Raw genomic sequence first — 144,032 nt, 5'->3', positions numbered from 1 at the left:
TGTATCCAATTTGTTACCATTTTGTGAAGCATCTTATGCTTTGATCATGGGAAATATTGGTAGATAGGATTTTTTTTTCTTTCATTGTCTTTTTCTGGTTTTGGAATTAGATTAATGTCAACCTGATAAAATGAGCTTAGACATAACCCTTGTATCATATTTTTGAAAAACATTACAGAATACAATTATCTCTGTTAATTTCGGATAGAATTCCCCATTTGTGAATCATGCTTTCTTTTCAAAGTTTTTCATTATTATCTTAATTTCTCATATATAGTTTTATATATAATATATAGTGCTATTATATATATTAGTGTTGTTCTTTCTCCTTGGAGTTCAGTTTAATAGTTTCTGTCTCTCAGAAACATTTTATATCATGCAAATGCATTGAGTTTGTGTCCCTAAAAGAGCAAAGGTCAGGAAGACCATGAGAATCCTTGAGATCAGTGACAACAGACCCTTCTCTCCCTTCATCACATATGGTGATTTGTCAGAACATGTCCAAGAATGGAGATGTGTAAGGAGAATTCTGGAAGAGTGTGAGAACACTCTAAGAAAACAAGATTAAGAGTCTTGTAACCTCTGTTCCTTCTAAACATGGATTTGTTCTTAGAATGTGCTTTCCTCCCCCTCCCAGGTGTAGTAAATTGGGGTAGGTTTGCTTCAGATTGCACATTGCTCTTACTTTTGTAATTCAAAAATGTTTCCAGGGATGGATTGTCCTTGTGACTGTTTACAGCCTAAACTCATGTAAACAAACCAAACCTTTGCGCTTGTGACTGAATATAGCTTGAACTCCTGTGAACTTTACTCACATGACCTTGCCTAATCTCAGAATACCTCCACAACATAACTCGTCTGAGACCTCAGCCTGCCTCTTCTTAGGCTCTATTCTCTCGGGTTCATGCCACCAATTAGAGGGATAACAGTAATTTATGTCATCTCTCAACTTTTTTGTGTCAACAACGCCAAAGGCTTATGAAATTTGTTGAATTTTTTTTCAAATAGTTCGAATTTTGGCCATTTTGTCATTTTCAACTTTTAAAAATTTATACTCATTACTAATGTGTTTTCTTAGATAACAACAACAAAAAACAAAAATAAAAACAAAACCAAAAAAAAACCACCAAAAAACCAAAAACAACAACAAAAAAATGGTGTTTTCAAGCTACAAACTACATTGGAAATAAAAGCAAAAAATTAACTGAAAAACTTCTAGATATGTCGTGCCTGCATTGCAGGACCCCCAAGCAAGACCACCACAGAGCCAATATCTGATGCAAGCACACAGAGGTTTTTAGTAACAAAGCAAGCCCAAGGCTTGGTCTGTATTCCAGACACTGGACATAGGGACATAACAGGTGGAAGAGGATGGTCCTGAGCACTCACTTTAAGGGAAAGGATTACATACAGAGAGTTACATATCTTGGGATTGGAAGAGGGGGTTAGGGGGTGAAGTAGTTCTTTGAAGTTACTGGCTGAACTATAAGCACGAGGTTACTGATGGCTAACAGGATTCAGGGTATCTACAGAGACATAATTTTTTTACTCCGTATGCCCTGCTTTTGCTGAACTCAGGATATATACATTCAGATTTATTGTTTCAGTCCTATTTTCCCATAAGTTCAATTTCTGGTCAGTTGAGTCCATTACTCCCCATATCCTGTGTTACCAAGCCCAGGATATATAGATTTATTGTTTCAGCCTTGTCTTCCCATGAGTTCAACTTCTGGTCAGTTCTAAAATTGCTGGTCAACAAATACTTTTGGGTCGGGGGAGTGTCTCTCAAGATGGCTATTGATTTTTTCCTTTCAATGGGAGGGGAGGTAAGATTAGAAGCCACAGCTGGAGGCTCATGGGTCTTCATGCTTAGATTAAGCCACATATTAACAGAAACAACAAGTGACACCCTGTCTCAGTGCCAAGTGAGAACCAAACCAGACAAAGATGAGCATATTACTATTATTTAAGAATGACCTTCATCTCTGATGATGTCTGTCTTAGTCTGCTTTCTATTGTCGTGATATACACCAAGACCTAAAAAGCAACTTGGGAAGGAAAGGGTTTGTCTCATCTTACAATTTCCTGGTCACAATCCATCACTTAGGGACATCAGGGTGGGAGTTCATGGAACAAGCAGGATTAAATGGAGTAGAAGTATGCCCATGAGGGCAATAGTGGCATGATGATGTGAGAATAACTAAAGACCTTCTTTTTGGGTTTAAGGACCACTCCACAAGATGAAGGTCATGCTGATGAGATTAACTGGGACAAAAACCTGTGACTGGCTAGGACTTAGACCCTAAAGAAGAATCTAATATCATTATTCTCCTTAATGGATGTAGTAATAAACTGCTCCCTATGTCTTCATACTATTTTACATTTTAATACTTCTTTATACCCGTAAATTAGTGCTTCTCTCAACCCTCATTAGAGAAACTTCTTTTTACAGTCAGTGGGGATTAATATAGAGACCTACAACTGGTCAACATTCAGAAAATCAGAGACTTCAAAGGACAGGGAGAGAAAGAATGTAAGAGCAAAAAGCAGTAGATCTCTAAAGCCAAATATTATTTGCTGGTTATGACAGCAAATTGCACACATGAACTCACAGAAAATATGACAACATACAAGACCTACACAAGATCAAGCAAGACAAAAACCCGTCGTGGCTAGGGGAGAGAATTAGGAAGCCCTACCTGATCTAAGGAGATATTTGGTAAGTGATGAGTGTAGGACAGGCAGATTCAGTCTTCAGGAATTCAGCCCTGAGAGGCTACCCATCCTCCAGTAGATGGACCTATACCCCTGCACATACAAGCAGCAGTAAGTGGACTCCATGTGTTCTTTTTGAAAAGAATACATAAAATTGGGAGACAAAGGTGGTGGAGTGGAGGAAAAAGAATGGGAGTAGATTTGATCAAAACACAGTCTATGCATGAGTGAAATTCCTCCACCACCACCCCCCAAAAAAAATTGAATCTCTATTTTAAGTAGGAATTGCTGTTTTATCTTCAAACCACTAGGTGGGGATAAGTACATGAAACGAGAACCCAAACAAAAAAAACCAAAGGTTTTTTAAGTCATTAGCAATCTTGAATAACAAACATGTCTCATCAAATATCTAAACACATAACGGACCAGGACACTGAGTTATAAACAAACAAGGACATAGTGTTGAAATGAGGGAGAATTTCTGATTTGAGAAGATTAAATACCATATAGTTTACAGCATTCATTTCACTGAACTGAGATCCAGCCTAAAGACAGTGATTTGTTCAAAATAATGCATTGGGTTAAAATTAGAACCAGACGCTATTGTAACTGTTTCATCCAACACTTTTTGCTTCCAAGATTGTTGCCCTATGCCAATAGGCCAGTCAGGAGGAGGCTCCATAGATTGTGGGCAAATGGAAGACGTTTCAGAGAACAGGTGGGCCTTGTCCTCCACATGCCAGCTGCAATACTAATGCCACCCCCACTCAGAGGTAAATAGCTGTGTTCCTCAAGTAAAACTTCTATCAGTCTAGGAAGTTATCAATAGGCTACATACATCTCACCATCCAGTCATTGTCGTTGAAAATTAAGCATTTTGTAACTTTGAGAAATTATGACTTGCTATGTTACCGCAGTTGAAGAGGGAGATGATATTCACTATAGAAGAGGGAGATGATATTTGCAGCCTATTAAAAGCTCATAATTCCTTTATAATGCAATGGGCTTAGTATATGGAACTGCTATATGAGGTAAGGCAATCAACATAAATGTCCAAGGTCTTTGGGATAAAGACATATCAAACGAAGTGTTCATATGTTAAAAATACTCAAGTAGTACCAAAACTTTAACACAGTCACAATAATAAGTAAATTTGAAGATGGCATAGAGAAAAATATTAGATAACTTACGTAGTCATTTGAATGGGAATGCCTCCCATAGGCCCAGATATTTGAATACTTGACCCCCAGTAGGTGGTGCTGTTTGGGAAGGCTTAGAGGTGTAGATTGCTGGAGGAAGTATGTCACTTGGGTCAGGCTCTGAGAGTAAAAACCTTACCTACTTCCCGTTTGCTAGCTCTGTTTCGTGCTGGCAGTAAAGGGTGTGAGTTCTCAATTTCCTTTCCAGCCACTATGCGTGCTGCCTGCTGCTGTACCTTCCTGCCATGGTGGATCCCTGTCCTTCTGGAACCATAGCCTAAATAAACCATTCCTTCTATAAATTGCCTTGGTCATGGTGGTTTTTTGTTTTGTTTTGTTGTTTTGTTTTATTTTTGTTTTTTTGAGACAGGGTTTCTCTGTGTAGCTTCGGAGCCTTTCCTGGAACTCACTCTGTAGCCCAGGCTGGCCTCAAACTCACAGAGCTCCGCCTGCCTCTGCCTCCGAAGTACTGGGATCAAAGGCGTGCGCCGCCCGCCAACGCCGCCGCCGCCGCCGCCCCCACCACCACCACCCGACTTGGTCATGATGTTTTATCACAGCACCAGATGAGGAACTAATATGACTTAAAATTAACTTCACAGATAATGCAGCTTTTACCTTGGAAAGTTAAGAACTGTGTCATAAAAATCAAGAGCTATGTGAATAAAATAGAGAAAATATAGGAAAAATTCCAAGCATGAGATAAAAACAGAATAGGTTAGGGTGAGAGACCAAAATGTGGAAATTAATTGCCTGAGTGAAATGATCATAAAAGGAATTTAAAGCGAAGTTGGGGTGTACTGGCATAGACTGGAGACAGCATTCAAATTCATTTTGAAATTTCAACTAAAGCTAAAATAAGACAAAGATTTTGCAAATAAAAATGTTTCCATTTATATGATAAATTAATTTCACTTACAAAAAGTTATAGAATTGTTTTAATATCCTTATCATACTCTTATACCTTAAATTCATCTGTAAGCCCCACCTGCACAAGGACCAGATACCTTCCTGGAATTCTAGGAGTTGTAGGTTTTTTTTGTTGTTTGTTTTTGTTTGTTTGTTTTAAGATTTATTTATTTCTTATGTATACAGCATGTATGACTGCAGGCCAGAAGAGGGCACCAGATCTCATTACAGATGGTTGTGAGCCACCATGTGGTTGCTGGGAATGGAACTCAGGACCTCTGGAAGAGCAGTCAGTGCTCTTAACCTTTAAGCCATCTCTCTCGAGCCCAGAGTTGTAGTTCTTTTTTTTTTTTTTTTTCCTTTGGTTTTCCGAGACAGGGTTTCTCTGTGTAGCTTTGCGCCTTTCCTGGAACTCGCTTGGTAGCCCAGGGAGTTGTAGTTCTTAAAGTCAACAACAAAGCCTCATGGGAAAGTATGGTGGCTGATGGGTTTTGTCCATATAAGTCCAGACTACATTTGTCTCAGGGCCACTGAGCTGGAAATGTTCAGGGAGTGATCTTAACCAAATTCCCTTTTGGTCAGTATATAAAACCTTAATAAAAGCTTGCTTGCATTTGGTGAAAATTGTGGAACTGGTTTTTCTCCAGTGAATGTCAGGATTAACATTACATGGGAACGAATTTCCCATACAAAATGCAAATTCATGCATAAAGGGACTGGAGAGATGCCTTAGTTGGTGAAATGCTTTTTGTGCAAGCCTTAGGCCTGAGCTGGGCTCCCCATGAAATAAGGCCAGGCACAGCAGCATACACGCATAAACTAAACACTGGGGAAGCAGAGTTGAGGGGGCCCTGGAAATTACTGGTCAGCCAGACAGCCTAGCTGAATTGTCAAGATCCAAGTTTGGTAAAATGGAAAGTAACAAGGAAAATGCAGGGTGTTCACCTCTCACCTCCACATGCATGCACATACATGCACAGTCATATACATGTACCACATATGCATGCATGGCACACACAGATTCATTCATAAACTTTTTGGAAGAGAAATTATCTCCCTTATTATCTCTTGCCTATGAATTTCATGGACTATTACAGGATGACTGTCCTGACAAAATGTGATTTAAACGAACATGAACTTTGACACACAAAACCTAGTGCTGAAAAACATAGAGTAGAAAGCCTTTTGAAAGAAGAGGCATTAATATACACAACCTGTAATCGTCTCTCTGGAAAAGCATCATTATGCAAAAAAAAAAAAGAGGATTTTCTCATTCACTATTTAGTGTGATCTAAAAGTCAGTTGTTTTCCCTTAGGACCACCCTTTGTCAACACAACAAAGGAGAAATAATTCAGAATAATCTCAGTAAGTACTCATTCAGTATTTGTTTTTAGTCATCACTTCTTTTGAAGGGGACAACATATTTATATTCACAATTTTACTTTAGAAATACTGTTTCTATTAAATGTTAAGTGTAACAGGGTAACAATTAAGTGGTTAATGTCACTCGTACATGTACATGGTGGGAGCTGTCTTAATGAGTTATTTCTGTCATTCTTACTTCAGAGAGAATTCATATAGGGTTTGATAACAGAATTTGAAAGGATAATTTTTAGTTCAAAATGGTGACTTAATGTTTCAAGTTAAGTTGGACGACTGAACTTACTGTTTATATAAATTCTGTTCGAATTCTAAACGGCTATAAAACTTTCAAGAGAATTGAAAGAAGATTCAGTAACCTCTGGAAGATCTGATGTTGACGAGATTAAAGTTGGTGAATAGGAGTTACCCGGATCACTAGCCCACTGGGACAGTTTTCAGGAGGTCCTGAAAGCACAATAAAGTCCCACTGAGAAAGAATCGTAGGTAAGCCGGATTAAACCAGAGTAGAAGGTGAGTGAAGCAGGGAAGAGGAACTTTCCATCCTGTGTTGTCCACACCTTAGGGAACACGTGGAGCCTGGCCATCACTCCCATGATGCACTTGGTCCAGACAGCACAGCAGGGACTGAAGCCCATCAAGCATTAGACTGAAAAGCAAATTGTTCCAATTAGGGTCATAGAGAATATTACATAAATACACAGATTATATAGGATGTGATAAGAACACTACTATTCATCATTTTTTTCTAAAGTTTTAACCAAAAAAGGCAAAAGAATGAAAGGAGAAAAGAGGAAAAAAAGGAATGTAATAGAAAGAAGATAAGATATAGGGAGTATGACCATAAAAAGATAGTCAAATTTGTAAGTTACAAATAATAAGACAATTTATACCCCCCAAACCAAGAGAACCAAATAAAACATTGTCAGCATGTATAAGAGAGTTGAGAAAGGCAATATATTCCTGGAGAAAAAAGTAGGAAAAAAATCAAAGTTCTCCACCATTTGAGAAAAACAGAAATAAGACCAAAGAAAGAAATGTAAAATTAACAAGGCATCTGGCAAGGCAAAGACAATCCTCATCTCTCCAGCAAATAGAGTCCTACTATCTAGTTATGGTATACAGCCAACAGCAGTGGCAATAGACTTCATCTTTTGTGGCTACTGGGCTTCTCCATCCAATAATTCATAAGCAAATAACTAATCCTGACACTGAGCTTTTCATTTAACAGCCAATGGCTTCTCTTTCCTACTCGCACAGGGTGCCTTTGTTGAAACCATTGCTGTTTTCATATGTTTTTACAAATCTGTAAGACTCTAAGAAGGTTTCATTGCAACACCCATATAATGGAACCCATCTGCAGGGAGTACAGAGGATCTATAAAGACTCATCACTGCTCATTCCAAGAACCATCATCAAAGGGGACACTAAAGAAAACACTAATAACATTCAATACAGGATGGGAAGATTGCATCGCCAGTGTGAGTGATTTCCTAAAAGGATCAATGCTGGCTTCTTTAGTGTGGGTAAGAGGCACCACCTAAACTAACTTTGTGTAATTATGTGTCCTGCTTCCTATTCCTGAGGCACTTCCACTGGGGCTTGCCATGCACCTTTCTCCGCCTGACAGGCTCAATGGGGCTGACTCACTCCAATGGCTTGGCCAAGGTCCAAGGGGGAGTGAAGCCACACTCTTACCTCCTTCCTGCTCAGGCTGCTGAGCTCCAGGCCAGCACAGGAGCCACAGGCATTGCTAATGTCTCTTCTTCAGTCACACCTGGCTTCCATGAGACCCCTAGGCTAGGCAAACAATTCCTTCTCCAGCACATACTTCTCTACAGGAGAGAAATGTATACATATCACCCTAGAGGCACAGTTGTCTAGGCCTGAGATAAGCTTGGTCTTTCTCATCTGCATTGTTTTATTAATAATGCCTTCTATGAACAGTTTTTCAGAGCTTAATTCTTCTAGAAGCTCACTAGCACAACATTTGGCCTTTGGTCAATCTTCACCCTCAGGAACTCTGCTATACACAAATCTTGTGAAGTTTCCTTTTGATTGACATAGGCATACCACTTCATCTTTCCTTTATTTCCTCTAGAAACACTTAGCACTTTACAAACTGGGTTTATGTAACAGACTTAAATTACATGCTGGCTTAAGTAATCAAATCCTCCAGAGCAATTCCTACCTTTTAAATATCATGCCCAACCACAGCATTAAGTCAAGCCATTGATGCTCCATAGCAATATTCATGTCCTCACTGAATTAACATCTTTCTTAACTCTCCAATGAACACAGTTCTATCATGTCTGATGAACTAGGCATCAGACACTGTTTCTTGCTTGTCTATTTTTCTTCTATTGTCCCCCAGTCCCTCATATTTATAGGGACCCCTGTCTGTTATCATAATTGTGTCTAATGGTTGGCTTAAGCCAGTCCATGAGACTTTTGTCCCTTATATTGTCTCAGATTATGTAGCATTTGCTAAAGATGGAATGAGCAGTTACACCACACAGTTTCTTCTTTTCTCTCTCATTCAGACTGATCTCATCTGCTCATAGTCCCATAGTGTCACAAGCCAGGCTGTCTTTTATTTCATGCTTGAAAGTCCTTCTCAACTCAAGCAGTTCAGAGCCAATCTAGTCCCTGCCAACCCTAATTTCTTGTACTGGATCATTATGAAGGCCTCCATCTTCATACTGAATAATGATTTTCCTTTCCTCTGTATTAAAAGTTGAACTTCTTGTCACTTTTGACTTACCTCTTCTTTTTTTATGAATCAGTTCTCATGGATTTCAAGTTTTGGGATCCTCAAAGAAGCTTTTTAATACAGATATAACTTGTACTCATTAATCTTGGTCTCTTTGTCCAAGGAGATGGCAAGCTAGTACCTCCATTTCATGCTCTCCTTTATAAAATGTACCTGCCAAATCAGAGGCTAATGTGGAGGATGCTAGCCATATATTCCCTTTCCTTTGTGGTTTCCCCCTCACATAAAATAAGCAAGTTTCCACTAAGCAGCTATGTTGGCCTCAGAGGCATGCCTCAGTAGGAGGGACTGTGCAACTACAACATCTTCCCATTAGTCCTATTCTTAGGAACTGCAATGCATTCTACTCCTTTAACTGTTTCAGGTTGGCCACAGGCTCACGTGAAACACTCTTCTCAGCAAGAATCATGCCACTCTAACTCACACAGAAGACAGCCACCCTGTGATCATCACGCCCGTGTAAGATGCTTCAATTTCTGATGGCTTAGCTTTAGTTACATGCTTTACTATCTACATGCTCATTCAACTGCTACTATAGAAACAAGACATGTTACCACACACCATACAGAGGAAGACAGCTGTGTTAGATTCTCATGTGGATGCTCCACCCTCAGGCAGTTCTGTCTCAGTTGCATAACCCCGCTACCCAAACTCAGGACCGTGAAATCACCAATGCCAAACTCATATTTGCTTCTGCCATGTTCCAAAGTGCCACCCCATCATGGATGATGACCTTATAGAAGCTGCATCATGGAATCCCACCTTCAGTTAACCCTTTGCTCCTTATATACTTAAATACATCCCCAGATCACTTCTGTTTAAGAGATAGGAGGAGAAATAGATGAGATTAGAGATGAGGGTCTTCTACCCATTCTCCCTCCATCTACTAGAGAATGTCTGTAGTTTCGTTACCATTAACATATGCCTGGCTATCACTGTATTCTGTTCCAGCTGCTATGGCTTTTGGGTCAAGTTAACATATACTCCAAGATGGCATTATGGTATGACTGGAGGTAAAAAAAAAAAAAAAAAAAGTACCAAACAACTGCCATGGCAATCATTCCTGAATAAAAAGAAAGAACATGACTGCATTGTGTTGAATAGTCTGTTGAACAGATGGATTCAGAGTGAAAATCACTGCCTGGCTAGGGCCATGTGGTTTCATGTCACCTATCCTATCTCAGAAACTTCCAGTGCTGACCTCTGCAATGAACAAGGTCACTGTTGCTACACTGACCTAATCTCGGCACTCCACTAGGCTTTATTTTATTCTGAGGACCACCTATTTGTTTCCCACAGCAAAGAATCACTTACTACGTGATTTATTGAAAACCTTAACACCTGATTCATTTCATGTTGCATCTGAGAGAAGACACATATTTCTGGAAGATAAGTTATACTAAAATTTTTAAACAGTGTGGTTTTTATAGCACCAGCACATATAATACCATTTAAAAAATTGATTGAAAAAAATAAATAAATAATTGTTTGAGATGATATTTTAAATGCATATAATTTTCTTGATGGATCTACAAATATGTAACTATGTGATTGTAAGTATTTTTACATTTTATGATGCCTTTAAAGGGCTACAGTGAGAGAAGTAAAACCTCAGATAAATGGAACTAAAAATATATAAAGCTAATATTCTTTAAATCATCACTAGATGGTACTGTATAACTGATTCAGTATAGTGTAATCTTTCTTTGGTTTGTTTTTCTAGGTTTCAGGCAGGTTCTAGGTTTGTGTGTAACAGCCCTGGCTGTCCTGGTACTCACTTTGTAGACCAGATTGGCCTCAAATTCACAGAGATCCACCTGCCTCCACCTCCTGAGTGCTGAGTTATATACTAGCTTCCTTTCTTTTTTATTTAAATATTTTTTTGAGAATTTGATTTCCATGTCTTCTTTTTTCTCCCTCCAACTCCTTCCATGTCCCCACAAATGCTCCTCTCAATTCATGAATCCTCTTCTTTAATTAGTGTTGCTGTGCCTCCTCTGTGAAGAAGAGCCCCCTTCTCTCCAAAGCTGTTAATTCCTATAGCTCTTCATCTAGGAATGGAGACTTACGGGATTTCCCTAGCCACACTGACATGTCAGTTGGTATTGTCATTGTTCAGGTCTGAGCTAGGCAACCATATTTTTGAGATTTCATGGGTTCAGCTTCTCCGTCACATATAGAAGACACTGTGACACAGTTGATCTTCTGGTCGTCTGGCTCTTCAAATGTTTCTACCTCTTCTTTGATGATGTTCCCTGAGCCTTGGGTATAGGGGTTGCATTTTTGATGTATCAGTAAGACTTGGGCACCCCTATTGTTTGTTGTTATCTTCATTTTGACCAGTTGTGGGGTTCCATAATGGTTTCCATCTGCAGCCAAAAGAAGCTTCTTTGATGAGGGGTGAGAGTCACATTTATTCATGGGTACAATGATAAGCACTTAGAATACAGCTACAAATGGTTTAGGAAAGTGGTCACTGTAGGCTCTCCTCTGGGCCCATGGCCTCACCACTTACTCATAACATGCAAAAGTTTGTGCCAGAGCCTGAGAAACGGAATTTGTAGTGTGGCTTCGCTCTTCCAGAATATTACATAACACATTTGAGAATATAACAATTGAATTCAAGCATACAAAGGGTTCCAGATAATCTTCCAGTCACACAGAAGGGTTCATAGGTATGGAGCTGCCACAGGACTACAACCAAGGACAAGCCTCTACTATCCTCAAGAAACTTCTACCATAAGCTGAAAGACCAATCTTCATTCTATGGCTGGGATGGAAGGAAGGAAGGAAGGAAGGAAGGAAGGAAGGAAGGAAGGAAAAGAAAGAAGGAAGAAAGGAAGGAAGGAGAAGAGAGAGAGAGAGAGAGAGAGAGAGAGAGAGAGAGAGAGAGAGAGAGAGAAAGACCAGATTGAAAGTGGAGAGGGATTGTTGTCAACCAGCCAGAAATAAATGAATGGGCCAAACATGCAGTTCCCTGGGGCCAGTGTGGGTGCCAGCACTCCAGGATGCTTTCTAAGTAGGTGCCTCTCTAGAAGCTTCCCCCACCACCTGCATATAATCAGCACTCACTCCTTTCCTTTTTTGTGTGTTTGTTCAGAAGCCAGTATCAGTTGCCGTCTATAATATAAATTGACAGCAGGTGGTTGCTTAATCTTACTTAATCTCCTTTAAGCTTTCGAGACAACATTTTTTTAAAAGGTGCAAACTATTCTTTAATATTTGGGGATGTCTTGCATTACTGATAAATGTTCTTGAGGAACAGGAAATGGTGGCGGGGAGAGTCTTCCTGAAAGTTCATAAAATGTTCTCCTTTTGGAATACACGTCTTTTACAACCCGAGAAAGGAACCCATTACGTGTTCCAGAGAATTCAATGAGGCATGACTTTTAGTTGTGGGACATAAAGACAAGCAGTGGAGTGACTCCCACACCCTGTGGACACGGCTGACCCTGGCCATGGAACGAACGCTGGAGAGGCTTCACGGCATGCCATGATATCTAAGTTTCTTTCTGATTTAAAGCACTGCCAAAGACTGACATCTCTGTCACTGGATGCACAGTCAGAATCCCGTGTATTGTTCCATGCTTTCTAATTGTGCTCCTGTGTGAATCAGATTTTGGTCATTTGTCCCATCGTGTAGCAAACTCTGCCGTCACTCATCCTTCCCCCGCCATAACAGAAAGGAACAGTGTCTGGGAACTGTACCCATGTCAAAGCCTTCTACAAAAGTGGATGCTTATGTGCCATTAGCAAAGATGGGATGTTAAACTAACTCCATTAGGCTAGTTTTCTTGTTCTAGTCATTGGAGCTTTGTGAAAAACGAGAAGTTTCACCTAAAGCGGCCAACACCAGCATGCTGCTTGCTAGAGCGGCCCCTTTGTTTGTTTTATTGTGTTCTTCCCTCCTCATATTTCAGAGGAAATGTGAAACAAAAACAAACAAAAAAGCAAACAAAGCAAACAACAACAACAAAACCCTTTGCGCCTCTGTCTTTCCCACCTCTCCATCTCCTCTTCATTCGTCCTGTGTATCATGCAGCAGACCCTTTTGCCCAGACAGCTTTATTTGCAAGTGTTTATTGTGTCGTGTGTTGTTGGTCAGGTTCAAGGATTCTGGCGTCTGGTACACCATCGATATTTCAATAACGGACCCTCATAGAAACCCCTCTTGGATATCCTGCTGCTGCCCTGAGTCATGGAGATCCTGTGGCTATGTGTTTCAGTAGGTCACAGATGGAGTAGATCTTGGAGCATCCCAACTCAAAGCCCTGGATGTGTGCCTGGGTGGTAGCTAAGCTGGGTTAGGGCCACTGGTAACACCCCCCTCAGATGAGGGAGGAGTCAGCTCTCTCATGCTTCTGATGAGGGGTGGGGTCAGCTCTCCTGTGAGGGGTGGGACCAGCTTGGCATAGCTCTCACACTTCAAGACATGGTTCAACACACGGTTTGAATAGGTTCCTGTGGTAACACAGGCGGCAGACATCAACACAGACCCCACTGCAGCAGGACCACAGACCCAGATATGGCCATCAGCAGCAGCAGCTTGGGCTTTGATATCACTATAGGCCCGGTGGCATGGCAGCACAGGCCTCTCAAATCAGCATAGGCTCAGCAGCAGCATGGTCCCCAGACTCCAACATGGCACCAGGTGGTGGCCCAGACCCTTCTGTGTGGTAATTTGGGAAGCAATTGCTAGGTATTTGGGAGTTGCTATCAGGACAAAAACTCTGATTCTTTTACAACAGTAGCCATGGACATCAACACATACCCCAGCTGCAGTAGGGCTACAGACCCAGACATGGCCCTTGGGAGCAGCTTAAGCCCAGATGACAAGCAGGCCTCCCACATCACTGCCTTCACCTCTTCAGCTCTGCCTCTCTCTATGGGACATGAACCCTTCTGCCCCTCTTTCTATCCTGTTCCCCACCATATATTTGCTTACCGTAATGGTACCTGACTCTGATGCTTCTCTTCCCCACCCAGGGCAGTTGGCCCCAGGTAGTTGTATAGATGTCCTTCACCTGCCCAGTTCTAGTGGCCCAATTTTCTAATATTTTATAATGCAAAAGAGAAAGGCCAACAACAGAACAAATGACAACAAAAGAAGCAAATTATCCAACTGAAGGAGATTAGCTTGCATGCACACCAACTCACTCCAAATACATGTAATATAGTTACTTCAATGGTAGAGTTGGTGAATAAAGTTAAAATAACAAATAGATGAGCAATATGTCAGCCTGGCATGACTGTGACCAAATAGGGAACATAATCACTCAAAAGGAAGAAAGGTTTATTTGGTTTCCTTGCTTCCAGGGTGTCAATCCATGACACTTGGTCCTCCTGCTTTGTGTCTGTGGCACCACATTCCATCAAGATGGGAGCACATAGTAGAGGAGACTGTTCATATGATGGTGGCTGAAAAGCAGAGAGAGGAGGGACCAGAATCCCAGTAGGCCCTTCAAAGGCATGCTCCAGTGGCCCTGCCCCTAAATGCCCTACTGCCCAAGAGCCATCATCCTGGTACCAAATTTTCAACATTTAGGTTTTGTGCCAGGCATTCAAAATTCAAACTATAGCAAGTGGTTATAATTTACACGTGTATTCAGATATGCCATAGAGTTAAAAATCAACCAATAGTGGGTGATACACTAACAGTTGCTGGTATTCCAAAGATTGACAAAGGCAAGGCAAAAGGATCACAAGTTCAGGACCAGCCTGGGCAATATAGTGGCATTGTTTCAAAGTAAGTAAAAATGAAAGTAAAAAGCTGGGGCTAGGGTAACTCAGGAATGGACTGCTTACATAATGCAAGGCCCTAGGTTCAATAAAAAAAATATGCAGTAATAGTTTCTATAATTGCTAATAAAAAATAGAAAATAAAATTTAAAATGTATACTGTGTTCACTTGAAAAAAGTAGACCAAAACCTAAAGAAATGTGTAAAACTCTAATGAGCTGGGCGGTGGTGGTGCACGCCTTTAATCCCAGCACTCAGGAGGCAGAGGCAGGCGGATCTCTGTGAGTTCGAGGCCAGCCTGGTATCCAAAGAGAGTTCCAGGAAAGGTGCAAAGCTACACAGAGAAACCCTGTCTCGAAAAACCAAAAAAAAAAAAAAAAAACTCTAATGAGCTTTCATTTCAAATTAAATGACTGTTAAATTTAAAACTGAAACATTATTAAGGAATATTTTACAAAGCAAAATCAGTCTCATGAAAAAGTGATGTGCTAGGAAGACATTAGCTTTTCTGCATAAACACAAAATTCAGATAACCATAAAAAATTTTGTGAAACTTGACAAACTAATTTTAAGGTTAGCTTGAAAGAAAAAAAAATGGAAATAAATATATAGGAAAAAATGTAAGTAAATAAGGAAAGATATGTTCTACTAGATGTTCACATGGTGAATAATTCATGTAATTGGTTTTTATAATTGGTGGCTGAAGAAGCAGAGGACTAGATTGCTGTACAGAGTCCATAGTGCAGTAGACTGTCTTATCCATATTAATGCTGGAGTTTAGAGTATTAGTGAATTCATGTAACAGTTCAGAGCACACATTGTGGAGCTGAGTTCCTGCCTACAAATCTGATCTGAACATTGATTGAATGTATCACATTGGAAAAATAATCTCATTTAGCCTAAACTTCTACATGTATAAAATAGGGATAATAAAATTAACAACCTATTTGTAGAATTAAATTACTAATATTTCATTTAGACGACCTTTCTAAGCTAGATACAGAGCCTAGTAGCTGTAAATATGATGAATGAAAGCTGTTTCTGCATATAAATTTACATTTTATCTACCCATTAATCCAGACAGCAGAAAAAATTCATGACTAGAATATAGAAAGATAGATTGCCTAAAATACAACAAATTGCTAAGAATCAATAAGGAAAATTGAATCTAGCAGAAAAATAAAGGAGGCAGAGAGGTTCTTCAGCACCCCCATGTGGTGGCACAAGCCCAGATGCACTAGAAGGTTGAGAAGGAAGAATGGGAGTTCAGAATTATCCTCCACACACGGTGAGTTCAAGGTCAGTTTGCTCTGCTTAAGATTCTGTCTTCAAAAAGGAGAGCTGGAGAGAAGAGCAGAGGAGAGGACAGAACAGGAGAGAAGAGAGGAGGGGAGGGGAGAGGAGGGGATGGGACGAGAGGAGAGGAGAGGAGAGGAAAGAGGAGAGGAGAGGAGGAGAGAGGAGGGGAGGGGAGGAGAGAGGAGGGGAGGGGAGGAGAGGAGAGGAGAGAAGGGAAGAGAGGAGAGGTATCAATAGCTGGAGGTCCAGCCTTCAGCTATCCAGAGTATGTAAAAACAAAAACAAAAAAACACAAATGCAGTGAGAGCTTAGGAAAAATTCTTATCTATCGGATATCTATCTGAGGGCTAGACTTTTTCTATCTGAGGGGAAAAATAAGGAAATACACATGCTTTCTGATGGTAACTTTCTCTTTTACTTCATCTTTAAAAATCTCTTTCTCTGAAAATCTCTCTGTCTCCACACAGCTACATCTTTTAACATACAGTTATACATCTCTCTTTACATACATACATCTCAGAATCTCTTTCTGAAAGTCTCTCTTGCTCTTTCTCCTGTGTAGCGAATTATCCTCTTGCCTCAGCTCCTCTGTGCAGGCATGAGCGTGCACACACACACACACACACACACACACACACACACACACACACCACTGCACAGCTCTTTACACACATTTTAACCCACACATTTACACTGCAGCACCCTACATAGCTCTACACAGCCCCTCTCTACACTGCTGCTCCCCTTTTCAGCCAAACTCTGGACAATTACATGTCACATTTTCTCATAACACATGATAAGTCACAGTTTCTCTCAGGCTAGAAAGGTCACATTGACCAGCCAGTGAGTAATGCTTGGCCATGAACATAGCCTGAGTGGTTGGCGTTCCCAGACAGAAAATGACATTGAAATTCAGGACTAGCAATGAACAATTAGGAGCCGAAGAGAGGGAAAGAGAGGAAAGGAGAAGAGAGGAGAGAGGAGGTGAGGGGAGGAGAGAAGAGGGGAGGGGAGGAGAGGGGAGGGGAGGGGAGGGGCGGGGAGGGGCGGGGAGGGAGGAAGGTAGGTTGTGGTTCACTTCTGTAATCTGAGCACTCATGTGGAAACAGGATGATGAGTTTGAAGATAGCCCATGCTACATTGCAAGAGCCCATCCAAATAGATATTTAAATAAATGAACTAGAGATAGAAATCAGCATAGAGTACTTGCTTGATATGCCCATCCCAGCATCACCAACACAACAATAGATAAATTAAAAGATACCTATTATCACTAATAATTGGGGAGCTGTGTGTCAAATACAGTTATATAGCAATTGAACCTAAAAGTGCTGATAACAAGAAAAGAAAAGGAAGACAGGTTCTTACCCGTACTGTGAGGAAAATGAATTAAGGACGACATCGCTGGAAGTCAAAAGTGGCCATGAACATGTGTGATCCCAGAACTCAGATGTGGAGGGTGAACAGGAAGTTCCAGTACACCCTGAGGCATGCAGAAAACTCTAATTTGTAAAAGATTTCCTGGTCCCCATGCCCACATTATGCCCATAGGATGCTCTGGAAAGCATTGAAACTGCTGAGAATTTGGGGCGAGAGCTAGGACCTGCTCACCACAGGGGTGCAAAAATGCTTTCCAGGCTCACGAGAGTGGCCTGCCTCACATTATCATCTTGCTGGGCTAAGGACAGTACAAGTCACTGTATTAAGACACAGATTTCATTATTCTGTAAGAACAGCTGGCCCACCAGGTCAGGATCGTCAGGCTAACTACATATGAGAGAGAATCCATATTCTAGTCCAAGCTGTTGTCTGTGCCCGTCTAGGCTCAGAAATTCTAGTTCACAAGTTAAAACTATTTTTCACTCTTATCATCTCTCTCTCTCTCTCTCTCTCTCTCTCTCTCTCTCTCTCTCTCTCTCTCTCTCTCTCCCTCCCCTTTTCTCCCTTTCCTCTCCTCTTTCCTCTCTCTCCCCTTTTGTTTCTCTCTCCAGGAGAGAAAGGAAAAAAATGGCAAATTTTAATAAAACTAAAAGAGCTGTGCATCAATTGTTAATTCACTTCTGAATATTTATTCCACAGAAAACCAGGGATGATAAACATGTATGCACCAAAATTGACACTGTGAATTGTAATGAAAGGTTATAAGCTATATAAACATTGAAAATATACTGGAATATTCATGTTATGGTCTATCCAAGCACAGTTAAGGTATTTAAGGTATAAAGCTAACGAGGACCATGAGAGACCAGCTCCCACGATCGGCTCAGGGTAATAAAAGGAATGCCTCAGAGTAGCGAGGGATAGGAAACTTTTATCTGAGGGTAATTAGGGAAAAATTTGAGTCTATCTATGACTGGTGAAATAAGAAAACACACATGCTTTCTGATGTTAACTTTCTTTTTTACTTCATTTTAAAAGTGATCTCTGTCTCTTTCTGTCTCCACATTGCTACATATCTCCACACTGCTGCATACAGCTACATATCTTTACTTCCATACATCTTTTCACATGGCTACACATCTTTCTCTTACATTGTTTATTCACTCACTCTTTCACCCATTCATTCCCTCACATTTTTCTCATGCTTCTTCTTCATCACACACACACACACACGCACGCACGCACGCACGCACGCACGCACACACACACACACTCACATTCTGCAGCAGCTCTCACATAGCTCTACACAGCCATCTCTCTCCACACCGCCACCACTGCTGCTCCACAGCCAAACTCTGGACAATTATAAGTTACATTTTCAGGGTCCTACCCATTCTCAAAACACAAGGTAAGTCACACAGTTTCTCTTAGGCTAGTAATGTCACATTGACTCGTGCGCATAGCTCTAAGTTGGTGAGGGGTCCCAGACATTAAACAATTAGCTGAACCTTGAGTGGTCAGGATAAGTGCAGGAAGAAAGCTACTTCAAGGACTATGTCTTGATGTAAACAGCCTGGCCTTGATTTAGCAGTAAGCAACACCTGGGAATTAGTCTTTGCATATACTCTGTAGGGGCAGCTTAGTCGGTTTGGGACTAGTTCTAAGGTCTTTGCAAAATGTATAAAAAGCTGTCTTTGAGACTAAGCATACTGTTACTTTCCTGTGTCAGTGAAGAAGAATATTCTAGTAATATTTCTGTTCATCAGAATTATACAGCTTAAACAGAAATCCACAGCTCAATGTGTGCCCAAAGATGTAAAACACACTGCCAAAGGGCTGTGGAAAGTACCCCACAGCTGTTCTTATTAGGGAGGCATAACAGTGGCACCGGAGAAAGTTAGAGACAGAAACAACTGGTTTCCACAGCCAGTGACCCCACAGATTGGCCAGTGGGGCTCCCCATCAGGGAGTTATACATCTGGTGGGTCGACTTGTCAAAGACTAGTTGTCACCTGCTGTATACTCCCATGGCCCATTCATGGTACGCTTAAGGTATTAAGCAAAGTAATATAACTCAAGAAAAGATACCCAACTCAGTTTAGCTTGAAAAAAGCATAAATCGGAATTAAACATGGCATAATGACATGTTATTTTGAATACTATATATTTTCAATACAAATTCATGAGAAAATAAACATCCTAAACTCAACAATGGTCACTTTTGTGTTGTAAAATGAAGCAAAGAAAAGTCTGAAGGTCAATTTAAAATTTTTAGTATAAATGCTTCTGCATTTTAAAATAGTTTGATAATCACACATATAGGAATTACTTTAGTACATTATCATTAATGTCTCTAAAAGTTTCCCTCCAAAAAAGAACTCAACTTCCCTTTTATCCACAGTGCATAATTTTGCTCCATTTTGTTTCAAATCCAAGGCATAGAAATGTGATTACGATCATGTAGCATAATCTGTTTCTTACAGGCATGACTAAAAGATGCTTCATATCCACTCAGAAATAATCTTGGTACCAATAAAATTATGACTTTATAAAAGATTAATCTACTTATTAAGAACTTCCCATCAGGGCCGGTAAGATGGTTCAGTGGGTAAAGGTGCTTGCTACCAAGCCTGCCCACCTGAGATGGGTCCCTGGGCCCACATGGTTGAAGAAGAGAATCTGCTCTTGCAAGTTATCTTCTGACTTACACATGCATATCTCTCTCTGTGTCTCTGTCTGTCTGTCTGTCTCTCTCTCTCTCTCATGCACACACACACAAAAAAACAAATAAACAAATAAATATCACCAAAAAACAAACATACAATAACAAAATCTTCAGTCTACCTCCTTTCCATTTGGACTTTGATATCTCAGAATGTGATGATTTTGGCCAGAACAATAATCCTGCTGAGACAGATTGGAGGCTCCACTACTCCAGAGCATCAGAGTGGGCATTAAGCATTATTAAAACACTGTTTAAATTATCATGAATGCTAATGATAGGTCCTTCTTGTAAGCACTCCTTCAAGTGTTTGTTTTCCTATAAATACGCAAAGATGTTGGGAAATTGGGTAATTTGACTCCCTCCTCGATGTCTGAGAGTTTCTACTTGGGTGACCTCATTGCTTTGAGCAGTCAGTCAGTCAAGCAGCTAACCAGACTACCCTTGTGACACTACCTGATGTTTTGAATGCTCTAAGAAAGCCATAAGGAAGCCACAGGACAACAACTGCTTGATGTTACAGCAATTCCAACTCTGCAAAGTGTAGCCCCAGTTACCATTACTTTTAATGAGAGCTGAATTTTGTCTTCACACGTCTTGGTGAAATTTAGATGGCGCTGGTTTCAGTTACTTTTCTATGGTAATGACAAAATACCATGACTAAGCCAACCTATAAAAGAAAGCATTTAATTGGGGCCTGAGGGTTTCAAAGGGTTAGACAGAGTCCATGACAATGGGGCAAAAGCATTGCTGCAAGAACAGCTGTGTGCTCACATCTGGAGCCACAAGCAGGAGGCAGAGGAAGACTGGAAACAGTGCAAGTCTTTTGAAACCCCAGAGCCACCTCCAGTGACACAACCCCTCCAACCAGACCACACCTCCTAATCCTTCGTAAATAGTTCCACCAACTGGGGCAAAGTATTCTAACAGAGGAGCCTATGGGAGACATTCTCATTCAAAGCACCACAGCTTTGCTATCATTTCTATCCAGAAGAGAAGATGGCCACCCAGAAGAGAAGATGGCCGGCCAGAAGGATTGACAGGACTAATGCAAGATGGACAAAGCCACATTGGCATGAATGCAATCCCTCATTTTTGTGAAGATCTGTTCTGATACAAACATCCTTTTACTGACTGTGTAAGCAAGGCAGTTGAGCACACTTTGTGGGCATGCACTTCTTGTGCTGTCCCTGTGATGATAGAGCAAACTGTTCCTAGTAACCGAGACTTCCAGGAGATCTGGGACAGAGGTGCCACCTGCTGCTGCTGCTAAGAGCAGTATGCCACTGCTGCTGGCTGCTCTGAGAAGCCAAGGGTTAGTGAGGCCTGATGATGCAGGCTTGTAATGCTAACACTTCGGATTGTGTGTTCAAGGTCATCCTGGACTTCAATGTTAAACTCTACGAAAGATGCAGAGCATGGTTTATAAAAAGGTGCTATGTATTCATGTAATTCATGTATCGGTACTGGAAGACATTCTGCCTGCCTATCCATGACACCTACCCCAGCAGAGCAAACAGATCCCAGCCAACTGATGGCGATACTGCTACCAAAAGACGTTAAACTTTAAATTTTGAGCTATGACATTTACCATTTCTACATTGCACAACTCTAAATACCCAGTCATAAAACTATTTTGCTATACATGCAACTGTACCTGAATAAATCAGTAGTTGGGGTCAAATCTCTGGGATCTAGGGTGAAATTTTGAACTTCATGTTCGGTTTCCTTCCTTTTCCCTCATTTATTCATTTGTTTCTTCCTTCCTTTCTCCCCACTCTTACTTCCTATTCCTGCTCCATGTAAACAAAAGCTGTAGAAACCCAAAAGTCTATGTTCAGATAGTCCTGGCTGTCTCACCAAGTGATAGGTGAGACACTCGCCCTCTTCCTGGAAGTATTTGGGGTCTGCTTATTTACCAGTATGCCCTGTGTACTCCCTGGGCCTGGAGTGGTTGCATTAAGTCAACCTCTCTGAATCTAAACCGATAGCCCAAGTCCATCTCATAATTCACTTACGTTGCCTGAGAGCACCAAGCTGTCTGTTTTATATGATATTATAAGCCTCATAAGTAGTGAGAATTCTGGGGTCTGTTGAATTTCCCATTAGGTCTGATCTTTCTCCGTGATGATATTGTGTGAACTGTTCCCATAACTTGCTTCAACTTCAAGAGTTTTCAAAGTATACTAAGAGTAACATGGGAGCATGCCATACACAGTTGTCTTTCCTTCCACATGGTAAGTTCTGGTCAGTTTTCAATTATGCATTGTAGAGATACTCATGTTATTAACCATTGCTTAAGGCTTGTTTGGCCCTTGGTTGAGAAACAGAGCTACTTTTTATTTTATTTTATTTTATTTTATTTTATGTATGTATGTATTTATTTATTTATTTATTTATTTATATTTATTTATTTATTTATTTATTTTGGTTTTTCGAAACAGGATTTCTCTGTGTAGCTTTGCGCCTTTCCTGGAACTCGCTTTGGAGACCAGGCTGGCCTTGAACTCACAGAGATCCGCCTGGCTCTGCCTCCCGAGTGCTGGGATTAAAGGCGTGCGCCACCACCGCCCGGCTTATTTTTATTTTTATTTTTTATTTTTTACTTTTTTGCCATGAGCTGAAGTACCTGTCTCTTGTTTGGGCATCTCAACATTACTTTCCCTTTCTTTTGGTTTCAGACCTAACTTTTCTTTGGAAAACCATCAAGTTTCCATCTTATTTGTATTGACCGGTGAGATGTTTCTTACGAATGAGCTTGAGCTAAGCCACGTCACAGATCTAGGAGTGACATTTCTGCAGCCTCACAATCTGTGCAAGAGACGTATGACTTAATGTTGAATAGTGAGAGCAGTGCTTGGGATTTTATAGGAGGTACAAAGAAATTGAATACTTTATTCCCCAAGATTTGCTAACTCTGGTCACACAAGTAGTGCCTTTAAAATCATGAAACTTCCTGACTTAGAAGCCAACGCAAATGGAAGTATATTTTGGAGGGGAAAAATAAATAGGGATATGGCTGGGGACTGAAATTCAGCCAAGCCACTTGCACCTAAAGCTTGCTCTAGCCCTGAAACACCTCATTGGTTCATTAATCGCTAGTCAAAACTTGATTATATTTTTCTTATTGTTTTCTGATTTAATTTCTATGCATATATCCTTAGTAATATATTGCTTAGTTTCCCATGTGGAAATCCTTACACGCTTAAATTCTTTAGCCATTTGTTTTGTGATTTATTAATTTTGCTTAGCACTATAATCACATTGTTTATAGATATTCATTTATTTCCACTGTTCTACTGTGTTATATTGGGTGAACATATTAAAATTTTATTATTCATTTAACTTTGAGGATTTTTATATTACAAGCACATATCTGGGTAAATATAAAAGGAAATTCTATCCTTGTGATTAAAGAGAGAGTACCAGATGTAGAAACTGGTAGTTTCAATATTTCTGCATAAACTATGCTGTTTATTAAAGTGATTGCATTAGTTTATAATTCTACCAGTTACACAAAACTTCTTCTTGCTCCATTTTCATGTCAGCATTAAGTTTGATCATACTTTTTAAATCATTTTTGAAGCATAGCAGAGGAGATGGGGAAATGCACCCTCTTGGTCCTTTTTACTTTTAAAGTTTTACCTTCCACATGAAGCCACAACCTACTGTTAAATAAATTTTAGGACTTGCTTTAGAGTTGTTTTAAGCTGGGTTCCAACTCTGTAGTCTAGGGTGACCTGCTTTCCCAATGAAGTTCAGGCTTGTCTTGAACTCATGGCAATCCTCCTGCCTCAAGCTTACAAGTGTTGAGATTATAGATGTACATCTCCACCCAGCTTATGACATTATACCATGAATAAATTTCTTTCATTTTCATAAATTCATCCATTGACTTATAACATTTAATATGTCTTATAACATTTAATATTGAGTATATGTATGTATATATATATATATATATGTCAAGTATACATGTATATACACTTGGCATATCGATTTACAGTATGATCTTAGCTAGCTTGTGTCTAGAAAAGGAAACTTATGTAATTTTATTTCAAAATATGGCAACTATAAATGCAAATCTTGTACCAAAATTTCCCAGTGAAAGATGAAGTAATTCATGATGTTACTCTTCTTGGTCTGTTGTACTCATTTTAAAGCACATTAATTATTCATGGATGCCAAAAGCTGCAAGAGAAAGCAGAGAAGGTGAGACAAGGGTCATTAAAATACTTGCACAGTGAATCTGCCAGCTGTGAATTAGTAATCTACTAACAACAGAGGAAAAGTTAATAGTGATCATAAATATAATACATATACATATATATAATTTATAAAACAGATATTGGATTTGTTGACATCTTTCACTAAGATGAAGATAGGGTTGAAAATGAGGTTGACTTGAAACTAGTAATTAATCCATATTTTGGCTACAATGAATGGTTAAACATACTGCTGAACTGCCAAAGTTAATGTTTATAAACATTTACAGAAATAATGCATTATTTGGTTACGTAAAACCCAACTGCAAGCACAGACAAGAGCAAGAGCATGAGTAATTAAGGTGTTCATGGCAATGTAGCAGTTTGTTGTCTTAATTCAAGATATGCATTAAGCTAAAAGATTAAGTCATACTGTTTAAGTTGCATCACACATGAATCCAACATGGTGCTGCATGCCTGTAATTCAGAATTTGGAATCTTGAAGCAAGAAGCTCATGAGTTGGAGTCTAACCTGGACTACATAGTGAGATTCTTCTTAACAAACAAATATACAACAAAACAAGTAACAACAAAAATACAACATTTATCTAAGTGTAGTGGTATAGCCTATAATCCTGGCACTTGGGAGTGGAGAGGCAGGAGGATCAGGACTTCAAAGTCATTTTTGACTCTAAATAAGTAACAACAAAAGTGAGATCTTTAAGTGTGGTGGCACAGTCTATAATCCCAGCACTTGGGAGGTGGAGGCAGGAGGATCAGGACTTCAAAGTCATTCTTGACTGCATATCACATTTAATGCCAGTATGAGTCACATGAGAACCTGTCTCAAAAAGAAAGTAACAACAAGGACAAACTGTACATTTACTCAGAGAGACTGTAGAAGAGCCTTTATTGAGATGTCCAGAGTCATGCTGAATTCCATGCATAATACAATTTGAGTAGCCTACTTAGAAGTAGAGAGATGAATCACGGTGTCTACAGCCCAAGGACATTGTGATTCATTATCATCTAAAGTATAGTCCAGAGAACAAATTTGATGTGTTACCTCATACACATACCAGTAAAGGTTAGGACAATAACACATTTCCCAGCTAAAGTACTCTTGGAAGAAAGAGACTAAATCCCAGCACAGCAGCCTTTTTCTAGTAGGACCCTTCTAAGGAACTTGCATATACTTATCAGCTTCCAGGTATCCCACTCTTCTCTGGAGAAACTTTTACCTTAAGATATTTACCATCTTGATGGAAGATCATAAAGCACTGCACGATACAATGTGTGCTTCTGTCTGCATAGCATTAATTCTATAGAAATTTAGGAATGGACAACTTATCTAAAGAAACAGAGTAGTATTAACAGTAAAAACACCAGCTAATATCTCTTGGCAGCTTACAGTGCTGTCCACACTGTAGTCACCACTTATCAATAGTTATGACTACTGATTCCATGCACCGTGCTCCACACACTGTGAAAAGAACTTCTTGAATCATTTCACAAAACTACAGCAAGAAAAATGCTGGCCATGCAGTTATGAAAACCTGGATTCAGCCAGCAGAATTCACATAAAAGTGCCGGGGAAGTGGAAAAGAGCTAGCTGGCCAGCTAGTCATGTTATGTCCATGCTGCCCAGGTTTCAATGAGACTTCTTTCAAAAACTAATTGGCCTAACCTCAACCTCTCCCCTCTCTCATTCACATGCACCCAAATACACACACACACACACACACACCCACACACACACACACACACACACACACACACAAATAGTATAGCAATATATGTGGTATATATGAATATGTAACTAAAATGCATTTGTAAAAAAACTAGAGGCTCAAAAAATGTAATTAAACAGCTATATTAGTCAGGATTCTCTAGAGAAACAGAATGAATATATTTTAAAGGGGAACTTATTCAACTGGCTTACAATCTAATCTGGAATGTCCAAAAATAGCTGTCTTTACACCAGAAAGGCTAAGACTCTGGTAGCTGTTCAGTTCACAAGGTTGAATGCTACAGCAGTCTCAACCTGACATGCAAAGCCTGGGGCATTTTTAGAGATCCACTGGTCTTCAGTCCACATTGAAAGCCCAAAGAGGCTGGGTTCTAATCCCAGCAAAGGAGTGTTAACAGTGCAGCACCAGTACTGATGCCCGTGGCCTTGGCAGTGACAGCAATGGCGACAACAGAGTAGATGAACAAATAGCTAAGGTTGAAGGCAAGGAGGCAGAAAGCATAAAATTTTCCTCTTAGACCTCCTTTTATCTGGGCTGCTACCAGAAGGTGCCACCCGCATTCAGGGTGGGTCATCCTACTTCAAATAACCTGATCAAGAAAATCCCTCAAAGGTGTGTCCCATAGCCCATCCGTTAGTTGATCTCAGATCCAGCCCAGGTGACATCCAAGATCAGCTATCACAACAGACTAAATACATATTACAAAAAAATTAAATTCGAGCTAAACTTTAAAACATGAGCAAAATTGGGACTACAAAGGAGGAAGTTGATGACCACAGGGAATGACAAGAAAGAGGATACAAAAGCAGGAAGAATTTGTGCACTATTTCTAAAAGAAACAGTGGTCCATTCTCTTGACAATCTCTTCTTCCCCACCTCCCATGCTTAAATTTATATTAAAATCTTGTTTTAATGACTTCCAACTTTGCTATGAAATTTCTTTCTATACCATGCATCAAGACCTCCGCTTCACTGGGGTAGCCTGTCTCTGGAAAGATCACTGATGGTCAATGTATGTAACTGCTCATGTTGAACTGTATCTAATTCTCTTGCTAGCGTTCTTCATAGGAGTCCTGTCTCGAATTCTCTGACTCAGAACTACCCAAAGGATCTCACTCTTAATTTCAAAGGTAAAGATGATGAGCACAGGCATACTACAAAGATATCTCTTGGTATTTTGACAGAAGAACAATTTGCCATTATTAAAGTGGAATGCCTTGTACACATACTTAACAACTGGCCAATGTATTCTTCAATCTTCTAAGTTTGTAAAACAAAATTATATCTATGCCAGAGTCTGCAGTAAAAGTGAATGACTTGGTAAAATCATGGTTATCAGGCACATCATGGTGGAAAAATGTTCTTGATGCTAACTTTAGGGTTGGGCAGACCAAATCTGCTATATCCTAGTTTATGCAGTTTGGTGTCTAAAGTAAGGCCATATTTTCTTTGAGACTGGCATCAAATAACACCCTCCAGTCTTGAAACTAAGACCTTCTCATGTTCCCCCTTAGGAAAGACCAAGGCTTCCATCTCTGGACAGATAAGGCATAAAGTTCCGTTTAACAGTGTTGAACCTTCAGATGTTGGGACTTCTACCGACATCACCAATCCTCAAAGGCTGGCAGGATTGAAAGACCAAGAAGATAAAGGGAGCCTGTGAAAGGAAAGGAAACTCTGACTTCTGGGATCATGTTTATGTCTCATAGGTTGAGTGTCAAGAACTTTGAGGCATTTAACAACAACAACAACAACATTGTGAAGATTGCCTGCCCAGAAACAGTATTCTGCACCTCTCCTTGTAAAAAGACAGTTTAAAAAGGGCATTTAAACAACTAATGAACCATGCTAAAATGAATTTTGCTGATGGCTAAAATGCACATGATCTTTGCATTTGCCCATATTTTTTTACTCATCTGTAAACTTGTGTGTTTTTGAGAAAAATCTCACAAGCAGTATTCGGAGCTATGTTCACACTCAGAAATGGTTCCCTGACCTCCTCCTGGTTTGTAAATAATAAGAATTCCTTTGACCCCTTTAAAGCTATTTTTGCCTCTTCAGCCTGTACACTTAAACAATGTATTCATAAACACATATCCAGGTAAAGATACTGAGGCAGGAGAATCTCTGTAAGTTGGTGGCCAGCCTGGCCTATAATGAGATCTAATCAATCTAGAGTATAGTGTGAGACCCTGACAAAAACAAACAAACAAACAAACAAAAAACCCAAGAAATTTATATTCTCATTTACTAAAGAAGGTTCTTTAAATAAAGATAAGTATACAATAGTAGTTTCTACTTAATTAAAAGATTGGACTGGGCCCTCTGTATGGTGAGACAGTTATGTAGCTTGATCTGCTTGGGTGGCCCCCTGGCAATAGAATCAGAATCCATCCATGGTGCATAAGAGGGCATTTTGGAGCCCACTACCTATGATGGGACACCTAGTGCAGCCTTGAGACAGGAGGAAGGGCTTAGACTTGCCTCTACTGGATGTTCCTCCCCATGGGAGGCTTTGCCTGTTTGTGTGTGTGTGTGTGGGAGGGATTAGGGGGGTAGCAACGGGGGGTGGAAGGAGGGAAGAGGGAGATCTTTGATTAGTGTTTAAAATGAATGAAAAATTTTCTTAATTAAAAAAAAGCCAACAAAACACTACTTGTCTCTTGTCTCTCTTGAAAGTCCTACTCATTCCTTGCATGTACATAGCTTTCTCTGTTCTCTTCTTTTTCTCCTTTCTTCTCTTCTTCTCTTCCCATACTCATAACAGTATTAAAATAGTTTTCTTAATAAACTCCAGCTTTGTAGATGAATTTCTAAACAGCCTTATTAAATAAAAAACACAGAGCCAAACAGCCATAGAGATCAGAGCAATAGCCACCAACTAACGTTAGCTCACCACCTTGCCATAGCTTCCCAAGAGAGCTTCTTCTTGTCTAACCTGCACCTTTATTGACTTCCTCTTCTGCCTTCTCATTGTCTCTAAGCCCAGGCACATCACTTCCTCATCACTGTCTGTCTATACAGACCTCCAGGTCTCTATGTTTGGTATTGGGATTAAAGGCATGTGTCACCATGCTTGGCTGTGTCCTTGAACACGCAGAGATTCTGCCTGCCATGTAATCAGATTAAGAGCGTGTGTCACCACCCCCTGACTTCTGTTTATTGCTCGCAATGACCTCTGATCTCCAGGTAAACTTTATTTATTAACATACAAATAAAATATCACATTTCAGCACAAATAAAATATCACTGCACAACTTTGTATCATTAAAGGAAGAAACTAAATTAGTAGAATGGGAGCATTGCTGTTACCGACTAGGAAGTACTTTTTGGTACAGATGTTGATGCACTTCCTTGAAATTCAGTTTGAATATAACTATCTCTGGTGACATAAGGAAGAAAATTAATAAAATGGAAATTAGAAGTATTGAGTATATCATTTTATTGTTGTTTCTTGGGGTGTGTGTGTGTGTGTGTGTGTGTGTGTGTGTGTGTGTGTAGTGTGTTTTTAAAGATAAGGTTTCACACTGCCTCCCATGATTGACTAGAAATCATTATATAGCCCAGGCTAGCTTTGAAATAATGCCATTCCTTTTTCCTCAATGGAATTACATGTGTGAACTACCATACACAGCTTGAGCATCTATAACTTACAAGAAGTATTTGTAAAAGTCTAAACAGAATTGTGAATGTCTGGAGTTTGATGGCAGTTATAAAAGAAAGAATAAAGGTAAGTACTAAGCTTTTACAAGAATAGCTGCAGATTCAGCGCATTGTAGAATTAAGGGCTGGCATGCACAAGGCCCTAATGTTGATCCCCAGAACCACACACACCAAAAGAGTATTTTGAAGACAAGTGGATATTGAAACAAAGGAAAATAACATAGCAATGAAAAAAACCAGTGTTCACTGAGAAAATATATAAAATAGTATCCTCATTAAGAAAGTAAATAAAGAATATTAGATTTTTTTCTGGACTAAAAGTAGAATAGAATTGTAGGACAGAAAATTTTCACATAGAATGTAAATTAATAGCTTTGCCCACAAACATAGATAGTTTATGCATAGGTAGACAGATTGAGCTGAGATGGGGATAAATCAGCCTTAGACATGTAGATTTCTAAGTTGTAATCATTTCAAGCAGATGTTTGAGACAAATAAGAAGCATACTTGATAATGAAAGATGGAATTTTTGAGTTCTGATTATGAAGTTGAGAAAATCATTTAACTTCTCTGGACTACAGGTATGCTACTGTGTTATACCTGAGGAAGGCAAAATTTTCTCTGGGGGGGATTTGAGTTTACAAAGTGAAAAGTTTTGGCCAACTAAGGGTAAAAAATAAAGCTAGTCAGTATTAACATACGTGGGCCTCATTAAAATCACAAAAATTGAAGATTCATATAGTAAGCTATATATTTAAGGGTTTCAAAGTTAAAAGGTTAACTTTCTTCCCTAGACTGAAGATCCATTATCTTGCTGTGCTATAGAAAATACAACTCATTATTACAAGTAAACAATAAAAGCTCAGTCAGTAAGCCTGCTTCTGAAACAGCAAAAATAACGCCAAAGCCTTCTGAACTCTGAAGAAATCTGCATTTGCTTAATTGAAGAAGTTTAATTTTTTCAAATACCTGGGTTTTTTTTTTTTGGTTTTTTTTTTTTTTGTGCATGAGTATTGCCTACATACATGTATGGGTGCCGTGTGTGTAGTATGATCATAAGAGGCCATCCAATCCCCTGCCACTGTATTTACAGCCAGTTGTGAACTGCCACATGATGTGGGCATCAGGAACTAAATTTTGGTCCTCTATGAGAACAGCAAGTGACCTAAACAACTCAGTCTTCTCTCCAGCCCCATGAAGAAGTGTAATTTTTACAAAGAAATAAGGGGATAACCAAAATACAATTCTATTTAAAACCTTTTCTTGTAAAGACACGTCAATATTGTTTCTATGCATCCTATACGGCTATGGTTTTCAACACTGAGACTGTACATGCCTAATGTACAAAACGATCCTTTTGGGCACATGAACTCTGATGTAAGCATTATTGATTTTATTAGACTTTAACCAAATACAAGTTGTATGGAAATAAATACTGAAATGGAGATGTCTAAGCTGATCACTAGTTTTCAGACAAGCAGAACTGTGTTTTGTGTCCCTAGATTATTTTTATATCAAGGTTTTATTTATAAAGATTGACCTAAGAGGTATTTTACCCATTATTGTAGTATTCATTAAGTGGGAAATGTGGATCTTGCCATCTCTTAAGAATGTTGCCGGCCGGGCGGTGGTGGCACACACCTTTGATCCCAACACTCCAGAGCCAGGTGGATCTCTATGAGTTCGTGGCCAACCTGTTCTACAGAGTGAGATCCAGGATAGGCACCAAAACTGCACAGAGAAACCCTGTCTCGTGAAAAAAAAAGAAAGAAAGAAAAAAGAATGTTGCAGTTTAGAGGGCTGGGCCTGGTGCCCCACAAGTTCAATTCCAGTGCTCAGGAGGCAGATATGTTTGAGGCCAGCCTGGTGTACATAATGAGCTCCAGGCCACCCAGGAATACATACTGAGACCTGTCTCAAAAACAAATAAAGACACACAAAAAAGAGTACTGCAATTTATATTGGGGTACATAATGAAGAAGTGTTTAACACAAACTCAAAATAACTTATGGCTCTATTTTTGCTATGCAAATCAATGATTGGACGTCTCATCATAGATATCACAGGATTTACTCTTCCAGTTTCTCCATATTCAAGAATAAGAACAGTATCTCTGTTATCTCAACTTTCTCTAATACATTTGAGCCTTCTCGGCACAGGGACGATTTCTTGACTTTCTTTACATCGCCAGCACCTTGGACAGTACTGGCCACAAACCAGTTCACAGCATCTGTTTTACAGCCTGAAATGATTTCCTTGTGATACCATATTTGATGTCACTGGAGATATAAATTACCTAGGCCTAAATATGCTTTCATTTCACTGTGACAAACTGCTCCTGTGCAAATTACTCTCCAATCATTGTCATTTCACTCTTAAGACCGGATTTATACTTACAAAGTCTCCTGCTAAATTAACACTAGGCTAGACACGTTGTAAAATATCTAAGTCTTAGCTCGCACAAAACCACCCGATGTAAGAGAGGTTTAACGCCTAAAAATGTCCTCTTAATACAAGATTAATATATTCTTACCTGGAAGTTTACAAGGGGATTTTTAGGGGCAGAAAGGAGGCTCTCGGGCCTGCTCTCTAAAATAAAATTAGAAGGAAAAGGAGAAAATTTCCCTCAAATTTTAAGAATACTATTACTGTGGAACAATATGGATAAACGTAAATTGGAAACACATTTTTCTTAACTCCCTGCTCAGCTGATACTTTATAAATACACTCTTCCTGACTCCTATTACTCAAGTGCACAACAGTTAAAAAAAAATGTGGATCCCAGAAACTACCAGTTTGTTTTCACTGAAGAAACTGGCCTTTGGTGAGGGGAGGGCGAACGTGCTCGGTGCTACTTCACCGTCATCAGCAAGCATATTCGCTTTGCACTAAATTAAATCGTTCCTTCGTATCTTTGTAAGCACCCTTTGTTTGTGGGACGGCGGGTCTGACAACCATTGTCTATTCGCGGAAATGCCATCCCAGGACTCCGCCCGAGAGCTGGGGGTGGGGAAGAAGCCGCGCGTGGAGAGATCGACTGAGAATTAAAGTGAGTGAACAAAGAGAACTCCCGGCAGCCAGCCGTGCGCCAGCGCCTCTCAGCTGCATCAGGAGACTCCAGAGGGTCAGGCCGAGGGTGCAGGCAGCTCCAGCGGGCCTCCCAAGGAAAAGAGCTCGAGTAAATAATTGATGGAGATTGATCGGACCTGAGACAAAGCATTGCAGGAAACCAATACATCCGATTTTAAGCGGTTTCGGAGTCTTCTGCCAAGTACAGGAAATGGGAGTGGAGCGAGGATTTTGATGAGCCAGGCTGACAATTCTCCATCTCGGGCGTGGCTCTGGCCTTTTTGTCTACTTGCCTCCCACCCGCTACCCCGGTTCCCCATCCTCACCTTCTCTCTCCTCTTTCAGTAACCACTCCGGTTACTTCTCTCCTGTCCTCCCTCCAATCCCGCCCTCTTTCCAGCCCAGTCCGGTGAGGTCAGCTCATGAATACCACTGCACTTCCTGGGGATCGTCTGGCACGGCTTGGTACCCGGGCATTGGCCTGATGCAGTTGCAGTTCCAGCCCAGCCAAGCATCGCCAGCTAGGAACCGGCTCCCAGAGTTCCGAGTCTTTGTGGTTACCGCCTTTGTTTGGAGAACCAGAGTGGGTGTGGATCCGGTGCAAGCAAGCCTGCTCAGCAAGAAAGTCAACACTACGAAGTTGAACTCTCCCTGAAAGATAAACCCGGAGGACTCCAAAATATCAGGAAGAAAGCAGTGCTGATTTGCATCAACTTCCTGGAAGCAGCGCCTCTGCAGAGAAGTGAGAACTTCTGGATTTCTAAAGAGAAAAGGATGAGAAACGGGGTGGGTCCTGGGACAGACAGGATTTGAGATGAAAAGGCTTGATTTGGTCCTTACTGAAATTGCTTGGATGGCGATTTCCACTGATGAAAGAAAGGCTTGGGATAGAGGCTGCTAGCTAGATGCCTTAGATTGTGGAGTTAGTTCCTGAAACCCAAGTTTTCTTTGAGGTTAAAGTAGTCTGGGGGGGGGGGGGGTCAGGCTTCTCAGCTAGCTTCTCAGCTCCTGTGTGGTTCTGCTTAGTTAAATATAAATTTGTGTTGCCAGTGTAATTAAGTTGGATGGCCCACATTATTCTGACCCATGGTAAAGTAGGCCAGACATTCTAGCAGTGGGTAACTTTGTTTTCCCCTCTGAAGAAGTCTTTATCATTGCATTACACAGTGAGTTGAAAAAGAGATTAAAAGAAGCAGAGGCAGAAAAGAAGGTGTAGAAGGGGTATTGGGGTATTATTTCTTTGTGAAGGGAGAGATGATTACATCCTCAATTAAGATACAACAAAAAACAACAGTAATAATCTAAGTAAGATCCCGGGGAATCATCTCTCCTAAAAGGTGTGAGTGTGTGTAAGAGAAGTTTGTGTCTAGTCATGACCTTCCTGTGCTTTACAGATAAATAATGTTCTCCTGGAAAGGGGGCCAATTGAACTAGCTGACTGGGCCACTAGGAAGGAGAACTCACAGGGCAGTAACTTGCTGTTTTCCAGCTTAAAGGGGTATGCTTATTGTGTATCTTACCACCATAAAGGAAGATGAACAGCCTTCCGGGTGCAGACTATTCTGTTCCAAAAATTTGGCTCCATAGGAGTGAGTGAGCATTTTAACATTTAATTTTATCTGTATGAGTATTTTGGCTGCGTGTATGTTTGTGTACCGCATATGGACCTGGTGCACAGGGAGGTCAGAAGAGGGTGTCAGATCCTTGGAACTGGAGGTAGAGTTGTGAGCTACCCTGTGAGTTCTGGGAATAGAACTTGGGTCCTTTGGAAGAGCAGCCGGTGCTACTAACTATTGAGCCCGTTCTCCAGGCCCGTGAGTGGGCATTTTAAAACTTCAACTTGAGTCTATTATATACCACCTAAGGAGATGTTTAAGAATGAAACTGTTTTCTACGTTGCACTTACAACTCACTGCTTCATAAGTACAGAACAAGTGAGTGTAGACAAATTCATCACTAGAAACTTCAGAGCCTGTAGGTAAAGCTGCTCATCAAATTTTCCAACAAGTATTTTTAAGCTACAAAAATAATCTCTTTGGGGTTGCCAGTGACTGAATCTTATAGCTAATTCCTGATGTCACTTTTTTCTTGAGACTGGGGTTGATGTATAGTCACTCTTTATGTTTTCTTTTGTGTTCTCTTCTTAAGAATGTTGGCTATAATTATCTAAAGACAGCATTAGGGGCTGAATGAGGAAAGTGTCATTTATCTACAGTAAATATTCTCTAGGATCTTACATCATAGCCGTGTTTCTTTAATTGACACCTGGGAATACTAATTAAAAAAGTTTTCTCCACTGAACTGTGTTTTAAACACAGATTTGATGCTGAAGAAAGCCGTTTGATAACTATCATATGTAAACATTTCCTTTGCCTTCAGAGGTCCCTTCCGGACCTTATCCCCCGCTCCCCTCATTTCCTTTCCCGTTCATTTCTTGCTGAACCTATGTCTAACCCTTTCCAAAACCTGCTACCTAAGGAATTCAAGCTTCAGCTGCCTTTGACTGAGAGGTGGAAACAGCGCCACTTTGGGCAAAGTGAGAACTAACAGCCCTGCACTCTTTTCCTAGTCAATGGTTCCCATTAAACGCTGGGTTTCCAAATCTCCTAATCCTCTGTAGCTTCTCTTGTCCAGCAAATTCACCTTTGACTCTGCAACAGTGTGTAAACATACTGTATATTTCTCTTCTTTTATTCCCGTCCCAGCTTAGAAAGGAAGGTTGGTGGCAGAAAGGAGAGAAGAGGATGATCTAGAGATGGACCGTTCCATGTCGCATCCGGTAGGTTCTTCCTAGACTGCCATGAGTCAGCCACCGTCCGGGGGCGCTGCCCCAGCCGCAACCTCAGCTTCTGCTGCCGCCGCAGCCACGGAGGGTCGCCTGCACCCGGAGGGCAGCAGCAGAAAGCAACAGCGAGCTCAGTCACCTGCTAGGCCTAGGGACAATTCTTTCCGACAGACCGCCGCGGCCACGCGGTCCCCGCTTGGGGTCGGCACTAAACTCAATTCCGTTCGGCAGCAGCAGCAGCTGCAGCAGCAGCAGCAGCAGCAGCAGCAGCAACAGCAGGGTACCAAGATAACCGGTCGCGGTGCCTCTGGGGCCGGCTCTAGAGGATGCGGAGGCGGGGCGGAGAAGGCGACGCCCGCGGTACCCAAAGGGGCTGCTCCCGGAGCTGTCCAGCCCGCGCCTGGTGCTGAAGGGCCCCCCGCGGCTATCCTGGCCGCTGTGAGCGGCAGGAGGCCCGGACCACCCGAGGACCCACCCCGGGAGATAGAGTCGGTGCCCTCGAAAGTCGGGGAACCCCCTCCGCTCGGGGGAGGAGGGGGAGGGGGCGGGGAAGGAGGAGGAGCCGGCGGCGGCCCGGGGGACCGGGAGGGGGGCGCTCCGCAGCCGCCACCGCCCAGGGTTTGGCGAGGGAAAGGCGTCCGCGCCTCGCAGAGGGGTAGCAGCGGCGGGGAGGGGGTCTCCCCTGCGCCATCCACCGCTGCTACAAGCAGAACCCCCGGCCCGGGCGGCAGAAACTCTGGAAGCGGCGTCGCAGGGGGCGGCAGCGGAGGTGGAGGGAGCTACTGGAAGGAGGGATGTCTGCAGTCTGAGCTCATCCAGTTCCATCTCAAGAAGGAGCGGGCGGCGGCGGCGGCGGCCGCGGCTCAGATGCACACGAAAAACGGCGGTGGCGGTGGCAGCCGCAGCTCCCCGGTCGCCGGCGCCCCTGCCATCTGTGAGCCCCTTGTGGTCCCCTCCTCCTCCTCCTCCTCTTCCTCCTCCCCAATGGCCGCCGCCGCCGAGGGCCCCCAGCAGAGCGCAGAGAGCGGCGGCGGCGGCGGGGCCATGCAGGCGGCGGCTCCCCCATCGTCGCCGGCCCACCCGCCGCAGCTCCAGGAGCAGGAGGAGATGCAGGAGGAGATGGAGAAGCTGCGGGAAGAGAACGAGACTCTCAAGGTGAGGAGGAGAGGGGGGTGGGGACGGAATGGGGGGGGGGGGGGAGGGGAAGTGTGGGGCCTCTAAGGATTAGGGCGTGTCCCCGCAGGGTTGGAAGGCTGCTAACCTGTTAGGGCCACCGGGAGGGAGGGGAACTAGGAAGGTTGGGGAGGTCCATGGCCCGCTCCCAATTCGAAACGGAACCTAATATTCGTATCGTTGTGTTTCATTTAAATGCAAACCCAGGCCTTCATTTCTCCAGTAACCACGATATGCCCCACTTTCTCACGGGCAGAGAGAGCTAGAGTAACAGAATGAAAGAAGGCCTAATCTGGGCCTGGTTTCCTAGTTTCTGCTTTCAGCTCCCTGTCACTCCCGTCTGGTGGAGGAGGCAGTAAAACTAGGTATTGGGAGTAGGCATGGGATGTATGCGGTGCGTGTCGGAGGGGCTAGAGGCAAGGCTGACTGTGACCCATGGCCTGTCGCCGTCTCAGAACGAGATCGATGAGCTGAGGACCGAGATGGACGAGATGAGAGATACTTTCTTCGAGGAGGACGCCTGTCAGCTGCAGGAAATGCGCCATGAGTTGGAGAGAGCCAACAAAAACTGCCGGATCCTGCAGTACCGCCTCCGCAAAGCCGAGCGCAAAAGGCTCCGTTACGCGCAGACGGGGGAAATTGATGGCGAGCTGTTGCGCAGCCTGGAGCAGGACCTCAAGGTCTGCCGCTGTGGGGGAAGGGGAGCGAGGGCGCGCCGGGGTCAGCGGGTGGAGACTTTAGTGAGGGCTCTTTGCATTTTACTTCCCTGATGACTGGCAAAGGGCCTTAGATTCCTAGCGTTCACCACAAAATGTCAGCATCCCAGAAGGGGAAGGAAATGTTCAGTTTAGTGTGTGTGTGTGTGTGGGGGGGGGGTGGTCTCCTGGGAGTAACTCTTCCAGAAGTAACGGGAAGAGGGTTCCTCCCTCCTAGGCTGAAAAAAGGTCATTCATGGTAAAGCACAGACTCTGAATGGCCTCGACTCTCATGATCTGGTTTCCAATGATGTATTCCCAGGGAAGGCCAGGTGGAATCGGATATTCATGAGTAGCAATGTGGGTTACTGTGGAGCATTGACATCCACAACAGGAAAAGCATTGAGAAAATAGTTAAGGTCTCTTTCGGAAAGTCTAGACTTTCACCTAGGACCCTTGCCTATCTACACTCACCAGTTCTGTAACGCCCAGTAACCCATTTGAAAAAGGACCCTATAACAAGCTTGGCAGTAGCGAAGCTCCCTCCATCCAGTCTAAAGCAGGACTGGCTCTGTCCTGAGCCTCTACACTAAATGCTCTGTATCCCTTCAAAACTATATAGTTTCCAAGATAATCTCAAAAGTTGGGGTGAAAATATATACTAGTATTTAAAAAAAAGAATCTCAAGGACTGGAATGCTTGCTAATCTTAAATACTTGGAACTAGCTAAGAGTTATAAGGGAAATAAAAGCAAGTTCCACTACCCAGTAGTTAAAAATGTATTTTCCCCCCATTTCTCAGTGGGGGAAATAGTGGAATCATATAGCTCCTGGTTTTACTGTAAAATTAAAGCAGATATGTTAAATCTATATGTGAACATAAAAAAGTACATATTGCTATGATGTAGTGAAGTTAAATTAATAAAGTCGAGCCAGCCATCTGGCTATTTGTTAGCTGTACAGCCTTGAACATCTTACTTGATATTTCTCCCTCTATAAAGCAGATATAATAGTAGCATCTATCCTGTGGGATTGTTGTGAGGATTAAGTGATTGATATATGAATGGCTTCTAGATCGGGTATTGGGAAAACTGCCACAAAGTATGTACTATGCAAATGTTGGCTCTTGATGCCTTCATAGGAATAAAATTATATTTTATTGCTGCAAACACATAATTTTAGGTTGCAAAGGACGTATCTGTGAGACTCCACCACGAACTGGAAAATGTGGAAGAAAAAAGGACAACAACAGAGGATGAAAATGAGAAGCTGAGGCAGCAGCTTATAGAAGTTGAAATTGCAAAGCAAGCCTTACAGAATGAACTGGAAAAAATGAAGGAGGTTAGTATCTGGTTATTTCATGATGGACTGTGTATGTTCAGCTCTTTAGAACAGAATCTCAAGCATTAACATAACTGCTAAAATTTTTCTTTCTGGATCACAACTTGCCTTCCTACTCAATATAGTAAGAACTAGAAGATGTCATACTATTAGTGGAATAGCAAAGAAAATACTCTAACCTGAACTTCTGGTTTAACTTACTATGAGCTGTAAACTGATGTTTCTGTTTCTGTTGCTGGAATGTGTGTGAATTAAATATATTAAATAACACATGACACACACATGATATCAAGATAAGAAGTGATGAAGTGACGCCTGAGTTAGTTGAGGAGAACAGATTTATGAGATTATTGCTGTGTTCATATAAGAATAAGCTTCTAGAATGGGCAGGGCTGTAAAGCCCATTCAATCCATTCCAACCGTGACTTGAGTTTTCTCTATAACAAAGTTTCCAAAATTGTTTAATGCTCCAAATATTATCCTGAAGACCTTCCACAGCAGCCAAGTCAATCCCATCAGAGCTCTGACGGAAGATTTTCTTTATTTCCAGTAGGGATCTACCTGGTTTTCTACCTCAAAATGGTTAATCTTAATTCTGTCTTCTTAATTCAAAGTTCAAAATGGTTCATCTTAATTCTATCTTTGAGGGTAGAAGATTCAAATTTCTCTTTTTCATGCTCACTCTGTGAACATCCACTCTTCTGAAAGCATAATGATCATAGAAAACAACAGAAAGTCTATCAATAAATAATTAAAGTCACGATAAACATTTTCACTGAACTAAAATATTTTTAAAGCTAATTTGAGTTATTGGCAGTGTAATAATGTATGCAAACTATGAATGAAAATCGGCAAAAGTAGAAATAGCCTCCTGAAGAATTTTCTCTGTTTGGATATATAGACTTCCAAAGAAAATCTCAATCTTTGCAAGTCCTGAGTATTGAGCCACTCATGTCTGCCATTAACAGTAAAAATATCAGCAATGTGATTAAGAATCCATAAATGTAAGGACTCTGAAATGTTGTTTTAGGGGAGCAAATTATTCTTTGTTACCTTTATGTCCATTTACACTAACCTTCAACACCTTTTCATTTTATTTTTTTAATATTTCACTCATTAACTAATTAATTTTTGAGATAGGATCTCTTTGTGTACGTCTGGAATTTTCTACATAGTCTAGGATGCCCTCAGGCTGGAGGTATGCCTCTGTCTCTGCCTCCCTAAGTCTGAGATTGCAGATGTTTGCCACTTACACTTTATCTAAACATCTTTTTAACATGGCAAAATAAGAAAAATACTATTGTTGAAATACGCTTCTTGGCCACTAGTCCAGAGTGCCTTTGTGTTACAGTAGAAAATTCTAAGACTGAGAATCACATGATACGCCTTCACCAGTAACTAATGGAGTAACCGTGAAAAGCCTGTAATGTCTACTTTTCTCTATTTATTCTAAACTGTAAGGGTTGTTTCAAATGATTTTCAGTGTCACCTCCTATGATATATTTTATCCTGCAGTCCAGGACACTGCCATTCAGCGACCAGCTCATATTTACCCCGCTGAAGTTGTGAAGTCAAATAATACAAAGCTAGTGTATGCATACATATGTATTATCTTCAGCAGTAATGCACAGTCAAAGAGTTTCAAAATCTGTGTTTCTGGGGGAGGAGGGAGTGAAGCAGGTAGCTGAATTAATTTGCAAGGACTGCTATCACGAAGTACTAGATACTTTACTTTCTCACAGTCCTAGAGGCCAGAGGCCCAAGAGCAAGGTTATTTCAGCAGGTTTGGTGCCTTCTGAGGGCTGTGAGAAAAGGATGGGCCCTTCTTTATCTTGTTGATGGTCACCTTCATGTTCCCAAGGCAGGCTTCCTGTAGCCACCTGCTTAGAAACTTCTATCTACCCTGCACCCCCTCCCCCACACTCTGTGTGTGTGTGTGTGTGTGTGTGTGTGTGTGTGTGTGTGTGTGTGTGTGCAGGGTGGAGGTCAGCCTCAGGTGGTGTTTCTCGGGATCTGTCCACTTTGTTGAGATAGGGTTTCTCACTGGCATCTGTGGCTCAAGGATTAGTCTAGGCAGGTTGGCCAGGAAGCCCCAGGAATCCATCTATCTTTGCCTCCTCAGTAGAAGGCTTACAAGCATGCACCACTACATCCATCCTTTTTATGTGATGATAAGAATGTAATGCCAGTACTCGGGCTTGCAAGGCAGGTACCTTACTATCTGGCATATTTCTCCAACACCCAACACTTCCTGTTTCTAAGCATACAAGTCATATTAGACGAGGCTTTACTTTCAATGGCTTTACTAATGGCTTTACTTTCAACTGATTACCTTTGTAAAGAAATTATTGACAAATCATTTTCTCTTACTTGGGGATCATCTCCTAACTAGAGATTAGGATTCCAATGTAGGTCAGAAGAAAAATCACTTAATGGCTTAGTGTGGGAAAATGAGAAACTCTATTGTCATTCTCATGAGGCTTCTTCCCTGTTCATGTATGATTTTTTTTTGGGGGGGGGAAGGGGAGGATCTTGGTCTTTGTTTACACCATTAAAATCATTCAAGCAAAAACAAACCTTACTTGATTACCAAAGATAAAAGAGAACCACTTTGTAATTTGATGTCATGTGGATATTTCTCAAGTAAATATTCAGAAACCCGTGTTTAAGAATGGCTTAAGCTGAGGAATTGGGAGATGGCTAAGTGCATGAAATATTAACTGAGCAAGCATGAGAGCATGAGCTTAGATCCCCAGCACGCTTGCAAGAGCCAAGCAGGCCACTACCTGCATTGTGCATCAGTAACCCTCATGGTGCGGAGGTGGAGTGTACAAAGACAGGCAGATTCTAAAGGCCTCACTGGCCAGTAAACCCAGCTGATATGGTGTAATCCAGGTTCAGTAAAAGGTCATGTTACCTCCCTAAAAAAGATGGAGAGTGATAGAAAAAGACACCCAACACTAACCTCCAGTCTCCACATGCTCACACACAAACGCGTACATAGGTACCCGCAAAGAAAGAATGGCATACATGTTTCTGATTTTTCGTCCTGTGTCCTGAAAAGAGGAAAATGCTCATAGACCCACCCACTAGGCAGACAGATAGGCTTTCACCCATCGTAAAATAAAAATCACTTCTTGGTGATGCTTCCTTTCCTAAGGGCTCTGGCTCTCGATTAGGTAAATGTGGGTACCGCACCAATAAGTGAGGGGCCTGAAATATAATTCACGTTCACTGAGGATTAGTGAAAACCCCAACTCAAAACTCTGATTAAATAAGACAACCATGGAAGTCTAGGGAAATGTAGCAGCATTTATGCAAGACATCAGCTTTCTGTGTTTATTGTGTGTGGGGACCATATATTTATGTTCATGTGTATGCATGGGCATGGAGGTCAGAGGTCAGCATCAGGTATTTCCCCTTATTGATCTATACCTTAGTTTTTGGTATAGTGTCTCTCACTGGATCTGGGTGGAGCTCTCCATTTTGGCCAGACCGTCAGAGACAAGAAGTCTTCAGGTCGCGGCCGCTCCTCCCATAGGTGCTGAGATTGCTGTTATATGCTGCCATCCCAGGCTTTTATGCAGTTGCTGGGGATCTGAACTCAAGGTATTATGCTTGTTCAGCAGGCACTGTCCTTACCGAACAAAGCCCCCAGCCCAGGACATTAGTTTTTAAAAGTAGCTTTTTACTAAAAAAAATAATATCAGAAAGTGTGTGATGGGAGGAGGGGAGAAAAGTAGGAAATTTGAGAAAGAGATGTCTGGCATGTGGACATGTAAAAAGTACTAAACTCGATAAAGGAAAATGAAAAATAATCTGACAGGCATAATCAGCTTCCCAAGGCTGACTCCATAGTGTCAGAAAACACCTGTAGGAAACATGGTTTAAAAATCAGAAGTATCCCATTCAAATAAGGTATTTGAAATGATAATGCTGTTGCTGTCTAAGGGAACAATGCTAAAACTGAGCTCAGACTGTTGAGGTGTCTTAGGAGGTAAAGGTACTTGCTTCCAAGCCTGAAACAGTCTGAGTACGATTCCCAGAACCCACATGTTAAAAGGAGATGACCAACTCCTTAAAATTGACCTCTGAGTTCCGTATGTGGGCTGTGGCATCCCTCAAATAACTAAAAAAATATATAACAGTGATGAAAATAAACTGAGCTGCTGTGGTACCTATGCTACTTGGTGGGCTGGAGCTGTTAACTGCCAGCTTTCTCATTTGTAAAGTGCAGATATTGAAATCCTTCCTAAGAATTAACCACGTGAACTAGAAGCCTCTTGTGCTGTTCTACCCATGGAGAAAAACAGAACCATGTCAAATTCTGGAGAAGAAAAGAAACTAGTTACAGAGTAAAATCATGAAATATTAAATAAAGGCAGTCCTCTAATTCTATAATTTCAGCTGCGTATGTGGATCCATATAGATGTTGAACAGTGCCCATGAGACCAATAGACCATCTGCTAGAGTTTGGAACCATTTACTAAAACTTTAACTAGCTTCAAGGGTATTGACCAATTGCTCTCAGAGCTGGTGGCTGCAGAAAGTCCTATGCACCTGCGTACATCCATCTGCTTATTGTCTCCCTCCGAGAGAATGGAGTAGGCACTTGGGAGCAAGAACTGAGTAGAAGCAGGATGGGGTAATTAGTTTAGGCTTTTGCAATTTGTCCCTTATATTGAAACAGCTGATATTCTGCCAACTGCAAACAAGAGGGACCTCTTAAAATGCTGCCTTCGAATCTTAATAGCATTTTCATCCCCATTATGAAACATTGATTTGCTAGTAGCAGTATGTCTTTTTCCTGGAGTAAAATGCTTTTACCTTTCTATAACCCAGAGAAAGAAAGATAGTGAGCATCATTACAGATCAGAGCAAACAGAGATTTCTGTGAAAGTCATTGTATCCAAACAAGAAGCTCTTTGGATGTCAGGATAGGTTTATGCACAAATAAGATAAAGTCAGGGTTTTGTGGGAGGTGGCTCTGTACATATTCTCTGAGTTCAATGAGGTTTTGCCCCTGTGAAATCGGTCAGTGCCCTCTACGGGGTTCTCCTGCTGCGATAAGAGGGAGCATCATTTTTGAATGCTTCGAAGTTCCTTATGCTCATCATGCGGAAGGGGCTCTTCCTAGGTCATCTTAAATGCCTACTGTTTGAAAAACAGTTCATGGTAGATACTTGAACAAAAGTCATTAAAAGAAGACCAGAGAGAAAAAGAGCAGGTGACGGGAACTATTCACTGAATCTCTTCATTTCAGAACCTCTCTTGTCTTTGTTGTTTCTTCTCTCAGCCTTACATAAGCTTAGAGAAAATAATTTTATTAACATTTTCCAGTCTTGGCTCTAGAGGGCTCTTAACTGCCCAGCTGCAATAGCGTTATCTGCCTTGGGATTGTTATTTTCTGTGTGCTTGGTTTATATGTCCCATGGATTATAATGATATTTCATTCTAGAACACAGAAATAATTAGTACTATAAATTGTAGTGGTGGTATCACTGTTCTTTGAATACATTGTGATCGTATCAATACATCTGGTATTTTTTTACACACAGGACATTTTAGTAGATAAATGTATGCCCTTTATGTTCACAATTTTGTGTGTGTTTTCTCATGTAAAATTACGTACTGTTATTAACTAAATTTCGTTTTGTTAGTCACGTTTATCTAAGTTATAAGGTGCAAAAAAGCTATTCTGAATGATAAATCAGTGACAGTATAGCCCACAATGCAGTTTTAATTCTTGGGAATGCTTCAACAGTGAGTATTTTACCCTGGTTCTGGTAGTTTATTAAAATGTGGAAAATGGGGACTGCAGAAATGGCTCATTGGTTGCTGCATTTGCTGCTTTTGCATTGCGCCTGAGCTCAGTTCCCAGCACCCACATGGTGTCTCACAACCACCTATAACTCCAGTTGCAAGGGCTTCAATGTCCTCCTCTGACCTCCTTGGCCTCCTGTACATGGTGCACATACATACACTTACTCACATGCTCATGTACATCCAATAAATACTTATAACAGTCAATGCTGTTGAAATGACCATTATTTTTAAGCACATAAGAATTAATTTTCTGGACATAGCTAATATTGCTATGTAAGCACTGGGAAGCTTGCCTTCCATGAAGTTACAATTTATGGTCAACCCATTTTTATTGCACTTTTATTTATTTTGTCTTCTTATGTATGTGCACGCACACAAGTCACAGCACCCATGTGTAGGTCAGAGAACAACTTGTGGGAGTTGATTTTCTCTTTCTACCATGTGGGTCCCAGGGATTGAACTTGGCAGCAGGTGCATTTACCTGCTGAGACATCTCCCACACTGCTAAATACAATTACAAAAAAAGTTTGAAATATAGTTTGTTTCAAACAAAATAGTATTTGTTTGAAAATATCTGTTGGTTGAGAAATTATAAATTTTACTGGATCTTTTAAACAAAATTACCTATGTAGTGCCATATACTCAGAAGTCATCCCCAAATTCAGTGTTAGGCCAGTGACAATTTTCCCAGATGTCAGGGGGAAGCAAAGTAGGTCTTAGATAAAAAAATAAATAAATTGGTGTATTGTTTTGTGAAACACGCTGAATACTTATTGAGAACATACATATAAAATTTATGATTGTTTATATAAAAATACAGGTCAGTACTAACCTTCTCCCCAAAACATACACAGATAGTTGATCAGATCCCAGCTCATTTCTTGGTTGTAATTTTTAACCTCATATTTAAATACCACAGAAAAGGGAAGGGTAGGGAAGGGAAGGGAAGGGAAGGGGAAGGAAGGGAAGGGAAAGATAATTTCATATGATTAAACACACTGTGTGAGCACCCTTCCACTTTCTATCTAAAATCCCTATCGATCTTAGTGTTTAAAACTTAATGAGCACCACCATTCAATAGTTGGGTCTGAAAGTCTGCTGAATTTGCTGATCAAACATATTCATGAGAGCTGAGTCCCCATCATTTGTCTCTGCTTTGGTCCAGTTTAATATGGTCAAAGAACTCTGGGCTGAGCTTTGAATGACCCACCCCTGAGAGGTCAAGTCAGCAGTTTACCTATAGAAAAATCTCCATTCCAATAGCTACTGTAGTCATTGAAAGTTGTTTACCTTTCCGACTTCTGTATCCAGCTTGTTCTAAAAAGTGACTTAGATGCTTCACAATAAAACTAGTTAACAGTTGAAACAAAGGTTTAAAAATCAAGTCAAGTCAAAATTCTGAAATGATGGAAGGAAGCTTCGTCTAAGGGAAGTGCATTGTTGTGGAATAGCTCCGAGTTTAGCTGAAATCAAAGTTGGGGAAATATTGAAAGAACTTCTTTCCCAGCCATAGCCAGACATGGAGGCAACACTCAGCTTCTAAGAAGTTTTGACTGTTTCAGACAGACTCTATAACAGCCAGCATGAATGATGAGTGCACTAAGCAATGCCTGCTTCTCCTCTACGCAATTACTAAATTAGGAAGTTTTCAGAAAATAAAATCATGTATTTTGTTATGACCCATGAACTTGAATGTGATTTATTAGAAAGCGCTTATACTCTGGAGTCTGGAAACTGCATGAGGCTTTAATTGTCATTTCCTATGACAAATATTTGAAATTTGTAGTGGTAAGTTTCTTCGTAAGTGCATAAGTTAAACAGTGTTCTCAAAGGTCCTTATAAAAGGGGCATTTTCCATGTGGTCAGCTATCCATTGATATTCTCCTCTCCATTGGTAAAAGTGAATCTAATTACTGGATGGTTGTCTTGCTGTCTCAAAACGCCTGACAAAAACAATTTAAGGAGGAATGGTTTACTTTTAGCTCTCAGTTCAAGGAGATCTAGTATGTGATGGCAGCAGGAACTCCACGTGGCCAGTCACGTTGCATCCACAATCGGAAAGAAAGGAGTAATGGCTATCAGCGCTCATCTCATTTTCTCCTTTCTATTCAGCCCAGGACACCAGCCACCATAGTGAAGGTGGATCTTCCCACCTCAACCTAATCTAGATAATCCCTCACAGGTGTGCCCCAAGACTTGTCTTCTAGGTATTGGCAGTCTTTCTAATTGGCAATCAGTATGAATAATCAAAATCACCGTAGTTTAGCCTTTATAAATTACTTTTCCATGTTCTTTACTGTAGTGTGATTGTAACATGAATCTTAACAGGTCTTAGTAATAAAAACAAATCCGGAGCCAGTTATTGGGGTGAATGCTGGAAGATCAGAGAAGCAGAACAAGCCACAGTTATCTCACCTCACCAATTCCTTAGCTGATTTTGTTTCTTCAGACTGGAAGCCTCTCTGTCCTTATCCAAATGAATCTCAGCTGAACTGCTTCTTGAAAACCTGAAAGCTTAACCAGCCAAATGCTTCTAGTTTTTGGTCCTCATGCCTTATATACCTTTCTGCTTTCTACCACCACTCCCTGGGATTAAAGGTTCGCTTTCTGGGCTTAAAGGCGTGAGTCACCATGCTTGGCTGTATCCTTGAACACATGGATTTCTGCCTCTGGAATGCTAGGATTAAAGGTGTACGCTACCACTGCCTATCCTCTATGTTTAATATTGTGGCTATTCTGTCTCTGACCCCAGATAAGTTTATTAGGGTGCACAATATTTTGGGAAACACAATACCACCACAGTGTGATTATATAGATAAGACAGAGAAAAGAGAAGATATGGGGGAGGACATTGTATTAAAGTGTAGATCAGAGTCTAGTTTCATGGTGTAGAAATCAGAACTGAAGATGTTATATGTAGGGCTAAGGACAAAGTACAGCCTTCCTCATAATCTGAGCTGCAGATTTCTTATGTGGCCTTAGGGATCTGCTCTAGGAAGCCACAAAAATCCATATAATAATAAAAAAATTCACTGTCTTTTACAACAAACAAACCAGAGTATTGAATGATGATATCATAACTGAGATGGGCTCTTTTAGCAATAAAGACCTCTAGGTTGAAATCTGTCTTTGTTAACGGCCTGATAACTGACAGTCTCTCACCACTGAGGGCATGCTTCATGACTCAATGAGAACTGGTCCTTGGTAACACATCCAAACATTTGTATTCTCTACTACTTAATTTTAATTGATTAATCTCCCACAATTTTAACGGTTTTAGAAGTTGGCTATATGTTCCCAAAGGCATAATAAAATTTCCTCATTTTGCTTGGGTTTGTATGTATGACGGCCTCCAGAGGTTGTTTTATTGTACAGGATTCTTTTGGCTATCCTGGGTTTTTTGTTTTTCCGTATGAAGTTGAGTATTATTCTTTCCAGGTCTGTGAAGAATTGTGTTGGTATTTTGATGGGGATTGCATTGAATCTGTAGATTGCTTTTGTAAGATTGCCATTTTTACTGTGTTAATCCTGCCTATCCATGAGCATGGGAGATCTTTCCATTTTCTTACATCTTCTTCAATTTCTTTTTTCAGGGACTTAAAGTTCTTGTCATATAGGTCCTTCACTTGCTTGGTTAGTAATACCCCAAGGTATTTTAAATCATTTGGGGCTGTTGTAAAGGGTAATGTATCTCTGATTTCCTTCTCAGCCTGTTTGCCAATTGTATATAGGAGGGCTACTGATTTTTTTGAGTTGATCTTGTATCCTGCTATGTTGCTGAAGGTATTTATAAGCTGTATCAGTTCCTTGGTGGATATAAACCTTATAAAATGAGGCCTGATTAAGAATCTCAGTCCCCATCTTTCAGAATTCCAAGTCTATAGCTGTGATCTACATAGTGTAGGTGGTGCCTTTAGACTTTGGGCCAATATTATGGTTTGACTATGAATGCCCCCAGTCTTGTGCCTGAATGCTTGATCCTTAACTGACAGTGCTGGTTGAGGAGATTCTGGGAATTTCAGAGGTAAAGCTTAGCAGGAAGAATCAGTTCAATGAGGTCAGCATCTTTGAAGGTGATGCTTGGTTCCCAGCCTCCTCCTCACACGTTACTTTCTGTATGCCTTAGATGAACAGCCTCCTAAGTCACATACTCCCACAGCCATGATGTTTCCCAAACACACTGGGCAAAGCAACAATGAATCAAGCACTCTCAACCCATAAGCCCAAATAAACCTTTCCCCTCTTGACCTGTTTCTCTTGGGTGTTTTGTCACAGCAACAAGAAAAAAGTGACAGTCAAAATTAACACTACGATTGTCTACTGCTTCCCTCTACCATGGGCAGTCTTGGTACCAGAGAAGTGCCTTTGTCTATTACTAGAACTGTCAGAATGTAACAGAATGTATCTCTCTAGTCCTTTAGCATGTAGCTTAAAACCCATAAAATGTTGACTTGAAGTTAACAAACATGAATTACTATTATGTTTGTGTATATATGCATAGAAATATATATTTGTAAGGGCTACCTGATATTGCCAACATAGTGATAGTCTATGCACTCAAGTTAATTATTTTATAGAATAAAATAAGTGTGGAAATGACAACCTTTAATGGGCTATGCTTTGAGAACTATTTATTACACCAAATGATTTGATGTCCATGATGTTAGGAGGTTTTCATAAGAACATTCAGGCTGAGTTCTCTGAGGTATGGGCCCAGGCCTGTTTCTGTCCCTACAGATTCCTCAACACCCAGTTTGGATTCAGGATATAAACAATGTGACTATCTTTATCTGTAACATAGTAACTTCTGTTTCATAGTGAGTATTTATTTTTTTTTGTTTTGGTTCTGTTGTTTTGAGACCATAGAGCCTAGAATGCCTTTGAACTTACTGTGTAGCTGAGGGTGCCCTTGAGCTTCTGAGTCCCCTGCCCCCAACTCTCAAGTGTTGGAATTACAGACATGTCCTAGCAAGCCTGATCAGACTTAACTTGAACATATATTTTCCATGTGCTATACTCTAAGTTCCCTCAGACTTGATTGAGTCCATCTTCATCATTTCCATAGCAACGAGTGGGCAACCTGGCACAAAAACTGATGAGCAATAAGTGAGTCTGTAAAACAAAATTTTAAAATTATAGATAAGTGTAGATGAAATTCTAAATGGTCTTAGTAAATAAGAAACACAGAGCCAAATACAGAGGTAAAGCCTAAGAGATCAGAGCAAGACGACTCCCTTTAGCTCACCACTCGCTGCTGTCCTTCCCCTCAGAGAAAGACCTTCTCCTGTGTGACCTGTCTTTTTATTGCCTTTCTGTTCTGCCTTCTCATTGCCTCTAAACCCAACCATGTGACTTCCTCGTCACTGCCTGTCTATACAGACCTCCAGGTTTCTATAGTTAGTACTGGGATTAAAAGTTCAGCTCTCCTTGCTTGGCTGTGTCCTTGACCACACAGAGACTCTGCCTGCCATGTGATCAGATTAAGGGCTTATGCTACCATTGCCAGACTTGTGCTTAATGGTTATGACCTCTGATCTCCAGGCAACTTTATTTATTAGCATACAAATAAAATCATATTTCAGCACAAATAAAATATCACCATAAATAGGAGAGATGTTTTGTCTGAGAATTAAAAAACAAAACGAAAAAAAACACCAAAACAGGGACTCAAAAGTAGGCTTTTTCTGTGGTGCTTAATAAACAAAATGAGGAAGGATTAGGTGGATAAATGCCACCTCATCAACGTCATGCTCCTGCCTCACTGCTTTGTGCATGCAGAAGAGTAGAGGAAGGCTCTATTCATCACATGTGCTAGAACATAGGTGTGTTAGGTTGTTTTGTAGCTTTATGGACTCCACAGCTAACATCTTTGTTCTCTAAACTTAAGAGCCGTATTTCTGCTGAACTCGTGCATACACACCTTACATGTAAAAACTGGGCCTGAAGAGGAGGGTTTCAAGAAGAGAAGCTCGCTGCTGTAGGAGTGTCTTGTTAGCTGTTTAGATCAGAATTCATTAGTTCTCTTTGTTGTGTAACACCTGCACTGCTTTGGAACAGATAACACACAGTTTCATTGCATATTAGGAAGTATTTTCTGAATTAAACATCCGGTTGTTTTGGTGATTTTTAGATTTGACTGCATTTTAATAGATATACAATTATTTATTTGATTTTTAACACAATTCCATTTTTACATTCTGTGGTCATTTATACTGATCTTTGTACAGATGGCAAATGGCATTTGAAGATGACATTTGAAGATGTCATTAAGCTTCCCTCTTGACATTTTTCATTTTATACTAACACATTTCACTTAATAGGGCCATCTATATTCAGCACAGTTCAACTTAGAAGCACTTAAAATAAAAAATTTAAAGTACTCTGCATTCATCTGCTGCCTAGCTTAGTTATTTCCAATTGCTCAGTCAATTAATCATAGAGGTAAGTGCTTCATAAAATTAGCCCTGTTATCTTTTCTTTTCTTCACAAAGTTTCTTATCATCCCATTGGCCAAGAACTGAAATTATAGCATAAATAATAATTAGATGGTACAGTTGATTACTGCATTGCTAAATGTTGACAGTTAATATGGCAGTATGTAGGTATAGCATTTGCTTTCTTGTGCATGGAAGAAAAATTTCAGACCATGGTACATCCATTAAACTTAGGAAAAGCTCATGTGAAGGAATTCTCTTCCAAAGATACATATAACTATTAGATTAGTTTATCTAGTTTACTTATTTAGTTAAGTATAAATTAGAATAATTGTGTTCTATAAGGATTCCAAAGAAGTCTGGGTTTTTGTAACATATACATAATTTTAAGCTTTCCTAATTCCTAAGATAAAAAAATGAAATGAGGAATTAAAAAGTCAGACCATTCAGCCCCAGAGATTAGACATCAATGATACAAAGAGGACCCTAGACTAATCTGGTTAGTGCTAAATTATTTATTGTTACAGTATACAGTTTCAGTTTTAAGCTGTCTTTCCTTTCATATGCCATTATGTAGCCATATAAAAATCCTATGTTTGTACTTAATGACTTTGAACCACATCCTGAACTGTATACAGTATTCTCGAGTTTATTTTCCAGAAATGTTAGCGATGTTATCTCTTCTGTATGCTGACTTTTAAAAGTTGGCACTGGTCAACTTCATATAAGATTGGTGTATTGAAATTATTGATGGAAAAAATAATGTTTCTCACACTATCTATTCTGTTTTGTCTTAGCTCTGGGTTTTTGTTTGCAGTAAGCAAGTATGAGTTCAGCAATATAGGCAGGATTAAGAGAATTGAACAGGGCTTATGAGGCATTTGGAGAAGATGAATAATACTTGTGAACCCTCACCACTCTGATGGATGATTGGTAGATGATAGATAGATAGATAGATAGATAGATAGATAGATAGATAGACAGATGATAAAATAGAGATATGTAGTAGAGAGATAGATAGATAGATAGATAGATAGATAGATAGATAGATAGATAGATAGATAGATAGATAGATAGATGATAGAATAGCGATTATAGATAGATGATAAATAGATAAATAGATGATAGACAGATAGATGATAGATAGATAGATAGATAGATAGATAGATAGATAGATAGATAGATAGAAGCATTATATGTTGACCTGGTGGTGTCTGTTGACTGTTGACTGACTGAAGGGGACTTGGCTACTACTTTTTAATGTAGTGTTGAAAGGATGAAGACTTGAGAATACCCAGACCCACATCACTTGCCCCTTCTTACCTCAGCATTCCTGCCAATGCCTTTTGTTGGTCCAATCCAAGTATGAGTCAAGCAGAGACTCAGTGAACTCTCCCCTACCCTTTCTGATCGACAGTGAACAGTATTCAGATTGTCTTCCTGTAGCACAGAACAATGTAGAGAAAGGGCAAGAAAGAATCTTGGTAGTTACAAATAGAATAACAACTCAGGGATTAATGCCTAGGCAAGTCCAGGTAATAATCTCTGCTTATAATATATCCAAACTATGTAAATCCTAAATCAAAAAGCATTTGTTCATCTAAAAAAAAGCCTTGTTGTATTATATAGGGCTGGCCGTCACATGCTCTATTTTGTTCTTGTTAGCATTTATTTCAGTGACTCTGAATAGCTAACCTCTCATCCTTTTGTATTTAATCCTTGTTCTCTGTATCCCTCAAAAACTTCTCAGGGTCTCATAATCATTGTATCAGCTCTGCCACGTTGTATCTGTTTTCTAAAGACATCATGGATATTTAACTTTTGTGTTGAATTTTAGTGTCTGAATTTTCTTATTCCCAGTAGTGACCTAGCCTTCCTAGCTCAGCCTCCTCTTCTTACCATTAGTCCATAGAGACCATCTGTGCTCATTTAAGAGCTCAGTGTCTGCTAAGGCTATCTTCTGTTTCTCAGAGTAAGTAGATCTCAAAAATCTTCTTGGATTACTTTCTCTTCTACTCTTGCTAATTTTTAAAATCAACCTGGCAAATTTTATTCGATGCTTGAGGTATAATTTACCAACCATAAACTCAAGTTTTAGGCATATAATTTAATGGCTTTTAGTAAATATATAGCATTGTTGATCCATAACCCAATTTTGGAATACTTGAATCTTTCCATAAAGATCCCATGAGGCCATTTGTATCCATATTCTGTTCTAAACCCTATTTCTCCTAGCCTCAGTTGACTATGGATATACCTCCTGCCTTTAAAACATGGCTTGTTCTTGATGTTTCATACAGTTGTAATCATACAACAGATGGCCTTTGCATATGGCTCTTTAATATAGGAGAAATTTGGTAGGTGGTTCATCCCTGTGGCACAGATATTAGGTTACCCTCTTTCTCTTTTCAAATGCTATCCTACTACCTATATGTCCACACTTTTGTTTTTTTCATTCATTAGAAAATAAACATTGCAATCTTTTGAGACAGGCTGAATGATAACCCACTAGATAACCCAGGGTGTTCTCAGACTCATGGCAATCATGTTGTGTCAGTGTTCAGCTTGAGGCAATACACCTGGAGAATTATTGCATGATCTGAATTAGTATTAATAATAAACCCCTGAGTCAGATGTTGGGGTAAAAGTTGAAAGATTAGAGAAGCAAAGGAGCAACCACAGTCACCTCTTGCCTCCAACTTCTCAGACTGAAAAGGGCCAAGCTTCTGTCTCTGCTCTGCCTTACACTTCCTCTCTCTGCCCAGCCATATCACTTCCTGTCTTCTGTCTGTACAGACCTCTAGACCTCTATGGTTAACTAGTGGCTAACTCTACCCTCTGATCTTCAGACAAGTTTTATTTGTCAAAACACAAACAAAATATCACAACATTTCCCCTTTTTTGTCTAAAATAAAAAGAGATGATTATAACTAACATAGAAAAACTATATACAATAAATACAAGAACTATATACAAATATATACAGGCAATAATTACATCAACAATGTCTAGTCCATTAACATTTGACAAATTCAGAGAAAATACTCCATTATCTATCCTATCTTGGTGAGTCCAAAGGGTTATACCTAATTTATCTTCTATTCTAATTTGCGTTACCAATCCAAAACTATCTTTTGATGTCTCTCAACCCTATACACTTTACACCACTTTAGTGAGTTTCTTTTCTGAATTTGTCAACAAGGAAAACTATAACTATCTAGTCTTCAACTTCCTCAGAGACCCAAGAAGGAGTAATATTATTTGAGTAAGCAGGAAATGCAAGCAGGCAACTTGCAAAAAATGTGAGAAATGACAGAAACAGCTAGCTGCCTGGACAGTCACCCAAGGTTCGTCTATAACATTGGGGCATCATCCATCTTCAGCCTACAAGCCTAGAATATCTGACAGACTTTTCTGTGAAGCAGAACATTCTGAAGGGCTTTCCTACCTTGTCTTGGCAAAGTTCAGCATTCACTTTCTTTTGTGTCCTGCTTGTCCAATTTGGACAGTATACTGTTGGCAGTCGAAGCAAGGGCACTTTCTTGCCCAGTGGCTAACTTTTGCCACAAAGAAACTAAACTCCATATGGAGTTTCTTCGATGGCCATTATCTTCTCTGAAGTAGATTGATGCTGCCAGAAGCAGACATATCTCATTGTCATAAAAAAAACCTATGTTAATAAAATATCTTAAATGCTATATTCTGTAGATCTCTGAAGTGTTTAAAGATGACCCGTCTACCTAAAATATATCTGTTTGACCTTGTAAACATACTTAACATGACTACAAGTTTAATTGTAATAGGATAGGTGACTAACTACTAACTTGCACTTCTTTATTATCCTAAATAGTTTGTAGTGAAAACTTTCAAGGACTAGCAATTTCCATTACATTGTTAAATGAACTGTATAGGTACAATATCTTGAACAAGAATATAAACCTATGTACAGTATGTTCTAACAAAAATAACCTCAAATTTGTATCAATATACAAAAATCCAAACCAATGTAAAATATTTAAAACTAGTAGTTGCTTTTTTGGTCTAAAAGTAGATTCAATAATCTACCCTTTTATTCTATCATATCTATATCCCCCCTTTTTTCTTTTCAGAGTAGGTTTAATAATGTACCTTTTTATCCTATCATTTCTATATCCCTCTTTTTTCTTTTCAAAAGAAGAACCCTGAATCTATCCTCTTTTGTTCAGCTTTTTTTTTCTGGCTATTACCAATAACAACTTGTAACCAACCACCCTAAACCATGACAAATTACCAATAACAACTTGTAACCAACCACCCTAAACAATGACAAATATCCATAACCCACTGAACAACTCAAAACCACTCACCCCACCTCTTGGGAATGTGGGAGTCATTTTCTTAAAATTATTTCCTGCTCTCTGGGAGCAATGGCATCTATAGGGGACTCTGAAAAAAATTGGGATAATTATCAAGTCCTGGGAGAGTGAGCTATATCATTTGTTGTCCAGTCTCTGCATAATGGAAAAATGCAGGGCTTATCTCAAGTCCTGGCTAGAGTAGTCAATGAGGCTGGATCATCTCAGCTAGTCACCTTGAAATTGTCCTGAGCAGTTTGTAGTACAAAACTAGTCTTTGGGTGGTGTTTGTCAGTTTAGTGGCATTACCGCAAATCAGGTGGAATCATCATTGTGGGGGCCTGTGAGAGGCCCCGCAAAGCATTTCCTGATGGCAAAGGGTTACCTAGTCTGTCCCTTGCTAATCTGCATTTATTGGTCCGTTGTCCACCTTTGCCATACCTTCTGCGTTATTCAAATGGGAGGGGTGTTCTGTTTGGATTATTCCTAGAAAAAACATTGTTTCTAGGAGCTCCCTGTCTACAATCCCTTTTTAGGTGACCTTGTTTACCTCAATTAAAACACCTGACATTTTGATTTTTCTTCAAGCCTCTGGAAATCATTTCTCCTATCCAAGCATCATCATGGTTATGAGATTTAATATTGACTGTATCTTGGATCCATTCCTCTATGGGTGTTGATCTTGCCTTTAAAGGCCTAATTACCCTTTTGCATTGTGAGTTAGCATTTTCAAAAGCCAAAGATTCAATTATTATTTGTCTAGCTTCTGAATTTGGCATCATTCTACTTACAGCTGAAGTCAATCTTTGTAAAAAGTCAGTGAAGGTTTCTTCTGGGCCCTGTATAACTTTAGTAAATGACTCAGTTCTCTTTCCTACTTCTTCAATTCTGTCCCAAGCATTCAAAACTGCTGCACAGCATAGAGCCATGGTATGGTCATCATATATAGACTGTCTTTGTACATTAGTGTAATTGCCCTTTCCAAGAAGTTGGTCTTGGGAGATTTAATACCTCTAGCCCTACTTCATTGTCCAATGGTCCTAGCCTCATCTTTCCACCAGGTCCTCAACTGTAATTAAGCACCAGACTCCAATACTACTGTAACCAAGTCTCTCCAGTCTTCTGGGATAATCTTATTACAAGTTGACCATGAGTTTAACATCTGCTTCACAGAAGGTGAATGCATGCCATATGAGACTATCACTTCCTTAAGTCTCCTCAAACCTAACATTTCCACAGGAATCCATTCAGTTCTTGCATAGCCTTAGGGATACCTGTCATTTGACATTTCCTGTAAGGTGACTGGATAAATTAAGGTTGGTTGTTTGAAAACCTTGGGCTGTTCCTCTCTAATCTTATGATGCAATGCTGAGATTGGCTGTCTTTTAAATTCCTCTGTCTGGGTCTGAATATCTCTACGCTCTGTTTTAATACATTCTTCTAAAACTTGTATCTTGGCACTCATATTAACCAACTTTTTTAGGGATAAAACAAGAATGATCACACAGATAATGTTTATAATTGACATTACATAAATCCCAACTAAGTTAATTATCCTCTCATTTAATGTTCCATTTTTAAACCATCCACTGTGCACTCATTCAGAGACCTAACTCCTTCCATCATGATAGTGTTTCCCATTTTTTAACATGGGAAAAAAAATCTCTCTGTGTCATTTTTTAAAAACTATTTCTTCCCTTTAAGAAATCCCAATTGTCTCACCAAATCTGCTGACAATGAGGATGAAGATGTAAGGCTGACTGCTGCTGCATAGAACAATAGAAGCCTGAGAAGGTTTTCAACCCAGCTACCTAGTTTGTCAGCAGCCCAAGGAGGGGGCCCAGGGAAAACCAGCAACCCACTGGGAGAGGGAGCCTGCTGTCTGAAAAATGCACCCAGGGGATCATGGGGAAGAAACATGGGTGCTGCCTAAGGACACCACTGGCTGGGGGAGGGGCTAACTCCAGCAATGTTCAGAGCCCAGGAACCTGTGGAGTTTGCTGCAGAGAGGCTGCAACAGAAAAAGCCCAGATTTGCTTGGAGGGCTTGAGGAGAAAAAAAAAAGAAAAAGAAAAGAAAACCTAGGCAGCAGGGTGGTGACTCCAGCAGCATGCAGCTCTGGCCTGTGCCGGTGGCTACAAAGCCACAGACCAAGGGCTTTTTCGTGAATTCTTGCCCCAAATGTTGCATGCCAGATGTTGCACGATCCTTATTAGTCTTAATAATAAAACCTGGAGTCAGATATTGGGGTAAAAATTGAAAGATCAGAGAAGTAAAGGAGCAGCCACAGTCACCTCTTACCTCTCTGACTCAGACTGAAAAGGGCCCAGCTCCTGTCTCTGCCCTGCCTTACACTTCCCCTCTTCTCCAAACCTCTATGGTTAACTAGTGGCTAACTCCACTCTCTGATCTTCAGGCAAGCTTTATTTGTCAAAACGCAAACAAAATATCACAACAGAGAACTATACATATTTTCCTATTTTATGAGAACACACATTATTTGCTGAGAACACACAAATTTTTGTGTAAATGTGTGTTCCCATACTTTTAAATGGAAATCCTGTGGCACACAGTGAATTTACTTCTAATTTTAAAGAGGATCTGCTAGCTGTTTTCCAGAATATCTGTACCACTGTCTTTCCCACCAACAATGAATGAGGACTCCAGTTCACCTAGTATTGGTTACTTATTGATTTCTTATTGTAGCAACATTACTAATTTTAAACAAAATACCATTATTGTTTAATTGTGTTTCCTAATTATGTTGAACATCATTTTATATGTTTGTTGTCCATTTACATATTTTATGCAATTTCTATTTTTTGTCAATTTTTAGTTGCATTTTCTACATATTTTTTGAAGTTTAAGTTAGTTCCTTTTATATTTTAGGTACCAGATTCTTATCATGTGCACGATTTGAATTTTTCTTTGATTTTATTTTTTTTAATATTTATTTTATTTTTAATTATGTATGTGTCCGTCAGGGTTGGAAGTGGGCATGTGTACCTGTCTGTGAGTGCCGGAGCCAGCAGAGGCCAGAGGCATCAGATTCCCCTGGAGTGGGAATTCAGGGGATTGTGAGCTGCATTACATGAGTCCTGGAAACTGAACTTGGGTCTGCTATAAGAGCAGTATGCATTCTTAACCACTGAGCTGTGCTTCTCCAGCACCCTATGTGGTTTTTTTTTTTTTTAAATATTTTTGTTTTTAATTGCTGTATAATGTTTATACTTAATAGTCCCTTACATCATATTTTGATACATGTACATAATGAACATTATCAAATCAAGGTGATTAGTGTTTTTAGAGCCTCAGAAATGATCAGTTTCTGTGTGTTGGCAAGCTTGACCCTCTTCTAGTTATTTTGAAGTGTATATAATAGAGGGTTGTAGACTATAGGTACAACACTGTACCATGATGTATTAGAACTAATTTAACTACCCATTCTAGTTATGTGACCTCTGTATTCCCTCCTCCTTCCCTTTCTAATCTTCAATGGCCATTGTTCTACTCTATATTTCTATGTGACCAGAAGTTTTAGCTTCCAAAATAAGCCAGACCATGTACTGCTTATCCTTTTGTGCCTGATTCTACTTCACATAATGCCTTCCAGTTCTGTTTCCACAGCTGGCAAAATTTCATCCTTTTGCGGATGACCATTGTTCCATTATGTGTGTGATGGTGGATATTAATGGTTGACTCGACTGGATTTAGAAATGCTTATGGGATTAGGAAAGTGAGGGTATTCCAGGGAAGAGTACATTTTATCTAATGAATGGTTTAATCTATTAATGGATTCAGTTTGAATACAGGATAGCGATCTGATAGAACTGAAGACTCATTCTTGAGCCTGATTGAGGAAAGTAAGTCTTTAACGGTGTGTCCTTGGGGATTTTATCTTGCTATGACATCTTTGTGTCTTGTCTCTCTTCTGCTTCTGCTTCTTGTCCATCTTTATATGAGCTACCCCCATGCCTTTCCTCCCAGGACAAAATGAAACCTCTGAAACTGGGAACTAAAATCTTTCCTTCCTTAAGGTGCCTACATTAGTGACACAAAGGTAACTAATGGAATAGGGACATAACACATGGTGTAACCATTCACTCATCTATGGACATCTTATTGATTCCATGTCTTGCTTCTCTTGCATAGCACTGCAATAAACATGGATGTTCTGTTATCTCTTTAATACGATGACTTGTTTTCTTTTAGATCTACACCTAATAGACAGATCCCTGGCTCCAATGGTGGTTTTAGTTTCAAGAACTTCCCTACTGTTTTTCTTAGTCACTATATTAATTTAAGTTCCTAAAAGCAGTATGTGAGAGTTTTCATTTCTCTTCATTCCTGTTACCATCTGTTTTTGCCTTGTGTCGTCTTTTATGTGTGTTTGTATTATGTGTGTTTGACATGCATGCACACATGCCACAGTATGGGTGTGGAGGTCAGAGGTTAACTCTTAAGAATCAGTTCTCGCCTCCCACCATGTGAGTTCTGGGTACTGAACTCAGACTGATTGTGAGGCTTGGCAGCAAGAGCCTTTATGCACTGAGCTATCTCACTGACTCATTTTTTGTTACTTTAACAGCAGTCATTCTGATTTGGCTAATATGAAGTCCTGTTATAGTACTGAGTCTTTTTTATTCTCTTAACAGTATTTTTTAAGTAGTAAAATGTTTAAATAAGATTAAAACTTTTTCTTTTATTCTTTCTTAGTCTTAATTTTAATTCTATTCTCTCTCTCTCTCTCTCTCTCTCTCTCTCTCTCTCTCTCTCTCACACACACACACACACACACACACACTATTCTTAAATTTCGAGACAGGGTTTTTCAATATATTTTGAGCAGACCTTGAAGTCACGATTCTCCTGCTTCAACCCCCCAAGTCCTGAGCTTGCAAGAATGTACGACTGAGCCTGCTGCTTGTACTATTGGTATCTTATCAAATATGCTTTTGTCCAATTTACAGGAAGATCAATCCCATTATTTTATCCTAGTAATTTTATTATTTTAGCTCGTCATTCAGACCTATGATCTATTTTTAGTCACTTTTAACTTTTTTTTTTTAATGTGTTGTGAAGCAGAGAGCTAAATTTACGTTTTAGCATGGGGAACTACAGTTGCCCAGGAAACGCGTTAAAAACACTACTTCCCCCACACCTTAACCTGGTCTACTTAATCTCCTCTCTGTTTGTTTTTGAAAATGTCCTCGTTGAATGACAAAGGAATATTAATGCAGTCATGTTGGCTCACTGTGGAGGTTTTACCTGTCCACACAATCGTTCTTCTCCCATTTCTGCTTCACAGACATAGAAAGCTTGATGTGTAATTTTCCTCCAGTTTCTGAGAGCTGCTAGTAATCAATCTAATCACTTTATATTTAAGGTAAAAAAATAAAGTGCTCTAACTCTGAGCACTGGGTGACCCTACATTTAAGGAATACTTTTATCACAGAAAAATTTGAAGCAAGCTTATCTTTAGTATATGCAAAACAATATCCCTTCCCCAAAGCTTTTTAAACTATGAACCAGGTAAGGAAAATTATATCTCAGGATTCATTACTCTGTTGTTTTGTTTGTTTGTTTGTTTTGTTTTGTTTGTTTGTTTGTTTTTCCGAGACAGGGTTTCTCTGTGTAGTTTTGGTGCCTGTCCTGGATCTTGCTCTGTAGACCAGGCTGGCCTTGAACTCACAGAGATCTGCCTGCCTCTGCCTCTTGAGTGCTGGGATTAAAGGTGTGCACCACCACCACCACCACCACCACCACCACCCATCCATTGCTCAGTTTATCATCTGCCCTGTTCCTGCAGTGTTCCTTGTGGTATTAGAATTTTAGTGAGTAGAGAGCTAGTCCTTGCAGTTGAGATGGGCACCTTCTTCAGATGCATGGGCATGTGCAACTTGTGTGCCTGTACTGGGAAGAAAAGGTAGAAGTAAGAAGTGTTTTAATACCTCAGATTCTTGTTTTAATAATCTCCAAGAACCACTTCCAGGAAATTCCTTTACTCCTTTTGAGTGCACTTCATAAATTATTGCTTGTTCTGACATATAAAAGTTTTATTAAATTTCCTAAGTATGTACTAGTATAAAGATAAATTTTCAAACACTTATATAATATCCATCCCTTAGCATCCTGCCATTTTGGAATAACACTTTCAGACATATTTGCTACAAGATTCTCAAATGGACATACCTCCATTAAGACCATTTCCTTCATGATTGGAGTTAGTTAAGACACCATGTAGTAGAGATTGGACTTCTCATTTATAAATGCTGGCCATGTTATTTTCTTTGCCTCATTGTAGAGAAAGTCCATAATAAATTGCTATCACTGCCAGACATAGTTTCCTAAATTTTTTAATTGGTGATCCAGAGTAATGGTTACTATCCAACTTAATAACCTCAGCAAATTAGATGGGATTAGGAATCTCTGCATTTGTTGGTGGATGTCAGTCACAGCTTAAAAAACACTCCTTACCCATGAATTGAGTAAATAAGGAATAAAATAATTTTAATAATTATTTCATGAATTGTCAATCATAGTCTCAAATAAAAAAAATACCTTTGGTGCAAAAATCCCCCAGTCTTAAATCCAACTTAATCAATAGAGTTTTCTAAAGTCTTTGGCTGGTACCTAACTAAGAATAATATAATATGAATATCAAAGAAGCATCCATCATGTGCCTTTGCTTTGAGAAGTAAGGTGGTCTGGCTTTCAGATCAGTTTTTATTAATAACTTGGCAGACATTTTAACTGATTATCCATACTCAAAAAGAATGTTTTCGTAATGATGAAGAAATTATTTATTTAATAAAACTATCTGACCAGTGCCTTTGAGTCCCCTGGGGGAACCCAGAGACCACTGAAGAATCAAGTTTTCCCTATATATCAAGAAAATTCATTATATAGTAAGAACCATACCATGAAAGACCAGCAATCACTGGATCTACATCTGGTTTATACAAGAGACGTTTTCGCAAAGCTGGGTAAGCCTCAGCTATTAGTTTCTTCTTAGCTCTCCTCCTGTGTTTCTATAGCAACTGCATTTCATTGACAAAAAAAAAAAAAAAAAAAAAAAAAAAAGCCTCTGTTTCTCTCTGATAGTCCATGGCCTTGAAGACCTCTAACTTCTCTAGAGTTAAGTTTTCAAGTTCTGACTCACCTAAGCTTTGCTATAATAGTCATGGAGGGTTGGTTTTCTCACCTAAAAAACATTTAAGCACTATTACCAAGTAATATGCTAAGAAAAGTTTAGATGTGTTCTAAAGTCATTATTAGCAACAAAGAATGGCACTAAAAGAAAAAGATTGTATATAATTTATTTGATCCTAAAGTAAGAACCCTGATTCTCATGCAGAAAAAGACTAAAGTTTTCTCGTTCATTGGTATCTCACAAGTTCATACATTATAATCTTTAATAACAGAAAATTCACATAATTCCATAGTCAATCTGACCTCTTTTATATGTATCTACTTTAGCATAGTGGAGAACAGATGGAGAAATTTTTTCTGTGTCCCACCTGGTCCCACAGCCACTCGTTCCCAAGCAAACATACAGAGGCTTATGTTAATTACAAACTGTATGGCCAATGGCTCAGGCTCATTATCAGCTAGCTCTTATAACTTAATTCAACCCATTTCTATTGATCTATGTTTTGCCTCGTGGCTTTGGGGTGTTATCCATTCTCTCACATCTTGCTTCTCCTGGTGGTGTCTCGCAGTGTCTGCCTGACTCCACCCTTCTCCCATCTCCATCTTCAATTTGAATGTAATGCCTAACCTTCTTCTGCCTTGCCATTGGCCAAACAGTTTTAATTTTCAACCAATGAGAGTGACACATATTCACAGCATACAGAAAGGCATCCGACAGCAAGAGTCAAAGGAGAAAAAAGTCACTGAATTATTTTTATTAAAAAAAAAACTTTCAAAGAATATAATCTGATCCTTGCAATTTCAATTTGGTATTGAATCAACATTTAAAAAAGATTGATGTTATTATGTGCATATATGTAGACCTGAGTGCACCATGTACATGTGGGAGCCTTGGAGACTGGAAGAGAACATAGAATTCCCTGGAACTGGAGTTACAGGTGGTTGTGAGTTGCCATTTGTGTGTTCAAAACCAAATCTAGGTCCTCTGCAAAAGAACTACTCTTAACTGCTGAACCATCTCTTCCGCAACTCAATAAAAATTCTTAGAGCAGAACATTATGTTCTTGTTTGTTTTGCAGACTTTAAAAGTTGTTTTTATTTAGGCATTTGCTGGACAAAAGACAAAATAAGATTCCTGCTGCAACTCAAAAGACCAAATAAGGTCTGTGCTTCTGCAATAGGACGAAAATATCCAGCAGAAGAGGTTGATATATTGAATGCAGATTTGGGGCTGCTCCCTCGTAAGATAAACTAATCACTCTACCTTTGACTTTTACCTTTAAGACTGAGCATTCCCAGGAAAGGATTACCTTCTTTATTGAAGATAAAAATTCCACAGTGTTTCTATTTAGTATTATGTCTTGGAAATAAATCCTAGAGTTAAAGTGTCAGTCAATTTCTAAGGCTGATTCTTGGAGAAGATGAGGTAATGATGCCTTTCTTTTCCTCCTTTCTCTACACTATTCATCCTTTGCTCTTGACCTTCTTAACTCTCCATGGAGTCTTGTCAAACCTGATCCTACAGTTTCTTGGGTACAGCCCTTTTCACATTTATCTTCATGTTTCAACTCTGACTTGTGAAAATGGAAGTTATCTTTCCTTTTCTGCCTAGAACTGTAGGAGCAGAAGAAAAAGCCAAATTTGCTAAAACTTATGGAAGATTTGATGAATTTTTTCCATACACCATATTTTTAATCATGTTTTCTTCTCCCTTAACTCCTCCTGGATCCTTCACACCTCTCCAAAGGACCAACTTTATGTCTGTGTTTCAAAAAGAATATACACACACATACACACACACACACACACACACACACACACACACGTACGTATATAATGTATATATAATATATATATAATGTATATATACATGTGTGTGTATTCTTTTTGAAACATTATATATAATGTATACATATGTGTGTGTATATGTATATGAATTGGATCAAACTAGCAGATCATTAAGATAAAAACATGCCAAAACAAAGCAGAATGAAACAAAAAGTCCACAAAAGCCAAAAGAAAACAACAACAACAACAAAAAAAACATGGAGTTTGTTGTTGTACAGCTACTCCTGGGCATGTGGAATTACCTAGTAACACTCCATTGGAAAAAATGGTTTTTCCCTTTGCCATTGTCTATCAGTTGCAGAGAGCTTCTTGCTTAGGGGTAGGAGCCCTGTCCACTTCCCCCTCTAAATGCTAGGACCCCTATCTGGCTTGAACCTGTGTAAGTCTTGGGCATGTTGGTATATTCTTTGTGAGTTCATACATGCAGCAATACTGTTGTGTCTGGAAGGCAGAGTTTCTTTGGAGACATCCATCACCTCTGACTCCTAAAAGCTTTCTGTCTTCTCTTCTCATAGATCAGTGAACCTTGAGGGGAGGCATTTGATGAAGGCATCCCATTTAAGATTGAGTGCTCCAAAGTCTCTCACGCTCTTTGCCTTGTTCAGGAGTTGGCAGGATTTAATTAGAAAGTTAGACCTGAGAAGGGTTCACTATAAAGATGCCCATATAACCCCTTCCTAAAAGTGAATGAAAGTGAAGTTCAAATAAAAGAAACAGTTCAAAGCTGTGTGATATTATCCAAGCCCAGTAATAGTGTGAATGCTGGATAAACTCATTCCCTCTTAACTCAGATCACACCTCCGGTGTTAGTTGAAACTTGTTGATTAAAAGATGCATTCGCGATTTAGCACTGAAAGGTGTAGTTTCGAAATAATTTAAAATCTATTTTCATTAAAAAAAATCTCTCCTGGAGTCAAAATATTGGCAAATGCCTAGGGGAAACACACTAATGAGAATGTTTTTAAAAGCCAGGTGTGGTGGTTCACGCCTATAATGCCAGCTCTCAAGAGGATGAGACAGGGAATCATCATGAATCTGAAACCAGCTTTCACAGATCTCAGAGTGAGACCTTATCCAATATTCCTAGGATAAACATATTATAGAATCAAGATCTGGTAAAGTTTGCCCCTGAGTATATGCAAGGTAGAAAGCCACTGGGAGATTTGGTGTAGAATGCACTGGCCTACCCACACTGGCTTCTGCCTCTCTTGCCCACATTCCCCTTTAGATACAAGATCATGCCTTGGTATAAAGCTTGGAAACCCACCTCACCCTTTTAGGGTGAGTATGAGCAATGTGTTCTAAGGAGAGTCTGGGTGTGCTGTCTTTCTAGGCTTTCTCATGTCAGTGAAGGAAGAGGTGACTTTAGGGACAAGAGACCCTTTTGTGCCCTTCTAAGGCCTGGTTGTTTGTTAGGTTTTTGTTTTGTTTTGTTTTGAGACACGGTTGTATGTCTATGCTAGTCTAAAATTTGCTATTTAGTTAGGTTGGCGACATTGGATTCCTGATCCTATTGCCTCCTTCCTGAACAACTAGGATGAGAGGTATGTGCCGCTGTGCCCAGTTTCCAAGACATAATTGAGACAGGGTTCCTGCTTCTTGCAATTTCCCTCCAGTGTTTTGTGGTTTATCCATGGACCTCCCTCCAATGTTGACATGACATGACAGGTACTTCAGATTCTGAGGACCAGTGTGTGTGTCACTTTCATTGTGTATAAGATACAAAGGCACATTACTTATGTGTAATACATGTAAAGGAGGTTCCCATGCCTGTGCAGCCATACTCTGAGAGGCATGGGTAGTTTATACTCTGTCTGCTGGGTAGTTTATCCAGCTATGATGACATCATACCGTGATGTCAGACTCATAAAGCAGTGGCCAGATTCAAAGAGGGACTACACACAAAGTGTTTAGCCAAGGACATGGCCGTATTTATTGCTCTATAAAAATCATAGGCATTAATATAGTTAGTTCATTGATTTAATCACCATACAAATGGGTCTCATTTTATATTATGATATACATAATACATCTTTTGGTCGGATTTTAGGCAGCTTCTCAGTTCTTAAACTATTGAAAAGATAAAGAGGCTACAAATTCAAAAGATCAAAGTCTGGTCTGGGGCTCACTTGTAATCCCAGCACTCAGGAGCTGGTGCAGGAGGATTGGGGCTAGGCAACACCAGCATGGTGAACGTGGTGAGTGCTAGGCCAGTCAGGGCTGCAGAGCAAGACTCCCTGTTAAAATAACCAAAACAACAAAACAGAAGAAGCAGAAGTAGACCCAATTTCAAATTTTTTTAAAAAAAAGCAATCTACTAGCACTTTTGGACTGTAAACACTTCATTTGTTTAATTGCTGTGCACATATAATTATTGGCAACACTCTATTTCGCGGCTCTCACATGAGAAAAGGCATGGTGGCCTCTTTTAAACAAGCTGGGGCTGGGAATGCAAAGAAGAAACTGAACAAGCAATATTTCTCACAAGCATCTCTGGAGAGCCATCTCAAGTGCCTGGGCTGCCGACAGAGAGGACTTGAGATGTTACTGTCTCCTCCCAAAATTGATTCTAATCCACGCCCCACACACACCCGTAGAAGCTTCTAGGTGGAGTGAGTGAAGGTTGGGCAGAACAACAGAAGTGGTGGGGAGAGGTCACTGCTCCAACTCCATCTACCTTTCTCAGTCTCCCTTCTTTATTTTATAGGTGACGGAAAGCTAATGAAATCATAGTGGAATATGAATAGATGATTAAACAGTTATTGAAAAATTAAATCTGATACTTACAGGTATTCTAGCCCCGTAGTCTTATTAAAAAGCAATACACCTTTATTTCAAGGGAAAGGATTTTGCACAGCACTTCACTTTAGCACCTTCGCTTAAATGCTATGTAAATGCTGTTAAAACGCAAGGTAGCTCCCAGGAAAGAATGCCCTAGTTTCAACATTTCTCTGGGATGAATTCATAGGTCTCATGTTAACATTCCCTACAGGACAAAGTGTAAAGTTCCTAGCTCCGAAAGCGGACCCATCTTTTCGGTGTTTTCCTCTGTCCCCCGTCTTCAGGGTCTCTGTCTCATTGCTTCTCCTCTGAGGGTAATGTGTCTGGGGATACACTCATCTCTTTCTTCCTGCTGCTTATGTGGTTTAATTTTGCAAAAGCCTCCAAAAGTCAGGCATCCTGGATAACTTTCTATAATTCTTCCATTCTGGAATAACAGTTTCTTCCGTTATTCCCAGTCTTTCATGTTACCCATTTGTTGCCTTTAGATAATTCTGCTTACTGTTTTAAATCATTTCATTCTGTTTTTAATCCATATAAACAACTTTAGAGGAAAAAATATTTTTAGTGACTGACTTTGTTAGAGTTTCTATTGCTGTGAAGAGACACCATGACCATGGCAACTCTTATAAAGAAAAACATTTCAATGAGGTGGTGGCTTACAGTGCAGAGGTTCAGTCCATCATCATCATGGTGGGGAGCGTGGCAGCATGCAGGCAGACATGGCATTGGGTACGTCTTGATCAGAAGGCAACAGGAAGGGGATTGTATATATGCAATGGGTGTGACACTGGGTGGTATCCTGAGCATAGGAAACCTCAAAGCCCGCCCCTACAGTGACATACTTCCTCCAACAAGGCCATACTCACTCCAACAAAGCCACACTTCTACTAGTACCACTCCCTATGAGATCATGGGGACAATTACATTAAAAAAAACCACAGTAACATTTGTTTACAGTATTTCTCATTGCTGTGATAAAATACCCAGACAAAGGCAACTTAAGGGAGAAAGGGTTTATTCTAGCTCTTGGTTCCCAGTTATAGTCTGTCACTGTGGGGAAGTTAAGACAACAAAAACTTCAAGCAGCTAAAAGAGGCCCAAGAGAAGAGCAGGGAATGAGTGCATGCGGGCTTGTGGTCTGGCCCTTCTCTCCATTCATCCAGTCCAAGATTCCTTGCCTACAGAATGGTGCCACATAAGCTGTGCAGGTTTCCAGCTCCAGCCCCATGCCAACCTAATTTGACAATCTATCATTGATACTCCCTTCCCCGGGTAATTCTAGACAGTTTCAAGTTGACAGTTAAAACTAGCCATCCCATTATATATGTGCAATGGGTGTGACACAAATAGCAAACAATATTTTCAGAACGACAACACATTTTCCCTCCTAACTCTTGCACATCTGCCCTTCATCTTGAGGCCATTTGGACTGCCATCTGTGTGTCTTTGTGTTTCTGATCTGTCATGGTCTAACAGCACGTTTTTCTCAGAAGTTGCTATTGCTTCTAACTAAAGCAATTATTTGACATGAATGAGATAGAATCCAGACCTCTTTCACGTCTTTCCAGATCTGACTTAGGTCATCAAGAATCTCATGTCATACTACTTTTCCTTTTCAGCCACACCCGTACTGAACTTCTGTTTCTCAGAAATAGTTTTAATTACTACATAAAAGCTTTATAATTCCTTCTCTCTTCTTCTTTTCTTTTTTATCTATCAGGGCCTGACTACTTATACATCAGATTCATTATGAGATGACATTCTAGAGGTCATCCCTAGCTTTCCCCACCAGATCTAGTCAGAGATGGGATTAATCCTTTCTCCTTTGTAATCTAATTGAAAAACAATTAGAGATCACACACTTGGGCCAGAATAAGATTCTGTTACATATTAAATTGTTACTTGTTTTTCCCCCCACATCTATTTTTCTTCCTTCCTTCCTTCCTTCCTTCCTTTCTTCATTTCTCTGTTACTTGTGACTGGTGCATGCCTAGCCACACATGTAGGCATATAGAAGTAAGATGTGCCAGGAATCATTTCTCCACTTCCACCATGAGGGTCCTGGCAACCCAGTTCAGCTTGCCAGGCTTAAGCAATCTTACTAAAATCCCAGTAGTTCCTTTAGACTTAACAGCAGTATCACTGGCTGAGGCTAGGTGAGCTGCCTCCATCTGTAATCTGGGCCACCCAGGAAGATGAAGCAGAGGGATTGCTAGTTCTGGCTAGCTCGAACTACATAGTTGAAACTCTCTCTCAAGATACAAGAAGAAAAGCCTACAGGTTTTATTAAGTTGTAGATCAGCCTCAGTGTTTCTGAGGACCTAGGATGGGTCTCAAGAAGATGCTTTTCTAACAGCTTCCTGGTGACATTAGTGATGCAGTATCGATGACTTCACTTGGAAAAAAGCGTTTGTTTATCTACTGTGCTAAGTTCTTGGTTCAGCATCTTCAAAGTGATCAGCTGAGGTACATGTAGAGTATTGACATTAATTAATGTACACTCAAGGACAGTTAATCATCCTTTTTACATTATTGATGCTCTTGGGGCATTATTGAACTGGACAGTGAACTGGCCATGGCAAGCAAACTGGGAATTCATCAAAGAATGATGATTGCATTGGTTTTATTATTACTGTGGCACAGGATGAAGTGGGCCATAAGCTATTATAGAATGAGTTCTTTATAAAAATATTCAATAAATATTCATTGAAAACAAACTTAGATGTTTTTTTAGATAGCTTCTATATAGAATGTTCTAGATTTTCCAACTCAGTCCTCTATATTCTTGGTATTCTTGCCAACTACTGAGTCACAACCCACAGCTTCCAATTCTAAGAAGACTTCTGAGGTGGCTTAAAAGGGATGGAAGGCCTCTGACCTTAGACATGTGGGACCATGTCCATTGGCAGACAAGGTGAAGAGGCATAATTTCACCAACCTGGGTGGTTGAGAATGTCTCACACCATGAAGGTGGTTGAGAACTCCTGAGGGAAAACATGGCTGCAACCCACTATAGGGCAGAAATGACTGAACCATGTTTTCTCCCCCTGTTCTCTTTGGAGTTGCTTTGCCTTACCTCAAAGGAAGCTGGGAGGTGTAGTCTTCTAGTAGGAAACTATCATTTCAAACTCTAAGGAGAGAGAAAAGTGGAGATACAGAAAAATGGGGGCATAGATTCTTTCTTCATTGTTTCCTGCTATGGAGGGTTGTTGTTGGAGGAGCATAGTTCTGCATTTGTTGAAGAGAAGGGTCATCTGGTCACTTAGCTGGAGGGGAGTTTTAACTTGATTGGCTGTGATGGATCATGCAAGTGCCATCCTGTGTTTCTGGAAAGACTTATTGAAAAGTAACCATTAAGCAGATGATTTGGTTATAGAGTCAAACTGAGATTTCCCGGAAAGGTGGAGGGAGAGGGAGGAGAGAGGTGGGAGAGATGGAGTGGGTCGGTGAGAGGAAGTGGGCACAGAGTTGACTCACAGTGACAGTGACTAGTCCCCCTGCCAGGAGAGCTGCACCAACATGAGCTAGTAGAAGCAACAGGGAGCTACAGAGCACCAAGGGAAGGGATCAGGAGAAAAGAGAGGACCAATGTAAGGAATCGTATCTGGCCTGGGGTGAAGGTTGAAGGTCCTTTGCAGCCAGAGTCTCTATCCACAGTGTCTGGAAGGGTCTTTTGCAGATGTATCAGGTCACAAACAGAACACACAGAGCTGTTGTCGGGTGAGCGCCATTGGGGGAGCTTATGTGGAGCATTTTTTTTTTTTTTTTTTTGGTTATAGGGTGAAATGCAGGAATTAATGTATTTTAAAAGACAGGGTAAAATATAAGGAAGAAAGAAGTGACCAAGGAGAGGAGCAGAGTGGGACGGAGCCAGAAGCCCATCCTTAGGAGGCCTGTGGTTGAATTTTTTTCTGTACCCTGTCTCTAGGGCCCCATCGCAAACTAGGTAGGATGCACTGATGTGGAAGCAGCAGCATTTGTGGAGGAGGGCACAAATCCCACCCTTAGCAGTAGCCAGATCTAGTCCCTTTTCATTTTAGAGCCCTGCAGCAACCAAGGAATCGAGCTGGTCCTGATGGATGTTAAGCTGATCTGAGGTTTCTCTGAGGATTTTTCTGAGGGCTGCTGGGACCAAGAGGTTAGTTGATTCAAGGAAGCCTTCAGCCTAGAAGTTAAATTCTGAGTTCTGAGTGGCAAGAAAAGGGATAAGTGGGACGGCTCATGATTCATTAGTCACCCAAATTGCTTTCAGGGTTTTGGGGGTGCTGATCTCTCTAACTGCTTCAAGCTGACATAGGTTGCCAATTGTGGGCAGCAGTCAGAGTGGTCTATCTAAGGGACCATGATAAAACTTAATGGACGGCAAAGATCTAGAACGTAAGTCAGGAGGTAATAACTGTACAACTCTGTGGAGAATATTAAGAGACAAAAATTACATCAAGATGAATATAAGTCAATATAAGGTTAAATGTAATTGTATAACTGGCCAGACCATGCATCAGAGTTCTGTAGGAGAATAAGGTAAGTGTAATTAGCTGTTTGTTTACATCAGACTCCTGCATAAAGAGCAAGAACCTGGAAGCTTTGTAAAAGAAGTCAGTTAAAGTCAGCATCTAATTGACAATTTAAAAGAGAAATGGCAAAAGTTCCCAAGTCACCACTTGGATATTCTGAATAACTTTCCAAGGCTGTGAGTTTGAAGACAGAGTACTTGGTGGCTCCTTTAATTGGGGAACATGAGTGGTTAGGGTATGGACCCTGGACTTAGCTTTGGATAAGAGGAAAAATTGAAAACCAGGGTAAAGGACACAGCCAATTGAACTAGCATGCAGGTCTCATACCACTTAGGTGGTAGGCTTAGGTATAAGGTTTTCTTGTTCACAGCATCTTCATATGTCAGTTCAGGAGACACTGAAGGCAGAGTAATTGCTAGCCTCCTCTCTGTTGAGACTTGTAGAATATGGGTGCAAACTCCAAGTTCCAGCACTGGCCAAGAGAATCCATCCCCTTGTCATGTGAGACATGAGGAAGAATTCATCTTTCCTGTAGCTAAGAAGGAGGTTTTCCTGGTCTGGTGTCCACAGCCAGAGCAAGTGAGAACCACACAGCTGGATGCAGAACCAGCAGACTTATTTCCATAACCCTTATTCTATAATGAGGCTAGCATGCAACTTACTCTGGTGGAATTGTGCTCCATCCAAAGGAACTGCTTGGGCCTAGGGACAGTCTGCCATTCCAGTACATATGAATTGAACCCAGTTTACTCAAGCATTCAAATTTTCATAGCCAGCTTTTTAAAAATATACCTGATTTTAAATCTTACTTTCCATAAAACAAACTTTAAGTTTACTTTAAATTTGTTTTGAATGACTTGTTTTAGGCTTAATTTTAACAACATTTATGAAAACTATATAATGGGAAAGATAAATTGATGTTACCATTCAAGCTTGTCTCTATAAATGAATTACACCTGTTTTTAGCATGACTACAAACAGTTCTGGCACCTTAAAAGATTTGATCATTTATCAGGTGACTGACCATTAACTTGTATATCTTAAATATCTTTAATAGTTTACAATAAGTTGGTAACTTTTTTAAGATTAGGATTTCTTTTTTTTTTTTTTTTTTTTTTTTTGGTTTTTTGAGACAGGGTTTCTCTGTGTAGCTTTGCGCCTTTCCTGGGACTCACTTGGTAGCCCAGGCTGGCCTCGAACTCACAGAGATCCGCCTGGCTCTGCCTCCCGAGTGCTGGGATTAAAGGCGTGCGCCACCACCGCCCGGCGGATTTCATAATTTTATCCCTGTTAGGTTTAAACCTTAAAAATTATATCCTTAAAAACTATATATATTTTTAATTAATGATCCTTTAGTATCAAAATAAACTTTATAAATACAGCCCACAGAAAGACTGGGAACCTCATTTTCCTGATCCTTTTTCAGTGTGCTTTGACAAAATATCAGAGGTTTTTTATATGACTCAGTTTCTCCAAATAGCTAAAAAAGACGAGATTAGACATATACCTGTTAGTCAGTTTCTCTTAGCCTAAATAGACCATTATAACCTTAAAAATGTATAAACTTTAATCATCAAAATGTTGTTCTTAAGCTCTATTTTTAAAATTAGATAGATAGATATAGATAGATAGATAGATAGATAGATAGATAGATAGATAGATAGATAGATAGAGATAGAGATATGCCCTGCATATATACCTATATGCCAGCAGAGAGCATCAGATCCTATTATAGATGGTTGCGGGCCACCATGTGGTTGCTGGGAATTGAACTCAGGACCTCTAGAAGAGCAGTCAGTGCTCTTAGCCACTGAGCCATCTTTCCAGCCCCAAGCCCTATTTTTCAAAAACCTTGTTCATGGTTTGTACTCCTCTGTTATTTTTTACTCTCAGTACAAAAGTCCTAATCCAAAATATCTTGGAGGACTGTTGTTGCCTTCTTAATCCAGGAAAAATAAAATAAGACAAACTGTCCTGGAGGTCTAGTGTTGCCCCCTTAGTCTAATAAAAAGGAGATACAATGATGAGCAGTGGACTCAGTAGGACTAGGAGTTTTATGGGTGCCACCATAATTGGTTTATACCACGAGGTCAAATGAAGCAAGATAGTGGTGAGGTCACACAGCACACCTTCTTTGTAACCTTAGTAAAGACAATGGCCAACTCAAATGGATGCTTTCTCTCATGAGGTCACCAGTTAAGATGGCGGTCAACCTCATGGTTGCTTCCATCCTGCTGAGGTCATTAGTTAAGGTGGCAGCAAGTCACATGACTTCTATTTACTCACAGTTGAACCCAGCTCCCTGATAAGGTGCTCCCATCAAGCACATCCTCACCTTTTTTTTTCTTCAATAACATCTATTTTCCTAAGCAAGAGTTGAATCCAAGTTATGTATATGGTATGCTGTAGCAAATTAAGATTACTTACACATAGACTTTTAACTATTAACTCCTTTTTGTGACAGATGTTAAGCTGCCCTTTCCTCCTGCTTGGAATTTTACAGGCTTTGAGACCACATGCCCAATGCTTTTCTAGATCCTGGGATAAAGTTTTCATTTCAGCAAAAGCTTCAAAGATATCTATAACCATAAACATTTTAGTAAACAAAACCAAGGAGAGGGGTTAGTATTCAGAGAACTAAAAGAACATATCCAGGGCTTGGAGGGACAGAAACAAAGGCAGGCTGAAGGCAGGAGTCCTACCCTCTCTCAGTTAGGAACTGTAAAGATACAAGTTTAAAGGCCCGGCAGAGGGCACCCTGCATTCCGGTGTGGGCAGAGTTGCAAACCAGGGCTGTCAGAGATTAACGTGAACTGGGAGTTTTACGGGTGAGGGGCCTCGGACCACTCTTACCATTTTGTTTTATGGAGTCATCTTAAATTAGTTTAGAAATTAAGATCAAAAGTTCCAAATTCTGGGCAGCGACAGTGATCGTCCAGCATATACTGAAGCCAGATTTGCATCGAAAGGCCAAAGAGAATTTCTGGTTTCAATTCTTGTAATTGCAGCTCCTTTTAGCCAGCAAACGGGCCAGGAGTGTCTTTTAGAGCAGATAATTTGAACCCTACAGTGGGTATAGGACGATGGTAAAAGCAGAGGTCAATATCCTGCTGTTCAGCATATTCCCCATGTTTTATATTGACCAAATGTGCCTGAAAAGTAGGTTGGGTGTCCCCCCAGATCCTATGATTCCTGGTTTAAGAAACTGCACTGAAAGGTTTCAGGGTGTTCCACTGGTGGAGTGGCAGGCCAGTGGAAAATTTCTGAGAGTCTCTGCCAGATTTTCACACAGCTAATGGAAAGTCCCCAGTGCCTTTGGCTGAGCAAATCAAGTCTAGACAGAGGCAGGCTCCCATGAACCCCCAGACCTAACCAGAGCACCTCTGAGTTTGATCCTATGAGTTACTTTTTTCTGGCATTTTGGGGTAGGTTGCATGCATGTTCTCGTGGAATGGTGCTTAGCCTCCCAGCTAGAAGGTCAGACTGTGTCCAGGAAAGAGAGAGGAGAGAAGGGCGGAGATGGAGAGTGAAAAGAAATGGTTGCCTGAGAGGAACAGGTGGCCTTCCCAGGCTTTCTCCGGCCTAGGGTTGGCAAACCTAGGAGAGCCAGGGAGATTTGTCCATTGGAGGATGTGAACAGCTAGTGGCCTCTGACTTCTCATCCAGGGTTTTGGCATCGTAAGTTAGATCTCTGAGGTGGCTTAAAAGAGATGGAAGGCATAGAAAGGGCAGTATCTGACTTTAGACAGGTAGGACTGTTTTCACTGGCAGATAAGGCAAAGGAGCTTAATTTCACCCCCATGGGTGGTTAAGAATTCCTGAGGAAAAAGAGATAACTATAATCCTTTGAAGGAACAGGAAGGTCTACAGCATGTTTCCTACAGTAGCCTTCCCCTTCCAGAGTTGCGTTGGCTAGCTGCAAGGGAAGCTGGGAGTTGTAGTCTTTTAGGAGTAAACTATCATCACATAACCTAATGTAGGGCTCCAGAACACTGGTTCTCAACCTGTGGGTCGCGACCCTCATAGGGTCGTATGTCAGGTATTTGCATTATGATTCACAAGAGTAGCAAATTTAGAGTTACTCAGTTGCAACGAAATAATTTTCTGGTTTGAGGGGTCACCACAATGTGATCAATTGTATTAAATGGTGACAGCATTAGGATGGTTGAGAACCACTGCTCTAAAGAATTACAGGTGAATATCAACCTGCACTACCGGTTGACCTGTGTAGTTGGAATCTCATCCTGAATAAAAATCTCATCCTGAATAAAAATCTCATCCTGAATAAAAACAGTTACAGCTGCCAGGCACTGTTGGCGCACGCCTTTAATCCCAGCACTCAGGAAGCAGAGCCAGGCGGATTTTTGTGAGTCTGAGGCCAGCCTGGTCTACAGAGTGAGATCATCCAGGAAAGGCACAAAGCTACACAGCGAAACCCTGTCTCAAAAAACTAAAAAAACAACAAAAAAAAAAAAAAAAAAAAAAAAAAAAAAAAAAAAAAAAAAAAAAAAAAAACCAGTTACAGCCATACATTTCCCCACCATCTGTGCAGACGCCTTCTTTTAACCCCGGATAGTATATGAGAAGTTGACATATGAAGGATTTAATTTTCAGCTCTTTGTATTCACACGAGGCTTCCTGTTTTGAGTTGTTTCTATTGTATAGCTGTATTCCTATTCTTCTCATTGGCTTTAAACCTTTGTATTTTTATGTTTACTCGTTTGTTCAGCGAATATTTTCTACCCTCTGCCAAGTGGCAGGCATTTTTGTCACGGAGGTGATGCTGCACTAAGAAAAATATCCTTGCTTCCTAGAGCCCAAAACACTGCATTTCCTACCATGCACTGTAATTACTGCCTTCCTCCCTCCCTTATCTAATTTCAGCCTCTGGTGGTACGTGTGGTATCTAGTTGCACTTTGATTCTGTAGCTCAATACCTAGTGGCATAGGATAGATAATCACACATGGGTAGTTAGTACTTACATGGTTCATTCTGATTATATTAGAGTGAGAAATGGAAGTGAGCGTCAGTGATTATAGAGTGCTGGTCCATGGCACGTGCACTTGTTAATATTCTGTGAGTTAGTGTTTGCTTGAATTTTAATTCTGATCAGCTCATCAAATATGGGAGACTTTAAATAATGATCCCAACTCCAAGCTTTCTTGGAAAAGCCCACATTCCTGAGGCTCTCAGGCCACCTACTCCTTGAGACGAAGAACTCTTCTCATCTCACTTCCCACTTTCCACTTCCCATTGCATCACACGGGCTATTTGTTTGAAGGGGTGTGGGGTGAGAGGACGAAGTTCTGTAAATTCTACATGAGTCCACTGAAGATGTCTTGGTGAGCTTGTCGCAACCTAACCAACAATGGAAACAACTTAGTCTCGTCTTCTCTTTTCTCTTAGTAATAAAGAATGCTAACAGGCCCTTGCCTGCATGTGAGCTCTCTAGCATGATGAGCCACGGATCTGTATTTTGTCTGAGTTGGTTTTCTACCTTTCACAGTAAATGGCTATTTACCAGCTACATTCTACTGTGATTTACATCTCTGTTTCCAGGAAAATTAAATCCGTCTGTCTCAGGAATTCTACCTTCCTTAGGAACTCTTTTTATTTGTCTCGGTTTCATCATATGGGATGAGAACACTTAGAAACAACTGAGTTAAAAGCTATTAGTTTGCCAAATAATCATGTTCTTGTTTTGTTTCAGCTATCCTTAAAAAGAAGAGGAAGTAAAGATTTGCCAAAATCCGAAAAAAAGGCTCAACAGACGCCCACAGAGGTATGTCAAAATAAAAATTTAAAGCACATATCAAGCGCCTCCAAATGGACATATTAATAAGCTACATTTATAAATAGACCTAATGGCTCGATAGGCTTATGTGAAACATATCAACTATGCACATCAACTATGTAGCTGTAGACACAGGTGGTAACATGTGTTTGGAGTAGTTGCTTAGAAGGCTAGCACCAACTAATATCATATGAACTTTACATGGCAAGCCCATGGCAACATGTCATTGGTGGGTTCTGCATTGCTTTGTTTGAAAACTGTACCAGAGTGCTAATTTCATTCGTTCATGATTAATGAAGTCAGTGGAATGACGGTCCCTATAGCATGTGCAGAATAAAGAATGCTGTGAGAAAAGATAATAGAAGGATCAGAGAAGCTGCTGCTGCTGCTGCTGCTGCTGCTGATGATGATGATGTCATTCTTGGTACCATCGACAAGGGAGACAAAAAGAAAGAGAGAAAGCATGAAAAATAAAGCTTAAAAAAATAAACGTAACATGGTCTGAAGACCGTTGGAACCAGAGAATAATGGATGAAAGATAAACTAGCATTGATGCAGTCTCCAGGCCTTGATCAGATTCATTTTCTCTGCCAGTTAAACAATTAAAGGGCAGGGAAAATCTAGAGTGTGGCAGGTGGCCGTGGAGAAGTCTCAGTCACCACAAACGGAATCAGCAGCTGAAGCAAGATATTTATTGGAGGATTGGGGGAAACGCACACGTGCAGCAGAGAAAGACCCTCTGCAAAGCAGAGGGGGCACTTGGAAAGCTGAAAAATCCAGTTTCTTCTTGGGGCCTGAAGTTTTAAAGTCCATGAAGAAATTTTCTCCCTTGACTTTAGGTTGTGGATTAGCCCACAGCTGTTGGGTAATATGTCCTGATCTGGCTGTGATCGTATTGAGCCAGTCCATCAGTATGGGGCCTGCTGTTGGGATACAAAAGCCAACTAGGCCTTTGTTTTAAGCTTTCAGACTTTTGTCTCATGTCAGGAGGGTGAGGAAGAAGCCAGCCATCTTGAAAATTTGCCAACTTTATTTCTTAGCACCCCCCCCCCCCCCCCCCGCAACCCCTGCATCCAGTCTGTCTGCCAGGAGGTCCATCTAACGCCTAGAATATTAGTATCACATAAAGTCTCTCATACGTGGAACACTGATTTAATTGCATAATCATGTGACATGAAAGCAAAAGGCAAAGTTTTTGGGGAGGAAGGGGGCCAGTGAGCAGGAGAAATGGAGAGAAGAGGCAATTATGGGGATCAACTATGATCAAAGTACAATGATATATATGTATGGAAATGTCATAATGAAACTCATTATTTTGTACCCTAACTAAAAAACAATTTTAAAACATTAGAAATACATTATAGTAAAAACTGGCTCTTAGACTAGGGTGGGCTAATGTGTGTGTCAGGTTTTAAAATAGAAAAGCAAATAAATATTTGAGACAGAAGTGGCATTGTGACTCTCCCAAACACTTAGCCAAATACTAACTTTAAGCGTCCAAGTTGGAATGTAGAGTACAAGTATATACATTTTAATAATTACTATTAAAAGCTTTCTCTTTAGGTAGCTTTAAGCAACATGATGATGCTTTCATTGTCAAAATTTGATACATTATCTACAGCCTTTCCTTAAAGCATAGCATTTTAAATATATGTTTCTCCTTTTGCTGTCTCTTTCCACCCTGTTTTTGGCTGGTTTTCTTCCTGATACTTACAAGAGAGCATTGCTAGAATCTCAGAGGCTCATTCTAAGATAGTAAAACCCTTTTCTCTGTCCATAAGTTCTGTCTCTGCCTGGACTTCAGCCACCTCACTCCAAATGCTCTGTGGTGGACCATTTCACATGCTGCCGGGAACACTCTTCCTTCCTGTTGTCAGCGATTAGAAGATGCCATGTGCTTCCCATCCTAAGATCACGAGTCAGCCTTAGCCAGTAAATCATGAGTCAGCCTTAGCCAGTAATTTATTGTTCAAACCTTGCTTTTTATATATTACACTTATTACGCTAAAGTGGACTCATTTTCTCAGCAACCCCCACCCTTTTTCCTGGTTACATAGACTCCTCCTTCAGGAGCATGTGCGAATCTTCCCACAGTAGACACCATAGCTTCCATTAGTTTCTCAGGACAACCTAATACCTTACAAAAAACAAGATGCCCCACACTCCACTAACTTTTGATTTCTCGGTATTAATTCCCTGGAAGGTATGTAGGTGTAGTGCCGTGGTATTGCAGATACTGCTATCATTTCTAACACATTGATTTTCAGACTATAATGTATCTCATTTTTAAAGTCCATCTTAGAAAGTTGATGAGGGGGGAACTGCCAGCTAAAAAATTATTCCATTTTTATAAAATTATAAAATGATTTGGTTGTTCAGATAGGTTGAAGACTATTGATCCACATACTTATGTTACTGTAAGCATCCCATTTTTGTATCATAATTCTTATTATGAATTGATTTGTCCTATTTAGGGCATTTTTTTTGTAAACAGGGACCATCCTATTCCACTTTGAATTATCTGTTTGTAGTGTCTAACACTTGGCATGCTCAGCACAGACTTTCTAATAATATCATATTGTTTTATTTTATATGTTGATTAGAAAATGTCAGGATACTTTTTATTTGAATCTACAGTCATGGCAATGTTATCTGGCCTAACCTACTACAATCTGTATAAATTTTACATATCATTTTGTGAATCTACTTTATGGTCTTTGATCTATTCCTTGTACCTTCCCCCCAGCAGCTCTATTCAAAATGAGAAATAATATTAAGTGGAAATTGAGAGCAGTCACCTTCAAGTCAGGTTACCTATCTTGAAACCGTTGTTACATGCTGTCTACATGACCTTTGATAAGCTACTCATTCATCCTGGGACTCTGCTTTCGTTTGTGTGTGTGTGTGTGTGTGTGTGTGTGTGTGTGTGTGTGTGTGTGTATTAGCTTCCAATATTAGCCTTTCAGATCAAAGCCAGGCTCACTTGCATCTTGATGGCCATTGATTGTCTTTATATTTCCTTCCTCATACATCGTTTTTTATCTTCCTATGAGTGAGTCTTTGACATGGGCAGAAATCACAACTTGTTTCCCGCCTCAAAGAATTTTGAGTTTTCTTGCCTTTTTTTTTTTTTTTTAATACAGAAAAGTGGAGCGTATGTTTTACCACTCAATTACTTTGGACAGAACAAATTCCTGTGGACCATTTTTTTTTCAATAATTATGTATGGTGTTTTTATGTTCAGTTTTAAATGCAGCCTGCAAGTAGGTTATAAGATAAAGAGACAGAAAGCACATTGGCATGCAGAGTTCTTAAACTCTCAGAGTTGCGTAAGCTAGCACACTTTGTATCTTGAAAAGACTTAGCTTCTAATAAGTAAATGAATTTCTGTGTCCACCTCCCCTTACTGCATGTTAAGACTAAGTCTTAACATGACTTAGTCACATGTAGGAAATTTCCAAGTCTTAAATATGTTTTTATTCCTTTGGGTAAGAGAGCTGATGTGCATACAAATCAGACATGTTTCTATCTTTGGTTTGCTCGACATAGCACAGTGCAGAATTGTTCTGCTCCACTCTGTGTTTTGTATCACACCCACTGTTGTGCTAATTAGATTAAAACCACACCATATGTCAATTAGAAGAAAGGTTTTTCTGTAATAGAAAATGAAGTTTCTGCCATATAGGTGACTCTACCCAGCTACCAAGTCTCATCTTGGTAGCTTTCCAATAAAACTTAGTGTACGTGAAATCACATTTGATATTGACTAGTCAGATATCCTCTCCGATTGTTGACCTACTGTGTAATAAGTCTTTCTCTGTCCCACCAGCTCCCAAATAATGACATTGAGACTTCTTATTAATTATGAAAGCTCAGTCTATAGCTTAGGCTGGTTCCTAATTAGCTCTTATAACGTAAATTAACCCATTTCTGTTAATCTATATTCTGCCACATGGCTCATGGATGTTACCTCTCCTCTTGCATGTCCTGCTTGCTCTGTGTCTCCTGGCGCCTCTGCCTTTCTTCTTCCCAGAGTCCTCTCTGTCCTTGGAAGCCCTACCTATACCCCCTCCCTAGCTATTGACCGTTTAGCTCTTTATTGCACCAATCACAGCAATACATCTTCACACATTGTACAAATATCCCACACTACTACATGACCTGCCAAACCTTTGAGCATTTCTTACCCTTGTGCCTTTCTTTTCTTCTCTTGTTTGGTTGCCTTCATGACTGCTGTAATAGTTTCAATCATCACATCAAGTCATCTTGTTCTGACATCCTTCGGTCAAATACAAGATTTCTCTAGGTTTCAGAGCATAAATTTTCATGATCTCAGCCCTGAGATTCCACATGTCTACTGGTAGATGTTTATATAGTCTCCATTCAACACTGTCCCATAAAGACAGCATTATAAATACCGAAATCCACATTCATCACCAGGAATTTGTTTCTCTTTGTTCTTTCTGTTCCTGAAGTCATCAGTAGTATCTACCAAGACCCTAAAGTTCAGAACTTCAGGGTTATTTTTTCATCTTCGGCTGCTGTGGTCTTAAACACTGTAAGGTGTCCTTGATCTCAAGAGCCTCCTGCAAGGCTGCTTCTCTCTCTTCTTCTGGAATGGACTCTCGCACGGAAACTTTCTGTGATGTATCCTTTTAGCCTCCACTCTGTGCATTACTGAAAGCTGTTTCACCTCAGCTCTCTGTGTTCTTCTCTGTGCTCATACATGGCTTCTCAGGGAAAACAGAGGGCAGCACATCCTAGTTCTTCAACTTTACCCCACTGTGCATTACGGAAAGCTGTTTCACCTTGGCTCACTGTGCTCATCCATGGCTTCTCAAGGAAAACAGACAGCAGCACGTCCTAGTTCTTCAACTTTACCTTCTTGTGCATTACAGAAAGCTGTTTCACCTTAGCTCACTGTGCTCTTCTCTGGGCTCACACAGGCTTCTCAAGGAAAACAGAGGGCAGCACATCCTAGTTCTTCAACTTTATCCCACTGCCCTAGTTTCCTTATTTGAGCTTCTGTTCTAGAAACAGCTCAAATGATAAGACTTCTGCAATCAGCATGAATATAGATTCTGCTCTGTCACCTACTAACCTGTGCTCTGCCATGATAAGCCTTCTCATCTGTAAAGAGGTAAAGTTCCAGCTGCTCTGATGGCTGGAGTGAGGCCATAAAGGTAGAAGGAGTGTGGCGTTCAGCCTCTGCCCCACTTAGCAGCTCTCCAGCCCTTCATTCTCTCCTTAGTAGTTAATAGGGCAAAAGCTCTGTCCCTTTTCATCATTGTTTCCAGAACCTCTCTAGCAGAAGCCTCTCTAGGTCTTCATCAGACTGCATCTCAAACTTCAGTGACCCAGAAGGCCGAGTAAACAAGGGATGCTTATTTCAATTTTTAAAAGAAGGATAAGGGATGTGGCTTGTTGGCAGAATGCTTGCATAGCGTTGCCAAGCGCTGGGCTCCATCTTATGCTGCAAAAACTATCATCTCTATCTATCTATCTATCTATCTATCTATCTATCTATCTATCTATCTATCTTATCTATCTATCTATCTATCTATCTATCTATCTATCTATCTATCTATCATCTGCCTAGCTACATCTCTGTTCATTTAAATAAGGAAACCAAAGTGAATTTTGAGAAATGATCTTTGGGAAAATATTCTTGAACATTGTATTAGTTACCATTTTATTGCTGTGATAAGTCATGACCAAGGCAACTTATACAAGAAAGCATTTAATTGAGCTTTCAGTTTTAGAAGGCTGGAGATTATGATGGCGGGGCAAAGGCATGACATCAGAAACAGCTGTGAGCTCACATCTTTCTTAATCCACAAACAGAAGACAGAGAGGGTACACTGGCAATGCCCTGAGACTTTTGAAACCCCAAAGCTCTTGGTGACACAGCTCTTCTAAGAAGGCTCTACCTCTTAATCCTTCCCAAATAGTTCTACCCTTAGTGACCAAGGATTCAGACTTGTGAGCCTATGGGCCCATTCTTCAAACCACTACAGCCATAATAAGAACTTGTATGAAAGCTCTTAAAAGAGATTTCTATTTCTTTGTTAGCACTTCAATTTAGTTGATGATTAGGCTTCCAAGACCTGAGTATGGATGTGTGAGAGGATCTTCACCAGGTCTATCTACTCCATTGTTTTTTCAACAGGCAGAGTCAACTCTACCCATTTGAGCAGATGGCAGTGCATCTTATTTCAGAAACCACACAGAGTACCTGCCAGTTTCACCTTGCATGGATCATTCTAGTGTGAGGCTTTCCGTTCTTTATGGACTTTGAAACAACTGTCCTTCAAATAACGGTAGATGGAAGATGGTTCCCTCACAAGGCTCAGGAGCCATAGCTTCAGAGAGAAGTGAAGTCATATATCACTCTTCTTCTCTCCCACTGTGTAGCCTTGAATAAGTCACCCAACACCTTTAGCCCAGGGAGTATATAAACAAGGAATGTATAGTTGATTCCTAATTATACATTCATTCTGACTTTTAAATCAAGTAATGTTTTCTTTTGGCAAAGAGCTGAAGAGCATCTGGTTCACACTCATGCTCAATAAATGGCGGTGAGTGAGTGCAAAGTGACTACATGTTCCTCGGGGCCAACAGGGTTTATATTTAGGGCAGTTTGGGGGAGTCCAAAATAAAAAAGAACATTGGCGAGAGAACCATGAAATGGCTGACAGCAGTAGGCACATATAATGATCCCTGAATAGTGGTGACCAAAATTCCCCCTTTTCCTATCCTCTTTTCTTTCCAGAACACACACACTACCTTAATTTTCAGTTGGGCAAAGAATGTAAGTGATGTGGAGAAAACACACAGCTCTCTTTGTGACATTAGGTAGTAATTACAAGGAAAAGGAAGTTATTTTTGCAGATGTCCTTTCTCGGTTTTCTCTATTTGCATAGAAATGACCTCCTGTCCTTTCCCCCCACTTTCCCCCTAATGAGGAGGACAATGAGGATTTGAAGTGCCAGCTGCAGTTCGTTAAGGAAGAAGCTGCCCTGATGAGAAAGAAAATGGCCAAGATTGATAAAGAAAAGGACAGATTTGAGCATGAACTCCAGAAGTACAGATCCTTCTATGGGGATCTGGACAGCCCTCTACCCAAAGGAGAAGCTGGGGGACCTCCCAGCACCAGGGAGGCGGAGCTCAAGCTGCGGCTGCGGCTGGTGGAGGAAGAGGCCAACATCCTGGGCAGGAAAATAGTGGAACTCGAGGTAGAGAACCGAGGCCTGAAGGCGGAACTGGACGACCTGCGGGGCGATGACTTCAACGGTTCGGCCAACCCCCTCATGAGGGAGCAGAGCGAGTCCTTGTCTGAGCTGAGGCAGCACCTGCAGCTGGTGGAGGACGAGACCGAACTGCTGCGGAGGAACGTGGCCGACCTGGAGGAGCAGAACAAACGCATCACCGCGGAGCTCAACAAATACAAGTACAAGTCCAGCGGCCACGACAGCTCCAGGCACCACGACAGCGCCAAGACCGAGGCCCTGCAGGAGGAGCTGAAGGCGGCGCGCCTGCAGATCAACGAGCTGAGCGGCAAGGTCATGCAGCTGCAGTACGAGAACCGCGTGCTCATGTCCAACATGCAGCGCTACGACCTGGCCTCACACCTGGGGATCCGCGGCAGCCCCCGCGACAGCGACGCCGAGAGCGACGCGGGCAAGAAGGAGAGCGACGACGACTCCCGGCCTCCCCATCGCAAGCGCGAAGGGCCGATTGGCGGCGAGAGCGACTCGGAGGAGGTGCGGAACATCCGCTCCCTCACGCCCACCCGCTCCTTCTACCCGGCACCGGGACCCTGGCCCAAGAGCTTCTCCGATCGACAGCAGATGAAGGACATCCGCTCCGAGGCCGAGCGCCTGGGAAAGACCATCGATCGGCTCATCGCGGACACGAGCACCATCATCACCGAGGCGCGCATCTACGTGGCCAACGGGGACCTGTTCGGACTGATGGACGAGGAGGACGACGGCAGCCGCATCCGGGAGCACGAGCTGCTCTACCGCATCAACGCGCAGATGAAGGCCTTCCGCAAGGAGCTGCAGACCTTCATCGACCGCCTGGAGGTGCCCAAGTCTGCGGATGACCGCGGCGCCGAGGAGCCCATATCCGTGAGTCAGGTACAGTTCTGCCTTTTGCGAGCCATGGCGATGGCGAGGCTGGCCCATGGAGCTGCGGTCCCTCGTGGGGCGTCTCCGACCCCGACTTCCACATCCTACCTTAGGGAAGTTCCATCTCATAGCCTTGCGGGGCTTAAAAGCCCCGAAGGCGCTTGTGTTTTCACACTGTGTTCCACCAGGCGGAGGTTCCCGAAACCCGACAGGTCATTAACAATTATTCCTTCCTGTTCTGCAGAAGGGGAAATTCAACACTGACACAGTAAGGTTTTGTGGAATGACTGATGGATTTTTAAATGCACATTATCATTTTTAAAAGGTCAACTTTTTTTTTTTCAGTATTTCCCTAACAGATTGGCTGTCATGAAAGTCCTCAATAGAAACCCTCAAGTGTTTATTTGAGGTTTGTGAGCAAGGTTCAAATTGAGTTTTAAGATGATAAAAATAACCAAGTAAACCTGGGGAAGCGATGCACACCTTAATTCCCAGGACTTGGGAAAAGTAGAAGCAGATGGGTCTCTGTGATTATAGGCCCCCAGGGATGCATAGTGAGACCCTGTCTAAAGAATGTTTTTTCTTCCTTAATTAAACAAGATTAACCAATCCTTCTGATGAATGTTCAAACTGGTAGTAAGGAGACATGATCTTGTGCCCAGAGCCCTATGGGTGAGACACATACAAGCTGCCCCTTTAGCTAAATTGAGGTAACACGGTGGTTATTTCTGGTTAGAACACCGTCAGTTCAGTAGTGGAGATCCAGAGTGAGAAGTCTGTAGCATAGCTTTAAGGCGATACTAATTCAAAGAAATAATAATAAGTATTCCAGCACAGGGGAAAGCAGCATTTCCCTCCTGACTTGTAGAGGCATACCGGATGAATGGGACTCAGCAGCTTTGGCCAGGTATGGTGGCCACTGAAAGATCACTGCATTTTGCCCACGTTAACCACATAAAAGATCTTTATGGAACCAAGCAGGCAGTACTGTCCCTCGCAGCAGCCCGTTGTCCTGTATCCATCGGAGAACCCACCGAAGTACAACAGCATGCATGGCTTTGAACACACTGGAGACACCGATCTTTAAAACCCCAGTTTATGCGCAGAAGCATGACATCAGATTACTTGCCTGTTGACCTCGGCTAGAGAACTTGCAGCCCCATCGCTTATCTTGCATGTTGCCATGCTTTGCTGTGGGGGCAGGGGTGGTGGGGTGGGATGGATTCTGATGGAACTCAATGGCTTTCACAAGGTTAAATGTTACTCTTTCCTGTTTAGTATGGTTTGGTACTAGTTTTTGGTTTTCATTTTGCAGGTTTTTTGAATACCAAGCATGTGGTGTTTTCGTCTATACTCTTGGGGGAATAGTTATTTATTTATTTATCAGAGTGAGAGAAAAATGCTGTTGATAATAAAAGATTTTAAGAATTTGCAAATATAGGCCTAACTGGGGAGAGATATTATTATTATTTTAGGTTGAGTCGGTGCTTTGATAAGTTGATATGAATATAAGCTTTAAAACGACTACTAATTAGCTCTTCTCCCTGTCTCCACATTTGCCTTCCCAGATGTTCCAGCCCATCATTTTACTTATTCTCATCCTTGTATTATTTTCGTCACTTTCTTACACAACAATATTTAAACTTGTCTTCCTTTTCACACTGTTTTTTGTACTGTAAGCCCCTTCATCGTTTACCGTTCCTTGTAGTGTTTTCAGTTGTTTTATTTTGTCCACCCTTCAAGACAAGACATCCAAGAAGTATCATTTCTGTAGTAACCGAGGTTGTAAAAAACACTGAAGACTGCATATCTCTGTAAAAAGACACAACTCATCTCACACTGTCAAATTCAATAGGAAACCCCAACAACCAAACGATTTTCAGGTAAGGAAAAGAAAGTGTAGCAGATTTTTGTGTAAATAATATTTTGCCCCTTTCTTCTGTATATGTGTTTTGTACTTTTAATTTGTAATTGACAGGTTAACTCAAAAAAAACAGACTAAGTCTCATAATCAATTCCTAGGAATGTAGTGTTAATTCAAACTTGGAAATATTTAACTTGGTCACATTTTCAAAAATCATGTAAGTATCAGTAAATGTTGATGTTTTGTAAATTATCTGATATAGATTATATAGATTTATGCACACGGTGTTACTTGTGTTAGACCAAAAAGAAAATGTGAGTGTCCAATAAATATCTGTAAAAAAATATGATAAATGCTGAAATGTAGTTCTCTTAGAAAGCAAATAATATGTTCTGAAGCTGATATGTTTTGTCCTCAAAGATTTGCTATGAAAACGTGAGGACCCAAGTTTGAATCCCCAGGCTAACTGATGAGTCTAACTGATCTTTTAGTTCAATAGGAAACCAAATAGTTCCCCCTATTTGATTTACCCCCACTTTCCACCAAATCAGCTGTCTCTCCACTTATGTATCATATATGAAGCTATGTATTGCTGACCTTGTTGCTGGGAGTCCCTTCTTTTCTATGATAAACTACCACACAGGACTGCCTTCACAGCAGAAAATATGCTAGCAATATAGCATGAGGAACAGCTTAAGAAGGGAAGTAAATACAGTTATCTAGAATGTTCTTGAGTTACAATCCAAACCAAGTGGAGCTACTCTGTAAACCTAGACTTACTTTGGTGAACCCTACATCCCTGTCTTGTTGTCTATACCTAAAGTCACCTGGGTGGACTCTATGTCTCAGAGATTCTACTCTGTCCATCTTGTTGGTGATTTACTCACTGGAATCCTGGAATACATAGAAATTCCAGCAGTGGACCCAGGTGTGGTGGCACATGCTTGTAGCCTCAATACTAGGGAAGCTAAGACAAGAGGATTGTGAGTTCAAAGTTAGTCTGAGCTATCTAGCCAGACCTTAGAAAGAAAAAGAATAAAAGAGATTATACTCTTCTCAGTTCACATATTGGTCAGTGGATGTGAAACTCTGTGATAAAATGAAGTATCTTGACCACAGGAAAAAGATAATGTGGGAAAGTTTTCTAATTAAAAATGTGCAGGTAGGTAGGCCTTTGGGATCCTAGGAACTTAATCTGCAGAAGAGTGTTTTCCCTAATCCCCCTACTGCTCCACTTCTCCTTAAATATTAGATGTAGGAAAATTTTGCTAGGGTTAAGTAGGTAAGAAAATTTGCTGTGAAAATATGAGGACCCAAGTTTGAATTCCCAGAACTCATATAAAATACTGTGCATGGGACATGGAGATGGACCAGCAAGGAAAGTAGAGGAGGAGGACATTCAACATCTTCCTCTGGCCTCTACCTGTGCATGTACTTACTTGCATGCAGTAACTACACACTCATACTCATACATACATACACACACACCACCACCACCACCACCACCATAACCACCACCACACACACCTCATAACTTACACACATTCTACACATACATATACACAACATCCCCCTCTGACCCCCGTAAGTGCATGTACATGCACAGTCTCTTACATACAGTACCTGTACACACACTGCATAACACACACACACACACACACACACACACACACACACACACACACCACATCCCCAACACACTACACATGCACATACATAGCACAAAACATATACATTCACACAAACACACAGCACACACACACACACACACACACACACACACACTTAAATTTAGAAAAACTTGCAGTAGTTGAAAAGTTCAATTTAACTGCTCTTAATGTCCATTATCTTTGTCTTTGCTTGGGATTTTTTTGTACCTTGATTACTTTGTTATAATTGTTTCTGAAGGAGGGAAAAAAAGTGTTGTCTGATGAATGGTTTACCAGCAATTGGAATCAGTCAATAGATAGATTTTTGTTTGATTTCGTGTTTCCCTTTGGTTTTCCAGTGTTAGTAGGTGGAGACCAGGGTCTTCTGTATGGCAGGCAAATACTCTACCATAGCATTACATGACCAGCCACATTTGGCTTTTAATCTTTAAATTCAAAAGGCTAAGGATTAGGTAGGTTTTCATAAGAAAATAAGAAAGAAAGGAGAAAAATTTTATGCTTGGTCAAATTAGTGGCACACACTTGCATCATAGCATTGGGAGACGGAGGCAGGAAAACATGGCAAAGTTGACATCAGCTTGGTTTACAATTTGAGAGTCTAACTCAGAACCAACTAGTCATAAAACAATAACAACAGCAGCAGCAACAGCAACACACCTCAAAAACCCCAATCTGTCTGCTAGATTTTTGGTAATTTTCTGAGCTACAACCTCAATGGAACTGAACATAAAAGTGTAGAAAATGAAATTTGCCTGAAATGTCACTTGGAGTCAGAGACCCCACAGCCAAGCAGTGGTTCTTAGCTAACTGTGGAGCCTCTGGAAATCCATGAGAATGCTTCAAGATGTCCCAATGACTGAGCAGTTCTCTACCGTGCTGGTACCATTTTTAAAAGATGGGGCTGGGGAGAAGACTTATAGCACTCAGTGCTCTTGCAGAGAACCCAGGTTCTGTCTCCATCACCCAAATGTCATCTCACAACTGTTTATCTACAACTCCAGCTCCAGGGGACCCAATGCCCTCTCTCTGGCCTCGGTCAGCACCACACGCATTTGATGCATGTACAGACATGCAGGCAAACAATCATGCACACAAATTCACATTAAGAAATAAGAGTAAATCTTCAGAAAGAAAGAAAAACTCTCTTCACTAATGCAATTTCTCAAAACTAACAAAATCAAAGAAGACACAAGAAATACTAATGTAGCAAGAAGGAGAACCAAGAAGAAAAGAATGTTGAGTACAGAGTCAGGCACACTCACAGATATCTAGATGTGCACAGTAAGTCAGACCCTCACAATGATCCAATATGCTGTAACAACAAAAGCCATAGGTTTTCTTAAGGTTACTGGAAATATCGGTGGTGGTAGTGAAAGAACTTCAGCAATGACTTGTGCTGACTGGACTAGACAAATAGCATCATCTTTAGATTTTTTTTTGGCGGTCATGTTTATCCTGGCCACAGCAACATTGATATGAACTCATAAGACTGATTTTTATACAAGAATTTTATGTGAATGTTACTTCCCAGCCACGCCTTCCATAGATAGAACTCTCCTAACATGTCCGGAAGGGGATAGCAGACTGAAACAGGACTGTTATGACTACCATTGCATATCCCGGGGCCTTTGGATTCCCTCTGACAACATCTGTAAACTTTAGGATGCAAATTTACTGCCCCGGTGAATTTCTAAGAAAACTATTTCTACCTTTGGCCTATCAGCTGTCCAGCCAGGTTTCTACTAGTGCTTCAACATGTACACACATTTATGATGGCCATTCTGAAAGTTTGTAGAGCTGTAGACACAAATGATTCCTGCTGTGTTCCTATGAGACACACACACACACACACACATACACACACACACACACACACACACACACACACACACAGAGGGGACCTGATGTGGTCTGTAATAAGTGCATTGGAGTCAGATAGTCAGAATTCAGTGTGTCAAAGAGAGACTGTGCTGGTGAGCGAGAGAGAGAAAGGTGGTCTCAGAAAACTACCAATGAAGTGACCTTTCTCCGATCTGCTTATAACGAGGCTCTTCTGTAGGACCCTAGTACCTAGAATTGGGAAGAGAAGTTAAGAAAGATGGTTCCCAAGACCTGTGAGGAGTCCCTAGTTCCCCCTCTTTCCATCAGCATCTCCCTCCACCACCACTACAAATACTCCCCCCCCCCAGGGTCTTTGATCTCATTGTGGTATTATTTTTGTCGCTTTGTTCAGCGAACAGTTATTTTATTTTTGCTAGTTTTAAATGATCAAGCTCACGAAATCTCCCAGTTGTTGAGACAAAGAATCTTCTATTCTCGTGTGTTCAAAGCTAAGTTATTTAAATGCCATGCTGGAAATCATTTTGTAAAGTAAAAATTACTGTAGAGAATTCCCTTCTATGGCACATTCTTGGGCACAGGAACAAGAGTCTTTGTTAATTTAGCCTAGGTTTTAGAAAAAACAGGAATCTGCTTGGTTATTTTTAAATAAAAATAACTGAAACTCATTAAACAAAGGGAAGTTTGGTGCCAAACAAGGAATGTGCCGTTTATGTGGTAGGCTGGGATGTGGCTGTTTAATTATCTGCCATTGAAGTTTGGAATGTCAGCCTGGCAGCTCAGCCTTAACTCCAAAAGTCTATGCAGTGTTTTAGCTTCATTCTCATAGAGCTATGACCCAGTCTCACCTGGTAGAATCTGGTGCCCTAATTGACTGTAGGGAATGAACAGGAAGTGGCAGAGGGTTAAATTAAAATGTGAGAGAAGTTAACTGTTCATTAAAATAATGGAATTCTGCACAATTAAAAAACAGTATCCATAAAGGCATATCCTCTAAAGCCCTCTTTACAAACCAGAAGGTACAGTAAGATAAGCAGTTTTGAATCTGTTTGTAATCTGCTTTGGGGTAGGTGAGATGGTTACAAACACAATTTGATGAAAATAACACTTTATGAATGTGTCCCAATATTCTCACTTGGATATTAGTGAAATTATTAAGGCCACTCCACGTAGTTAAAAGGGAGCTTTATTTTGTGGTGTAACTTACAAGTGAAGGGATAGGTAACAGGGTCTGGGAAAGGTGTGGCACAGTCTGGAGGTGTTCTCTGGAGAACTCTGCTCAGTCTACCTCCAGCGTCCAGGGTCCAGGAACCAAGAGAGCCCGCACATCTGGATCTCAGTCCTCTCTTGGCCCCACCTTGTAGATGTGACAGTTACTGGAGCCTTAATGGGGGTTGGAACTTCCAGATCAAAGCTGGAATGGCTACCCACTACACTTGTAAGGTTTCAGAGAGAAATAACAGAAGAATTCATCGTGGCCCATATGCACTGTGATGAATGCAGTAGCATCCAACATGTTTCTAAATAGTGCTTTTGTATTGCTAGTTAGGAGGGAGGAAGAAATGATGGCTCCTTTTTATGATGGCCATTCTGAAAGTTTGTAGAGTCATAGACACAAATGATTCTTTGCTATGTTCCTTATACATTCCATCCATGCCTTCTCTGCTTGAAATTCTATCTATCTATCTATCTATCTATCTATCTATCTATCTATCTATCTATCCATATATCCATATATCCAATATGTATATATATGTACATATTTATGGTCTTTGTGTATCAATCCAAAAACTCAGTCTGCGTATAGTTTGCCATTCTTTTTCATGTTTTTCATGTTATAGTTTTTGTTGTTATATTTTTTAAACACCTGCGATTTCATGTAGTATTAACTCCTGAACAGAAAAAAAAAAAACCACACTTTTAAATTTATCTATTATTTTAGAATTTCCAAAGTAAAGCTTTTACATGACAAAGTACCCAAACTAATTTATTCTGGAGTTCAGTTGCTCCCTTGGAATCTTAGCACCTTCATTTGGAGGTTTATCACCTTCTGGGGTCGGGCTACCACGTGGAGGGCCTTCCTATTGTTCTCACATGCTTGGACTCCTTGAAGAAAAAGCCACAGTGAAGCAGGCAAAGGAAAGAGTTGGAAAGAAGCGAGCATCTCCACAGTCCTGGACATGACAGTATTGATGTGAGAACACACTCAGGAGGTAAACTAATGTCTCTGATCATAGCCTGACTTTAGAAGGAATGAAACGGATTCCAAAATATCTCCTTGTTTGAAATTACTGACTTTTTAGGAAACAAGTAGATTCAAAATATTACAGTGGGTTAGGAATATGATTGTGCAAATTATTTCAAAGGCACCAAGACCCACAATATACTATAAGGGTCAGACATGGACTCTTTAGCTGGTATACTAAGTGCCTACTGTATACAGACACTAAAGTATCTCTCCACTAACTACTACAACTTTTTTTTTTTTTTTTGGTTTTTCGAGACAGGGTTTCTCTGTGTAGCTTTGCGCCTTTCCTGGGACTCACTTGGTAGTCCAGGCTGGCCTCGAACTCACAGAGATCCTCCTGGCTCTGCCTCCCAAGTGCTGGGATTAAAGGCGTGCACCACCACCGCCCGGCAAATACTACAACTTTTTAATCTCTCTTCATGGACATATGAGATGTTTGCAGACAAGCTTTCCTTTGGAGTATTATGTTTACAGGCTCACATGGACTCGCTGAGATGCCTTCACATTGCGGGATGAGTCTGGCAGCTGTAGAAGTCTTCTGATTACATTAGGTTCGTAGGTTACACTGAAGAGTGTGACCTCAGGCTTCTCATCATTATGACTTTCTGGCCTCAAAAATCAAGCTCCCACACCTGCCTCTTCCGTTCCAGTCACTGTTCCTTTTTCTCACTCATGACCTATAAATCAAAGAGATGACCAGCCCAAGCTCCCATCAATGCTTTGGCTTGTTTGTTCCTTCCTGTCTTTTCTGTGTGTCACAGGTTCTCCTTTTCTGTGCCCTCTGTGAAGAGCCAGCAAGCGTCTTCCTATATCACTAACATTTTAGCAGACAGCTTTTGGAAATATAATGCTACTGCCCAAGAGTGGTAACTCTGACACTTTTAGTAGAGACCTTTGGGCTGTGCACTTTTTAGAACACTATAGATTAATTCCTCTTCCTCCAAACCACACTCCCTAAATGGCCTATCTGAACCAGGCTTGGCCTCCAAACTTACTAACAAAGAGAAGCGACTCAGGGTGGCCCTCTTGTGGTGAACACTGACTAGATACCCTTAGCAGAGTCCCTTCGTTATTTTGATTCTATGGTCATTATCAGTAAATCAAAGATCTGTAAATAATATAAAGAGATGCTAAACACAAATTTTAAAACTTAAAGAAAGGCCTCTTTCTAATTTTTAATTACACATATTTATCAAATGTTTCTTTTTTTTTTTTTTTACTCAGAATTTGCACCAGCACTTAAGAAAAAAATCTGATAGTTGAAGGTGCTTCTTTGGACTATTTCTTACATGTGGAAGTGCCTCTATATAAGCTCCATGACAGATCTGCGTGACGAAAATATCTATCGACATGTCACCAGATCCAAAAATAGAAGAAGGAGCCAGCATTCCATGATTCCAGGGGGAAACATCCAACACTGGAAAAACAGTGCACTAGATGAGATATAGTATTCTAAGTATGTAACTTCTAAGGAAGAAGCGTTCTTTGTGCAGCTATCCCAACTTTTACCCAGACTCAGAGCCTCATATGCATCTAAGTCATTTTTATTCTGTTAACACACACTTAAAACTCTGCTCTTCTAGGATGCAGAGACGGTATGATTACACTTGACAGGGGAGAAAAAATCAAAAACCTAGATCTCCACATTGGATGATCTGATTGAAAAAAAATTCAAAACAGGGGAATGTTCCAGCTTTTATATGCAGTTCAATATAAATCTCTGAGCACTGAGAGCAATGGCCGGCTGCAACCCTAAACTGAGTACTGGGTGGAACGCTATACTTAACTACCAGAAAAGGCTCCCGCATCTATTTGTTGGTGCATTTCATGGATGTGAAGAGTCATGCTGCAGAGCCCATTTCTGGGACTCTTCTAGAGTTGACAGCTTTTGACATATATGGGTTTGTCTTATTCTTCAAATCCCCACAGTCTGAGCTGGGACATTGTTGTTTCTCTTCAGTGTTTTTTTGTTTGTTTGTTTGTTTTTTAGTGAAAATTTAACTGAAATATCCCAGATCTCTTTTCCTTACGAACTAGAAAGAAAACTTAAGGTTTAAGAGCTTTTCTGAACAACTGAGGCCATGTACATTAAGAAATTGTACAAGACAGACATTCTTCTGGAAGGAATGACTACCTGAAACACATTACTTGTAGTGCGGCCTCCGACATTAGCATGAAAAGAATGATCTAATTTTTTCCCCCAAAGTTATCTGTGCCCCAGTCAATTTTCATGTAATTTCTAAAGAGAACAGAAACACAGTGTTCTTTTTACTACTAAATATAACTGAATGGTAAAGAAGGGAGGAAAAAAAAGTATACAAACATGAAGACACTCTCCAGCCCTATAACAGCCTGAATTGTCCTGGTTCAAAGAGAGTAAGCAAATAATTATTTTGGGGTGCTTAAAGATCACCCAGCAGACAGAAAACTATAGAGTGTGTCATGTCACTTGTAAAGCCATACTGCTGTGTTTACGCCCAGATGTTTTTTTCAGCTACTGAGCTAGAATTCTTATGTCTTTGTATTTTTGGTCCAGAATTGTTTTTTTTTATAGCTAAGGACACAAGCCTCTTTAACATTTTATTTACTAATTGTTTAATTGTCATGTACTCCCCCCCCCCGTGTGTGTGTGTGTGTGTGTGTGTGTGTGTGTGTGTGTGTGTGTAGAAGCACTTGAGTAGAGGGCAGAGTACAGCTTTGAGGAGTCAGAGTTCTCACATCCCACCTTGTTGCCATGGGGTATCTAGTTTCGGCTGCTATGCCGAATATTACTAGCTTCAGGACAATTCTCCTAACTCTGCCTCCCATTTCTCCATGGGAGTGCTAGGGTTACAGATGCACACCGGCTCATCCAGGTTTTCACACCAGGGATTGAAGTAGGGATATTAGGCTTACATAACTAACGCTTTTACCCATGGAGCCATCTTTCTAGGCTCCAAGCCTTGATTATCAAAATAAGCACTCAGCTATATGACTTTTATGTCATACTTGATGGAGAGACTATCACCTCCCTTGATTCAACATAGAAGAAAACAGAATTTGACAAAGCCAGAAACCATCAACATACTCTCCAGTCACAGTCAACGTCCTTATCTCTAATCTTGGCTTTTGTCTTTTGAATTGGTTAGAATTTTGAATTTCAAGGTGCTGCACTGGGAGTGAGAGGTCCTGGATTCTATTTTTGTCTTCATTAGTATTGTGACCTTGAGCAGACGACTTCACGTCAGGGCCTCTTCCTTCACTGTAAAACGAGAAGGTTAGACAGATGACTTCAGAGGCTCTTTTCGGCTCTAAATTCTGTTAACTCTGGAAACACCTGCTGGTGTCATTTACATGTTCAATATCCCTCTTTCACTTTTCCAAAATGTTCTAGTTTGTGGATAATGTCATCACTAGTACAAATGCTTTTAAATCCTCTTTTAATAATTTGCTGTATTATTTCTTAATAGCAGCTAGTGCTTCTCCATTTCCTTTTATCAAGATATTTGTGTATATTCAGTTACACTTAGAAACTGGATTAGCAGGCATTCAATCATGAGTGTATAATTCTTTCTAGAATGAGAGCAATCACTTGGGTGTGTTTCTTACTTTAAGGTGAAATCAAGTGCTCAAATGGCTTATAGATAATCATATGGCATTACACAATAAATCACATGTTTTCCATAAAAAATGTTCCATTATTCTAACACCTACTTAAAAATGTCAAATGGCTTAATAAGTAAAAAATATTGCCATTATGGTGGGACGGAGTACACCATCATCATTCTTTTCAGTTCATGTATTTTGTGCACATAACAATAGCTACTCTTCTTTTAAATGGAATTGTTTGGAAACTCTTGAAAACTGTTTTGAACAGTTGTTGCTTTTGTGTCCTGTCAGTTAATTTTCATATCCATGCCAGAGAGAAAGAGGCAAAGACAGGGAGAGACATAGAGATAGAGAGAGATTAAGAATATATATAATATACATATTATATATAAATATATATACATATATATAATTATTTAATAGCTAGGGCTACTAAGTATTCACATGAGTGTTCAACATGAAGTAAGTCCTTGCTCGCAGTCTACATACAATACAATTACCTGACATGAAGCTAATAAAAAGGACTATAGATCTTTTTTACCAGTAAAAAAAAACTACTGCCCATAACCCTTTTTTATTAGCACAGGAAAAGGGACTATATGGCAGTCAGCACTGGGGGAGACTGAAGTCCGTAGCACAACATAACTTCAAGTCAGCCAGATGCTAGCTGGTAGAATTTTGGGACGAGTCCTTTTTCTTTCTTCTCTATGGTTTTTGTTTGTGAGTTTATGTCTGTTTATTTGGAGAACAGGATCATATGGAGCCTAGGCTGATATTGGCTTTCAATTCCTAATCCTCCTGCCTTCACCTTTGATGTTCTGGGACTCCAGGATCATGCTGATGTAGAGTCTTAAATTGACTTACAAAGAATGCACAGAAACTGAGTGGTTTGGAATGAGAGTCTACAGAAGCAATGTTTGATAGTTCCAGTTGATGGTTCTGAGCAAACTCCCTCCTTCCCCCTCCTGTTTGCATTAGTAGCAAGGCAAGCAGGAGCAATGTGTATATATATGTTAGTTTAAGGCAGAGACAGAGGATGTAGGCTCACACAGTTAAATGATGGCAGAAGAATTGAAACCTAGATCCCCGTGACAAAATTCCAAGCTCCACAATTAGGGAAACTGGTTCCAAGTCTTACTCCGCCTCACAGAGGCGTTTCTTGAGCCCTGTCAAGATGCTTTAGCTCTCTAAGCCACGGATGTAAGAAAGATCAGGTTAATAATAACTGCAGAGACAGTTGCTAAGGGGGGTAAACTAACAAAAAGATCCACTTGAAGTCCTTACCACAGAGCCTTGTATAAAACTGCTCACAATGAAACACTGCTGTTACTGCTGTAACTATTATGGTTGGTGTTGCTGTTGGAATTAGGAAGCCTGGCTCTCTAAGCATTGGCAAGCCTTTCTTTCAGTTATTCTGCATATATTAAAGTCCTGCTATGGAGAAAAGAAGTCAAAGCTGAGGTTGGTGGCTTTTGACCGTAACTCTGGGACTTGAAAGGCTGAAGCAGAAGGATTGTACTAAGTTGAGACCAATCTGGGCTACAGTAGTGAGCGTCAGGCTAGCCAGTGCTACAAAGTAAAACTTATATTGCATAAATTAATTAATTAATTAGTGATAAAATTAAATACATTTCATTTATTTCTGCCATGAGAAGTTTACCATTATTAAACATTTTAGCTACCTATGAGAGAGTACCTGGAAGCAGGCTATATATATATATATATATATATATATATATATCAATCATGCTTCAAATACCATGATATACAAGTGGGAAACTTCAACTTGAAGGCAAGATCTTGTTACTTAAAATTTAGTGTAGGATATTTGCTGAGTTAGCCTCAAAATTATCCTAGAGATATTACTGGCTGAATTAAACCATCAGATGCCTGGATATATAAGACCAAATACACATGTACACACTCTCAGACACACACACACACACACACACACACACACATCAAAAACAAACAAAAATCGTAGATAACTGTGGGGAGACAAAGTTGTCTTACATCTCCAAAACAGGTCTATTTGATCTGGTCTAGAGAACTTAGACTTCTCTTATTTCCCCCCCTATTTGGACTGTAGCATACCTCAGCTGGGATCAAGTATTTGGGCATCTCACTGTTGATGTTTTCCCTGCCCTCCCTTAATAAGAAGTATCACCCTTTACTCTGGGTTTTAGTTCCTCTATGTAAAAACATCACTGTACTACAGATACAAGCATATTGCTTTCGTAGAATCATAGAGATGCGAGGCTGCTCTTTATATATGTCCCATTTCTATTTTATGTAAAGGCAGACATTCAGTATATTTTCACATAATTTTTTGACTCATTCTCGTTGGTGTGTGTGTATAGTTCAGATTTTTCTTTTCTCACTCTATGTGATAGGTTTTTCCACTTCATCCCAGGCCAAACTTACAAAGGCACCGAGGACTACATCCTGTTACTCGCTAAAGGGAGAGAGGGAAAGAGAGAGGCTGGAGAAAGAGGATATCTAGTTCTTGCTCCTGAGAAATGAGTTTACTTTCAAAAATAAAAAGAAATCTAAATATGGCCATTATCATCATGTGCCGTTAACAAAGCAGCTCTCTCTTGGCAAGTTTGAAAATGCTGGGCTCCATTATAAAAGTTAAAAATGTCCTGGACTTGGAGTTGTTTACCCAGAGTGGGAACTGCTCTAAAGTTACAGAGCTCTGGTTGGAAGCACTGGCCCGAAGGCCGCCTCCTAGTCCCTGACGTCACAGTAGCCCCAGCTGCTGTTATGACACTGAGCTGAGTGGCCCTTTGATGGTGAAGTTTGTAAAGGGGCTTGTCAGAACCGCTGTGGGGATGGACGGACTTCGTTTTCAAAAGGGGTCCTTGAGACTGTTCTTAAAGACAACTAGCTCTCTGCCCCACTTCTTCCATTGCTAGACTGAGCACACAGAGACTGACCTGCTGCAGGATTGCCCCCAAGTACAAGAAGGTATGTTTCTTTCTGGCAAATTTGAAAGCAAGACACTGATTCTGGCAGGATTCAGATGGGGCTGCAGCTGCTGCATTTTAGACAATGGATGAGGTTTGAGTAACGTGGAATTTCAGCATCTACTGTACTGATTGATGCCTATGTCTGGGATTTAGGACAGTGGGCGGGATATGTAACGGATTCAACTGACTTGGGGAAGAAGCTGTTCAGCTGCTGTGGTGGTGGTGGGGGGAGTCCCAAGCTTGGACTAATACTGCTATCCTCACTCGAGAATAAGTTTCTCACTAATACTCAGTACTTCACAAAAACTTGGTACAATTTGTGGCAGGATGAAGTTATGTTTAATATCTGCAAAATAAAATTCACAAACCCTGAGTTTGCTGTTATTTGAAATTCACAACAACAACAGAAATGTAATTTCATCCAAGGTGACTATTAGACTCGAGGATAAATGTTCTGTAATGTGAGCTCAGAGGCACTGGAGTCTTTGAAAAATTGCAGCAGTATACCCTCTGCTCAAGGTTATTACTCTGAGATCGTTGCTTCCCCAAGCCAAAAGTTGCTGTTTTTAGTCAAAGCCTGTATTTTATCAGTTAAGGAAACTAAAATTGATGTGTCTATAGCTTAGACTGGAGAGTCATGTAACTGGAGAACCAAGAATAAAAGATGGTAACCAAATGAGAAAACAAAATTGATTTCTTTGGTATTGGATGTGCTGTATCTCTTTGATCTTGCCGGAAAATGAGGATCAGGCAGAACTAGCAATGAATAGCAATGATTTTTTTTTTCCGTTTTATCTTCCAACAAAGTCAAATTGGCAGGTCTCTGGATAGATGCGTTTGCTGATGAACAGCACAAGAGGAATAGGATTCCTTAAGTGCCTGAAATGGTATCTATCAGTGATTAATAATAAACTGGAAAGTGAGCTAGGGAACGTTGGAGACAAGTGATGCCATACTTTGAGGTTTAGGCATGGGGTTTCCTAATCCCTCAAAATTCATCAGGAGCAAAGCATTGTCAAGCCAAGTGATTTCTTCTAAAAATTGTGATGCCGGCAGTGTCTGCTGCTTCTGACGTTCCTTCTGGAGTATGCATCCACATGTGCATGAAGAACTTGAATTATATGACAAGTGATATGCTTAGAAAAGGATAATAAGGGGGCACAAAGAAGCACTCGGAGCAGAATTCTCCTAGGACAGAAGTAGCAATAGAGTGCCCTCTCCTAACACTGTATGGTTCACTTGGCTAAAATCCAGTTTTCAGTGGGCGTAATGGAGTTTGAAATGGTCATAACTGTGACATAGAAAGAATTGAGCATGCCTCAGGTGAAGAAGTGTGGCCATGACCAAACTGAGGCAAAACTGGGTGGGTGAAATGGCAGTAGTACATCTTCTGCCCAAGGTTATTACTTCTAGATCTTTGTTGTTTTTAATCAAAGCTTGTATTTTATCATTTATACTCTGTGATGCTCTTTTGCTTTTCTTAAATTTTGCTCCCTGGCAGGGCTGAACCATGAGCGGAGGAACCATTTTGCTTCTCATCACTTGTGCAACCCGCTCTTAGTTGTTTACAATCTTGGCTCCTGGCCTTGGGGAGAAGTAGGTTAGAAGGGATTACACAATGCCAGTTTAGTGTTGCTGGGGGAGGAACACGTGTGACTAGCAAATGCAGCTACCTCCGTCCTTCCACAGTGCCTCTAATAAACTTTTGTTCTGAATGAGATTTGGGAAAGCTAAAATGAAACAGAGAGCAAGGAAAAAGGGGAAAAAGGATGCAGAATACAAGAATCCTTTCTTCTCTCCCACATAGATGCCAGAATCAGTGGGAGGAAAACAGTGACAGTGAGCAGAACAAAGAGAACTTTTCTATTGGCTTCAGTGGTGAGCACTAAGTCTGAGCTTTTGAATGTGCTGATCCACTTGACCCTGAAACTTCTCATCACAGAACATGCTGTCCCCACACAATTGACCCTTTAGCTTGACATCTTAAAAACTTAATTGAGAATGACAACAAAAGCAGTTTCATATATTTATTCAACTTTTTGATAGCACCAAATTGTTTTGTACTACATGCTTGACTTGGCATGCATCCTTAAGAAAATTAAAAAATACTAAGGCAAGACATGATCAAAGGGAATATCAGAGACTGTACATTTAGACTTGCTTCTGAGGACGTAAAATTCACAATGATCAGTTTTACTTTATGAAGTGGGTTACATGGAAATGGGTGAAGGAAAGGATGAAGGGAAAGAGGGAACATGAAAGACATGGGGGAAGAAATCATCATTTATCAAGAATTCATTGTAATTGTAGGAGATTCTTATTACACATTCTCTCATTTGCTCACTTGCTCTTCAGAATGTTTCTATGTCCCCCACTCCCACCTACTTTGTTTTTAGAAGACAGTGCAATATCTCCTGCTGTGTTACAGTGGATATATATATATATATATATGACTACAAGACTGAGATGCTAGCAAAGCTAAGGAAATACTCCCACAAAAAAATTGGCAGACTTTGCTGTACATAAACTTTTTTTGGTAAAGCTTCCCTTTTAATATGAAATCATTAGGTTTCAAAGGTAGCCATCACCTTTCATGAATTAGATTTTACTCTAGCTCTGGAAAGGGGAGGCTGTGTAGCTCAGCCCTTTAACACTAGCTGACAATTTGACACTCTGAAGAGAAGCTCAGGATTCAGGCCTTCGCAACTGTTGCCTGGGCTGACGTACTCCTGTTATTAGGGACAAAACTGATCTGGGGTATTTCTGGATGATCTTGTAGACAAAAATAGAAGGGCTTGAGACCTTTAAACTCTGAGGGGCCCGTGGTTCTGTAGGAATTACAGTGAACGAAAAGTTGTACCCATTGTGACATGACAGGAAAGCGTTGTGAGAATGATTTCTGAGTATTTTCAGTTTTAATCACTGTTGGGACAAACCATGGGACATAAAACCTCCTTTCTGACGTTCTTGTCATATCCCCACCCCCTTTGTATAAATTTGGTTAAATTTGTCATTTCCACATGATATCTCAGACCTCTCCACTTTTTTTTTTTTTTTTTTTTTTTTTTGGTTTTTTTTGAGACAGGGTTTCTCTGTGTAGCTTTGCGCCTTTCCTGGAACTCGCTTTGGAGACCAGGCTGGCCTCGAACCAGACCTCTCCACTTTTCCAAAGAAGTCCCAGAGGCAATTCTTTACAGCCACTGAGATGCTTCCAGCTCAGTTTGTTACAGATAGCTTTGAAACAGTCTTCCACTCTCAAAACAAACCTAGTCTGCGTTTCCTGGGTATAGGTTTCAGATGGACCTATATTCAGATGGACAATCACCAGATTGTCAACAATAGCAAAAATTATGTCAATCAACACGAAAACCCAAATTCTGTAAATTCTTCTCTATCTTTGTTTTGATAGATCTTCACGATTTGGCTTTACAAGTGGGGAGAGTAGCAAAAGGCAGCCAGGAATAATGGAGAAGAAAATGAGATTAGAAACAGAGCATGGGTGAATGACACAGGGGTCAGGAGAGCATGTTTGTAACTAAGTTTGAAATTGTCTACAGTGAGTGCCAAGGAAATATGCAGAAACTATCAAAGTGTCATTGGCAAATGTTTTTCGACAAACTGTAGATCTCAACATTAATAGGTTTTTTGTTGTTGCTTTTGTTTTGTTTGTTTGTTTGTTGTTTTAAGAAGCATAGCCTGCATAGTCATGTTTTCAATTACTTCTAGACTATAATAATGCAATCCTATCTTGACTGGAGAGGCCTGACAAAAAATAACATTATCTTTCATGGTCATCTAATATATGAAGTGTGAAATATGCATCTGTCTTTGGTGAATGAAATATTGTTCTTGCTACATAATCATACAGACTTAATTCTGCCAGAAACACCACAACATTGACTATTGGCAGATTCTTGCACAAGTAACAGAAAGGTTAGAGCATTGTGGCCATGGATTAGTAAGCTGAAGAATCAGGGTTTGGGATTTTGTTTGGGTTTTGTTTTCTTCTCTTTCCAGTGTGTGTGTGTGTGTGTGTGTGTGTGTGTGTGTGTTGTGTGTGTGTGTGTGTGTGTATGCACACACACACACACATGCTTGCACACATATATGTACTGGAGATCAGCCCAGGGACTTTGACAAGCTAAGCATGTTAAGCATGTGAGCCTGATGAGTTACACATAATACTCTGTTACTTAGTGGCATAATTATTTTAAAGAAAAACATTCATTTTAATAAGCTTTTCTATTCACTGCAAAGATCCATGATTTTATTAATAAAAACATTCTTCAGATAAAGCAAGATTTTTGAAGTTCAAAGTCATTGTTTTAATTTCTCAAATTACTGTACACTTATTATAGTATCTGAAGTTCATAATAATGCTGTGAATATCCTCACTTTAATGTAAATAAAATATCAAAGCTTATAAGAGAATTATATATCTGGTCTTTTAAGGTTAATTTTTAACTTTGTGTATATGTGGGGATGGGCTATATGCATGTGTCCATGTAAATGCCCACAGAATGCAGAAAAAGCTGTTGGATCCCCTGAAGCTGGAGTTACAGATGGTTGTAAGTCACCCTATAAGGGGGCTGAGAACCAAACTTGGGTCCTCTGTAAAAGCAGTTTGCAACATTAAGGTTTGAACCATTCTTTATAGCCCCTATATCTGGTATTTTAAATTGTCTCATCAAACCGTAATTTATTCATATCCTGAATGTTAGAAATCAGGTCATTTTGGTAACTACTTAGTGTAACATAAGAAAGCTTTTCTTCAGTTTTCTATAGTTATTATTCTAGACATGTATAATCCAGACCATGAATAAGTTGTAAAATGTGTCTCATAGAATAATGATACTTTAGATTTTATATGAGGAAGTAAATAATGACCTTTTTTTCACTTTTAAGATTGGTATGGTTTCTTGCTAAGACACGAGTCTCCCAAGGTGACTACCTGCTTTGGGACTTGGTACAGTCTTTCCACTTGACGTGGAAGATCTTGCTTCTTTCCTCTTTAGTTTTCTATAGTTTAATTATGTCATTGGCTCTGAACAAAATGATATTTCCAGAAAGCACATGAACTTGGGACTCTGTCTTCTTATGTTTATCTCAGGCTTTATTTTAAAGGCAAGTGAGACCACTTCAAATCAAACCCTTCCACATTTCCAAGAAACAGCTAAGAGAAGGCAGAGATGAGCAGAAACCCCTTGGCTGACACGCACATGGTTGCCATGGCTCTGCATAAGCAGTGGGAGAACACAGAGACCAACTGGCATAAGGAGAAGATGGAACTACTGGACCAGTTTGATAATGAAAGAAAAGAATGGGAAAGTCAGTGGAAGGTCATGCAGAAGAAGATCGAAGAGGTATGACTTGATTTGTTTTAAACACACTGTAAACTCCAAGCTAGAAATGAAAATCCTGCTGACATTCATTTTATATTGCGAACTACTTTCATTTCTCTTCTTCCACCAAAGAAATAAATGTCTCACGACATTTACTAGATCAAAACCAGCACAGCCTCACCTAGTGGTATCTCTGAGATTACATTTATTTTATAGCCTTACATAAATATGAAGACCTTGAAGGGGTTCTCAACCCTGGTAATGCTGTGACCCTTTAGTACAGCTCCTCATCTTGTGGTGACCTGCTCCCCCAACCATAAAATTATTTTGTTGCTACTTTATCACTATAATTTTGCTGCTGCTATGAATCATAATGTCAATATCTTATATATAAACTAACTTGTATGTGAGCCCAAAGGGTCATGACCCACAGGTTGAGAACTGCCACTCTACAGTGTATCAATTAATTATTCTTTGATTTCAGAATCGTGGTACCAAAAGTGATGTATATATTCTGTATGACTGTTCATCTACTAGAGCCTAGGGTGAAAATGAAAGAAATAAGTAATTGGTGGGACATACAGTATCAAGATTATAATTTGGTACTAGAATAGAGACCATTTCTGAGATGATATATGAGTAATGTATACCAACGAGCATCAACAGCATCAAAAAACATGTCATATGTCAAACAGAAAAGTGGTGGTAGACATCAGACTCATTCTGGCAAGGTGGCCTTCACATGTTAGAGCACTTGATAGGAAATGGGTTATTAAATGACATGTCATGACTCTAATGCAGTCATTTTATTTTCATTAATCATCCCCCAGCCATCCCCTCCTTTTGTGTGAAGTATTTCTTCAGACATTTATTTTAGTGCGCCTTTGAGATTTCTCCAACTGAAATTTATGTGTATTGATTTTGCTCTATTTTGTTCAATAAATAGTACTGAATTTTATGGTTTCTTCAACTTAACAAGACAATTATTTAACAGACTGCTGGGCCGTTTTTAGCAGATAAGCAAAGTAAGTGCTTTGTATGTTTGTAGTGTAGCCGTACTTCTTTCAATTAACACAAAACAAATAGGTTTTGAATATAATACACAGTGAAAAAAGTGGTAGGCTAAAAAACAGAAAATAAAGAAGGGGGCTATTAAATCCTTCCTCTAAGAATTAATAAAGATGAGACATCTATGACTAATAATTCCAAGATAGATCTACTTTTTATTCTTCTACTACTGTATTTTGAAAGCATGTTTTACTAATTCCTTCACTCCCCTCTTACCCATGGACTTCCTACCTGTGATTAAAACAGCATAGTTGAGAGTATGTTTATTAATTGTGCTACTTGTACTGCCCATAGATGATATCTCAATGCCAGAACTGATATATATATATATTCTACAGAGTACAAAGCTAGGATAAAAATGTTGAGAAAAATGTAAGGAAATATTTTCTCAGGCTATAGAGAATCAACCCTTGGTTTTAAAAGTAAAACTAGAAAACCAGTACTTGGAAATTGTATGATTATGTAAGCATAATGAAGTATTTTTGTTTAACAAATATATTGTTTAAAAAATACAGTATGTTTGTTTAAAGTTACTTGGTTCTAGTATTAAATTTCTGCAAGATATTGAGCCATGTGCTAGAGATGTGCAGACTCCCGGGTGTGTGTCTGTAACATCAGTGGTGTTAAATAATAATATCACCGAGTGAAAGCACCCAGCATCCGCATGAAGATGCTTGTGTATCTCTGCTGAGTATCGGTCCACATTCATTGCAATTGCTATTGAAAATCCAAGATATACATAGTCAGACCATTTGAAACTTGGTATAATCCACATATGAACTATGATTATGGATACACTGAGTTGATAGAAATCTTGAATTTTTTTTGTTCACTTTGCAATCTTTTCTGCTTGTGTCCTTTGGGAGAATGGTCATTCAAGGGCTGAGTATCAGGTAGGACAAATTCTCTATACCAAACAAAAAGTTCTCCATTCATTACAGTGTACTAATTTTTTTAGGGGGGTTTGTTTTAATTTCTCAGTAAGTTGAAAAGTTATGGGAAGCTATAATGGCATAAAATTACATAGAAAGTAAATCATACCAAAACAAAAATTGAAGGATGAGATGAATACAGGAGAATGAATTCTATATAATACACAAGAGGGTCTTTCTATGACCCAATGTAGTTAGCATGCAAAATGAAAAGCGATGGGTTATGAATAGCACAATTTCCCCTGGGTTTGAAAATACAGCAATTTTATTTTTATTCAGGAAATTTTTTTGTTTCGTTTTGTTTTTTGAGATGGAGTTTCTTTGTGTAATAGCCCTGGCTTTCCTGAAACTCGCTTTGTAGACCAGGCTGGCCTGGAACTCACAGAGATCCTCCTGCCTCTGCCTCCTGAGTGCTAGGATTAAAGGTAAGTGGTACCACAACCAGCCTATTCAGGAATTCTTAAAAGAGGACAACATTACCAATAACATCTTTAAATTTAACATGGTACTTTTGGTGATTGTTTCTTATGTCACTCATGTTGAATGGCAGTTCAGTACAGATAATTTTGTAGACATCAAAACAACCAACTCATTGCTGTAGTTTGGTGACAACCTTACTTCAGTCAATGAGATGAGTGATTAAAAATTTTTTAATTAATATTGGATAACTAAAAGCATCATGTATCCTTAATGTATTAGTTACATATATTCTCTCAACTGGAGTCATGCTGAAATATTGAGTAAGTATGTTGCTATCACATTCATTGTGTTTGTTAAATATAACAGTGTTGGCTTTAAAGTTATTTGATGGTCTATTTTGAAAAATGATATGCCTTTGCAAGACGCAAGCCTCAGGAGAATGCCCTGCTTCCTTCTTCACTTTAGCGGGCTGACAGAGTATCTGCTAATTTCATTAAGACAGGCAGGCTCCTTAAGAAATAATTTGGGATTGTCTTTAACAGGAGATAGATGGTCCAGGCTTCTGAGCTCTGTTTTATCATGTAGAACATTGATTCATCCATTTTAATTTGCATGAAAAGCAACTCTTTAAAAGAATGTGTATCATTGTGGCATTAAAAATATCATCAGTATAATATCTACCCCTCAATAATGTAATTGACCAACTAAGGGGAATAATTAATAAGGGCTTATTAGAGAAAAAAATATGTTGATTGATTATATGATATTGTCAGCTATTTAGACAGTTAATATTGCCATATAAGATTGTATGTTTAAAATATTTGACTTCATTAAAGTTAAATTCTTGTTGTATCAGAAAGCAGTTGGAGAGACTAGCCAGTAATTGATTCGGGTCAGTGTAATTTGTGACTGTGCTTCTGCATTCTGTATAGATCCAGACTTATTTTTCTATGGGTTAATTTCTCATCAGAAAAACAGAATGTGGTATCCATGCATTGCCCTACTAAAACTAGTCTTTATGGTTCACCAAAACTTTTCTAGCTCATCCTTGCTTTAGAGGCATTGTCTTTCTGCACAAGCATTAATACCCATGGTAGTATATAGTAATATTACAAAGAGAACTCAAAATGATTTGCTTAGTATCAAGAATATTGATCAAAGCTAGGCATAGTGGTACATATCTTTATTTCCTCTACTCAGAGGCAGAGGCAGGTAGATAATGGGGAGTTTGAGGCCATTGTGGTTTTCAGAATGAGTTGCAGGTCAGGGCTACATAGACAGACTCCGCTTTTTAAAAAATATATTGATGAAAGAAAGGAAGGAAGGAAGGAAGGAAGGAAGGAAGGAAGGAAGGAAGGAAGGAAGAAAGAAAGAAAGAAAGAAAGAAAGAAAGAAAAAAGAAAAGACATACTGATCAAATAAATTAGAAAAAGTAAACTTTTAATTTTTATTAATTTAATTTTCTTACAGCTTTGCCAGGAAGTAAAGCTGAGGAGGAAAATGAACATGAATGAACATTCTAAGGTCATTGATCTTGACCATGATCAAGAGAAGATGGCATTTCCTCCAACTCACCCCCATTCAAGACAATGTGAATTCAGAGTGATGAATCACCGAGATGATCTGGGAAAGGAAAGCAAAGAAGAGAGGGACTTCCTCAGGGAAGGAAATCAAGTGTATGAAAAACAAAGTAGACCCACCGAAAGCAAAGGAGGCCTCCTGAATCCTATGGCCACAGAAGAGAAGGCATGTGAGAAATGGGCTGGCGCGAGGTCTTCTAAGGAGGAGAGTAAAGATTGTTCTGTTGCCCTTAACACAGTAAGTAAGATAGGAAATGCCCGGAACTGTTTCTAAAGAAATATTTACACTTCAGAGTTCTAACAGCGGCTCTCTTTTATGTGTTGTGTGTATGAAGGCTCTTGAAGAACTTGCGAAAGTTAGTGAAGAATTATGCACCTTTCAAGAGGAAATCCGAAAACGCTCTAACCACAGAAGGTAGGCTGGCACACTGGGAAATCAAAAAGAATTCCGTTTATAGTCAGTGAATCTAAACTGCCTCACCGTGTATATCTTACTTCATGAATTCTTAAAAGCAATCTTCCAATACATTTCATAGCTTAAGTATTAGAAATGCAGTATTCTTTTGGGTGTTTAGTTAAGGTAGACTGTAATAAATGGATATGTATCCTCTACTGTAGTTCTTTCTCATTCTGAGTGTTTGACCAGGGGGACAATATGCAAATAGACAAATCCAGTTAAATCAGTTTTTAAACTATGACAAATATAACAAGGTGATGTTTGAACAATATAAGATGTTCTATTTAAATATTTTATGCCTGGGTTATTTTTCCTAACAGTTATGCATATAATAAAGGAATGTGTACTTTCCAAAGTAACACATTATACGTTTGTATGGCACCAGTTCTTGTTTTAGGTCAGAATCACAATGTAATTTTAAGACTAAGTTGTAGCTAAGTTTAAAAAATAACAATTTGGAGTTCCGTGCATAGTAAGAACAGATCATTCTGTATTAATATTTAGCTCATTGAGGGATCTGAGATTCTCTTAGGTGCTACAACAATGAGCTTCCTTATTATTATTCAGCTCTCAGGAAACTGAGAAGTTTCATGCTGACTTGCTGCAGGGTTTGTAAGCCACTGTGCACTGCCCTCCATTTGCCCATTGAGTTTTCCTATGGCAGAAGAAAAACTGTAGGAATGGGAATGTCAAGAGCAAAAACTCCGGAGACTACACTGTCTAGTTTGAATCTAGTATGAGGTTTCATGTTAGGGAAAACGAGGAATAGCTCTGACTAAAAGTTGAGTTAGATCCACAAATGTAACACTGAAAACTTTATCCTACAATAAAGCAATAAAGAGGACTTGTAATAAATGGATTTGGGATATATATGTATATATATATCACACATATATAATCACATTACTTATATGTCACACTATTTATATGTATGTACACATACATATAACTACTACACACACGTTTTAGCAATTTTTTTCTTAGAGCAGAAATGTATTTTTTTAAAATGTGACTTCTTTTAAAAGCTCATTTAAAAACTTGTCATTAATATACCTTGATTTGTAATTATTTAGGATGAAGTCAGATTCTGTTCTCCAGGAAATGCCAAATGCAATCAGTGTACCTCCGGGGAAGCACGTGATCAGTAATGGCCAGGGCATTCTTCCAACCAATGTGGAGAAAGAAAAACAGAAAAAGAGTCTGAGCTGTGCCAATGGACTCCAAAACAATTCTATGAAAAATGCTGGAATTGGTAAAATTGATTCACAAAAAAGTGAAACTCCACCAATTCCTCCTCCAAGAAGTACCTCTCGAAATTTCCCCAGCTCATATTCTGAACAAGCCCAAGAAAGACTGAAGGAAACTTTATACCACAGGTGGGTGGTCCATGAGGGTCAAGACAGAAGGAATAGCAATCTTCACTTCCTTTTGAGGCAGTCCCCATTGTTTCCACAAGACAGAAGTTTGAAAGATAGTACCATGCTTTCCTCTTTGACACCAGAAGTCAAAATAGATAGCAAGCCTCTGGGTAATGAAGACATTGGACTTAATATGTGGTCATGTGACGCTGTGATAGGTACAATGGAGCACCTTTCTGTGCAGTCTCAAAAAACTGGTTTTACCCCTAAGAATGCAAAATTTGAAACGGTGATTCCAGATAACCCTACTACATCGCATCTTGATCTTCATGTGAAAAATGACTTTCTTTCCTCAGCGACACAGAGAGACCCACTTAGGAGTTACAACTGCAATTTCGAACAGACTCCGAGGAATGAAAAGCTGGCAGCAAAGATTGATGAATTTAACAGAACTGTGTTTAGAACAGACAGAAATCGTCAAGCAATAGAGCGAGGTCAAAGCTATTCAGAATCACCTGATAATCTCAATCTCTGTGATATTTCTACTGCTCATAGCAGTGACATGTCAGAAAGTGGTAGTGGGACTAGTGGCTTTAAAGCCAGTGACCACATGTCTGTCCCCATGGAAAATGTGTTCAGTAATTCTACAAAAGTCTCTACAACAGGCATGGTCAAACAAATGCAGGCATGTGTGAGTCCCAGCAGCTATCAGCTCATGTTCCATGAGCATGATTGGAGACCAAGCAATTTTTCTAGTCGGCCAAGGTCAGCTGATCCCAGATCAAATTACCGTGTTGTGGAAAAGCTGCTGAAAACCTATGAGACAGAGACGGGGTCTGCACAGCAAAATTCAAAATGCTTCAGGGATAACTGGACCAAATGTGGTTCTGATGTAAGTGGTGGTGTTATATAGAGTCAATGTTTAGAAGTGCGTCAAATGGAACATTTGCTTTGTGTGTGTATCAGCAAGTGGGGCAAGGAGTAGATTCAAACTAAGATAACACAGTTGAGAAATCAGGGACTACATCCATCTTTAGCAATAGCTCTGAAATCAGTTCAGTTGTTAGAACATCTAAGTAGAATGTAGACATATTTTGGCATCTTCTTAGCTTCTTGGACCTCTGTGAGGCAATAACTTATTATGAATTGAGGGTATAGTTTTAAAAACTTAAACAAGTACATTATTTAAAAATAAGTAATATTAAGGACACAAGTGGTGACTACTCATGCCTTTAATTTCAACACTTAGGAGGCTCTATGAGTTTGAGACTGGAGTGATTTTCAAAGTGAGTTCCAGACCATCTTGGGACTATATAGTGAGACCCTGCCTCAAAAATAAGTAAATAATAAATAAGTAAAATCAACATAAGATGCTTTCAAGAACCTGGGGAAAGTTATTTGTTTCCTTTCTTTAAAAAAATCAGAATACATATCTGTTGACTGCAGAGTTTTACTCGAAAGGTTTATTATTTCAGCATGTACAGCATTTTTAATAACTTTCATTTTCTCAGTTATTATTGATTCAGACTTTCTCATTGTATGACTTGTGTCCTCATAGGGTTAGTCACAAGAATGTATATGAAGGTAAAACAACCATTTAAAACAGTGTTTCATTTTAAATGTTTACATTTTTTGACGTTTAAAACATCAAAAACAAACTCTGTTTGTGACACTAAAAGATGTCTACAAAACACATCTAGTCATAGATATTTTTTGCATGAAAATTAACAAAAAATGTGTATTTAAATAAACTTTTCTTCTTTTTTTGTCTATTTAAAAAAGTACAGTCTTCACTAATTGTAAAGGGAGAGGTCAAACAATTTGGTATGTACTATGAAGACTTATACAAAATACCCTTTTGTATATGTAATTTAAATAATATGACTTACTATCATTAGCCAGAATTCCAAATAATTCCCTGGCTTTTGTACTTCCCTTCATTTTAGCTGAAACCATAAATCCGTAGGTCCTATGACCAGAGACACAGGCATGTATGTTAACCAACAAATTTCTCATGAACTAAGAATAGATGCTGAATGTTTCCTCTTTTTGTCAATTAGGGATTTGGGAGACATTACTCTACTGTGGATCCTTCAAAAACACATTGTATTGCTTTGTTTCATTTTTTTAACCTCTGTGAATTGAATTTAAATATCCAAAGGGACAATAAAAAATGAGGCTATTGCTTGGCTGTGAGAGAAATAGTAACACCCAAGTCTGTCCTCACTGCCTGCTTCAGATGCAAGAATATCAGCTTTATTAAAAAGGTCATTTGCAGGAACTGGAAAGATGGATTACAGTTAAGAGCACTTTCTGCTCTTCCAGAGGCCCTGAGTTCAGTCCCTAGTTCCCACATGGCATCTTATAACCATCTGTAACTTTAGTTTTAGGGAATCTGATGACCTTTATGGGTACCAGGCACACACGTAGTGCACATACATACATGCATACAGGCAAAAAACATATATATATATATATATATATATATATATAAATATATATAAATTATTGGAAGAAGGACAGTTGGGACCATGAATACAAAATCTCACAAACACTTATATTGTTATGATGACAATAGTGGAGGTGATGATGATCCTTTTGATGTATTTCTTGGATAAAGGTGGCATGTATAAGGAGATCATGGCCTCTATTTGCGTTGTAGGAATCCATAGCTGTGAAAGCCTCGAATGGAAAAGGATTTTCTCGACCTGCTAGACCAGCCAATCGCCGGCTCCCATCCAGATGGGCATCCAGATCGCCATCCGCACCCCCAGCCTTACGAAGGACTGCCCACAGCTATAAAGTCTCTCTGCAAACCGAAGCCCAGATGGTCTAGATCTCTAGCCTGGCTTGCTGGATTACAAAAGTTCTCATCCCTTTTGCCAAATGGAATATTCAGAATGTTTACAAACAATCCTGTTCTCTTCTGCATCTTTCAAGATCACTGGGACAAGCAATCTAAACCCTAACTTTCCATCAGTCTTCAGTGTTTTTAATCTATGGGATAATTATCTTCTTGTACTTTAATTTCTTAGATTAGACTTTTTTTATTTCCATCCTCATTGACTTTCCAAAATGATTTAAGTTGACACAATGTACAATAATTGTATATTCTGACTTTCTTGCAAATGCAGAAAACAAGGTTATGTGCATGGCCATGTGTTTGTAGGTGCATGTATTGTCATAGGAATGTATTTAGGTAAAAAATTATGTGCTAGTGTTGACTTTAAATTATAACATGTAGACCTATATATTCTTTGTGTTTATTTTAAAGTTTTGAAAATATACAATCCTATTTATATTTTGCATACCTTTTAGTAGGTATCTACCTAAGGCATTTATGTTCATATATTATTTAACCACTTCCTTGGCCACCAACTACAATGAAAAATAAGATTTATACACAGACCAAACATTAGTGGTTTTCCAGAAATCAATCTTAAATATCATTTTAACCCATATGAAGATAATTGATACTATTGATTTCTTGTTTTAATAAAAGCATCACAGGTTTAACAGATCAGTCTTCTAAAGCAAGCATAAGATGCTCATTTGTGCTTTTATATATCATCTGGTAGTCTCACATGGCTTTAACTGCATACTTGATTCTCAGAGCCAATATCAATAAGACTGCCTTAATAATGACAGGACAAAGTAATGAATTTATTTTGTTGATCTTAGTAGCAAACATTCCTTAAGTGAGATACAAAAAGGAATTAAATTGTGCTGAATTTTACTTTTTGTTAAAATTGTGGTAAGTTCTTAGTTTAGCTGCTTTATCTGGAGTTCTGTCTCTGTAGAGGTAAGTCACTTGTTTTGATTTTTCCTTTTTCTAATTGTTTCCCCAAAATTAGTAGATAATAGATGAATTCACTTTTTTTATAAAGAGAATGATCAGGAACAATATTTCATTGACAGCTAAATTATGCTGTATTTCTTATACTGTGTAAAAAGGCCTTAAATTTGGGCATTGATAGTTACATAAGAAACCATGATATATATCTTGGCGACAATTTGCTCACGCCAGATTCATGAAATCTCTACTAATAAGTGGCACTGGAAAGTAGGAAAATTGAGATACTTAGATTCCTACATGGATGATCTTAAAAGCAACTTTGTTGTACATTGTTGCCATTTAAAAGCAATTATGTTATATGATTAGTTAAATATTAATTCTCCTTCACCCAAAAAGAAATTCTCATGCCAAACAAATTCTGTGGGTTTTCTCCTTATGATACTCTAGCCACTAAGGGGAATCCATCTTATTATACCATTCCCTGAAGTAAAGTAAATAATTTGTAAATCACAGATTGCCTTAAAAGGCTTGAGACTGTAGCATGGTGATGGCTAGATTCGTGGTTTACAGTAAGAGGACTTCCAGGGCTTAAGTGGAATTAAGTGTCTAGAATGTGAGTTTGGCACAAATAGTGAAGGTTATAGATCTACTCTCTCATTCTTGCTCCCTTCAGAGACTTTTCCTACCACAGGAGAGTAGCCAAGATGCCAGGTGTTAATTGCTTTCTACTTTTCCCCTAGAGGAGAGAAAACACAGGAAAAGTGGTTCCTTGGGGCAGGAAATCATGAACTAAAAATATTGCTGTGGTCATGTCTGCTCCTCTGCACTTCTGTATCCCAGGCAGTCTGGGGGAGACCTATAGCCCCTGTCTTCATGTTCAAACCAGAATGTTGAGATCTCCTTTAAAAATGGGAAGTCCTGATCTCATCCCAAAAACAATAAAGAAAGATTTTCAGTGGTGAGGCCTGGGATTCTTAGAGTCTGTAATAAAGCAAAGCAATGTAATATATTTGATGGCCGGGCTGATTTGGGAACAGGGGTACTGTCTAGAACCTGAGTAGGTTTGAACTTTGGATAGTGTCTTTCATCACTTAGTACTTTTCTTTGTTATCAACAAACAAAAAATTACATTGCCAGGCTTCGTAAGTTTAAGCTGCCTTTTCTATTATCATTTGGATAAACCAATGGGACCATTTTACTACCTTATATTAACTTGAATCATAGACTATTAGAGCTGAAAAAAAATAGCATTTAGTCCAACTCCTTCATTAGAAAACTGAAGAAACTAAAACAAATTGATTAGTCTATGTTCTCTTTTAAAGCAATTTATAACTTTTATGGAAAAACTTACCAGATAAATTGAAATTATAACTGAAAAATTTTTTTGAATTATTGTGATTTATAACTGGAACCTTTTCTAGTCTAAGCAGACATTTTCTTCCCTGAAGCATAACCTTTCATTATGCCATCATCCTTAGGTTTGAGGACATTTAAACATTTACAGGAATATTTCATTAGAAATATATATTTAGAGATGTTTTCCCTAGTAGCTTTTGAAAAAAAAAAGTCTTTTTTTCACAAGGAATTATTGAAACTTCTAGCTGATCTAGCAGAGTACTTGAGTCCCTCTCTCTCTCTCTCTCTCTCTCTCTCTCTCTCTCTCTCTCTCTCTCTCTCTCTCTCTCCCACCTCTGTGTGTGTTTGCACTTTTCATGTACATTTTCAATATTGCCTTATATCCCCAAACCAAATATTAAAATATAAGTGATAATTTGTATTATTCAGCACTTCAAACATGACCCATAGCTTTCATGTGTACTTCTAGGAAAATGAAGACAATGTTTCATTTTGCTAACATTTCCCCCAAAGCATGATTTACTTCTACACAAATGATTTAACTAGGCACCACAAAGTCCCAAAAAAACAAAATATCCAAAACATTTGGTCCCATAAAGAGTATTAAATTCCCTAAAAACATCTTTAAACTTATTTTAGATACATTTTCTGATAAAAAAAATATTATTTGATATGGAAATCTTCAGCCATTGGAAGCTATTAAATAAAATAAGTTTGGAAACACCTACTGTTGTAGACACAAGAATGTCTTTTTTTCTTCCTTTCAATACTGAACTCCAGTGGAGCTTGGAGTCCAAACTCAAATACATACATTGCTTAATATAGCTGCCCTCAGAGTAACCACAGAGTTCTATCAATAACCTGTTGATAGCCACACATAACCCCATGTATTTTTGTATGCACATTCACTGTTCCTGTCTAAATGGTATTAAGTCTGAAGAAAGTTTTCTTCGAAGAGAGTGTTCACCACTGAAATTTGCATTTACATGATGAAGTTAAATTGTTTTTAAGTAGATACAAATTTCTAGTAGAGTATTCTATTACTTCAAATGTTACACGTTTTTCTTAAGTAGAATTTATGAGTGAGAAATACACTTCTTTTTAAAAAATGAACATCATAAGGCAAAAAAAAAGGAAAGTCATCCTTTGGAAAACTTCAGAGATGACTGCTCCTGAATCGCTTTTTTTGTCATAGGAAGTCATTTTTATATTAGTAAAGCAATATTAGTAAAATATATCACAAGACCTAAAATGGAGTCCATTTTGGTGATCTTATGAATCCAATAGACAAGATTGGAGGAACCTGTTAAATTAGGAAAAAGTCCAAATTTGGAAGTTTTTTAAAAGTCATCATCTTAGAGGAAAAGAGCACTCAAGATGAATATATACTAAGAGGGGATATTGTCTGGCATGATGCACTCTGGGTAGTCCTACAATGGCTGGCCACATTCTAGAGAGGCTAAGAGCCTGGTCACTGCTCAGTCCATGAGGCTGGATCCCTCAGCACTCCAAATCCTGTACAGAAGGCCTGGAGGACCCTTGCACACCCTGGTCTTCAGCTCACATTGGAAGTCTGAAGTAACTGAGTGCTGATGTCAGAAGAGGACATTGGGAGAGACAGCAACAGAAAGTACACTCGCAATCACAGGAATACGGTGTGCAGGCACAAAGCAATAGCTTTCCCCTTGAACTCTATACTCAGGCAACTATTGGAAGGTGCTGCTCACTTTGAGGAAGTGCCTTTTCCTTTCATGTAATAGGAAACTTACCCCTCCAGACCTGTCCGGTGCCATATCTCTTAGTTGATACCAGACCTAACCATTTTGGCAACCAAGATCAACCATCATGATCACTGACAAAAATCTTTAGGACCTGTGAAACCTCTGACAGCTAGACATGGTACAGGAATAGAGGGCAAGCCTCACACCCTGACTACTCAAAATTTGATTCCTCCATAAATCGTTCCATGTGTGACTTACAGTGGGCAACATGCGTTCAAAGTCTATGACTTGTTTCCAGGTCATAGCAAATTTCAGGACAGATTTTTTTTTTTTTTTTTTGCAATTTCTAATTACAGAAGGGAATCATGTAGAATAATAACTGGAATCAACGTTTCTCAAAATGGTGGTTGGAAATGGGGACAGCTCCTGATTAAGCCTCCTCAACCCTGTCTGCCTATTAAAAAAGGGGGACGGGAAGAGGAAAGAAGAGCGTGAACAGTGTTCTCATTGAGAGTTTGACTGAGCCTTTCAGTGACGGACTGTGGTGCTCACTCCTGGTGTATATGAGTTTAACAGCTTCAAGATGTTGCGACCAACACTCACTTTAAAGAACTACTTTCTACTCTCTGATTTTATATGAATTTTGGATGGGGAGTACGAGAAGGGAAAATACATAGTCAATCAGTAGCTACAGTACGAACTGAATCCTAGTCTTTCCCTGTGTTCCAATGAATCAGGAAAGTTTCAAGTTCAATGTATCCCAGAATAAACAAGGGCACTTTACCTGGAGCACTGTCTTAACCCATCTGTCCTATTGTAACAAAATCCCCAAAGTGGGTAATTTATAAGGAACAGAAATATAGTTTTATGATCCTGGAAGGTGTTGCTAGCCAACCAGATGACTGGTGAGAACAGTCCTTACATCTAAAACGGGATCTAGTTGCTGTGCCTTACCTAGCATGTGAGTGGTATCTTTCCAAAGCAGAATCCAAAAAGGTTCCAACAGTAAATAAAGCTAAAGTTTCTTTAACAAGGCTACAAATGTGTCCATTCATGAGAAGGCCTCATGATGCGGTAGGTGGAAGGGTCCCACCTCTTAACAATGTTGCCATGAGATTAAGTTTCAATGTGAATTTTGGAGGAGCACATTCAGAGCATAGCAATCAAGTAGTTACTTCCAATTTAAATCTCACTTAAATTTGTTCTCTGAGGTTTTCGAAGCCTGTTTTTCAGTCTGGGCTTGGGGACAGAACTACCTATGGGAAACCAGAGCTACAGTGCTCAGGGATCAGACAGGTGGTCATCATCTCAATTTCTTCATAGAGCAGCTCTGGATTCTTCTTTGTCCAGAATCCAAGTAGAGCGGAGGAGTTCCAGGAAAGAAATTGGCAGATACAAGGTCTGTAACCAAGAAGTCCAGACCTAGAAACAAGAACTAGGAAGTGAAGCCCCTTTTGTAGGCAATTAGAACAATAATCACACAACATTGAAATAAATGGAAAATCAGTACACCTTGGACTTTAATATGGGACAGCTTTAGAAGCTGGAAATGGCAGGATGCCACCTGAGGATCTCAATGGGAAGCACCAGGAAGGACAAGAAGGGAATGAGATGGTACAGCCCTTCTTTCTCCTCTACTGTTATTTTTTTATTTGATTCCTAGAATGTAAATGTTTCCTGAGAGTGCACTAAATAAAGTAGTCCATCCATATCTTCATATAACAGATTAAAGAAAATCAGATAACCCAAGGACTACAAGTTTGTATCTAATATGCATAAGCAGACGACTTTAATAAGAACAGATTCCAATCTCAAGAACAAATGCGATGTGGTGACATGTGAAGAAGGCAAGTCCCTGTCTGAGTAGAGGGGAACTGGGATTCCAGGAAACTTCACAGAATGATGTCAAATGCACGAATGTTCTATGTTGATCCACTGTCATCCAGTGGGAAAGGACAGGGGGCTGGAAACAGAAACTTTCTAATTATAAGATTAATCTATGTGGGACCAGGAAGCTTCCTGAGGCAGATTGGGGCCACAAATATCACTGGATGTCACCCAAGTCCAAGTTACTTACTCCAAGTTCACCCAGGAGGTCTCTGACTCTTTTCGTCTCACTACACACCATGGCATCATTCCCTAGGTTTTTGCTTCAGGACTATATAAAATGGAGAGAGTGGGAGGCTGGAAAGATGGCTCATCCATCAGTCAACAGTGTTTACTGCTCTTCTAGAGAACCTGAGTTTGGTGCCCAGCACTCACCTCAAGCAGCTCTCAACGACCAGGAAATCTAACACCCTTTTCTTGGTTCTGCTAGGACCTTCACTCATGTGCATATACTCACATAGAAACATGCATATACACATATATAAAAGATAATAAAAATGTTTTTTAAAAAGACAAACTGAGCTGAACATAAGCGTGCCTTGTTCTGCTTCTTGAATGTGACCAGCTGCCTCAGGCTCCCTTCACTGTGACTTCCCTCCTATGATAAACTATAACTTCAAACTGAGCCCAAATAAACTGTTCCTGCCCTGTGTTTGCATCTTTTCTGGGGTTTTATCATGCCAGCAGAAAAAGCAACTGAGATGCCCTACTATAATGCCCAGAACAAACCAGTTGTCACTGAAATAATATCACTTTATTCATCAAGCACGGAAGTATAAAGTTTTCTCAGAAACCATACATAAAAATGTTTTGCATTCTGGGGCTGAATGAATGAAACAAAAATATTCTCCAGCAACGAAAAAGTAACCAAAGTTTTAAATGTTCATTAAGTTGGCACATACCAACACATCTTGACAAAACGTTAGCATGAATTGACAAGAGGCTTATAGAAGTTTGGAAGCCAAATTAAAAAAAACCCAAAAAACAAACAAACAAACAACAAAAAATAAAAATAAAAACAAGCATGACTCATTCGGCAGCTTCTATTTGTATGGTGTGGGATTAGTTACTGTTCTCACTGCAGAGACAGAACTCAGGAAAAAAGCAACTTAAGAGAGTAGAAGGCTTACAGTTCTAAATTTAGTCCATCATGATAGAAAAGTCACATCAGGGTCCATGGGGGCAGCAATGTGCAGCTCAGGCTCCTTATGTGGCAGAGAACCTGGAAGCAGAAGCCATGGCTAGAAGCAAGGTCAAGCTATTACCCCCAGGGTCCACCACTACTGTGCATTTTCATTCTGGTTTCCCCCCCCCATCCCACCTTTTTTTTTTTTTTTTAATCCTTATACTGTCGCTGAGATGCATTTTAGAAATCTGCTTTTGTTTATCCTATGGTTAAAAAAAAAAATCTCTAAAGGTCCAGCCTTGCATCTCTGGAAAATTCATGTCATTTTTTCATTTCTTCATAGGGTATGTGACTCTGTGTGTGTGTGTGTGTGTGTGTGTGTGTGTGTGTGTGTGTGTGTGTAAATTCAGTTCACTAGTGTTTTACTGTGAACATTGGCTTTTGTACTACCTTTGAGGTTTTAGCATTAAGATCTTACCGTGCTCAGGCTTTAGAATTTTTCTCCTTTTCTATTTTCTAGAAGATATTATTGTATAAAGTTTAACGACAATTATTGGATAAGACTCTTCAGTAAAATCAACCTGAGGCTGACGATTTTTTTTCAAGACTTTAAACTATAGATTCACTTTCTCTTAGATTTATTGGCTAAATCAAACCATCCAGTTCAGATATGTGGTTTTGAAAGGCTTCGATCCATTTCAACTAAGTTTATTTCATGCAATGTTCCTTTCGTGTGATCATTAAAATGACTGAAGGATCTATAGAAATTTGCCCGTTATATTATTTTATTGCTGAGTAATTGTCTCTCTCCTTCTCTTCCCTCTCCCTCTTCCTCTCACTGCCGTCTTTTGTAGTGCTGGAGACTGTACCCACGACCTCACACATGCTAGGCAAGCAAGCATTCTACCACTGAACTGTATTCCTGATCTTTCTTTCTCTTCTAAATCTGTCATTTTTATTACGAGCTTGCCCATTTAAACTGTCTTTCCAGATAATAACCCTCTCATCCTTACTCGGCTTCTGCCGCCGTTTTCATTTACAAATGCTCTGGCCTCCACTGTTCTCTTGTGTTTGTTCTGCGTCTATTTTTGTAATTTGTTTTCCTGGTTTCTTCAACTGGAAGCTCAGACAACGAATTTGATAATTCTGTCCTTTTCTAACGAAAGCGTTTAAAGTTTCGAACACGACTTTAATAGCCTTGCACAGATTTTCGTTTGTTGATTTTCACTTAACTCAGTTCTGCTTTTGAAAAATATTTCCCATACCACTTCTTCTTTTTTGGTAGATTGACTATATCAGGGTTCTTCATGCTCAAACTTGAGTAATGTTTTACCATGATATGGAGTGGGATTTTGCCAGATTTGTTTTCGTATCTATTTAGATAATAGAACAACTGTCCCATAATATTTCCCACTTAGGCAGGATGTGAAACCATTTTTATAGTTGCTAACTTTAGTTTGTTAGCATTCTGTTGAGAATTTTGAACATATATCCACAGAGAGGATATAGACTTCTTTTTTCTGATGTTTTGGCTTGGTGGGGGGTAACACTTGCTGCATAGAATAAATGTGAAGTGTTCCCTCTTCTTATTTTTCCAAAGACTTATGAAGGTTTATTATGAAATTTTAAAGATATCTCGTAAAATTTGCTAGTAAAATAGCAGGTCAATTTTTACATTTTATATTTAAAATTTTGTATTATATCTGAGATATATATATATATATATATATATATATATATATATATATATATATATGGGGAAGCTTGTGTTGGTACATACATGCTGTAGCATGCCTATGAAAGTCAGAGGGTATCCTGCAGGTTTTAGTTTTTAACTTCTAACAAGTAGGTCCTGGAACCTAAACTCAGATCATCAGCTAGGTGGCCAGAGCCTTTATCAGCTGAGTCACCTCAGAGGCCCAATGCAAAGATTTTTTTTTTTTTTTTTGAGCTGAGGATCGAACCCAGGGCCTTGTGCTTGCTAGGCAAGCGCTCTACCACTGAGCTAAATCCCCAACCCTAACCCAAAGTTTTTAAGTAATAAAAAAATCATTTTAAATACAAATCTTCAAGTAAAGTTTACATTCTGGAAAGCTATGCTGAGTTTCTACATAGCGCACTGCACATGTCTCCATTTCAGAATCATGAGTATAATTCTTTGCTTATGTGGAATATGACTTCGCTTCACAAGGAGAATAGATTTTGAAGGTCCTTTTTATTTTGTGTCTAAGACTTGAGTTCTACTTGTAACATGTGAGTTTTAGCGGTTTCTTATTAGTATGTGTCAGAACAGTAATAACACAAGGAGTTTCAACACAGAACGGAAACTGGTAGAAAAGATGTTGGACTGTCTTGAAGGACAGAATGATGATGGGAACTGGAGAACAAAAGGGAAGATGGTGTGGATGGGGGGAACAGAAGCAGCTAATATACCTGCCTTGGGGTAGGAACCTGCTGCTTCACTTCCCTCTAATGCTGAAATAATCCAGAATGGAAAGTTTTGCCTCCATCTGGATTGGAGCGTCCATTGCCTGTATGGCCAATGCCAGATCAGCAACTAGACACCAAGTCTGAGCAGGACACCAGAGGCTGACCATGTCCTGTACTTTTTCTAGTAGCAGTTGAGCCTGGGGAACTAACTTTGCAGTCTCCACTCCTGGCATCAATCAGTAAATATACAGAGGCAAAGGGTAGGGACCAAAATGTTTTTGAAGAACTTACTCTAAAATTAAACATTTGGTTTTAAAATGCCTCCAACAACAAGAAAAAATGAAACTTCGTGTTATCAGTTACAAGATTTTCTGTTTGTTCCAGTGTTTTAAATGTACTAGGATTTTTCGGTTGGAGTTCATCATTATCAACAATGAGGAATTACAGTTTAACTTGCGAGAGAGCACTACAGAAAGTGTGAAATTGTCTGAGAAGTGAACAAGGAGGATTATTTGGGGGATTTTGCTTTGTTTTGTGCACAGAATACTAACTTGTATCTATAAGTGAGAAGAGTAAGGAATAAAGCCTCTATTACAAAAGAACATTCCAAAAGTGGAGAGGATTTGTAAACTATTGAAGACAAGTCTTCAAGCCTTACTTCATGTGTGACCCCTAATTCAAATAATTCTAATTTTTTTTATAAAACCACAACTACATTTATTTATTCAAGATATATTTTCTAATTTTGTAACTTAAAGAGTTCAAAATGCTCATGGTTCATAAAAATCAGTTTGATCTCAGGTCAATTTTAAGAGGGAGAAATATACGAGAAGCAAAATCTATTTGAGTTTTGTCTATTTGATATCTATTCAATATTTGTTTTGTCTCCTAAAATATTTCCTCAAAATGATTTTACTTTTTGTAATTTTGTGAAAGAAAAAAAAAAAAACATTCAGAATGGGAGGAAGGACAGTGATTTACTGATGATCGTAATGAAGTGGTTAGGTTTTTCTGGATTCAGCTTGGGATTAAGGGAGAGGCCTTTTGAATTTCATAAAAGTACAATGGAAAGATGGAGCTGGTTGAATGATACCACAGTCACCTTCCCCCAATCCAGAGGCAGATGTCATATACCTCCAACTACACAGTATTAACAACTAGAGGCAGAAAGTAAAGGAAAAGCTTGACCCACACACATCCCCACAACTGCCAGTAGTCCAGTCTCCCAGGGCCAGGCTGGGATGTGTCAGGGAACACAGAAAGGAACTACCCTGGTGTGGTCACTCTATTTGTGGGTGAATACACAAAAGTAGAGGAAAGAAATCAATGGTGCTTCATTTCTGCCAACATAGCAAGGGGGCATTTCTTTCCCTTTTTCAAACATAAATATTTTTATTTATTATTTAGGAATTTCACACAATACACCCCAATCACACTTGATTTCAAGTCCACCCAGGTCCAACTCCCAACTCTTGTGCCCTCTAGAAAAAAAAAAAAAAAGGAGGAAAAGAAAGACAAATATACACCAAATCCAATTGGTGTCCACATACTCATTGGAGCATGATCAAACTCCCAGTGGCTAGCCCCTTAAACGTAACTGAGTCCTCCCCCTCTACCAGAAGTCATCCGCTGTGAAGAGCTGCACTTCAGCATCCCTATCACAGTTTTTAAGGGCTCACTTCAGTGGCTTCCTGTCCAGAGCGTTTCTTTGTGGCGGGGCAGAGAGGTTGTCACACAAGTCTTCAATGTCTCTCATTCCCAACTGTGAGTTTGCGCAGATCATCGACACCGCTACAAAAGAAGCTTTCTTGAAGGATGCACGTCTTTAACCGTTCCCTGTGGCATTGAAATTATAGGCTTGTGGCAAAGATGGCACCACTGAGCTCGGACAGGTCTATCGACTTGTTCTTTTGTTAAACTGATGCTGTCTTAGAGTCTAAGTTACCAAAAGTGGGGCAAGAAATGATAGGGTATCATTCTCAAGTAGTCTCTCCTTGCTATATTCTGGACTAGGACAGCCCAGAGAAGGAGAAAGGAAACAAGAAAAATGAAACGAACCAGCAAACAGGCACCATTGACCAAAGGGGAAATGATGCACACTGTGGAATAGCAAAACAGTAATAAGATAATTTTATGTTTATGGGAACAAAAATATGAAAAAATAAAATAAGTTTTAAAATATAGAAACAACATACAATTTCTTCCATCTTCCTTTGCAAATAAAGTTTTGGTGTTTTAATTGGATGGACCACCAGCTTCATTCTCCCCCAAAGAACCAGGAAATCTCATTTTTACTTGATGAATACGTTTACTTCTATTCAATGAAGTGATATAGACTTTGTTTGAGAGTTTCATTGCATTTGGCCTATTAAGTTAAAAAATACGCTGCAAATGACTTGATTCTTCCTACTTATGATGAAGAAATAATTAAGGACAATAATGCTGCTCAGCATACTGACCATATATCCAAGGTTAGGAGAATCAAAAATATAAATAAAGAATGACTAGCTGGGCATGGCCAGAGACACTCCATTCCAGTCTGGCTAAGGTGGGAAGATTGTGTCTGGGGCCAGCCTTGGTAACCTTGTTGCAAATTGGCATTAATTAATAAATCGGTTAATAATGCCTACTAGCATTTGAATTTCAGATGAAGAAACAGTTTTAGTATAAATATTGTATTTATTTATTTACTTACCTATCTCTGTCTCAATAATTGGTTCATAACATCTTTGTTGACTTATTACCGAATAGCAACTACCCTAAGCCAGATAATGCCCATCCCAGATTTTTTTTATTTGGTGTGCAGTCTATTTTAGTTTCCTCTCAAAGCTTCCAGCTGCAAATATTTAAGCATGGTTGCCATAAGACAAATATGCACTATTTTTTTGAAGCTAAATTTTATATTCATGGCATATACTCATGGTATAACTATGACTTGATGATCACACTCTGTTGAGAAGAGAGATGTTCTAAAGAGATACTCTGCTCCTGCTTTCAGCTGTCACTCTGTCACCTTTGTCTCACTTGCAAAATTAGTGTCTTTGACAGGACATACAAGAGACAGACCTTGAAGACCCCCAAATGAAAGATGTATAACAGGCTTCCTATTGTTACCAGAATTTTACTCCTGTCTCTATAAACCCTGTTGAAATGATTCAGATGAGACACACAGAGCATAGTATAGAATATAGAGCTTATCACTGAATAAAGTGGTACCCCATCAAGGGATGAGAGTGGGCCATGGTCACAGGACCAGTGTGGAGAGAAACAATCTCAAGGGGTGAGAATTGACAATGGTCAGAGAGACCATTATACAAGGAACACTGTTGAAGAATGAAAATAGACAATGGGCGAAGGGATCATTGTATTCAGCTACAATTTTATGTGTATGAATGCTTTGCATTCACTTACGTATGTGTACCACATGCATGCCTTGGTACCTTCAGAGGCCAGCAGATGCCAGATGCTCCTAATGTGGAGCTACAGAGGGCTGTGAGCCATCATGTGGGTGCTGCAAACAGAACCTGGGTCTTCTGCAAGAAGCTCTTAACCACTGAACCATCTCTCCGGCCTCTTTATACTATTTCCTAAAGGTTCTGGCACGAACAGCTTTCCTGAGCAGGGTTTCCTATTTATGTGATTGACAGGGTCATTTACATTAACTCTTAAGGGAAAGGCTAACTCTATTAGCAAGCCTCTGGCTTGATAATAATCTTATGACCATTTGAGTGGTTTGGAAAGTGATGTCTCTACCCAGGGACAGAGATGCGATTCAGATTCCATTTTTCTGATTGTTTATCAGTGCCCTACAGTATCAATTTTTTTTGAGTTGATGATTATGAGGAGGGGGGTCTATTCTCATTGACTTCCATACCTGCCAATACCTCACTAACCACCTAACATTTCTATATCTGTCAAAGGAGTGGAACTGGAAAAAAAGAACCCTGCCAGGCCTACAATAGGTAGGACTCGCAGACCTCACAAAACTCTTGATTCTTTCTTTAAAATCCAAGAATTTATAACACCCCATTTTCCTCAACTACACTTAAGTAAAACTGTCACTGTAACAATGGAGGCAACCTCAGACCAAGGTCCCCTTCCTTCAGGAAAACATGGGTGTCTTAGTTATTTTTCTATTGTGACCAAACAACTTATAAAATCAAGCATTTAATTTGTAACTCACAGTTCTAAAAGGTTAGGGTCTATGACCATCAGGACAGGGAACATGGCTGCAGGCAAGCAGATATGGCACTAGACTAATAGCTGGGAGTTTACATCTGGCACACAAGAATGAGGTGGAGAAAGAGAAACGCTGAGTTTCTTGGACTTTTGAAACCTGAAAGCTCATACCCAGTGACACATCTCCTTCAACAAGGCCATGCATACTAATCCTTCCCAAACAGTTCCACCAAGTGGGGGCCAAGTATTCAAATATATGAGACTATGGAGGCTATGCTGGATAATTTTATGGCAACTTGATGCAAACGAGTCGTTTGAGAGGAGGGAGCCTCAATTAAGAAAATTCTTCCATGAGACTGGGCTGTGGGCGAGCTTGTAGGACGTTTTCTTAATTAGTGATTGATGAGGTGGAGGCCCAGCCCATCGTAGGTGGTGCTGTAACTGGGCTGGTGGTCCTGAGTTCTATAAGAAAGCAGTTTGAGCAAGCAATAGAGAACAAACGGAAAGCATCACTTTCGTGGCCTCTACATCAGCTCCTGCCTCCAGGTTCTTGACTTCTTCTTCTTCTTCTTGACTTCTTCTTCTTCTTCTTCTTCTTCTTCTTCTTCTTCTTCTTCTTCTTCTTCTTCTTCTTCTTCTTCTTCTTCTTTTTGGTTTTTCAATACAGGTAGCTTTGTGCCTTTCCTGGAACTCACTTAGTAGCCCAGGCTGGCCTCAAACTCACAGAGATCCACCTGCCTCTGCCTCCCAAGTGCTGGGATTAAAGGCGTGCGCCACCACTGCCCAGCCCTGTCTTGACTTCTTTGATGATGAATGGTGGTTTGTAAATATAAGCTTAAATAAACCCTTTTCTCTCCAAGTTTCTTTGGTCATGGTATTTTACCATAGCCAGAACAATCCAAACAAAGACAGAGGCTATTCCCCTTCAAACCATCACATTGAGCTAAATTAACCTGTCTTAGAGCTAAATTAACATAGGTTCTAGCGTTTTCCTCATAGTCTTTCATAAGTTATGATCACTGGGAAGATACATCTGTGCATGGGGTGGGGGATTTGGGCTTAGACTTTTTAACCCCACACACTGCACTCCATTTACCAAACTATAGATACCATACTATTTTTCTTCATAAATTTATGTTTTATATTTTTTCAGAATATAGAGAAACTAAGGAGAGGAGGTTTCATACCTAGGTGGCCAATAACATCGGCAGTCTTAATTTTTCTTTTTCTTTTCTTTTTCCTGAAAACTACATATACCCAGTCTTATCTAGGAGCATTCTGATTGGAGAATGACTTCTTCTTAGTAATTACTAATTCCACTTTTCACTCTCAAAGTAACTGGTTTGAGTAATAAAGTATATGTCACTTCTGTAAGCATCCAAAACTCCCAGAGGACTATCTGTAGATAAAAAAAAAGAAAAAGAAGTATTTTAAAAGCCATAAAGAGGAAATCAAAGGAAGTCAAGAGTAATGATGCAAGTTGTTTGAGAGTAGACAGGAGTCTAGGGACTATCCTGGTTGTCACATGTGATAGTGATGTGTTTCTCGGGTCTAAAATCCTACCACCTGCACTTTAGAAGAAAATGGACCAGCACACAAATCTAAATATCTTAGAGCAATGAGAGAAGAGCTGGTTGCTTTAAGAATGAATAAATAAATAAATAAATAAATAAATAAATAAATAGTAAATAAAATGACTGCTAAATGATTTCAAGCCAAAGTATAAAGAAACTATAAGTCAGGCAGTGGTGGCACAAGTCTTTAATCCCAGCACATGGGAGACAGAGGAAGTCGGATTTCTGTGTTCAAGACCAGCCTGTTTTACAGAGTGAGTTCCAGGACAGCCAAGGCTACACAGAGAAATTCTGTCTCAAAAAACAAACAAACAAACAATTTGTGACTCTATAGATAAATAGATAGTAGTCATTATGCAGATTTCTACTACATAATTAAGCTTACTATATAATTCTGAAAGTATTGTCTGATAATTATAATTAAAGTCAAAAATCTTCTCCCAACCCAGAAATCCTCTGCACAAAGGTGATAGAGAGGAAGTGCTTGATTATGGATCAACATTGAGCTAGGATGTAATATTAGATAATCCACTGACCAATTCCAAAGACAGAGAGGAGTTTCACGCCCTATAATTATAAAGCACACACAAGCCAATGTAGATATTTCAAAATGAACGATTACTCAGAAAAAGGAATATGACAGCGCCACTTGTCACACACAGTTCATCCTAACTCTGTCTGGTAATTGAGTGTTATCCCTTCTGCTAGATGACCTTATTTGGGGAGCAGGGAATTTCATATTTCGAGGATAGCAGGGAGTTTTGAAGCTTAGAGGTAAATTTACACTGAGATTAGCTGCCTATTCTCCCCCAGGACCTGGGGGTGGGGCGGGCACCAACCAGTGTAGTGTTTGTATTTCCAAGAGATTGTTCCTGGGATCTGGAAGAGACATTCCCCAGCAGAAAGACCTGTTTCCTTTTCAAAAGATTTACGGGAATCTGTAAAGACAGGAGGAAGTTGTTACAATTATAAGCCTTCTGAAGTAACTGTTCTGATAAGAAGAAAGACCTTTCCATTAATTTCAACAGGAATAATTAAGTCTTTAATTTTTATTTTATTTTATTTGTTCTTACAAAATCCACAGAAAAGTTGAGAGGACTTGCTACTGTCTTTCCTCAGGGTCCTGTTCGTATTTTGTTTTGTTTCTTTATATACTACGTTTCCTCTCTTTCTGTTTTTGTTTTTAGCTTTTATAGTGCACTGTATCTGGCTTTTGTCAACCCATATTATAAACACATTCTGTAATGGCAGAGTCTGAATTGTAGCATTATATCTCATTTTCCACATATCCTAGTAAGTGACTTATCTCCTGTGTTTACTTTTAAGAAATCACCAGGACTAGGAATTTTGAACAAACTAGGAAAGAACAATTTAAAGCTCTTCCTAGAGATCATGAATCACTATGCCTTACTTTTGTAAATGATTTATCTTGGTTTGTCTTGTAGCTTTTCTCTCCGTATTTGCTAAGCAACTGTGTTGCCGGGATCCTGCTCTGGCTTCCCTTTAGCTCCTTATGACCTTTGTCAAATAAATCTGGAAGAGGTATAGGTGTAGTTCATAAGACAGGCAGAGCTAATTACAGAGCATCCTGAGGTCCTCTCAAAGGTCAAGTGGGCAGTAATTAAAGGGGCCACTGTAGAGGAAAACACTCTCAGGGAATGAGACTGGACAATGACAGAGACCATTGCGTCAATCAACACGCTTAGTTAGGCTATGTATTATCTCTTAAAGTTTGTGAAAGAGTCAGCTTTCCCTAGAGTTCTACATCCTGTCCCCTGCACCTGTCCAAGTGACTGATGCACCCATGTGGATTACTTCTTAGGGGAGAAGACACTGGCATTTATAGAAAATCTCCATGTTTCTACCTAGGACAAGGGATATGACTCAGATCTCTCTCTCTCTCTCTCTCTCTCTCTCTCTCTCTCTCTCTCTCTCTCTCTCCCTCCCTCCCTCTCTCCCTCCCCCCTCTCTCTTTCCTCTCTTTCTCTCTTTCTCTGTAAGTCCTACAGTATTGATTCCTTGTATAAAACTGCTGGTTATGAGGAGTGATCCAGCCTCAATTACCTTCAAGATTGCTAATATATATGACTAGCTACCTAATACTTGCACAATTTCTATGGTTTTTAAAGTCCTTTTAGAAAGTCTCTTCTTATTTCAATGACATACCCTAAAACAGTCTAAAGCGTAGAGAGGAATAACTACACTGCTTGTTGTCCCCTTTCTATAGCACATCCCTCTGTCCTCTTCGGGAGCAAAAATAACCATCACTAGTAACTACACAGAGGTTATCATCAACCAGAGCAGAGATACATGGTGAAGGTCAAGTTGCCCTCAATTGCTTTGAGAAACCTTAATGAATACCTATGAAAATTTGCTGCTTATAAAAGACAGATTTCTCAGTCACATGTGAATAAGAGAATGGCTTTTGAAACAGTCTAGCTGTTTATCTTACATATTTTCCCTATTTCATTTCAGACTAACAGTTTTCCCCTAGATTCCTACAAAAGCACCCCAGGAGACTTCTGCCTCAAGTCCCTGAAACAGTTCCGTGAAAAATAGATAAAAAGCAGGGTTCTAAAGCTAAGTGCCTTACTTCTTTCCACACTCCATCTCCACATTTTCTACCTGTGGATCTGTTAGCAAGTTCCAGTTAAAGCCACTGTGTTTTAATACTAGCTCCCAGTAAGCAGGTTGAGCTGGTCATTCTGCAATTAGAAATCTGAGCCATATTCTAAAGTGCTGACCCAGTTTAGCATTGTCCCCTAGGAGAACGATGAAAGGAAATAGTATACATTTTTTCCTTTAAAAACTATTTTATTTATTTAGATGCACTGCAGGACATATGAGTAGACACACCACAGGACTCAGCTCTCTTCTTCACCATTTGAATCCTGCAGATCAAACTCAGTTCACTAGTTTTGACTTCACCTTTACATGTTGAGCCATCTCATTGCCCTGTCCTTTTTTAATCTGTAGAAAAAAAATCATTCCTCTTAGTCATGATGGCTCTGTTTTAAAAGATTGTTCCTCAAAATTGACAGCAACGATAAAGAGAATTAGGCACAGTCTTCATGGATGACTCACCAATGAATATGATGTCAAACATGCAATAATCTACAAATACTCAGAAGACTGAAAAGTATCCTCTGGAGTCATTGAAATCAATTGTTCTTAAAAAGGGTTTTAATTGAAATAGGATTATATCACTTCCCCATTCCCTTTCCTCCCTCCTGCTCATCCCAGTCACCCTCCTTTGAGCACCTCCAAATTGGCAGGCCCTGTTTCTTTGATTGACTTGTTACATACTTATGTACATGTATGTATGTACGTATTCACAAATATATACAAATAGAATCTGCTGAGTCCATTTTTTTTATGCTTGTGTGTATATGGTTTCAAGATGGAACACTCTGTCTTGAATAGCCAATAAGGGAGTTCAACCTTGGGAGAGGCTAATTCTCCTTCTTCCAGCAAATAATAGTTGCCTGTAGTTCTTTCTATAAAGGTGAGAGTCCATGAAAATTTTCCCCTTCCACATTAGCATGTCCATTGATATTGCTATTGTTCTGATCTTGAAGAGAGGGCAGAAAAAAGTGTAAGAAACAGGATATCAGAAAGTCGCTGTGAAACAGTTTCTCCTAGAAATGGCTAAAATCAGTAGTTTGGTTTTTTTCCCCCAACAAACCAAAGGATTCAAATAAGTGTTGTACTCAGTTATTGGAAAATTCAAAATTTCATTTATTTAATTCAGCAAGTATTTGTTGAGCAATTTCATATGCCAGATAGTGTTTTAGGTCTTAGTAGATTCAACTATAGGCCAAATAGACAAAATCTCTTCCTTTGATTCTTACATTCTAGTGAAAAAAGAGAATGAAAAAAGATATATAAATAAAAAATATAATGAGAACGCCTAGAAATAGAGGATAGGGAGCCTGAACCATCCATCTTCTGTAACTAGGCAAGGCTCCCAGTGATGGGACTGGGACACTAACTGTGGTGGTTTGAAAGAAAATGATCTCCAAAGGGAGTGGTACTATTAGGAGGTGTGGACTTGTTGGAGTGTGGTGGTATTGTGTTCTCCAAAATATTGTGCACGCTAATAAACTTATCTGGGGTCAGAGAACAGGATAGCCACAATATTAAACATAGAGGATAGGCAGTGGTAGCACACACCTTTAATCCTAGCATTCCGGAGGCAGAAATCCATCTGGATCTCTGTGAGTTCAAGGCCACATTGGAAACAGCCAGGCACGGTGACACACGCCTTTAATCCCAAGAAGTGAGCCTTTAATCCCAGGGAGTGATGGCAGAAGGCAGAAAGATATATAAGGCATGAAGACCAGAAACTAGCAGCATTTGGCTGGTTAAGCTTTTAGGCTTCTAGCAGCAGTTCAGCTGAGATCCATTCGGATATGAGGACTCAGAGGTTTTTAGTCTGAGGAAACAGGATCAGCTGAGGAACTGGCGAGGTGAGGTAGCTTTGGCTTGTTCTGCTTCTCTGATCTTCCAGCATTCACCCCAATGCCTAGCTCCAGGTTTGATTTTATTAATAAGACTCTTTAAGATTCATGCGACATTGGAGGAAGTGTGTCACTGGGTGTGTGTGGCAGGGCGTGGGTGGGTGGGGTGCTTTGAGGTCTCTTTTGCTCAAGCTTCCCTCAGAGTGACTGTCAGTCAACTTCCTGTTGCCTGCAAGATTTAAGACTCCCAGCTATTCCTTTAGCACCACATCTACCTGCATGCTGCCATGCTCCCTGCCATGATGATAATGGACTGAACCTTTGAGACTGTAAGTAAGCCCCCTCAACTAAATGTTTCATTTATAAGAGTTGCCACGGTCATGGTGTCTGTTCACAGCAATAGAAAACCCTAAGACAGCAACTCAGCCACAAAACCTTTGACCCACAACCTGTCCTGCCTGCAAGATACACTGGGAAAATTGGTGGTTCAGAACTTGTGGGAGTGGCCAACCAGTGACTGGCCTAACCTAAGTCCGCAGCTATGAGTCCATGCCCAACACTGCCTGGATGACCAGGAATCAGGAGCTGGATGGCTCAGAGACATAGGATAGAACCAAACATGACTGACCCCCACCAAAGAAATTAAGAAATAATTCCTAACAATATTCTGCCATACTCATAAATCAGTGCCTAACCCAGTACTCATCAGAGAGGCTTCCTATGGTAACCGAGGGGAGCAGATGCAGAGACTCGCAACAAAACATTAGGCAGAGCTTGGGGAACCTTGCTGAAGTTGATGAGGAAGGATTGTAGGAGCCGGAAGAGACAGGGACACCAGAAGAACAGGGCCCACAGAGTCAACTAAGCAGGGCTCACAGGGACTCACAAAGAATGAAGCAGCAATCACAGAGCCTGTATGGGTCTATGCTAGGCCCTCTGCATACATGCTGTGGGTGTCTCACTTGGAGTTTTTGTGGGATTCCTAACAGTGGGAATGGGGCTGTCTCTGACTCTTTTCCCTGTTTGGGGAACCGTTTTCTTCTTACTGGGTTGCCTCTTCCAACCTTGATATGAGGGTTTGTGCCTAGTCTTATCGCATCTTGTCATGCCATGTTCAGTTGATATCACTGGGAGGCCTGCTCTTTTCTGAAGGGAAACAAAGGATCACTGGATCTGGGGGAGAAGGGAGGTGGGGGAAGGGCTGGGAGGAGTAGAGGGAGGGGAGGCTGAGGTCTGGATATATTGTATGAGAAAAAAATAAAAAGAAAAAATATATGTAACTAGGCAGGCAGAGACAAGCAGATCTCTAGGGACTTACAGGCCAGCTAGCCTAGCTTACTTGGAGTCTCAGGCAAAAAAAAATTTACTTTGGTGAGAAATTACAAAAACAAAAACAAAAACAAAAAAGAAGTAAGAAAGAAATTAGAAATCAAAGAAAGGGAGGAAAGACAGCACCTAAGGATTGATAGTCAAGGTTGTCCTGGTCTCTACACACACATGCATGTATACATCATGTGTACATGTGAAGGTGTGCATACAAATATACATCTGTAAAACACACATGCTATATATATAATATGCAATATATATCACATATGCATACATATACACACATGCAAATGGTTATATAGTTAGAAATTAACATGAAAGAGAATGATGTATGCTGTCTTGGAGAGTCTTTTAAACAGAGTGACGAGAGTAGCTTCATTGAAAAGAGAATTAATAAGTAAAGATTAGAAGGAGGTGAGAGAGTGAACTTAATAGGTATCTACAGAAACAGTATTTTAGACAGAAGAGCTTGCAAGCGCAAATGTCCTGAGATAGCCCCATGATGAGTGTGGTGGAGGTGCAGTACAAATGCTGGTGTAAAAGAACAGTAAGAATGATATTGAAATAAAAAGACCCAGGAAGGTGTGCTGTCTAATTTTGTATCAATTTGACACACGCTAAAGTCATCAGAGAGAAGGGAACCTCAATTGAAAAAATGCCCCCATGAAATCAGACTGCAGGTAAATCTGTAGGACATTCTCTTAATTAGTGATTGGTGGGGGAGGGACCAGCCCATTGTAGATGGTGCCATCCCTGGGCTGGTGGTCCTGAGTTCTATAAGAAAGCAAGCTGAGCAAGCTGTAGGGAGCAAGTCAGTAAGAAGCACCCCTCTGTTGACTCTCATCAGCTCTTACCTCCAGGTTCCTGCCCTGTTTGAGTTCCTGCCCTGACTTCCCTTGATGGTGAACTCTGATGTGGAAACGTAAACCAAATAAATCATTTCATTCCCAAGTTCCTTTGGTCATGGTGTTTCATCACAGCCATAGTAACCCTGAGTAAGACAAAAGGTAATAGAATCAAAAAAGAAAGGGAATCATGTTGTGTAAGGCCTTGCAGGATGCTTTAAGAATCAATATTTGCATTCTAAGCTTTTTGTTTGTAGTGATATTCTAAAATAGAAAGTGGCTTTATACATGTTTTAAAAGGACTTCTTTGCAGTGTTGAGAATTTAAAGTCAAAATTTTAGTACATCACTGTTTTCACTTTGTCTCATTTGCCATCACACCTGGTTCCTGCAGTACTTGGACTTGAACCCAGATCTTCCTATATATTAGACAAGCACTCTACCAATCCAGCTGCATCTGGAGCCCAGTATATAATCCTTTGCTTTTCAAAAAAGTAATCAGCCCAAGTGTCAGGTGAATATCTGTGATCCCAGCATGCAGAAGGCTGAAGCCGGAAGATCGTAAGTGTGAGCTTAGCTTTGGAAAGAGTGAGGCCCTCAAACAAGCAAAATCAATGTCTCTAGCAAAGTATTGTGTATGGATTGTGAAAATGAATGCCTTGTCCTGAGTATAGAAAGCTATCATAGTCAGCCTCAGTTCACATCTGGCTGAGAAATGATGGTACCGATTGGAACTGATCTATCCATCTTCTGTGACCTTGGTGCCCACTTCAGCAATGTCTACACAGAGCAGCCAGCTGGGGCATCAGTACTTCCTTTCAACACTAGAAAACAACAGGAAGGAGTGAGAAAGAGTTTATCATTGGAAGGTGTGGGTTGCAATATTTATCTCTCCTCCTAGTCATACAAAGGGAGAATGAAGCTTGTTCTTAAAAACAAATGAACAACATTTTATTAATGATAAAGCTAAAGGATTTTTTCACTTCATTTTTTTCAAAAAAAAAATAGCACACAGCCATCAGAATAAAATATAGAATCCCAAACTCAAAATTCAAGGCATCCTCACTCTCTCTCTTTGTTTTTGCCGCACAAACACTGGTGTAACTCAACTGCTATTTTCTTTCTCGCTCCTATTGTTAAGATGGTTTTCTTAGCATCCATTTCTCCAGGTCCATATCATACCTGAACAAACCAATAAAATGAAGATATAGGACAAAACTTCAGCACGTGAAGCCTCAGGACACTAGTTGCTAAACACTGCTCACATCACTAAATTTTCTCATCCTGTCTTTGAATACTTAGTGACTTAGTGAGACCCTGTCTCAAAAAAATGGGGTTGTTACACAGAGGTAGAGTATTTGCCTATCGTATGTGTGATCCTCTCTTCCATCGCCAGCATTACACTAATAAAAACTTGAGGAGAATCATGGAGGGACTGTGGAAAGGTATTCAGGATAAGAAAGGCCAGCACTTGGTACTGACATGGATAGAGGAACTCTGTGTCTCCTAAGAAATGTTTTCTCCAAATGCATCTTGGTCATATGATGGAGAGAAAGTAAACAGTCCACCCTTCCTTCTATAGGACTTAGGGCAAGCAGACACATGGAAGCAAATATTCCCAACACATCATATATAATCATAGCAATAAACCTGCAAAATAAGTATGCAAAATAACTAAATTTAATCACAGTTGTATATTTGTGTTTTAATTCATAGGCAGTTGATATATAAGTAAAAAATACAAATAAGCATAATAAATTACAATAGTTTCAGGATAGTTATTTTCCATATTGTTATGTTTCATGCCTTTCCTGAAGTAAGTGCTGTTAAAAAAAAAGCTCACTACCAAAAGGTAAAAAATAAAATAAAAAGTAAAATATCTCATGAATAACTTCTTTATTGATTATATATTGGTATGATAACATTTGGAGTAAATGGGTTAAACAGAATATATTTAGATTTTACTTATATAAAATACATATTTATATTCACATTGAGGTAAAAGCAGGAATGAAAATGTAATTAAATTTGACATAACATCTCTTTTTATGTTATCTCTGACACAATGATCATAGCAGAACATTCTTTTTTTGTTTTTTTCAACAAAATAATATAGTTTATTCTAGAGCCAAATATGAGTGATCACAGCTTGCAAATTCAGATTTAAGCTGCCCCCAATACCATGTTCATAACAATTTTATGAAGTTACTGTTTTTTGAAAACCTCTGCTGTAGACTTCAAATGCTGCCTTATAACATTCTTAGCTATGGGGATGATGAAAAGCAGGAGTCTGTTAATATACTTAAAAGGATTTTCCTAGTAATCGCAAGGATGGTAGATCCACACACAGAGTCAGGCAATACATGATTATTTAAAGGAGTAAGTTAACTCAGGAAATTTGGCTGTGGACCCACACCATTCTAACCTCTCCATAATCACTGAAGTTCTAACTAGTCAGTCATCTTTGTAGACTATATAGTGTGGCCATGGCTTCTTCAGGAACTTTGGTTAATAACTGGAAATTGTGAGTTACATTCTAACTCACAATATACAAGAGACCATCGTATATTCAATCAACTAAACCTAATTGTATTATGTCTGTGTAGCTTTATTTTAGACTTTTTAAAGTGGACAATGTTTTTAAATTATTGAATAATCATAATTGGTCTTCAATTTTGTTCCATTGGTCTACATGTCTATCTCAGTGCCACTACCATATTAATTTTTATTGCAATGGCCCTGTAATGTACCTTGAGGTCTATAATTGTAATACTTCCAGCAATGTTCTTTTTGCTCAGCACTGCTTGGCTATCCTGGATGTTTGTGATTCCAGATACATTTTAAGATTTTTTTGTTTTGTTTTGGGACTTTTGTTTGTTTGTGTTCTATTTCTGCAAAGAATGAGATGGGGATATTGACTGGGATTACGCTGGATCTGAAAATGATTTGACTAGAATGGTCATTTTCACAATAATAATTCTACAAATCCATGAGCATGGGATGTCTTTACTTATTATAGTATCTTTGTCTCTTTCTTCAGATGTTTACAGTTTCCATGGCAGAGGTCTTTCACCTCTTTTGTTAGGTTTATTGCTGGATGTTTCCTTTCTTTTAGTCTATTGTGAAACGGAGTCTGTGTTCATAATCTCTTTCCCTACATGCTTAGTGTCATAGAAAAACTATTGAGTTTTACAAGTACATTTTTGTATCTACCATGTTGCTGAAACTTGTAGAATTCTTTGGAATTTCTTATACATAATATGATGTCATCTACAAATAGTGACAGTGTAGCTTCTTCCTTCCTTATTGGCATCTCTTTAACTTCCTCCTCTTTTATTTATTGCTGCATCTAGTACTTTGAAGGTTATGTTGGAAAGGAGAGGGGACAGTGGATAGTTGTTTCTCCTTCCTGATTTCAGAGGGATTGCTTCAAGTTTTTCTCTATTTAGGATTACATTGGCTATAGTTGCTCATCTCTAACTTTTCATACAATGAGGCATGTTCCTTCTCATCCTATTCTCTCCAGGGTTTTATTTTCAAGACACATTGGCTTTACTCAAAGGTTTTTTTCTGCACTTATTACAATGATCTGTGGTTTTTGCCAATAAATCCAGTTTGTGGTTTATTACATTTATTGACTTGTGTAGCTTGAACCATCCCGGCACTTCAGGGATAAAAAGCTAAGTTAGTCATAGTCAATAATCTTTTTGATGTATACCTGTATACAGTTTGCAAGTATTTTATCGAGCATTTTGGAGTATATGCTAATGAGGAACACTGGCTGCAGTTTTCCTGTTGTGTGTTTACCCTTTGGGCACTAGGGTGATACTGGCTTCATAGAAAAGTCTAGATATGCCCTTTCTGCTTCTGGGTTTGGGTTTTTGTTGTTGTTTCTTTTAATACTTTAAGAATAATATGGCAATTGGTCTTTAAATGTCTGGTATAATTCTTCTGTGAATCCACCTAGGCCTGTACTTTTTGTTTTTTTAAGGCTGGATTTTTTTTATTACTGTTTCAATGTCCTGGTTTGTTATGGGTATACTTAGGTTTTGATCTTTTCTTGATTTAATTTTGGTGGTTTAGATGAATCTAGAAATTAATTAATTTCTTTTAGGCTTTCCAACTCAATGGAGTACCAATTTTTAACATACCTCCTTATAGCTTAATATGGTGACATATGCCTTTAATCTTAGCACTAGGGAGGCAGAGGCAGGCAGATCTCTGTGTGTTTAAGGCCAGCCTGATTTACAGAGTGAGTTCTAGGTCAGTCTGGGGTACATAGTGAGACCCTGTCTCAAATAAATGAACAAACAAATATATTCCCTTGTAATATCCCAAATTTAATTTGGTGTCTGTTGTGTACATTCTCTGTTCATTCTCATTTTGTTAATTTGAGGCTCCCCATCTTTTAGTTAGTTGGACCAAGCATCTGTTGATTTTGTTTGTTTTCTCAAAAATCAATATTAGATTAATTGATTCTTTAAATGGTTTTCTTTGTTTCTATTTCAATAATTTCTTCTCTGGTTTTTATTATTTCTTACTGTCAACTGGGTGTGAATTTGGTCTGCTCTTGTTTTTTCCAAAATTTTTAGTTGCCTCACTATGTCATTTAATTGTGTTCCTTCTTATTTTATTAATGTAGACAGAGCTGTGGAATTCCTCATAAGACTGACTTCACTATGCAGCAGTGGCTTCATTGTGTTGTGATTTCATTTTCATTTAGTTCCAGGAAATTATTGTTTCTTGATTTCTTCTTTGACTTATTCATCATTCGTTAATGAGATATTTAGTCTCCATTAGTTTGTGTATGTAAGAGATTTGTTTGCTGTAGACCTGAAGTTCTGTTGCACTGTGGTTAGGTAGGACATGTAGAGTTCCTTCCATCTTTCTGAATTTGTTATTTTTATTTTATGCCCCAGGATGAGGTCTGTTTCAGAGATGCTTCCATGGGCTGCTGAGTAGAATACATTTTCTTTGGTGTGTGGGTGGAATATTCTGTAGACATTTGTTAAGTCCATTTGATTCATGATGTCTTAATTCTGATGTTTCTCTGCTTATGTTTTCTGCAGATGACCTGTCTATTGGAGAAAGTGGGGTATTTATATCACTACTCTTTATGATTTGATGTTACTCTGTGTCTTTAATTCCAGCAGTATACTTTTTATGAAATTAGGTGCATCAGAGTTTGGTGCATTTATGTTTATAATAGTAATGTCTTCTTGATTAATCATTCTCTTGATTAGAATAAAATTTCCTTCCTCATGTCTTCTAATTAGTTTTAGTTTTAGGTCTATTCTCTTAGATATTAAGATAGCAATGCTTACTTGCTCCCTGTTCTCATTTGATTGAAATACTTTTGTCTATCCTTTCACTTTGAAGTGGTTCCTTTATCGAAGGCTGTGTTTCTTGTAAACAACACATAGATCATATTTTGCTTCTTTATCTATTAGCCAGTCTGCTTTTTGATTGGAGAACTGATGCTATTAATACTTAATGTTATTATTGAAAGTTGTGTGTTGATTACAGTCTTTGTGTTGCTGATTGTTGATGGGGTCATTTGTGTTCTCGGTTGTACTTTGTGTTTTAGTAATTATAGCTTCCTTGGTTTTCTTTCTATAGTGTCTTGGATATATTCATTCCTTTCTTCTGCCTGAATTATTTCTTCCTGTATTTTCTTCAGGTTAGGTCTGCTGGATATAATTTTTTAAGGTTTTTTGTATCGTGGAAAAGTTTTACTTCTCCTTCAACTATGGCAGATAGTTTTGCTGGGTACATTAGTCTAGGTTGGAAGTCATGATCCTTTAGGATTTGAAATGTGTTGCTCAGGCTCAACAGATACAAGAAAGTTAAAATAATACTCTGCATCCTATTAGACCACCACAGATTAAAGCTGGACTTAAACAACAGATAGTCTACAAACTCATGGAAACTGAACACGCCTTTAATCCCAGCACTCAGGAGGCAGAGCCAGGCGGATCTCTGTGAGTTCGAGGCCAGCCTGGGCTACCAAGTGAATTCCAGGAAAGGCGCAAAGCTACACAGAGAAACCCTGTCTCAAAAAACCAACCAACCAAACAAACAAACAAACAAAAACCTCTCTGTTGAATGAAAACTGGGTCAAGAAAGAAATAAGAAAAAAGTTAAAGATTTTCTGGAATTCAATGAAAATGAATATACAACATACCCAAATTTATTGGACACAATGAAAGAGGTGCTAAGAGGAAAGTTCATAGCACTAAGAGCTTACATTTAAAAAAAAATGGAGAAACCTCAATCTCATACTGGCAACTGAATGACACACATGAAAGCTCTAGAATAAAAAGAAGTAAGTACACCTAAGAGGAGTAGATGGCAAGAAATAATCAAATTGAGAGCTGAAATCACTAAAATAGAAACAGTAAGAACAATACAAGGAACCAATGGAACAAAGGGTTGGTTCTTTGATGAAATCAACAAGATAGACAAACCCTTATGCAAGCTAATTAAAAGAAGGATAGAGAATATCTAAATTAACAAAATCAGAAATTAAACAGGAGACATAACAACAGACACCAGGGGAATCCCAAGAATCATTACATCATATTTTAAAAATATGTAATCCACAACATTGGAAAATCTAAATGAAGCAAATAATTTTCTCAATTGGTACCATTTACAAAAGTTAAATCAAGATCAAATAAACAAGTTAAATAAACCTCTAACCCCTAAGGAAATAGAAGCAGTCATTTAAATAAAGTCTTCCAACAATGACAAGAACAAAAACAAAATCCCAACCAAAAAAAGGCCCAGGACCAGATGATTTTAACACAGAATTCTGACAGACTTTTAAAGAAGAGCTAATGCTAATACTCCTCAAATTAATCTACAAAATAGAAACAGAGAGAACATTGCCAAAATCATTTTATGAGGCCACAGTCACCCTAATACCCAAACCACACAAGGATTCAACAAAGAATGAGAATTACAGAACAATTTCCCTTATAAACATAGATGCAAAAATACTCAATAAAATACTCACAAACATAATCCAAGAACACATCAAAAAGGTCATCCACCATGATCAAATAGGCTTCATCCTGGAGATGCAGGGATAGTTCCACATTTGAAAATCAGTCAATGTAATCTACCATATAGGCAAACTGAAACAAAACAAAAACCACATGATCATTTCACTAAATGACAAAAAAGCCTTTGTCAAAACCCAACACCCCTTTGTAACGAAAGTCACAGAGAGATTAGGGATACAACGGACATACCTAAACATAATAAAGGCAAATTAAATTAAGAGAAACTCAAAGCACTAATATCAGAAACAAGACAAGGCTGTCCACTCTCTCCATATCTATTCAATATATTTCTTGAAATTCTAGCTAAAACGATAAGACAACTGAAAGAGATCAAGGGAATACAAATTGAAAAAGAAGTGAAAACCTCATTATTTGCAGATGATGTGACAGTATACATAACGCACCCCAAAAATTCTAGCAGGGGACTCCTACATCTGATACACATCTTCAGCAAAACTACTAGATGCAAGATTAACTAAAAAAATCAGTAGCCCTCCTATATACAAACGACAGACTGAGAAAGAAATTGGGGAAACAACATCCTTCACAATAGCCACAAATAATATAAAATATCTTGGTGTAACTCTAACCAAACAAGTGAAAGACCTACATGGCAAGAACTTCATGGATTTGAAGAAAGAAACTGGAGAAGATACCAGAAGATTGAAAGATCTTCCATGCTCATGGATCAATAGCATCAGCATAGTAAAAATGGCCATCCTACCAAAAGCAATCTATAGATTCAACACAATCCCCATTAAAATTCCAACACAATTCTTTATAGACTGTGAAAGGACAATACTCAGTTTCATATGGAAAAACAACAAACCCTGGATAGCTAAAACAATCCTGAACAATAAAAGAACTTCCTTCAGGGAGGTAGCACCATCCCTGATTTCAAGCTGTACTGCAGAGCTATAGTAATAAAACTGCATAGCATTGGCATAAAAGCAGACACATTGATCAGTGGAATCAAATGGAAGACCCAGACATAAATTCACACACCTATAGACACCCGATTCTTTATAAAGAAGCCAGAAATACACAACGGAAAAAAGAAAGCGCTTGAGACAGATGGTGGTGGGTCTAACTGGATGTCTTTATGTAGAAGAGTATAAATAGATACATATCTATCAACATGCAAAAAACTCAAGTCCAAGTGGATCAAAGGCCTCAACATAAAATCAGATAACACTGAACCTCATAGAAAAGAAAGTTAGAAATAGCCTCAAATGCAATGGTACAGGAGATAACTTCCTGAACAGAACACTGATAGCATAGGCACTAAGATCAACAATTAATAAATGA

General features: G+C 39.5%; 2 protein-coding genes across 3 annotated transcripts; both read left to right on the top strand.

The window, feature by feature from the left end:
• Window positions 1–35,605: 35,605 nt before the first annotated feature.
• On the top strand, window positions 35,606–87,306 carry Soga3 (SOGA family member 3). The gene is made up of 6 exons (XM_059272612.1): window positions 35,606–36,745; window positions 37,219–37,443; window positions 38,640–38,798; window positions 77,402–77,473; window positions 84,451–85,626; window positions 87,186–87,306. The coding sequence occupies exons 1-6, from the start codon at window positions 35,606–35,608 to the stop codon at window positions 87,294–87,296; spliced, it is 2,883 nt and encodes a 960-aa protein (XP_059128595.1). The 3' UTR covers window positions 87,297–87,306.
• Window positions 87,307–87,387: 81 nt separating this feature from the next.
• Window positions 87,388–114,691, top strand: Kiaa0408 (KIAA0408 ortholog). 2 transcript variants are annotated; one of them, XM_059272614.1, is made up of 6 exons: window positions 87,388–87,500; window positions 104,909–105,161; window positions 109,031–109,378; window positions 109,476–109,555; window positions 110,671–111,847; window positions 113,618–114,691. In XM_059272614.1, exons 2-6 carry the CDS (start codon window positions 104,988–104,990, stop codon window positions 113,789–113,791), a joined length of 1,953 nt encoding a protein of 650 aa, XP_059128597.1. In that variant the 5' UTR covers window positions 87,388–87,500; window positions 104,909–104,987; the 3' UTR covers window positions 113,792–114,691. The 2 variants fall into 2 exon arrangements, with proteins under 2 accessions (XP_059128597.1, XP_059128596.1); XM_059272613.1 differs by lacking the exon at window positions 87,388–87,500 and adding an exon at window positions 99,621–99,796.
• Window positions 114,692–144,032: the final 29,341 nt, after the last annotated feature.

This window comes from Peromyscus eremicus, chromosome 8b (genome assembly GCF_949786415.1).
Source record: "Peromyscus eremicus chromosome 8b, PerEre_H2_v1, whole genome shotgun sequence".
Lineage (NCBI taxonomy): Eukaryota > Metazoa > Chordata > Mammalia > Rodentia > Cricetidae > Peromyscus > Peromyscus eremicus.
This window is presented reverse-complemented; position numbering and strand designations above follow the sequence as displayed.

Excerpts from the sequence above, each read along its gene's own strand:
- Soga3 (XM_059272612.1), top strand. The coding sequence starts at position 35,606 with ATGAGTCAGCCACCGTCCGGGGGCGCTGCCCCAGCCGCAACCTCAGCT. Across the intron at positions 37,444-38,639 it reads GCCTGGAGCAGGACCTCAAG|GTTGCAAAGGACGTATCTGT; the intron begins GTCTGCCGCTGT and ends ACATAATTTTAG. Across the intron at positions 38,799-77,401 it reads AACTGGAAAAAATGAAGGAG|CTATCCTTAAAAAGAAGAGG; the intron begins GTTAGTATCTGG and ends GTTTTGTTTCAG.
- Kiaa0408 (XM_059272614.1), top strand. The coding sequence starts at position 104,988 with ATGAGCAGAAACCCCTTGGCTGACACGCACATGGTTGCCATGGCTCTG. Across the intron at positions 105,162-109,030 it reads TGCAGAAGAAGATCGAAGAG|CTTTGCCAGGAAGTAAAGCT; the intron begins GTATGACTTGAT and ends ATTTTCTTACAG. Across the intron at positions 109,379-109,475 it reads GTTCTGTTGCCCTTAACACA|GCTCTTGAAGAACTTGCGAA; the intron begins GTAAGTAAGATA and ends GTGTGTATGAAG.